At 42.8% G+C, this 144,179-nt stretch overlaps 1 long non-coding RNA gene across 2 annotated transcripts; it reads right to left on the bottom strand.

Moving 5' to 3' along the window:
- Positions 1-11,574: 11,574 nt before the first annotated feature.
- Positions 11,575-113,841, bottom strand: LOC144819291 (uncharacterized). Of its 2 annotated transcripts, none has more exons than XR_013607267.1 (4): positions 113,720-113,841; positions 88,306-88,433; positions 34,321-34,405; positions 11,575-11,869 (listed from the first exon to the last, which is right to left on the bottom strand). It is a non-coding gene; the product is annotated as an uncharacterized LOC144819291 (long non-coding RNA). The 2 variants fall into 2 exon arrangements; XR_013607266.1 differs by lacking the exons at positions 11,575-11,869; positions 34,321-34,405 and adding exons at positions 46,355-46,416; positions 69,567-69,694.
- Positions 113,842-144,179: the final 30,338 nt, after the last annotated feature.

Here is a 144,179-nt window from a genome sequence, read left to right on the forward strand (position 1 = left end):
TCTGAAGTCAGCTGCCCTGGCCGCTGCACCACACCTCTCCACCAGGACTGGTGTTTCGGACAACTTCCTTTATCCCCATACAATGGGACAGCAGGACCTATAGTCACTGGTATAGTTAAAGCTTCAGGATGTGTACTCAATTGTGTTATTTTCTGTATTAATTGTTCTCTATTTTTGTTTATTTCTTCTCTTTCTTTTTCTTGGAGTATCCTTTCATTTAAGGACTCAAACATATTTTGAGGAACTAATTGTGTTTCTAAAGTAGGGGCACTTGGAGTAGTTCTACTGGGTCCCACCTGATATGGTGGAGGATTCATTGTTAGGATATCTTCCATAAACTCATCTTCTGATTCTCCTCAACCTGTCATTGTTAAATGCTTAGCTTTTCTTGTACATTTACCTCCCGACTGTTCCTCTAACATTATTACAGAATACAGTGCTTCTGTGACCATTGCTTGTCTCCTGTTTCATCTGATCTTTACGTAAATCACACATTTCTTTAGGATAGAATCCTCGATAACCCCTAGTACTTCTAGATCTGTCTCGATCAAAGGCCTCCATTTCCCATTCTTCTAAGGCTTCATACTGTGTTAATCTGGGTCTAGGCTCTAACTCATTCATTCTCGTCCTTAAATTCTGAAGAATTCTCCCATTAAATGTACCAATTTCTGGGAAAGTTCATATTCTGTCACCCTTTATATATTCAATCCAATTTTCTTACCATACACAGGTCTGATAACCTCTCCCCATCATCATAAATGAGGCAGGAGAATTTTGGCGGTGGGATAAGAATTCCTTCTCTAGTTTTAATGGGTTTAATTGAAGTAATTTTTGATTCTCTGCAGAAGTGAAATTTTTCTTTTCTCTCTGTACATTTTAGGAGTAAATCCTCTTATATATTGTTCTCTTGCAAAACCTAAATATCTTCTATCTGGGCGATTCCCTATTAATGTTGGATCGTATTTCCACATATAAACTCCACTGTCTATTATTATTGCTGCTTCTATTTTGTTAACCAATTAGTTCTTTTGTTTATACTCAAGTTTCTCCAATCCTGTTGCGGCTTTTATTCATTGATCCAATCAAGCTCAAATTTACAAAATTCGCTTAGCCAACACTAGCGCAGCTCTATTGTGACATCAGTATCACTCCTCTATACTGACCCCTCCTTCACAAATTTACGGAAATCACACACACCTGCTTTTCGACCAATCCCAGCGCAGCACTCTGTACCGTCAGTATAACCACTGACCCCTCCTTTACAATTCCCTGTCTTGTCACACACGCCTCCTGTCTCAACCAATCCCAGGGCGGCACTATGTGACGTCAGTATGACTCCGGCAACTGACCCTCCCGTCACAAGGTAATACAAAAACGTATTTTCTTTGAACCTTTCCTCCAAATTTTCATTAATAACAACATAAAAAGTTTGCTACTCTGTCTGTTTTATCAAACTAAAGCATAGTTGATTTCCTTTACTACGAGTAAAGCCTTCCGTTTACTCTTCATACACTGCAAGTAAAACTTTCACTTACCCGTCACACACTACAAGTAAACCCTTTCCACTTACTCTTCACCCAAGCTCAGAAGCTCCTGCACTCCTCTATTGTTACCCTTTCTATGTGATATAATACTAAAATTTCACCAACGAACTCTTTGCCAACAACCACTCTCACTTATTCACTGTACTAACACAAACAAGTAACCTCACTGCAGTGTGGCTTCCATTCACCACCCGCTATACACTTTCCGGGAATTTCCAGACAACATACAACAATATACGAACGGGTTTGTTAGAATATAAATCGATAACCAATAATCACCAAACTAATCAATAAAAACCATGCCTCTGCTACCAGCAAACTGATCCAGCGCGCTACCAACCTGCGGACATCTATCACTATATACTTATCTGGGCCCATAAACACACTCACTCATATGGGCCAGTGAACACCGCTGGGGATCAAGTTTATAGGGCTACATTTGTAAGTTCAATTGTTTTTCAATTCTCTAATCTGTTACTGATCCGAAGCCCTTTCTATTGCTAATGGATCTATTTTAATTGATTAGGATTTAATGATTATAACAAAGGTCTCATTTAACTGTTTTCTTATAGAATAACCACAGACTCAGATACGTTTTAAAATGTTTATCTGATTAATCATATGAGTAAAACAAACCACAGTGTTAAATCCATCATTCCGAGGAAGTGAGATAAATTTGCCTAAATTAGAATAAGATTTACAACAAGTACCACAGGAAAAGAGGATAGAGAGAGAAAAGCACATTGACACAATACACAAAGTTATATTTACCTAGGATGGTACGAAAATCAGCCCCCTCTGGCCAAGAGTTAATGGGCCCCTTAGAAAGTTCAGGTGACAGGTACTTTAGGACAGGATAGGACATGACCTCTTCTGGAATTGACGCCTACTTCTCATCCCTCCTTGACACTAACTTCCTCTTCGATTCTTCAGCGATCTTCTTCTAATTCTATTACCTCCTCGGTTCTTCCGCGATGTTCTTCTAATTCTATGTTGCCCTGTAATTCTAAGTCTGCTTCTTCAAGCATTCAATCAGCATACGGACAGCATCTCGGTCTCCCAGCGTTCTGGCTGTGACTGTGACTCGTAACTAATCTTACTAACTACTTCAATTATACTTTCCTAATGGCATGTACAACTCCAAATGTTTCAACTTTATGAAACTCCTATTTCTGATTGGACGAGCTGAGGGGATGATCATCACACCATGCTAAGTTTTAAAACTTTTCTTAAGTTCCATTGTTTAAGTTCCCACCCATTAGTTTGTTCTACTAAAGTTTTATTTCCTACTCATGTTTGTAATTTTATCTACAACAATGTATACAATTTCACAGTCATACATTGAATCTTCAGGATGTTCAGCTGGTTCCCAGGACATGTGGGGAGAATATCCTTGAACGAGTCCCAAGACATGAGCTCACTGCTTCGGAGTTGTCTCTCTTGCCCAGGCGGCAAACCGACGTGGGTGTTAGATTTAAGCATCTTTCAGAGGCCCAAATACGAACTAATAGAGAGGTCAAAAGACAAAGCATTAATATCAAAATTAAATGAATTTACTGTATACCACCTATCTCTACTCTAATCCCATTTACTAATAAACACTTTTTATGCATTAACACCTAGGGGTAGATGTATCATTCTTTGTGTTTGCGATTTCTTATTAGCGATTTTTTGGGAGTCGCTAATAAGAAATCGCAATATGCGATGTATGTAGTTTTTTGCGATTGTTATGCGATTTCTTAAATGTCGCAGAATTATTTGTGATTTTATTGCGATTCCTTATTTTGCAAATTTTGCAAAATAAGGAATCGCAAAAGTCGTGAAACTGCTAATGCTGGACCAAGCTGATGACATCATAGTCAGGAAGTGTACTTGATTACCGGCACCTGCTTGCCTGAGCCACACCCAGTGGCAGTTGGAAGATTGTTTGGCAGCTGTGCAGACCTGTTTCCTTGCAGCATGGAGGCTGAAATTTCACAAGGAGGTTCCTCTGGTGAGAAAAGGAAGAGGAAACAAACATTTTCAGAAAAGGAGCAGGAAACTCTCATAGAAGAAATGGCCAGCAACCATGAGTTGCTGTTTGGCAAGCAAGCTTTGAAAGTTCCTGAAGCAAGGAAGTGGAAAATTTGGCTTGAGATACAGGCGAAAGTAAATTCAGTTGGAATGACCCCTAGAACCATTGAGGAACATAAAAAGCGATGGTATGATATGCGCCTGAGGTCAAAGGAAAAACTTGCAGAAAGGAATAAAGAGGCAAACAAGACAGGCGGGGGAACCTCCACTGCAGACCAGCCCACTCCTCATTAGGAACTTGTAGAAGCAACGCTCTTGCCTGAGAGTGTAATTGGAGTTGCACAAATTGATAGTTCAGAGCCTGGACAAGGAGCAGAAGGTAAGAAGGATGCATGTATGTATGTGCATTTATGAGTCATGCATGTAGTCCAGGTTGCTCACATGTTGGTCACATTGAAGTGAGGTTTTCAGACTCTTACATATTAGAAAATATCCTCTCCCTCATATTGTGGAAAAGGAAAAGGAGACGGTGTATGCCTCACAAATAAACAATGAGAGACAGAGAGGCCCTGAAACTAGAGGGTCAAAGGCAAAGGAAAAGGACTTGGAAAGAAATGAACCTCATGAGAGTGGGAAAATTAAAAGTAAAATCGCGGAGAAAAATATGGAAAAAAACAAGAGAAAGAGAAGGAGAAAACAAAACGAAAAATAAAAGAGAAAGGCGAAGGAGAGAGAGAAAGAGAAAGAGAAAGAGAAAGAGAAGGAGAAGGGGGGAGATAATGAGGAAGATGCCAAACTGGAGCTAATGGCCAAGAAAGCTCAGCAGCTACAAACAATAATAAATTTGAAGGCTAACGCAAAAAATCCAGGCTCTCCGACTACTTCTCAGCCTAGAATCTCCAATATCTTCAGTCCTCTATATAAGGATGGCGCGGCTAACGCCTTAAAGAATAAAAATTACAGAGCAAAGTTCCAGGTAGTGCGAGCAGAACTTGTATAGATAGCCCTGGTGTGCCCCTCGAGAGCATCGAAAGAAATGAAAACGACATCAGAGATGCGAACATCGCCAACCAGATCGCAGCTCCAAGTGGGAGCATTGAAGGGTCAAGGGCACCCATTAAAACAAAAACATTGATGACTAATTAAAGGGAGCAATCAGATCAAAGCAAGATGTCTCCACAGGGGCAAGATCTACATTTAGAAAATAAATCATACTCCGAGGAAGATTCTGACTCAGATATATATCAAACAGGGATGTCTATATCAAGCGAGTCAAGTGAACTAAGTGAATTAAGTGATACAAGTAAAGCTAGTCCAGGTTTACAAATGGAGACCTTATCTTCGGAGATATCTGGCTCACATGATCCCAGGAATATTTGTCAAACAAATCCAAGGAAAAAACAAGGGAAAAAAAAGAGGATAAGAAGCAAAAAAGAATCTAACCTCGTCAACGAAGAGACAACAGACCCAGGCACTAATACGGATCATGGCAAAACCAGAATAAATCCTTCACGAAAAAGCCAGATCGTAAAATTACCGGGAGAAACACCATACCAGAAACACAGCTCCGCCAAGATAGAAGAAGGAAAACAAAAATCAATGGGAGACAGCTGCAGATTTGGAATTACAAGCGAACCCTCACTAAGCGATGTTCTGAGCTCAATAAAGAACTTTCATAAGGATATCAAAAAAGATAGCCAAAGGAACCGTGCTGCTATTGACAAATTGCAAAGTGCAGTTAAAAAAGTGGAAAACATTTGTACTGAGATCTCGGAGAGAATGGCCACAGTAGAAACTCGCACAGAAAACTTAGAAACAGACGTCATCAAACTACAAAAGACAGAAAAATAACATGATGGAATAATAAAAGATCTTGTGGCGAAAGTTGAGGATCACGAGAACAGATCCAGACGGAACAATCTAAGATTTCTTGGTATTCCAGAAAATTTTGAAGGAAATGATGCTAGAGGGACAATGATTGCTTTAATCAAAACGGCATTCCAGGAATTAGAGGCCTGGGATATGGATAGAGAGATTCAACGTGTCCATCGCTTCCCTTTGACTTTATCAAAACATTCTCATAAAACACGCCAATATCCCAGGGCTATGCTGATTTTCTTTGGGAACTTTCTTCTTAGAGAAACAATTTATGATCTTGCAAGACCCACAATCCAAAGGGAATATAAAGGGTTAAAAAATGTTGTCAGGCCAGACTTTGCGCATACCACCGTAGAGCAAAGGTGGAAAATGCGCCAATTATTTGCACCATTTGAAAGAATTGGTGCCAAGGTATTCCTACAGAATCCGGCACGGTTGAAAATTGTATTTAGAGGTTCAATCAGAAGCTTTACAAGTGAAATACAAGCTGAAGAATATTTAAGAGAAATCTCAGAGATGGAGACCCGAAATTCGGGGAAATAACTAAATAACATATAAAGAAGTAATAGGAGAAAACTAAAACATTCCGGGAATGCATGGGGGAGTACTAAAATGAACAAGTAGGGTGGAGCATATTATGAGTTTAAACTTAAAAACCTGTTTAAAGGTTGTGTTTAATTTTTATAAATCTGTCAGGGCCACGATGTGCGCTTTGGCGATCTGACCATACGGGCACCCACACCTAGGACTCGGGACCTAGGATGCCTAAAGGGATGGTAAGGGACGGGGATGGGGGGGAAGGGTAGGACATGGGAGTAGGGGACGGGAGTGTAGGACCAAGGAACGTCAATCACATGAAGAGTAAAAAAAACTGTATTACTGTAGTCACAGACAATCGTGCAATAATTAGGAAACAAAGACATGGGTATGACACCAGGCTGATGGCAATAATTCTAATTTTAATATGGCTAAGTTGAAAATTGTTTCTCTAAACATCTGCGGACTCAACGATATTAAATAAAGACAGAAGGTGGCGGTAGGACTACAACTAATGGAGGCTAATATCGTATGCTTACAAGAAACTCATATTGAAGGTTCTCAGCACTATTTATTGAAGTCGATGTGATATAACCTTATCACTGCTTCTACACAGGGAGTCCGAACTAAGGGGGTGGCAATCTTAGCAAAAGGTGGGGGGCTCCAATTTGACAGAGTACTTTAGGATAAACTCGGGAGATGGGCAATCGCCGAATGCAAGTACAATAAGGGGCGAAATAAAATAACAATTTGTACTATATATGGGAGTGTTTTTGATGAACCAGAGTTGCTAATAAAGATCTCCAACGAGCTCACTCATTGGCCTTTACCCCTTATAGTGTGTGGGGATTTTAACCTACATCTCCCCGGGGACTGGACTATGGGTCCGGAATTTAATTATCATGGCAGGAAACCTAGAGTCTTTCGGGCTCTAAAAGACTTATGTTTGGTACATAGCCTTATAGATGGGTGGCAACATAATCACTGGGGAGATCCTGGTTTCACATTCTACTCATATCCACATTCGCGACATGCAAGACTTGACTACATGCTTATATCAAATTCACTGAAAAGTGTGTGTACGATAGATAAATTACCACGCTTACTATCAGATCATAACCCATTAACTTTAAAACTATCATATACTCCGAATAACCACCCAATTAAGAGCTGGACGTTCGAAAGGGCTCTATTAATGAATGAAAAGTACTGCGAACACATGAAGGGGTGGATTCCAGGCTTTATTGCACATAATATTGGAAGTACATCTATAGTAATTGTATGGGACGCCCTTAAAGCGGGCATAAGAGGTGAGACCCTACAATTCTCTCTCAGGTCTAACAAGGAAAGGAAATCCCACTTAGCTGCACTACATTATAACTTGGGCAAAGCCGAAGAAGAACTGATTGCTACAGCCCAACAAGGCCAGGAGTTAGACAGTGCATTATCTCAGGTAGCCATTGCAAAAAATCTCATCACAGAAATAATAGTGGAAAAAACCATCACTAAAGCATCAGTAAATAAGGAAAAGATATATGAGCTGAGCGAACTGGTTGGGCATCAGCTAGCGATGCGCGGTAGAGAAGAGGCATCAGCAAGCACTATTAGAGAAATCCAAGACCCGAGATTAGGTATAAAATCAGAACCAGATGAAGTAAATGCCGCATTCCAGAGATTCCATCAAGATCTCTATACTGAACCGATAAGTGGATTGGGGGATCCAGATCTTTATTTAGATGTAAATCGAGGTCCTAGATTTGAGAAGAAGGACCAGGACATGTTGGATGAGTTACCCAACTGGGATGAGATCCTACTATCTTTAAAAACATTAAAAAGCGGAAAAGCGACAGGACAGGATGGGATACCATCTGAGTTTTATCTGAAATGTGCTGATCAATTAAAATTAATATTGATGACTTTGTTTGTCCACATATTCCAGGGAGGTACCCCCCCCCCCATCCTGGTCAGAAGCTAAGATTGTGGTCTTCTTGAAAAAAAAAATCCGCTTGATTGAGGTTCATATCGACCAATTACTCAAAAATCTACTCGAAACTCCTGGCGGCCAGATTGGCACCAATAATAAATAAAATAGTATCCAAACACCAACATGGATTCATACCAGGTAGGTCAACAACTGACCATGTTCAACGGGTGATCTCGCTGTTTGACTATACAGAGTCCAAAGGAGACCCTATGGCGCTTATACTCCTTGATGCAGAGAAAGCGTTTGATAGGGTCTCCTGGAGATTTTTATGGACGGCAATGTCTTATAGTGGAATCAGCGATACATTTATTATGGCCACTCAAGGCCTATATAACAAACCAAGTGCTAGAGTATTAGTTAATGGGCTCCTGTCAGAAAACTTTGCAATCACGAGAGGAACTAGGCAGGGATGTCCCTGCTCACCCCTCTTATTTGCCATATATATCGATCCATTTATTCGTTGGCTTGACAATTGTATAAATATTTCACCAATTCAAATACGTAGTCATAATACCAAAACTTTGGCATACGCCGATGATATCGCGCTTGTCACTAGAGACCCCAATATAGCCATACCGGTGATAGAAGAGGAAGCACACCTATTTGGATTAGTATCTGGATATAAACTAAATTCTAATAAAACCCAGATTGTTTTAAATAACAAGATTGTGAGGGGGGATTCAAGAGTAACTGAGGAGGCCGTATATCTAGGGGTAACAATAACTGCCAAAATTCAAAACATTGTTGATATTAACCTAAAACCACTGATTTCTAGAACCAAGAAGGAGATGGTCCGACTGGATAATTTACATCTAACTATAGGGGGCCGCTGTGATTTGAAAATGATGCTTTTTTTCCCCCGATTTCTATATTTCTTTAGGACTATCTGCCTTGAATTTTCCCCCAAAATCTTTAAGATTATCGACTCTATGCTCTCAAGTTTTATTTTGGGATATAAAAAACCCAGACGGGCTCTTAAACGATTGGTACTACCGAAGGAAAAGGGAGGTTTATCCCTACCGAACTTCAAGTTGTATTACTGGGCCACTGTCCTAAAATATTGTGCCAATTTGATTGCGATCGATAGTATTAATCAAGAGATCCCGACCCCTCAAGAACTCCTACTAGGAGAAGATTGTGCTGGTTGCTTTTGGCGACATACTAACTATAATTATTTTAAGAAAGTCAAGTTTAAGACTATCTTAGGGGCTTATAAAGCATGGAGCAGTATCCGCAAAATGTTGGGGCTTGGGCGATTCTCATTTTACACACCAACGAATAGGAATAATGATCTGCCACTAATATTTCATGACAATTGCATAAATAGATGGATATCGGCAGGGATGGTGCAATTGGGTTGTTTTTATAAACAAGGATGTCTTAAGATATTTGAGGATCTGCATGAGGAATATAATATCAGCCATAGGGATTTTTTTCAGTTCTTGCAGGTTAGAGATTTCCTAATAAGAAAACTGGTGGGCGGGAGAACTTCCAGAACAATCAATTGATTGATAATTTATGTAAAAAAAGACTCCCAGGATTAGGGAAATCTATGAAACATTGAATTTACTGGCCCCAGATGATATGGACAAACAATGCGTAATTTGGCAGGAACAACTAGGAGTACATTCCAATATCCCCCGCATAGCATATGAGTTTGCACTACATTCATTAATGTCGATAAAGCTACAGGCGCAATTTTATAAAACTTTTTTCTTCCTATATTACACCCCTAAGAAAATTGCTAAATGGGGAACAGGGAAGGGAACAACATGTCCTCGTTGTGCACTATATGGGGCTGATATTATACATATATTTGCTACATGTAACACGCTGACTAAGCTGATTAATGACATCTCTGAATTTTTATCAGAGGTTTGTCAAACAAGAATTGAAATCTCAACGGAGGAAATCATGCTGGGGGTAGCAAATTGTGAATTGCAGACAATTACTCAGGGCTTAATATTCGTGGCCATGGCTATACTTCGACTTACTATTGCCTCAGCATGGTTAGATCCTGATCCACCCACATTTCAACAATGGAGGTCTAGGCTATTAGCCACTTGTAGCCTGGAAGTCGCAATTTATAAAAACAAAGGGGCTAAGAAAAGATTAATGGGCATGCGGATTTGGTCACCAATGTTATTGTGGATCCAGAGACATACATGATTGTATTTTGTGTATATAGTATCATCTTCATCTTTATTTCTTTGTATCCTTATAGCAAAGTATATCATACGGGATTAATTTCTGTTGTATGTATATTATATGCTGTTTATTTATCTAGTTTTGGGTGGGGAGGGTGGGAATGTATTTTTTATGTAAAAATGGCCAATAAAAAGATTTTTTAAAAAAAGAAAATATCCTCATACTGTAAAGTAGCATTTCAAAACTTTATGTAAATCAGAAAAATTCATAAGTAATAGTAATACATATTATTAAAAGAATCATATATGCTGATTTGTGTTTTGAGAAATAGAAACAATTTATTTGAATGTAAGACAGGGGCACACAACATACTCATATTTCTCTATCTACATCCACAGCACATGCTGAACATCCTACTGAGGTTTTTGAAGACATTTCTTCGCAAGTTCAGGACTTAACACCACCTGATGAAAATTCAAATGAGGAGGTGGACTCCAATCCCATTGTTAGAGCTAAAAGAAGCCATGTGGCCCCTCTGCCCCCTTTTGAAGATGAGGAGATAGAACCTGAAGGGTCAAGAGACAGTACACATGAGACAATGTTGATATCTGACCATGGAGAACAAAGTAATGCAAACAGAAGAAGAGCATACACTTTGGACAGATCCAGGCTGAACAGCGACAATAGAGGACAATCCTTCTGTGTTTGTAGGGTTGGAGCAGAACATGTTGGATGTACAGCAGAAGCAGCATAAAGCCCTAAGGTCTATTAACAGACAGCTTGTTAAGTTGAATATGAGCAACGCAGGCATGGGAGAAGGGATGAGGGAAGTAGCTGCTTCAATGGACAGACTTTGTTTGGCATTTGAGAGGTAAGAAGAAAGCAGAAATAGGGCAGCACGCCGTCAACATTCAAGAATGCTAGGGTACACCAAAGCAATAAATAGACTATGTAGTGTGACTTCAAACTGCACTAGGCGCAGTGTTTCAATGCAGCGCATGATTACTGAATGCACACGGAGAGTTGCAAAAGGCCTAGATAAGGTTACTTCTGCTGTAGAATTGCTGCACACAGCTAACTCTGGGGCACGTGCATTCTTTGAACAGGGAGATGAGACAAGCAGTAGGAGCAGTAGCAACCCAACACCAACCTCTGACATCAGTCAGCGCAGGAGTGTTAGAAATGCCACACCTGAAACAGCTACTAGGAACAATGAAGCAGTGCAGCGCTCTAGTAATAGACAACGCAGAAAGTGATTTGTTCATCATTTCTAAATGTGCCTTTGGGCAGATGAGCACTTGCATTATGAAAATAATATTAGTCCAATTTCCTGTGCAGTAACAGGTTTAAGTTTGAATATAACAATATGTTTTCTTTGTTTGATTACATAAAATTTAAATTTGAAACATCAAAAACATTTCATGGTATTTATTCTTACCTAAAAATAAATATGTGTAATTTCTGCACGTCTTTGTCGACCAGCTGCAGCTCCTACTCCAGCTAAAACTCTTCCTGGGGTGGTAATTCATCATTGTCTGAAGAATCTGAGTCACTCAAATCCAAATGTGTTCCTTTTCTCATTGCCATGTTATGTAGCATTGCACACTTTTTTGAATCCTACGAAACCGCCTTTTTAAAATTCCAAAAGTCCTTTCTATGACTCCACGTGTTGAACGGTGTGCCTTGTTATATCTCCTTTCATGTACATTGGAAGGATTTAGGCAAGGGGTCAAGATGAAATCACGTACAGCATATGCACTGTCACCTGTATCAAAACATTTATGTAGCATTAATTCTTGAAATATTGAAAGTTAAATTGATCAGGATTTAAATTTCAATATGTAAACAGACATACAAAGTAGAACTCCCTCTCCAAATTGGCCAACACTCAAACGTCTATGCAATCCACTGTGCATAAAGATGTAAGAGTCATGAGTGCTTCCTGGGGATTGAGCCACTATATCAGTGATTATGTACTTTGCATTACACACCATTTGGATGTTGAGAGAATGGTAACATTTCCTATTCCTATAAACAAATTCTGTGGCAGCAGGAGGAGTGATGGAAATATGGGTACCATCTATGCATCCAATCACATGTGGAAAATGTGCAATTTGATAAAATTCCAGTTTGGTATCCTGAATGTCTTGTATCCTGAATGTCTTGTTGAATGTTGGAGAGGTAGATATGATTTTGAAGCCTACTCATCATTGCTTCTAGAAACACGCTAAAGAAACGTGAAAGAGCACTCTGAGACACACCTTCAACCTCTGCAATGACCCTTTGAAATGAACCAGAAGCCAGAAGGTGCAGGGAGAACAATACCTGCACATGTGTGGGTATTGAATGAGTTCTGTTTGTTTCATGTTCCAAAAATTTCTTCAATTCATCAATTAGGTCCAAAATGGTGCGTGGATGCAGTCTCTATTTTTCAAATATTTCCTCTTCTGTTTGCTGGAAAAGCGTTATCCGCAGTCTGAATATTCTCTCCTGCCTCTGTCTCCTCTGTGCGAGAGCGTGAATGCGCAACCTCCTAGCTATCAGGTAAAGTCAAGCCATTGTGTGTTAAGAAAATGCATTGTGGGGTCTTTTTTATACTTTCAAATTGGTTACCACCCGAATGATGTTAGTGTTATTAGCGATTTCTTCATTTGCGAATTTTATGTTTTCGCAATTTCCGATTTTTTCATACATCTTTCTGCGATTTCTTAATCTGCGATTTCTACTTTGCGATTTTCGCAAACAAGAAACGGTGCAAATTAAGAAATCGCATAAATTATTAGCTGAATAGTACAAATCGCAAATAGGTAATCGCAAAAATAGCGATTACTTAGTTTGCGATGCGAAAACCTACATACATCGAGAATTTCTTGTCGCAAGCGGTGCATTTTAGCGATTTGCACCGTTTGCGAACAAAAAATAGCTTGATACATCTAGGCCCTAGTATATAACTTGTTTTTAGTTTCAGCAAGGCAGATGCATAGCACGTGAGGTTTCAAGCGCCATATTAGATGCTATTGCGCAGAAACAGATTTTTTCCTCCAAGCGTTAAAACGTCATGCAGCTAATGCATGTGCAGTACATTTTCCCGCGTCAGCAGCCTTCTTTAAACACACTAGGGTAACTTGTTAGTAAAACACATATGCAAGCTTCCTTTATCTCGAAATATACGGAATGTTGTGCATAATTAGTATTACAAACATTATTAATAATCTGCTACAGGATTATATGAGAGGTTTACTTCTGAGCATGTCTCCTTTTACGAGTCCTTGCTCCATCAGTAGCACCCCTCTCTTACACTTTCTTCCTCCTTTAGATTCTTCTGTGATCTTCTTATCTAACCCAATTAAATTAGGATAGAAGATCCTGCATATGGCTCTTCATCAGCATCTCACAGCGTCTCTGCCAGCATCCGCATCTCCCCATCAACGACTCACAGCCTCTCGACTCTGCATTCGGCAAATCTTCATCTGACTAACTAACTAAAGCTATCTCAATTATACCTTTCGTTCTTCATCTGCCACACACTAAAGATTCAATGTCGTAAAAATACTAAATCTAATTGGTCAGGCAAAGGGGAAGATCATCACACCATGCTTACATGTCATTTAATTCAGTTAAACTATTGTTCGTAAACCCATTCCCTTAATTTTTATTCAAAATTTTATTTCACACCCGCTTTCACATTTTATTTGCAACAAAATTGTATACAGCCTGAATACAAGTCCACACCATTGAACTTTTCACCGTCCGTTCCCAGGGTTGGACACTGGCGACCTTGGCATCCATTCAACCTCTTAAGTCATCATTCCGGGTTAACTATCAGTAAACATGCAAAGTAGTCATGTGACTCAGCTTACTTCAGTTATCATGAGAGGCCCAAATACACACTAGTGATAAAGTCAAAATACAGATGTTACTTTCACAAATAAAATGGTCACACTGTATACTACCCACCTCTACTCTATCCCAGTTTATTCATTAGATTTATCCCCGTGTTAACTTTAGTAAAAAAACACTCAATTTTTGTTCAAGCCAGTAGATGCTATGCAGGCGAGTCTTCAAGACTCCATTTTAGTGTCTTCTGCTCATGCGCAAGAATTTCCCCCAAGCGATAGCTCGTCATACTGCGTAGATGCAGTTGATGCATGTGCAGTAAAGATTTCCCTGTTTAGTGCACTATTAGTCCTTTGTTCATGTTATTCTTGTTAGTAAACACATAAGCAAGCTTCACTAACCCGCGTACTCATGTGGTGCGCATTAGTTTTATGCAAAACAGTTTCAAAAACTTGTTAGTTAAAGGAGTGGATTGCTTCCAAACAAGTCTCTTTTCTACAAGTCCTTGCTCCATCAATATCACTTGACAATAGATAGGTTTCACTTTGTATCTGTGGGGGTTCAGTGAACTCATACTTCAAGTATAAGTAACACAACATATTTGGATGTGTAGCTCTCTTACCTGCAGGCATGTAGGTGTGCCTACAGACGATTGTATGTGATGTTGAAATATAGATACATGCACCACAATTTGGCAGTGTCAATGCAACATGGAGCATGATTATCGACTTGCTGATGATTGCATATATTTGGAGTAAATAAATTTGGAATTTGGAGTAGGTAAATGTTGGAGGTTCAGTCCAAATATTTCTGTTTGTATTGCATATAATGTTTCTGAGTACTCCACTATACTGAACCTATGTCTCTCTCTCTTGCAGCATCTACCAACGGCAGGGAAGGAGTGGGTCCCGACACCATTGGGTAGCTACTGGCACAACTGCTCCATGGGAATACAGTGACACTGAGGGGACCAGCGCCTGAGAGGGGGACAGGAGTGTCCTGGAGGATTCCCGTCTGTAGACACCAACCTCCACATCTTCCAACTCCAGTGGTGACTCCTCGGTGTTGGCGGGCACAGAAAGTTCAAGATTTGCATCTTTGTCTGTCACACCCGTCCTGTGTCCACCCTCCCTGATGCTCCCCAAAGTGCTATCCGAGCCCTCAGCCCTAAGATGGGTAGTCTCCTTCTCCCAGGCACCGCTGCCCCTGCCCCTGTCCACCCTACTGCCCTCAGTGTGGAGGCCATAGACATTTTGCAGTATCTGTGCATGGGTCAGACTGCGCTCCTGAATGACCTCCATGATCATGGCACCAAGTTGTCACAGGTAGTTGCGTTCATGGAGGGCATTCATTCGGATGTGGGTGGCCTACACAGAACTGTCCAGTCTTTGTCCTCCACAGTGGCAGCAGCCATTCCGCAGTCCCAATCTCCCAGTCCAGCACCTGTCCCTTCCACAACCACACTCCCAGTGCCCCGCCTGACCAGAGCCCACACACACCAGAGCACTCAGGCACCCAGTCATCCACACGCAGCACACAACAGCACCCCAAGCGAACCCGACACCATACCAATCAACACAGCAGACAAAGAACACACATGACCGCACCACAAAAAGCCCATCACAGGACACTCACAGACATAAGGACAAAAACATGCATCCACATTGCATTCCACAAATTCCTCACCCTTCAAGACCACTCCCATCCCCACACCTGATCCCAAAGCCACACAAACACTTGCCCTGTCTGCCGTGAACCTGGTGAGCCTGCCACAACTGCCCCAAACACATTCAGAAGGCTGTTTCGCCCAAAACCTCCACTCCCACACACACCCCCTGAAGCGTGGACATGAGAGCAAAGTAGGGAGTGTACCTCCACAACAGGGGAGGCATGGAAAAAGGCAACCCACACCCCAGAGAACCACCAGATCCGGCAAATTCCAATAGGAAGATACACCTCCACCTGCTACACTTTCGGGGAAGAGGGAGGCTGTTGGGGCCACCTCACTTCTCACTTGTGGCAAGACACTTATGGGATATTGGATCCCCAAACAATTGAGACCCAGCCCTCCTCATTCAGCATCAGCCATTGATCCTCCACACAGCATGTCTCAGCCTCCCCGTGCCATGACTCCAACCAGCCCCCAAGCTCCCTCATCCATGGTTCCCTCTACCTCAACCAGTTCTCACCCTCCCAAGTCCAGTCCTCTGACTAGCACAGACAGCCAGCCCCTTCCCAGTTCAATTTCCACACAATTTTGAAGTCAAGTCCCCCTTCCCACCCCATTCTTCCCTGAGCGGTGCCTGGACTGCCCATTCGAGGCCTCTATCCTGGTGTGATTCCCATGGCTGTGGACTGTGTTACATGTTTGTAGCACAAGTTTTCATGCTCACATATGCAGGTTTAAATTTTGGACTGGCCGTTGGCCTTAATGTTTTGCACTTTTGATGGTGATACAGAGTTTATGTAATAAAAATGTTATTTATGTTCTGAGCTTTGTCGGTGCCCAGTGAATGATGCAGTGTAATGTATGTGTATATGTTTATCTGTTACATGCTCTGTATGCCACATTCACATTGATGATTTTCTTTTGCAGATGTTGCCAGAGGTTACAGCAACTTTTGTGCTTATTGACTCAGAGGCTTGAGGGTGCAATGATGCTTGTCTGTGATGGTCTACTCGTGTCCTAATCATTCTATTGTCAGGTCTCTAGTTTTGTACATGTCATATTTGGATGCTGTACCATAACAGCAGAAAATTCTATTCACATGATGGCTTGATGGGTGGACAGGGTCCATCACATCTGTGGAATCTATCTTGATGTGTACACACCAGTGTAGATGTGTAGTCATCTTGTGTAGGTCTGGCGTCATAGTCACATGGGTACATTTGAATGTGTGCACTTGAGAACTCATACAGTGTGATTGTCCTGTCAGTAGCTGAAGTATTGATGTGTATGTGCCCTTGAGCATGTCACTTACACACATGTATGATGCAGTTGATGAGTGCCTGTTTGTTTACATGATCAGACACTTGCAGTAGATTGTGGACACATGTATAAGTTGGTTCCAGAGCAATGGGCAGTGTGTCAGTGAGATCTTGAAGTCCTAGGGTACACCTACTTGTTGTCCACATCCTTTGTGAGTATGCAGAGTGTGTCACTGCAATGTCTGTGTTGTAAGCTTTGTGATCAGCCATGGGTCTTGCTTACCTTCTTTTCACTGTGCTGACTGGCTCAAGCAAACAAACATTATAAGTGACTTTTCACATCCATTGATGTCAATTCAAACTTTAGTTACTCCACTGTGTGATATTTAGAGTCATACCATCCCCAAGAAGACCATTTGATACCTACACATTGTGAATTATTTCTCTCTGTGTTCTTGCTCTGTACACACCTCACCTGTATAATACTAATGTATTCACCACTTCAGTCTAATATGTTCCACTCCATGCCTTGCCAGTGCTTGACCCTCCCCACCACTCCATAGTGTGCCACTATACTGTGGGAGAATGATCTGTGTACAGAACCATTGTGCCCCTCAGCACTGTTTCACAATGTATGTGCTATTTTATTGTACTTGATTACAGTCATAGTTGCTCATGTACAGTGCAGAGTTTCCAGCACAGTCCTCTAATCAGGTTCCATGCATATGTGTTGTGCAGCATTAGATAACAGCTAAAGTGTTTGTCTGTTTCCTGAACTTCTAAGGTTCCATTTTACTCTTTTACTGCTCTTTTAGCTAATTTTAATGTACTTTTAAAAATCGAAAGTGAAATTGTTTAAATAAATTGAATCGCACTGTGCTGCTTTGATGAATTAATTGCTACTTGACCTCAAAACTTATCGTAGTACAACTGCTTTTACTTGAAAATAGCATTTTTTAAATTGATTTGGCAGAACTGAATTAATGATTTATGCGCTTGTGATCGCAATACTTTCTACCTCATATTAGTTTCTATTCTCGGCATTTGCACTTTTGCGGGGGTGTTTTTTGTTGGGCCACACTCTCCTTCCGGGCAGCACTCTAGTCGATGCACGCCGTCCTGCCTATTACCTATTTAATGGCCCCTGATCGGCCGCATGCTGTGGGCGCCTTCGTGCCGAAGGCGCTCCAAAGGCAAGCCCGTCTGCACCCATCCAGGTCCCGGGGCCAGAAGCCCTGGTCCAAACAAAAGGCACATATTATGCTACTCCTCTAAGCATCTAATGGAACATCGCCATATGCTGTCCCCGGCTTGTATCCAACTCCATCCTGACAATTGGAATATAAATTGTAGTGGCTGCGGTTATTTTTTTAAAACACAGTCCCACAATAATTCTAACACAATAACAACTGTCACGTTACAGGAGGACGCATTCCCTAGCAGCAAAATCAACTTAATAAGGAATTTAGCTTTTTAAATATTAACTGCAGATCGCTTCCAAAACACAAAGCTGATATTTTTGACTTTTTGGTCAGTAAACAACCTAACCCCATGTTTCTTACTGAGACATGGCTGCACATGAGCTCTGGACCTGACGTAGCTGCAGTTTTACCATCGAATTATGGCATATTCAGGAAGGATAGGAACTCTAAGACAGGTGGTGGCATTGCCATAATCTTTAAATAAATCTTTAAAAAATCTTACCTGTGCAAATTTGAAGATCTGCCTTTTATGAATTATGAAGCAGCTTTATTTAAACTTGCCCTGTCTCCTAAATTTACCTTTTCTGGTATATTAATGTACCGTCCCCCTGGACCACCAGACCCATGGGTGTCATCTTTCCCTGATCTAATTAGCCCTTTCCTTTTGAATGCCGTAAGATTGCATCTTGGATGCAGGCTAATTTCCTCAAGCTCAACAGAGAGAAAATGGAGGTCCTGATCCTTGGGAAAGATGAAGAGTGCTGGGGCCCCCAGCATTGGCCGGCTGAAATGGGCGCTCTTCCTCAACCTTCGGCTCCAAGTCCGCAATTTAGGATTCATCATTGATGATCAACTTTCAATGAGACAACAAACCGTGAAGGTAGTTGCCACCTATTTCACTATCCTGAAATAACTCAAAAAGTTTATCTGCATGTTGCCTAGCTCCACTCAGAGAACTGTAGTCCAGGTTTGGTCATTTCTAGACTGGACTACGGCAACATTTTTTATTTGGGGACCAATAAGGATGTGACACGCAAACTGCAGGTGGTACAGTATTCTGCTGCCAGACTGCTCTGCCAAATCCCTAGAACTACCTCCACCTCTGGTTCTTTGCGAGATCTTCATTGGTTCAGGGTAGAGAACCGGATTAAGTTCGAGACACTGAGCTATATGTTCCAGATCAAATTTGGTGTGGCCGGCAGTATTTGCAAACTCTGGCTCATTCCTTTTTGCCCTCTCGCGCGCTCCACTCTGCCACTCAGGCAAAACTTTCAGTCCCAAGAGTTAGACGATTACGTATGGGCGGTCGCTCTTTTGCCTGCTTGGGGCCCTCCTAATATAATTCTCTCCCCATGTCACTTCGCACTGAAACACTGTACGGCAACTTCCGTAAATGCCTAAAAACCTAGGGGCATATTATCAAGGGGGTTTATCTCCGCTTTTTTGCCTTTAAAAGCCAAGAAAGCGGAGATAAAATTATCTCCCTATTACCTAGCTGTCGCTAACACCAGTTAGCGACAGCTAGTAGGAGATAGCGACCATCTTGGGCCCCGCTTTGCATGTCAGTGATATTTATCACTAATGACATGCAAAGTGGGTGTGCCAAGATGTTAGCGACTGGAAACAGTCGCTAACATCGCTATCTCCTATTACCGACTTTTGGAGATATTCGCGCTAAGCGCAAATATCTCCAAAAGCTAACACCTGCCCTGAGCAGTTCTTAGCCATGTTATCCAATGGGAGGTGGATAACATGGCTAAGAGCATTAGCTCGGTAATGCATGAATATCGCTGACTTTTCAGCGATATTCATGCATTTCGGCCGATTTTTATCGCTTAGGAGATAAACCTTGATAATAGCAAGGTTCCAAAGCGATAAAAATCGCCGCAGCTCGGCGATAAAAATATCGCCGCTAAACCAACATAGCGATAATTATCGCTAGTTGTTGGTAATATGCCCCCTAGTTCTTAAACCAATATTCTCCTTTCTCTCCCTTCTGTTCCTTACAAGCTGGCGCCGGAAACCCTCTTGGGCAGCTGTCGTGCCTAATAAGTAAAAAATAACATAACATAACATAACAGGTAATGCCTCCCATCCTGAGTGTGAAGTGATCTGTGTGATGTGATGATTGTAATGTTAAAGTTTATGGTGGTGAAATCAGATATGCGTGCTAATGGTTTTAGTGGTGTTCACACACTGCTGACTGTGCATTCACTGCTGTCAGTGGAATTTGCAATGTCCTTGCCAAGTGTGAGTCCCCCTGATGTCCTGCTGAGATTGCTATGTGATGTGTTTGGATCTGCATATGTTATGAATTTGTTGTTGAGGGATGCAATCTTTGTCTTGTGTTGGCTCTTTCTACTGACAGGTCCATGTGTGTGTAATGTTTCTTTTAGTATGACATTGTGTGTGAGGAGTTTGTGTATTTGAATGCATTCAGATGTGTGTTGAATTTGTACTGTGCATTTATTGTGTGCATGTCATGTCACATGTGGCAATGTTGAGTCTTGTTTATTAGCTTGTTTTGTGTGTACATTTGTGCTATGGCCTCCTATATTTGAATAGTGACTTGTCAGGATTGTGCATGTGGATGCTTGTGCAACACATTGACGCCATGCTCACTTTGTAACCAGTGGAGTGTATATGTCTTTCTTGGCAGATTTGTCTGGTTGCACACAGTTTGTGGTTATATTGGACGATTGTTCATGTATTTTGGGATTAATTTTGATGATGTTGTCTGTGCAGTTGGCTAGAGGAGAAATGTTATCTATTCCAGGGTTGTCTAGGATCACATTGCCTAGCCACTCTTTTGCTGCACATGGCCATCCTCGTTTGACTTCTTTTGGTGTGGTTTGTGATGCATGTATTTGACAATTGATTTGAGTCAAGCATTGGATCAGACATCTCTGAGTGGAACTGAGGGGCATATTATCAAGGGATTTATCTCAGCTTTTTTGGCTTTAAAAGCCAAGAAAGCGGAGATAAAATTATCTCCCTATCAGCAATAGGGTGCTAACACGCAAATTCGCATGTTGGCACCCTTTTTCTCCATGCTTCCCCTTGCATCTCTAATGAGAAAAATAATAGGAGAAATATTGTTAAGCGACATTTCTTCTATTATCAAAGATTTCGCTAACCCTGTTAGTGATAAAAAAGCAGCGCTAACCGCGGTTAGCGCTGCTTTTTTTACACCTGGTATTTTCCTGACTTAGCCATGATATCCTATGGAAGGTGGATATCATGGCTAAGTTTGTGAGCCCCTATTATCAAGCTAACGCCAAACTTCGAGAGATTATCGTTGGTTTTCCAGCGATAATCTCTCATTTGGCAGTTAGCGTGAGGATTTTTATCACTTCTGAGATAAACCTTGCTAATAGCAAGTTATCTCTGCGATAATTTCCGGCAATGCTTAGCGTTAAAAAAATTGTTGCAAAGCCTCATTAGCGATAAATATCGCTAATCGTTGGTAATATGCCCCTCAGAGATTTGTAGATACACACTAGGGTGTAGCATTGGGCATAAGGAAACTCATAGGACTTTATTCTCCCCTTTATCAGAGCTTCTACCAGGTGTAGAGCAGTGAAGGTGGAACATGGGTAGATGAGGGGTATGTGTGAAGGTCATAGTTGAGTTTGACCGTCAGGGAATGTTACCGTGAGCCATGAGTGTTGTGCTGGTGGCATACTTCATTGGCTCCCAGTGCAACAACGAATTGAGTTCAAGGCTATGACCATTGTTCATAAAGCCTTGGCTAAGGTGGGACCAGCTTTAATCCAACCTTTGTTCCACCTCTATCAAACAGGCCAGACCCAGAGGTCCAGTAATAAGAATCTACTGGCGATTCCAAAGATAAAGAGAATCCGCATGGGTGGAAGGTGCTTCTCCCTACAGGCCGCAAAACTCTGGAACAACCTCCCAGACACTATTCGTCTGGAAGAGAACCATCTTAGGTTTAGGAAGATGCTAAAAGCATTCCTGTTCCTCTGAGCCATCGGGAATGAATGGGTCTTAAAGCGCTGGGATGCCTCCGGGTAGCCATGCGCTATACAAATGTGTAGTCATTCATTCATTCATTCATACACATGTCATATCAGTTAATACAGATGAGGGGCTGGTCACTGTATGGTTTAAGACAGTTCTTCTCATTCTGGTCCAATGCATTACTTTGCATTGCTGTATCACATTCACAGGGATACTGCACAGATGTTACTTTCATACAATTTTAATCTCTGTGCCACCCACGTATTATTTGATGTCCTAAGTGTAGTGTCATATGGGGTATCTCTTGAATGTACATATGATACCAGTCCTTTCTCCATGCTTTCCCTGCACTGTGCACTCCACTTTAGAATAATTTACTTGTTCTCATACAGTGCTGCTGACTTATGGTTTGTTTGTGAGGCAGAGTTAACGTGTGTGAGCGGTATCAAAGACTTAACATGCAGAGTGGACATTTCCAAGGTTTTCAATCTGCACAGTGACTCTTCATTTCTTCAATTACTCACTTTAATTCACATGAGTGGAAGGCAGGTGTGAGGAAGAGGAGGGTTGTCATGAGTCTCTGGTCAGAGTTTACTGCTGTCAAGATGGACTCTTCCTGACACTTTGGCATTCATTCAAAACTTTATTGTTGGTGCTACCTTTGTTGAGGTGGAGTAATGGTGTGGAGGTGTTCAGTGAAGTGTCAGTGTAGTCAGTGTTGTTGATGTACAGGACATATTCACATGGTGTCATTTAGTGCAGCAGTACACAAGTGAGTCAAATGCACACTGAACGCTTACTTTGAGTTTGCTGTTTGAGTCAGATATTTTGTACCGTGTTGCATGGTATGGGCTGTCATTATGTGGTATGGTCTGCCATTGTATGTGATGAGCCTACCAATGTCTGCTTGGGTGTGTGCTGATATGTGATTATGTGGCAGTGGTGTCTCAAATCATATGTCATCTACCTTGGCTCACTGACTCATCGAACACCTTGTTGGGCTACTGTGAAATACACATACACACCCTGGTTGCTATGCCCTCCTCTGTTCCACATTTTATGTGGACTGACCCTTATTTGGATAAAATGATGACTATTGTCATTTTGAAGGGACTCTTGCCTCATCCCTCACTCATGTTGCTGTACAATTGCTGATGATCTAATGAGCTGTCACTATAGACAGTGTCCCTGCACATGACTTCCTGCTGCAGATATTGTGTGCAGAGTGGTGCCTCTTATAAAAAAAATGTGGTGTGGAGGTAGTAATTATGATCTTGCTTGCTTGGGACAATGTGCTGGTCTCCTACAACATTGTGAGCACTTTTTACTGCGGCTTCAACGTTGACCGGATAGATGCACTCATTTCTATGGAGATTGGTGCCCCGATGCTGAGGCGACAATTTATCTACGTGCATGACATTTGTACTTAGACTATGGTATATGTTCCTGTCCCCCCGGGGTGTCTGATGTAGACAGGACACGTATTTCAGTGCAACAGTTGTGTGTTGTTGTTGTACAGGGCTTGTATGCAGGGAAATCCTTTTGACCTACCTGTTGACCGCAACTGCATCTTATCTGCTGGTAGTGGATTAGGTACAGCAGCGGGAGGGTTTATAGAGCAGTATCTATATGGCCAGGAATGCGTGGAGGTGTCTTGGACTCGAGTTTCTATCTCCGCAGTTGTGCTTCCTCCATCTTCGAAGAGCTGGTTTCTCTGCCACGTTCTGATGGACTGGGGTGACGCATTGTGATCTGTCTAGCAGTCGGAAACGTTGTTCCCCATGGCATGCTTACTTTTTGGTTCCCTCCGGCACTGTTGCGGAACGAAATTTCTGGCGGATCCGGAAACACCGCGACGGACGGGAAAAGGCAATCTTTGCCCGTTGTAATATGGCAGTCACGAGGACCGCCGTAGGAGTAACTAAATGAATGTTTTTCGCCACCGCCAGCTCCGCGGAGGTGCTTATGACCGCCATCGTATTCAGCCCCAATGTTATTAAAATGTTTTCTAAAATTCTAGCAGAGGGGATACAAACTGCCAGAAGAAAGCTGTTGTCTTTGGCCACTTTGTTTGGATGTCTGTCATGATTGTTACCCCACTCCGGCTTTCTTCTGCTTAATAAAAGGTTTTCTAAAATTCAAAGTTTATTTATAATAATAAAACAATTTGATTTTGTTATTATAATTATCCAAAAACATTTTGCCAATGTTGTTGTAATGGGAATGTTTACTTCATGGTGCTCAGCTAATCACCCTGCCCTATGTGCAGAGGTTACATTATTTACAATACATTGCTTAAGACACTCATGAAAATCTGCTCTCATGTAACAAACTAAACATTGATTAGCAACCTTCAATTGTTTGGTATCGTGTATTTTGATATGTTGTTTCTACATTATATAACATGTGTAAGATTGTGGCAAATTAATGTGTGTATAAAGTTTTTTAAGTTTGATTTATTGAGAAATATGAAGAAAAGGGGGAGTGGAGGGGGGGAGAAGAGTTACAATAAGTAGATGAGCGTATAAAGTTTTAATTAAGAAAGCCAATCCTGCAACAAAGAAGGAGGTGCTTTTATGAGCAGACAATGGATGTGTATTGTTCTGAATCAGAACAAGGGAGAATAGAGAAATCAATGAATCCTACATTTCTTGGTACTTTAATGAACCTAATCCACAGAGGATATCGATAATCTTATATGGCTTTTTTTGTGAAATGGGGGTGCGCAGATCAGAAAGTCCAATAGTCAAGTAGTGACGTAAAAAATCTATTTCTTTTTCCAACTTCTTAAAAGTAGTGTATTGTAAGTAGTAGTGTATTGTTCTGAATCAGAACAAGGGAGAATATAGAAATCAATGAATCCTACATTTCTTGGTACTTTAATGATCCTAATCCACAGAGGATATGGATAATCTTATATGGCTTTTTTTGTGAAATGGGGGTGCACAGATCAGAAAGTCCAATAGTCAAGTAGTGACGTAAAAAATCTATTTCTTTTTCCAACTTCTTAAAATTCAGCAAGCAGAGATACTCAGCCAACGCGTTTTATTCCCATACTGGGAACTTCATCAGGGCAAGGAAAGTGAAGACTGGAATTTACCCACTCACAACGGCCAGTGTAGGAGTTCCATAATACCATGAACTATGGATGCTCCCAAAATAAATGAGCGTCCATATATCAACCTTTTAGACAAATGGTGTCATAGCAATAGCTTCCCTTGAAATATCGTATGAAGTGGTTCAGTGTATTGCACTGGAGCCAAACAGAAAGATAGCAGGTATGATAATTCCTGCAAGGGAAAATCTAGACGCCATGTCGGTTGTTCTGTATCTTCGTATACAAAGATACAGAACAACCAACACAGCGTCTAGACCACTTTTCTAAAAGGTTGATATATGGAAGCCCATTGATTTCACAAAAAGTTTCCTTTTGACCTGGAGCACAGTAGCGTCATGCAACAGCTGCCGTTGGGGTAAGCTGTGCAGCAAAATCACCAATTGGAACTGGCGTGAGGTGCAGAACTAGAGGTCCGCCGTTGCTCCACTGGACAATTAATCCTATATGTTTTGTCTTCCTTAAACACAGTTAAACCCTGACCTAAAGCATCATTATTCAACAAGCGTGCTGAACTAGTGAATGAGTTTCCAAAAGCAAGTGTGAATTTTTATTTCTACAGAGATCTAGAAATAACCTGACCACAGGGCTATGGTTCTCAGAGGCAATATCACTGTAGTACTGCGTTGAACTATTTGCAACATTTAGAAAAGATGTAAATGTATATGTTAAGTTTACTACTTGAAATGCAAAAGTTATGTTTGACATTGATCAACATCCCCGCACAAAACATCTAGTTGGTATGACAGATCAAACATATTGTAATTTGTATGTGTAGTACAATGGAAAATAAAAAAGAACTGACCAAAATTGACATTATCTAATTAGATTTGTAATGATTTATGACCGGCATCATCAACTTACAATTCAATGTCTCTGGGTCAAGCAACAGTAAGACATCATTTGTTGTCTTGTTTTATTCTGGTACTGGGGCATTTTGAACCACTTGACAAACATTAAACAGTGGGCCCCAACAACCAAACATATCAATCTCTATATAAAAATGATTAAATGCATGAACAGTCAATGACCCTTTCCAGCAGCGGTCTAAACCCACAAAACTACATAATGGAAGCAATAATGACCCATCCAGAACTCTGGAGATATCTCAAGCACATATTGAATCTTTTTGTACAATTAAATAAATTAATAGAGGCATATGCATGTGCTAAAAGTTTTATAATAGGTCTCGACTATACATGTGGGTTTAATATGGCTACAGTACATAAACAGGAGATATACAGGTCATGGATGATGCTTACTTAACTATAAAGAAGGCTATTGCCAGCCTACTCATACTCCCACACCTTTGAACAGCTTACTATACCAGGGGAACCCTAAACACTCATATACATTATGGTGAGTAGAATGGAGATCTTGCCTGCATTTTTTACTCTAAGGTGTGACTACCCTCTCTTGTAGATAAGACTATGCAACAAATACAACGGGTGGTTCCATGTGAAGGGCATGTCCCACCCATGGGATGCCATGTTTATGCAAAGTTGCTCAAAGTATTACAAAGCACAAAATTATGTTACCATAGGACTACTTTCCATTGTAATTCAGCATTTGTGTTGGAAAGTAAATTCTAGTTAAAAAGCTTTGAGCCTCTAAGAGTCACTTTTTGTGACTGTAAATGAGAGATCAGGCGGGTGGAGGAGGTTTCCCCCTCAAGTGACTGGTGGGTTGTTGATTCTGCCTGCCTCACGCCACCTGTATAGACCCCTAGTGTAAAAACACATCTGCAGCGGTGGCCCCTTTACTCCCCCCGGTTCCCCTCGGGCATTCAGATAGAAAACTCGTGTCCTGACAGCCTCTTCTATATCTTCCTTTTCCTGCATGGCCTGTGGTGAGAGAAACCAAGGACCAGGACGAATGGAGTGAAGAAGGAAGACCAAGGCCAGAGAGACTTCTCCCCCTTTTGATGGAACACGCTAACACGGATCCTGCCACGTTCTCAAGAGAAAGACTCACGTCACGCTATAAAAAAGACTTTCACTAAAATAAAACCTTACATACCCAGAACAAGTCTCCAGTCCCTTCCTGTAACCCCGCGAGAGTGACACTGCACCATTGCACAGATACCATAAATCTGGCCCATAGTGATTAATCCTAGATGTTATAACTAAACAAACCCCCAGATTTCTTACATCATACATTCAGTAATAAAACTAATGTTAAATAATTGCCTTTAAACAATGTCAACATGAGAGAGGCTGGGTCAGTATGTGATGTACACTAATGAAAGTGGACACCTTGCACTGATCCAAGCAACACTTATGGTGATTTTATTGGTCTTAGACAACCTTAGAAAGCTCTCTAAGTTGTAGCTGTGGAGATCAGCCTTCCTGCTTAGTCCAGAAGGAGTGTAAGCACCTTGTTTTACCAGAACACAATGTTATAGGTATAGATTAAATGAAAAAGAACCACACAGTGTATTTATAATTTTTTTTATTTATTATAAGACACTCACTAACACATACAGATAACTCCTCGTCAGAGATATACACACTGCACACAATACTTTGCAATAGAAACAAAGTAGCACAGAATGGTCACCAGGGTGGGACCAAACTACATACTAAAATAGTGGTAAGCTAACCACGACTTGAGTTAAGACACATGTCAGAAGACGTAGAAGTGCCGGGGATCTAAGGAACCACCCAAGGTGAGTATCTAGGAGCCCCACAGAGGTCATGTGCAGTGTGCAAACACAACACAACAATTGCAATTTAAAAGAAAGATGACCCTTCCCAGTGTACCCTGAAGAAACCCAGTGGAAAACAAGAAGTTGAGGAGCCACCCCACCTGTGCATACCATAGGAACCAGGATACCTGGACCAGGGGAGCCGGGTGCTTAGATGTGAATTGGCATCGGAAACCTCTGTCGAACCCAATGGAGGACTTCAGGAAAATGCTGCTGCTGGAGAAGGTGAAAGTGTCCGGTGAAACCCAAAGGTGGATTCAAGTCAAGAAGCACTTGAAAGCAGAGGGGATAGAGTCTATGCCACTTGAAAGTGACCAGGAGGCAAGGAAGACGAATGGCCACCAATGTTGGGTGTTGAAAGAGAGTTGACGGTGCCCTTGGAACTGCTGTTGTGAGGACCAGGCCATGCTGTGGAAGACCAGGAACCATGCACGAGCTGTCCCATGTCGGATGTCGAGAGCTGAGGGGTTGTGTATGATGGAAGCACCAACAAGCCTTGGCAACTACAAACAACTGGGAAGTAGAAGAAGGTGCAATGTTGGGACCAGTAAGGTCCAGGAGGCTCACCACAAGCAGGAGAGTCAGGGCAGGCCCGAGCAATCAGGGGAACCCAAAGAATTCAAAAGTGACCCTCAAGAGGACTAACAAGCTGAAGGCACTGGAGTTGCAGAGGACCTAGAGCAGCTCACCAAAGATGCAGGCCCACGGTGCAAGTGATGCAGTGAGGAGGAAGATCTTGGTTGCTGGAGATGCTTGAGGTTGGGGCTACCTATAGCCTGAAGATCTTGGTCCAAGAAAGGCAACAAGCCTTCGCAACTGCAAGTCAGCGGGTGCATATGGGCTCGGTTCTGGCGGCTCCAACGAGGAATACTGGCCCAAAGCTTGGAGAGAGGACAGGGCAGGCCTCAGGTATGTGGAGAATCACCACCTATATTTCTGAGCCTTTCAGAATCCGTAGGAGCCCAGGATCAGCCGACCGGTCAGCTTGGTTGTGGTGCCTGCATAAACAGGAAAGTGACTCCTTCACTTTAAGTGAGATTCCTTCAGGTGTCTTGGATGTCCACAGGCCCTGGACAGGTTCCTGTATGGAGCACAGGCACGGATGTTGCAGCAGATGAGCAAGGCAAATAGATCAGTAGCAGCAGAAATATTCCTGGTTGCAGCGTTGATGCCCAGAGCAAAGTCCAGCGAAGTCCAGAATGCCCAGACGGTCGAAGTTGAAGTGGTGTCTGAATTGTATTGTGTCGCATGACAAATCTAAGGACCCACCCACAGGTAAGCCCCTAAGTACCCCAAGGAAAGGGTTGGGATGATACAAGGGTCCCTCCCTAAGGAGGTGCCTGACAAGGGGGAAGATACTCCCCTGTCCTTTGTCCAGTTTTGAACCAGAGCGGGAGTCAACGGCTCCCTGAACTGGTTGGAGCTGGACTGTGCATAAAGGGCATGAAATGTGCCCTGTAGGCAAACTATGTGGCTCTGGCAAGTGCTCCTACCCTGCCCCAATACACTAAACCCTGTGTGGGAGGTGGTCACACCTCCCTGTGACAGGATGCTTATTGTTCTGCTTCCCCTGCTTGAGATTGGCTCAGCATAAAGAGGACAGAATCATGTCTCTGGTCGGCAGCAGACAAGTTTTGCTGTCCGGGTCTAGAAGACTGGTACCGGGAGCACTTTACAGTGATTGGAATCATACCTCCCACACCGTTTATGGTGTGGGGGTATGATTCCAACATGTTTGATACCAAACACAACAAGGTTCATTACAGCCATTTTCGAGATGATAATCACGTATTGACGCAGTGCTCCTTTATATCTTATATGGATGTCTCACTTACAACCCAGGAGATTGGACTCCGATGGCTGTAGGGGTGTCCTGCTCATGCAGGGGCACCCTCACACTTAGAACCAAGCACCCAGCCTTCAGGATTGAAAAGGTAGGGGTGACTTATAGGTTTTAAGTGCAGTGACCTTCGATACAGGGAAACCTATATCTTTTGTAAGTGGTGCTAGCACCAGGTTACACAGGCTGCTATGGGAAGCCTGTAGAGATAGTTTGAATGGTCTGTCATTGGTGACATAATACATGCTTCAGCCTATGGGGGACGTCTGGGGTACCTATGCTCTCGGTACCTTGGTACCATATACAAGGGACTGAGAAGGGTACCCCAGTATCCAATCTAGGATGTACCGAAGTACTCACTATCACCATTTAGGAGAGAAAAGAGTGAGACTGGGGTCCTGATTAGCAGGATCCCAGTCAGACTAGTCACATTTGATGCCATTTACTCCTCTAGAGCTCTATAATAGATTTGAGGCCTTTAGTGGTCTTGAGGAATGCGACTGATGTTTAAAGTGTGTAGTGGGAGGTTGGGAGGGTGAAATTGTTTCCTGTGTCACAACGTCACAGGAAGAGAAGGGTACCAGCTGCGAAGTAACAGAAACACATACTGCTGTAATATATGCTGATGTGAATGGTGGTTCACCTGCTGTTTTATCTACATTGCCTTTTAGGATCAACGCGGTGTCTTCACCATCTTTACCTGCTATTGTGTTTAATAATGGTGCTCTTGTAAGTGATGTTACTAAGGATATATGCACGAAAAATTGCCATGACGATCTTCCTAGCACATCATTTGTATTTTTGGACCTTTCACCCGTAGATACCAACTCCTCTGTCTTGTATGAGGTTCATGCTCTGACTCGAGAGTCGTTAGTATCGGCTGCAGCAAGCACTGTGGACACGGGGACCACACACCCTGAAATACCAACCTCAATTCCTGTACCATCTATCAGTGAAAGTCTCACATGTCCAGCATTAGCCGACTGCGTGAACTTAATTTCATGGAATATAGCTGGCTTGGCCGACAAGTTATGTGACCTAGCCTGGTTATCATTTATTACAATTTTTTCCATTGTATGCCTCCAAGAGACGTGGTTGGAGGATAGAAACGTCCATATAGAAGGGTACTTAAGTTTCACCATTCCAGCGGTTGCCTCGACCAGGGGCAGAGCAAAGGGGGGATTGGCCACCTTTATAAATCTGGGATTGCTCTGCAATATCAGCATATACCATACTGATAATTTAAACATTCAGATGCTTGATTTAAAAAACGGCAAGAATGCCCTGACTCTGGTCAATTTCTATAATGCTAGTGGTTCTGGTGGCTGTGACATTATATCGCTCACAGACCTACTGAGAAAAAACACACACACTACATCCCGGAACCTGTTGATAGCAGGTGATTTCAATGTTCACCCTTGTGGTAACCCAGGCTCCACCTCAATGGGCTCCTTGGGATGTAATAGCGTCGAAGGCTTTCACTTTTCTCACACTAGGGGAGGTAAGAGCTTAAATGATCTTGTAAACGGGAATAATTTAACAGTAGCTATGTCTATGGTTCCTGATACTAAAATCTTTGATATTCCGACTTTTAAAGGACATGGTCAGGGATCCTTTATAGATCACATACTTCTATCCTCAGATCTTGTACAACGGGTCCTGCAATTTTCCATTCTCCTCAGTGTATACAGTGATCACAACCCCCTATCTATTGGTATGGGTGGGTTTTTGTTCACCAAACGACCGCCTGGTATTGATCGAGGTACGCTGAGTTGTATAAATGGTAGACGCCGTATCAAATGGACAATGATAAATCAAGATAGTTTATATTTTAATATAAACAGTGCATGTGAGGAGGAGCTGTTAGCATGCTCATCTCTTGATTCATCCCCTACGAATATTTTGTCCGGGTTTGCGGGTATAACTTCTAAAATCGGTGAAATGCTGTCAGCGCCAATAAAGGGGCAAAGTAGAAAGCAGGCCAAATGGTTCGACCACAACTGCTCAAAGGCAAGTAGAGATCTGAAGAATGCTTTAAAAACTAAACCTAGACATCCTGACTTGATAAAAAGTCTGCGTGTGTCTTATAGGAAAGCACTAGCCGTAAGAAAAAAGGAAATTAAGGCTAACACTATAGAATCCCTCCTTGATCCTACAGTGATGGGGAATAGTAGTAAGTTTTGGCAAATTATCAACAAACCATTGTTTGATAACCCTAATGACACAGTTGTAGGTACATGCATTTCAGAAGGAGTGGGTGTCTCACTTCAGTACAATTTTTAAGAGTAATGAGCACAGGGCAGAAAATGCCTTTTTAATATCACCTGCAAACCAATTATGCTTTACAGTAAGTGAGGTTGTAAGGGGGATCCAGGGTCTAACCAGTAATAAGGCCCCGGGTCCGGATGGTTTACCACCGGACCTGTTTAAGTCTAGCACCTCTTTTTGGGCTCCCGTCCTCACGGCAGCAATAAATGCAGCTGCTATAACGGGGTGCCCAAAACGTGGGGCCTATCGACCATAGTCCCCGTTTTTAAAAAGGGCGATCGCAGCAGTCCATTATGTTACAGGCCGATATCCTTAATAAATTCAGTAGTTAAAGTGGTAGGGGGGGTAATACTTAACAGGCTATCTACATGGGCAAAAGACAATAGCATCCTGTCTCCCATACAATATGGGTTCAGACCTGGCCATTCGACCATCACGCAATGTCTGAACCTATATTTGATTTTAAGTAAATATACCCTGGCTAGACAAGGTACTGTCTATATGGCATTTATGGACCTGTCGTCCGCCTTTGATTGTGTGGACAGAAGCTTATTATGGGCCACTTTGCTGAGAATGGGCGTGGAGAGGAATCTTGTCAACTTCCTAGCCGACTTGCACTCGGATACCAAAGCTAACGTCCGTTACACTCAAGACCTTAAAGTAACGGACGAATTTAGAATAAATCGGGGAGTGCGACAGGGCTGTATCCTGGCCCCATTCCTTTTTAATATGTACATAAGCGAACTGGAGGAATTTCTTTTACATACAGAAGCAGACTACCCCCGTGTCGAACAAAAGGGGGTGCCTGTGCTCCTTTATGCAGACGATGCAGTACTTATATCTAGGACAGCAATCGGTCTCCAAAAATTATTAAATTCCTTCTTTAAGTTTATGGAGTCTCGTGGCCTTAGCATAAATAGTTCCAAGTCCTACGTCATGAAAACAGGAAAGGGCACCTGGAAAACCGACTCCTTTAGTATAAATGGGGAGAAAATCCCTTTAACCAACTCCTTCTCATATCTTGGGGTCCTCTTAGATCACAAATTAACGTGGGGCCCCGCAATATCCAAAAAGAAGGGCGAAGTAACAAGGGTAAACGCGGCCATTCTTGGTTTTGGGAGAAAAATTGGCAATTGCCCCACGGCCGCACTACTCAAACTTTATCAGGCAAAAAGTGTTGCTGTCGCCTGTTATGGTAGCGAGCTCTGGGGCTATTGTAGGATAAAAGACCTAGAGGTCGCAGAAAACAACGCCCTGAAAAAGATATTGAGGTTGCCAAGGGGCACCGGGACTTACTCTGTACACGAGGAGTTGGGGGTTCCATATCTAAGCGACAGAATAGCAGTCAACCCGGTTTTGTGCTGGCTGAATTGTTGGCTTAACACCGACATTCCGCTTACACATGCCTTGTTGAAAGATGTCTTTTCCCTAGATGGTAGGCTTAAAATTCCGTGGGTGAAATACATAAGGGATTGTCTGTCGGCAATAGGCCGCTCTGATTTGTTTCATGCCCCTAATCTAATTACAAAACCCGATGTTGTCTCAGTAAAAAACGCTATACTATTGGCAAGATGTACTGACAGAGAAGAGGCGGAGATACAGAAGGGTAGTGTCAGGAAACATCTACTACTCAAAACCTGCCCACAAATGGAGCCTTATCTGACATGGCCTATGACTAGTTATGAACGGTTTCTGTTAATAAGGTTCCGTTTTGATTTATATCATCTTCTACTGGCGGTACCAAGTGGGGCACAACGGGGAGAAGTGTTGCCAGCTTGTGGCTGCGACAGTAAGTCTCCTCAAGATCTGGCACACTTTCTCTTTATCTGCCCTTATTACTCTATCCCACGGAATTTATACCTTAAACCATGTCTTAAGAAACTGAATTTTTTACAAATTAAGCCCGCACTTTATTACCTACAACTGCTGAATTGTGATTGCACTTTATTTGTCTGTAACTTTTTAAAAAAAGCTATCTGTTTTAGGAAAAGTATGGACGGATAATTACGCTGTGAATATTTTAGGTGTCTTTTAACTAATATAGTAATTTATGTTTTTAATCTCACATTGCTCATGCTCATAGCACCCGCCGTACCTTCTCCTTTTTTGTACTGTATTCTGTGTCCGTCACTTGCCATACGAAATGTATTGTTTGGAATTGTTTTTAAAATGAGTATCTATGAATTGTACTTTTATGATTGTATGTTCTACAATCGAATAAAGACTTTTGAAATTGAAAATTAGTCATATACAGCATTGCATCAAGCGAAAAGTGGGGGTAACCATAGAAGCAGATCCTACTTTCCTACACCATGTTATTTAAAAGGTACAAAATTACCATATATTATTAGAATTAGATGTTTGCACACCTCCTTCAACTCCAATGTTTTTCAGTTCACTGGAATCAGTTAGTCCACGGCCAGCTGAAAGTTGAAAAGTAAATATTTATTAATAATTTAATAATGTTAACAATGTCTAATAAAGCAAACAATGTCATTGTTTGTGAACTAAACATTATTTAATTTGATGTTTGAAAAGTTTAATACCATATTGAAAAATTATGGGGCAAATATATGAATAAATCACACAATTTAGAGCAGCAATAAAAGATACTGCACTGCGTTGAGTGAAGAGAAGAGAAGAGAGCAGAGAAACATCATATCTACAAAGATATGGCGCTCCTGCTCTCTTCAGAAGCTCTGGCACATCATGTGCCTAACACCACACACACACTTTTGCTCCATAGCGTAAAAGTGCATGTGTTATATTTAGTTATCCTTTTGTACTGTGGCCGATGGGTTTGTTTACCTATCCTTCCAGTTAAAAAAAATGGGCTTAGACTTATTTCACAACTTTTCCAAATTTCTATGTGATATACAATGAAGCACATATTCAATAGTAGGGACCCCGAGGAGTTATGGCGAGGCAACTCCGGATGGGCCATTAACTGGCTGGAAGATCGAATCCTGGTGTGGACAGATTGCCTCTGTCCTTAGCGAGCTGCGTCACCCTGGCTAAGATGATCAAATTACCCAAATTCCTGTACTTATTTGTGAAAATGTTAGTCCCCCTTACCATTTGTTTCTTTAAGCGCCTACGATCCAACCTGATATGGGCTGGCCGTCAACCTCGGGTTATTTATGAATTACTCATGCTGCCACAATTGCAGGCAGATATGAAATTATATGCACTATACACTCAAACCCAGTACCTATACTAATAGATACACCCCACACCTTTCCAACCGCATGTGGCAATTGAACTAGACAGAGTCTCCCACGGCTGGTCATCACAGCTTTATTCCTCCCCTACTAACCATCTGGGCCTACAATCGACACCACACAATGTGTACGCTGGGCATGGACCTGGCTTGGAAAACATGCTGGCAACCCACTATTATATGCCCCTTTAGTCCCTACAGCTAACCACCCCTTGCTACTGCCACTACATGATAAGGCAGACTAGGCATCAATACTTTTGTGGATCTATACCCCATGATCACTTCTTCCCACCTTCTGTTGCTACCACTATACCTGCCCATGTGCTATTAGACACCCTGTTATATTTCCAGCTGCAGGCCACCTGCTGGGCACTCCACGCCACTTTTCCCGCTCCGCTACAAACACTCACAGCACTAGAATACATTTACACTGCTACATACCAACATAAGTTGACAATGCGTATGTACATCCACGTTCAACAGTCTGCTCCAAGGCTGACTATGAAATCCCAAGCAGCCTGGAACTCTGATCTTGATACCCTCTGACTGACACCCAGCGGGCTTCTGCTGTTGCCAATTTGCACTGCTATTCCCCAATAACTGGCTCCACTTCATACACTTAAAATTTCTGCATCGCTTCTGTCGCACACCACATATGGGACTGATTTCTGATTCTCACTGTCAGCGTTGTCATGCACCTCTCCATGATTTCAAGCACTTATGTTGGTATTGTCCCAAGATTGCTGCCTTGTGATCTGACATTTTCCACATACTAGTTGACATCACTGGCACACCAACCCCTCCTTCTCCACTCCTTGGGCTCCTTGGCAATGTCAAAGACATGCCACATGATACCCGCAGATTGGGTGCTATTGTGCTCCTCATGGCCAAAGGTTTAATAGCGATACAGTGCGGCAGGTCAATAGCTCCTACAGTCCAAATTTGCCTCATTGACCTCACGTACTGTCATGAACAACTATCTGCATTCTGGAACCTAATGCCGTAGAGATCTAGACAACATGACATTTGGGATCCCTTTACTTCATCTTTCCTCTGCAGAAATTCGACTCCACCAAACCATAGCGGGACAGTCCCTCCTGACTCATAGTTAGGCTTTCCTGTTTTCAGTTTCTATTTTTGGTAAATTCTGGTGGGGATTTTTCAGTGTTTTCAAGTGATTTCAATACCTTAAAAAACAGTTGTTATCAGTGGTTAGTCGCGCCACTAAAAACACCAACAAAAAGTTTTTTTCCGGTGTTTATGGAACATTTTGCTTTTATTATTGCTTGTTTTCTGCATGGGAAACATCCTTTACAGCGCAACTTTTACCACGCAGTGCCTTTACAAGGCAGGTTTTACAACGAAAACCATTACAACGCATTGCGCTGGGGGGCGCTCTAGGATAGGGAATAGATTTAATTTACTATCCAACACCTTCCCTAGGACTGGAGTTGGAATAGTAAATTAAACTATTCATTATCCAGCACCCCAAAGCGCTATGCGTTGTAATGGTATGCGTTGTAAAAACCGCGTTGTAACAGCATGCGTGGTAAAAGCATGCGTTGTAACGTCATATATCCTTTCTGCATCGATAGAACATGGTATATAGAAAGTGTATGTATTGGGTATATGAGATCCAAATAGATTTTTGGAAATTAAACGTATTGTAGTACACCAAACAATATTTTTTCGGTGAGTCTTTGGTCATGTGTGCTCGCTCTTTCCTTCCCCTGTAAACCTCTGTGAAAAGGTCCTCTCAACATTGGCACTTGAGACGGGCAATGCCAAAACAGCCAGTACACAATTTGTTAACTCAGGCCACTGACATAGCTTTCCATGCCAATACTGGTGCACTTGAAGATTCTCAGGGCAGGTTCTGCAACATTTGCATTGAGCTAGGCACTTATGACCTCAGAGTTATTGAAGCGGTCAAAAATGAAGCAGCTCTTTTGAAACTACGGAGAAAATTTCCCTTTACTGAAGGGATCTAGAACTTGTACAGAGTACCACAGTGAGATTTAATTTACTTCAAATGCCATTGGTGGTGAAGGGACATTTCTATGCATTATTGCAAGCCATTTCGCATACATGTAAAGTAAAAGTTCCTGAATTGCTCTTCAATGTTGCTTTGCTTACCAAGTGGCAAGCACTCTAACGTGGAACATGTTGCAGTGCCAAAGTCACTAAAGGTGTTGCTCAGCCTACTCTCAAGGAGATGTTTCACATCTACACCAATTATGCTGAACACTTGGCAGACAAGGGTTTTTCCTGACTAGTTTTTTTTTATTATATTCACTACAGCAGTTATGTTTTACTGTAAAAATCTAATAATACAGTAGAGTGTACCTTTTTCACATCACTATCACTATGAGACCAAAGATGATTACATTTCTTGCCTTCGGCATCATCACTCAGCAAAAATTTTGTAAACGGTTTCCAGATAGATAATATAGCATTCCCAGGCCCTTGGACTGAGAACCATCAGCTAAGGGACATAGTTGGGATGACTCTGTCTTTGATGCCAAACAAAGCACTAAATGATAAATATTTGCGTTTTAGATCCTGTGCATAAGAAGACAGTGCACCAGAATGGACTAAAAAGTAAATAGCATCCCTCATTAACTATGAAGATTGTAAAGATGCTTTCAGCACACCATCTAACAAGTGGCAAGGATGTCCTACACAGAATCCCTTCAGCTCGGGTATCAGTTTTGACAGGTGATCACACAACTTTTTCATATACGTAGCTGAATCACTGCAAATACAAATAATATCAGTCCAATCTTTTATAACTTGGAAAGAACCTTTTCTGCAGAGCATTCCAAGTGACACTCAGTTCCATATTTTCCAAAAGTCTGGTGTCATATTTTCACCACTATCCCAGATGCTTGGTGATAGCGCTCTTTATACATAAACTTGGTCACTATACCTTGCATTGAACGTTTAAAGCCTAAGGTGTTGGCAATTCACCTACTATCAATACTGACCCACTAGAAACTGTGAGCTGATGTATTAAGGGTTTTTACCCATTCTCTGTGGGTAAATGTGATGACACTTATTAGGAAAGATTCTCATGAAACCAGCCATTTTACTTATCAGTGAAAGAATGAAACACAGCCAAAATATCAAATATGATTTTGATATTTCCTGATTCACTACAGTAAATAACATAATTAAACAAGACCTAAAACATGCTTCTAAACCCTCATCTTTAGACCAAAGACCACAAAACTGAAAAAAGGAAGAAGAAACAATATTTTAGTGGCATCCCTAAACAACAAAACTCCAGCAGAATAATGTTAGCCCAGTCTTTTGTACTGCTAGCTTGTATAACAAAGTTACATTGTATTGGCCCCTTCAAGATCAAAAAAATGACTCTTTTACTCTCTTTTTCTGTTCTTTGAATGGCATTTCATTTGTGGTTGCGCAGGTGTTTTTTCAGTGCGTATATGTTTTCACTGGTGAGGGCTATTTCTCTTTCAGTGGGATTTTATCAGTTATTATAGGTTTAAACCTAATTCCCCACAGCCTACTCATAGTGTACAATTCAATGGACAAATGATTCATGGATAGTTAGCCACCTTGTCGCTAATGTACAATGTACACATATCTAGAAAGTATGGATGTCGACCAAAATAATATAAAATCTTTCCTTTAAATGTGATTGATATGAGCCACTAAATTGTTCTATACAATGGGTGCTCATTATACAACTATGTTCACTGTGCAGGTCTTCTGCTATGCGGAATCACATCATTTCTATATGCGTTGCCAACTGTTAATACATAAATATTAATTTAAAAAGCACATATGCAAAGTTTTAAACATTAATAGAAATTAAAACTTTTCCTCATCCTTACAATTGCTTCGAGAAAACATAGTTTTTTATCCAAATCCCAGTACACAATTGTTGGTATTTATGCTTTTGTATCAACAACTGTGAGTGGTTGCATGGGATGCCTCCTCGTGGCAAAGCAGTGCCCTGCAAAAGTAATTTTTTCGCCATGTTCATGGATTTTCCTTAAATTATTGATAAAAACATTACCCCACTTGTATGGCTGAGCATATTACCAGTGACAGGCAGGGTAGGATAACGGACCATATGAAGTCAATGTCATATATGCATAGTTTCTGGTTTTGCCCATTCTTGTCTCAGTTACAGAAGTCTGCAGTCAAGAAGGTGCCAGTTTGAAGAAATTTGACCACGACTCAACTGCTCAGAGACAACTTCATTGGCTTTCTGTGGAGCAAGTAATCTCCTTTATGGTCTTAGGCTTGCACACAAGATCTAATTTAAACTTAAATATGCAGCAAGACCCCTTCGATATGGGTCTCTTCCTTTGTTACATGTTCCATGGTACACATGCTGGAGGGAGGGCCCTAAGATATTTTTTTGGGGAGGGGGTTTATATTGGGGTCTTAGAAATGACACATCAGTGACAATAATAATAATAGCAACAACAATAATGATGATAATAATAATAATAATAATAATAATAATAATAATAATAATAATAATAATAATAATAATAATAATATTAATAATAACAATAACAACAACAATAATAATAATGATAATAATAATACTACTAATAATAATAATAATGATAATAATAATAATAATAATATTAATATTAATAAATATTGTATTATTTCACGGCAATACTGATATATATAAGGACAGTGCCGCACTGTCACACCGATAATCATATTGATTGGCATGATATTGAATAAACCATTAAATGAACATGATCATAACCTCCATTTGGCATGACATGTGCGTGACTATATGGCACATATAGCTAATACTGGATTCCAAACACCAATGTTGGCATGTAGAGGTTACGCAAGCGCAACCATGTTGGACACTGGCCATTTCAATGTGATGTTTGTTGACGTGGTGACGTACAACCTTAACGTCATTGGTTTCGAGCTAGTAGTGTGCTTAACAAGTACCTGGAGGTGAAATGCCTCCTCACCTTGTGAAAGAGGATGAACTTCACAGCTGATTCGGATACACAGGTATGACCTAATTTATTAACTGCGCCCCCATTTTAAGTTATTTCCCCCGACGGGCAATAAACCATAGATTACATGACAGAAGGTCAATTGCTGTGAGGATTTTTTATAAACCACAAACTAACATGGCAGTGTTTTAACACAGGCACTAAGCAGCACTAAGCAGCCCACACATGTCATGGCCGGAGTTTACTTGCCATTTATTGAGTCATAAACGGATCACAAATCTATTTACCGCATCATATAGGTGAGAATCTGTGATTTATTGCAGAAAGTTTATTTTGCTTTAATAGTTACTTTGTTCTTCGGATTGTGACTCACTACCCCAACAATTTGCATTTCAACAGGCATCAATGTATGCCCTCGAACTAAGCCAGCTGGCAGTACTAAATGAGGATTGTTTTAAAGGTTTTTTCCGGAGAAGTGTCTGTCTTCTTTTTTTTCTTTAAATTAAAGTTGGCCACTAAATTTTCCTTCGCAGAAATTTGGTTGACATATAACAAAAAAAATCCTGTTATAATTATAGGTATTGTGCATTACATATAAATAAAGATTACTTTAAAGAAAGGATTGAACCGCTGACCTGTTCTGACATTTCTTGTTATTCCTACATTAAATGGCGCTCTGTTATATTCATAAAATTGAGTTTCATTATGGCAACTGAGGTACTAAGAAGGATAAGAGAAGCAAATCTAGACACAAACAGCAGTCCAATAAATCAACTCCAGCAGTCAAGTTAAACGCATTAAATCATTTTTTTCTAATCCGAAATATTTTCCAACCTGAAAAAAGAGGCCAAGAGCTTTCTGCGAATCCCGCCCTGTACGCCATATTTGTCTAGTGAGGTTAACATTCCTTTTTTCAGGCTCCAGAAGTGGAAGTAATTTGTTCCAAATGTTTCGGGAATCAACAGGCACGGAATAGTTTTCTTTGCACAGCTGGAAAAAAACTGAACGGTCTTTAATGAGGCACGGCGAAGGAGCCACGAAGAGAAACAATTTAAACAAATATTTTAGATCTGCATTTCCATGTATGGCTAATTGAATTGCTCTGGCATGACAGCATTTGTCAAGTTGTTACTTAAGGTGCTGATTTCATGTGTAGCTGGATTCTATCATATATGTTTTACTTACATTAAGTATGAATTTTACAAATGAAGTATTTTTCTTTATGTACAGTCAGTGGGTCTACTTTATATACACTGCTGTTTTCATTCAGAAGATGAGTTGTAAGAAAATACTTTGTCTTTGGCAATTTGCAGGGCTGGCTATAGACTCTTTAGCTGTCTGACAGACCTGTTGTTAGTAAACCATACTCCTACACAGAGGTCCTGTGTAAAACGTTTGTAATTCCTGGTGGGGCCGGTAACCCTATCACTGGCCTCTTTCGGGGTCATGAGGTCCACATAGTAACTGGGGACCTGTGAGTTTTGCCCTGGGAGTTTTACTTCTGGAAGTAGGCAAATGTAATTGGAAATTCTGGGTGGCATCAGGAATTACAGGGGAAATCAGATCCAGAATTACTTATTCCCCCAGTAATTTCTCATTTTTCAGGTGATTCTGAAGGTTCCACTTGCAATCTCTGATAATTCCTTATTTCTTGGGTTAATGGGACCCCCAGAATTACTAATTCCGGGGCGTGCGTAATTAGCACCCCCACACCTGAGCACCTTTAAAGAAGCCCAGAATGGAGCTTTGTGTAAGGACCCTTTAGTCGTTGGTACCTTTGGGTCAGCTCTCTACATCCATCATCCTCAATTTGAATCTCTCTCACTGGTAAGTATTGTTATTAGATGTGTTGCACCCCCTACTTCCCATTGCAGTGCCCTGACAGCGAAGCAGGGCATCCAATGCCTGCAGTGGAGTTTCATGGTTCTCAGTAGCAGCAGCCGAGGCACCTCTCCTGGGGTATGGTGAGTGGTGGAGGCATGATGCTTCAATCTCGCTTCCCATGGTACAGCTTGTGGCTCCAGGTTTAGGGGGTGACTCTAGGTTTCCCAATTACTGCATGCTGACAGGTCTGGCGATGTCGATGTCACTTGAGAGTCAGAGGGCACAGCATGGTCCTAAGTTTGCACCCTTCACAGGTGGCAGAAGAATCATGTTGATACCGCTGGCCTTAGGGGAGGCGGCAGCCAGGAGGTCTGCGGGCCTGAAGGTATGCATGCTACTATTGTGTCCAGTAAGTCTACTGCTTGATTCACTTCAGCCACAGATACTTCCTCATATGTCCTCAGCCATTGATATGGTGCTAGACCACAGCGTCATCATCTAGGAAACCAAGAGGAGTCACCATCAGAATAGAGAGTGGGTGTTACCTTGGGCCGCAATGCCCAGGACATGCATCGATCATAATGAGGTGCAATAAAAAGATTCAGCTAGGAGGGTTAGTCAGACACTGCAGCATAAGCATTATCCCTATTTGTGTTGTGGTCTGCTTTGCTTCCTCCGTCTTCTCTTCTGACACTCAACAAAGAGAAGGCCTACATTCTAGAAGCACTGTGCATTCGTCCAGAGGAGGCCACTCCTTCCGCCTTTACCTGTGGTCATGGAGTTCACTTAAGGGGGTAAGAAAGCCACCAGTGTTCTACATCTGCTCACATCTCCAAGGAGTTGCTTTCCCTGATAGACTGGGCTCATGCCATAACCACTATCAGCTAGACACACCTTGAAATTAATTTAAATCATGTGGGTAGTGGGTACTCACAAATACAAACTTTCCTAATTCAAATTGCCTTACCCACCATACAGTATCATTACAGTGGCACAAAATATTTTCAAAAACCACAGCCAGAAAACCTTTATATAAAAATCTTTTTAAGGGTCTGAGCGCTTGAGAGTGACAGTTTCATCAACTCCATTGATTTATGTCTGATTTGTTGTTATGCAGGTTAGGAATGATTAACCCTGACATCAAGCTGTGAGACCTGTTAAAGACATTGAAGAATTCCTCCTTCCACATATGCTATAACAAAAATTGTATTCTCCAGAGCTCTGTACGGGTCTTAAGTTTGATTAAATGACTCAAGTTCATCCATGTCCGTGCTCATGCACTCTGCAGCACACATAGAAACTGTAATATGCCTCAGAGGATTGTTTTTGTGTGAAAAGGTTCCTCTTATTGCACAAAAACATCCTATATGCAACAAAGGCACCCTTTCACCATGGTACATATTTATGAGGTAATATTCATGAGGCCATGGTGCAAGGTTGCCTGTGTCAGCACTTAAATATGGCACATTCCTGCCATTTACCTGTCATGCAGTACAGTGCAGCAAGGTGACTTGCTAAGATGCTGCGTAACTTTCCAATAAGTATGCCAATCATACTTATTTGAAGCCCCTGTTTCATGAGAGGATGCTCCCTCTCTGAGAGCGCCTGCCTAATAGAGGTTGTATTAGAAAGCCAATCAATATGCGGAGATGGAGTGGTCTTTCATTTCCACCAACTATACAACATGCCCTAAAACCTCTCTCGACCACCGCTCAAAACAGTTTTCTTTGTAGTAGAGCATGCAATTGATTGTCAAAGACCCATGCTCGTGCTGTGCAAGAGGAAACGCTGTCCTTGGTGACTTTCACCATATTGGCATTTTTAGTGACTTCACAACATTGTGGGTGGACGGGCATTGTTCTGTTTTGATACATCCATTCACACACTGAAACAAGGCTAAGATTGGAAAGAAGGGGGTAAGGAAAGCAGTAAATGGCTTTATTAGACCTGACATTTGTGGCGTGGTTCCTCCTGACTTTTTGCCTTCTGACCTTCTTTTTAGCTAAATTCATTTTGGTGGCTTTAGGAATTTGAGCATTTTACGACTGCTAACTAGTGCTAAAGTACATATGCTCTGTACTCTAAACATGGTAACATTGACTTATCCCTAATTGGCATATTTCAAGTCCACTATATGTGCCCAGGGCCTGTAAACAAAATGGTACTAGTGGGTCTGGATTTAACCCAGATCTCTTGACTGGGGGTGAATGTTTTGATTTGTTCTGCACTCCATCCAGCAATTGTGTGGCATTTGTTATGTTATTTATGTTATGTTATCATTCCGTTATCTGGCTCCGCGGGGCTGGAACGAGCTACCTCTGTCTCTAAGAAAGGCTAACAGCCTTCTCGTTTTCAGGAAAGAACTGAAAACTTGGCTCTTTGCTTAATAGTAGCTTTGGTTCTCCTAAGTTTTTAGCTGCTGTGTTGTCACTCTGCACTTAGTTCTCTTCGCTAAAGCGCCGGGATGCTCTTGGGAGTAGCCATGCGCTATAGAAGAAAATAAATAACATAACATAACAATAGGGCTTTGCCTGTCCTCACACAAAGACCTGCATACACCCCTGTAGTGGGTCTGGAGTCAGGGCAGGAAAGGCAGGGACCTTGTGTACTTCAAATGCCTCTTTGAAGTCTCCCCCACTTAAACTTAAACGGCACAAATGGATATAAGTACTGGACCCCTCACACCACCAATTCAGTACACTTCTGGTTCTGCGGACATTCTGCCAGGATGTACTACTATGCTACCAGGAGGGACTGCCACTCTGCTGAACTGCTCTGCGGAGTCGGTCTGCTGTCTCTTACCTGGGAATGGACCTACATCTCTACATCCTCCAAGAAATTAAGAGACTCCAAGGACTTGCTGGCCTGCCTCCTGTTTTGAAATCTCAGTGCGGGCAAAGACTTCCTTCAACTCTGACTCAGCTGCTGGACTCAACTTTGAGTCCTGCCCTGCCAAGAGGTGCCAATCCAGACTTGGGTATTGAAAGTGGGTTCTGCAGCTGTTTCTTTAACAAAATTCAATGCAGTGATGACTTTGTGGTAATGGGAACTGACGCAGTGCCCGTCAACGCCGATGCCCCGGTGCTTCAAAGCCATCCCTTTGCAGGACGCTACTGCAAGAATCGACTATAACGAAGCTCCTGCATCTTAAGGGGTTGAACGATGATGCAGGATCCAGCTGTAAGGCTCAACGATGACTCAGTGCATGCAATGTAAGTAGTTTGACAATGATACAGGACCCGACTGTGAGGCTCAACAATGACGCATCTACCCAACTGCATGGATCAGAACCAAGGAATCGATTCTTCAGCGCCACCGCTTGCTCCATCCAAGGTGCTTTTTAGCAGGACCAGCGTGGGTCCTGTAGCCAGCCTGCCCTCCATTGTGGTCAGCCTGAACTTTGGATTTACCCCGGTCCAGTGAAACCTCAAGTAACCCCTAAGCGATATTGGCTTTTAAGCACTATATTACAGTTTATTCTTTCAAAATTCATACCTCAAGTCCTACTTATTAGATTTTTGTTGTTTTCATCTCTTTTTGCTTATATAAATATTCTTCATTTTTCTAAACTGATGGGGAGTCTTTTTGTGGTGTTTTCACTGTGTAATTTAGGTGCTGCACAAATACTTTACACATTCCCTCTTAAGTTAAGCCTGACTGTTCTGTGCCAAGCTACCAGAGGATGAGCACAGGTTAATTTAGTTTGTGAATCTGACTTACCGTGACTATGATTGTGGTCGCTACTTCGACAGGGTGCTAACCTCTGCTTACTAGAGAACCCATTTCTAACATGTTTCATGCGTAACGATAAAGATATTGCTTACAGCATTTTCTTTAACTCATTTACTTCTGTTCCCAAATCTCAGTGCAAGGTGAACTAGAATGCTTTATGGCAACTGTTTGCTATTAGTACCAAAGTGGTGTGGTTAGCCTTCACCAGATGATCAGCAATAGAAGAAGCCACAGCATCTGACATAAACAGGTGGTGTGTGTAAGAAGCAATTTGAAACAAAAACTGACAAGAGGGAATTGTATACGCAATGAATAGTGTTTACTTATCTAATCCCAATTATTAGGTAATCTAGTAGATGCTCTAAGGTGGAGATACAACCCTTGTCAACAGTTGTAATCAAATAGGCATACAAAGTATGACTATTAAACATATAATTCAACAATTCTCAATCTGAGCAAATCTAGTACAAAAAGTCAATAGAGTCCAATCAAGAAGTACTGATTTGCAGTCAAGTATTTTCAAAAATATATAATGTTCTTTATTTCTTCAATAGTTGAAGTGCAGTCACAACGCACAGTTCTTCAAATCAATTTCATAGTTTACAGTTGTTCTTCAAATCAATCTCATAGTGTACAATTCGTTGCCGACACGTGTTTCGTCCTGCCAATAGGCTTAAGGACTTCGTCAGGGCTAGAAACAAGTGACATATACACTTAGTTTAATGATTATATAATAATAAACCATATTACAATCATATTAAAACAAGACTATATATTAAATGTTCTTAATACCCTCATGGCAATACACAGGGAAAACATTTCATAAAAGTATACACTTAACAGGGAGCATAGGTCTGAAAACTAACTTAAGAGAATCCTATATGTACTGATACCTCATGCTAGGAGAGCAAGAATGCCCCTGCCCTGGAAGAAAAGAGATTGCTTCTGTCTCATGAGTTGAGCATGAGAGAACTGGACAGCAAGGCTAAGGAGCTGGAGTCCGGTTCAAATGGTGGCAGCGCGCAGCCAGTGCAGGGGGTAAAGTATATATTCCCAAGGATCTGGTACAGAATTACAATAGGAGTGAAGATATCTATGCCTGGTTTACTTCTTATGAGATTGTATTAAGAATGAATGGGGTGCCTGAAAAGCATTGGGGGGGCGGGCCTGTGGAAACAGTTTGAGGCTTCTGAGAGGAGTGCTCTAGAGCCCTTAGAATTCGCAGGTGCCATGACCTACCCCAATATGAAGGAGGCCCTATGTCTCAGGTATGGACTTACTCCAGAGCAGTACTGACTGCAGTTTTCAAACTCCAATAAGAGAGAGTCTGAGACTTGGATGGAATGTGTGAATTTGTACTCACGTGCACTGGAAGGTTGGATGAAGTGCAGCAAGGTAACTGATTTTAAGGGGTTATTGCATTTAATCAGTTGGGAGCACTTGAGTAGTCTTTGTTTTCCCAAGCTGCACCAGCATCTTTTAGACAGCAAGCTTATAGACCCCATTGAGCTTGCTAAGGAGGCGGACCGCTGGACCAGTACCAGGGTCCACAGGGGAATTGTGGGTACCACAACCAAAGGTGGGCAGGGTCCCCAGCAAAAGAGTGGGGGGGACAAGGGTAGCAAAAAGGAGTTCTCTCAAGGCCCCCAAAACAGTTCCCAGGGTAAGGAGTCCCGGCCCCCAAACCCAAGCAACCATGGCCCCCTATGGGCAGAAGTGACGACAGGGGCACCCCTACCTGCTATCACTGCAATGAGGTGGGACATGTTATCTCTAGGTGCCCCAAGAAACCTCCAACACCCACTGGTGCTCCAGCCCCGAGTTTAGCAAGTGTAGCTTTGGGAGGAGAGTTAATTTCCAGTGGGGCGGAGGGGCTAGCAGTCATGACCCTTGTCTCTTTAGGAGACCAAGAGATGGTCCAGGAGACCAATCTGCCCCCTAACACTAAGAAATACGGGCAGAAGGTGACCATCAATGGGAGGGAGATAGAGGCTCTGAGAGACACAGGAGCCAGCGTGTCATCCGTGAGGTGTCAGTGGGTGTCTGAAGAGTAGGTCATTCCCAATGTACTTCACCCAGTAGTTGCAGCTGACAACTCGGCGCCTCTGCAAAGTGGCGCATGTTCCCTTTGAGTGGAGGGAGGTCTTAGGTCTCTTGAAGGTTGTTGTGAGTCCATCCATGCCTGTAGACTGTCTGCTAGGTAATGACCTGGAGAGTTCCCGTGGAAGGAAGTGGAACACCAGGCTCATATGGAGATGTTGGGTCTGCCTGAGTGAGTCTGTGTGACCACTCGGTCTGTGGCAGCCAGTAGGGGTGATTCAGCAGAAATGGAGCCTGAAACAGTGGCCCAGGAACCTGCCAGGAGAGGAAGAGGCAGGGGGCACGGGAAATCCGCCCCAGCTGTCTGTTCTCACAGCCCAGGAAGGAACAGAACCTGAGGGAGATGCCCTGGAGCCTACCGGGGAATAGGTGTCCGAACTGAGGGACCTACCTGAGCTGACCCATTGGCAGCAAGAAGATGGGCCCTCCAGGGAGAAATTCTGCAAAGCACAGATGGAATGCCCTTCCCTCATTGGTGTGTGGCAGCAGGCTGCAGACCAGGCAGCAGGTGGAGAGTCCAAGGATCATCTCATTTACTGGGAAGATGAGTTGCTTTATAGTAACCCTAAGTTTGCTGAGCCCGGTGCAGCCCATGTGCTGGTGGTACCCGAGCGCTTAAGGAACTTCCTAATGGGTCTGGCTCATGACGTGCCTCTAGCAGGACATCTGGGGCAAGACAAGACCTTCCAAAGGCTTGTCACCCACTTCTTCTGACCCCAGATGAAGAAGCACGTCTGGACATTCTGTAGATCTTGCCAGACATGTCAGGCAAGTGGCAAGAGCGGAGGGAAGTGCAAGGCACCCCTCCAAACCTTTCCTGTGGTGAGCACCCCTTTCGAGCAGGTGGGCATCGACATCGTTGGGCCACTGGACCCCAAGAGAGCCTTAGGCAACAGGTTCATCCTGGTCTTGGGGGACCATGCCACCCGGTACCCGGAAGCTGTGCCTCTCAGGACAAACACAGCCCCCGTGGTGGGCCATGAATTGATGGGGATATTTTCTCGTGTGGGGTTCCCCAGAGAGGTGGTCGCTGACTGGGGTACCAACTTCATCTCTAGGTACACAAAGTCTCTGTGGGAGGAGTGTGGGGTAACTTATAAGTTCACCACTCCTTACAGCGCTCAAGGAAACGGGTTGGTTGAAAGCCTCAACCACATACTGAAAGGTATGATAATGGGCCTAGCGGAGCCCATGAGACGAAAGTGGGACGTCTTTCTACCATGCCTGTTGGTTTCATACAGGGAGGTGTCATATAGTTACTGCTTATCTATATACTGTGTTAAGTTAGCATGGGCTTATTAAAGGTTTAAACGCCATTTTTCCTTTTGCTGCTTCTGCACACTGCACATAATTGCTGATTTAGCTTTCAACCTAGAAGAGCATTGTGATTTACATGAGAATAATATGTTATTGCTCTGATATCAGCTTTGCTTAATAAACTATGTCTGTACAGAGAGTGCTGAAGCTTCAAGGATAACACGACACAGAATTGCTATGAGGTCTGATCTCCGCACCTTCATAGACATAACATAAGTGCAGCTCCTGCCAAATTCTGACTTTAGGCGCGTTTTATATTGCTTTGCTTGGAGCACACATACACACTCGATGGGGTTCGCATGCAGAGAGCTGGTGGAAGCTGATGTGATCTCTTCATACTAGGATCTTGAGGTATGGGCCCGCCCTGCTAAAACCCAAAGAGACCTTCTTAGATATTAATATAATATGTTAGTTAAGGAGTGTGAGAATTAGGTGTTGTTAACGCTTATTCATACAGAATCTTAGCATGCTGTCACATTTTGCTTTCTATGGACTAGTAACTATGCTGATAACTTTGCTTCTGATAATATGTTTCCTTGTATTATCTAAGATACTGCGTTTGAGAGAACGGCATTAGTAAATAAATATTTCAAATGTGCACGTGTCCTCATTTACTCCACGTTCTGGTTTGAAATGATTGTATAACGAAAGAGTGCTCATGTGTTCCACATGACCTGAGGTATCGTAAGTTCATGTTCTGGTTTGTCTAATCATTGGAAGCTTGTTATGACCAATGAGACACTGTAGCTAGCCTGGTAAGGGGATTTTGGGTACTGAGATGAGTTTTGGGCCACCCTAATTCGCCGAGGTTCCAAATCTCTATGCACCGTTCTGTGGGAGAACGGAAATCCTGCTACATGGCGCCCATACGTTGGTGGTCTTATATCATGACACTCGAGTAGTATATCATTCAAACCTTAACCCCTTCACTGTCGTTTCCGGAAAACGGTGGTGTCGGACAAACCTACCTATTTTTGAAATAGGTATTTTCAAGCTTGAATCTTTCTAAAACGGTTTCCTTGAATTACTACCCAGTTGTGCTACAAAGTTTACTTTGTTTTTCTAATTTCCCGTGCAGTCATGGCCCAGCCTGTGGACATTCCGTAGCATAGTCGCATTGTGGTGCGCAATCATATGCAGAATTACCAGGTCCCATTAGAAGGCTTGGCTGTGGTTTTAGTGGTGAGTGCGGATGCAGCTTACCCTTACGAACTGTTTTATTCGTGGGTGACGTTTCCGGCTGTGGACGCTAATTCTGGTGTGTTCCACAGCTACACTGCCTCTCCTGTGCCGGCTGAATATACTCCGTACAGGGCACTGGAAATACCTATTGATCATTGGCAGCATCGCGTTTGGTTTGGTGGCGCCCTACCCCATTCGTTGACCGCTCCGAGGTTAGGTCCTTTGTCCATTCCAGGCGCAAATTGGCCTGTTCTGGCAGGATTACACCTCATCCTCAACACGGCAATTGTACCCTGGCGGAGGTTCGTAGACTACATGTAGTTTCAATTGCCGTGATTCGTGCGTTAGTGCAATACATAGGTCGTCATCTCCCGGGTGGGCCCCCGGGGGGTCCGGCTCTTCCAGCAGGACAGGGCGGTTTAAAGCTCAGTCCGGTTATGGTCAATGCTGTGTTTGGTAAGCGTCCCCAGGACAAGGATGAATTTCCTTTCTGGCTTGCTGAGAAATTTTACCAGCTGGAAGCAGTATTTCCTAATACTACTCCTGGAGATAAACATAGAATCTTGACAATTAGTTTACCAAAAGATTTAGCACCCGAGCTCGTTGACTGTGAAACCTGGGGCAAAACGTTTGCGGCTGTCTATGAGAGGTGTTACGGCACTCCATCTATGGCTGTACTGCCTACGATCATTAAACGTGTTCAAGATGATCACGGACCGGAGGCAGCTTTTGAATTGGGTATGCGCCTGTGTGGCTCCTTTGAAATAGTTTGCGATCTCATTCTTGCTAATGTCAAGGGGGATGCAGTGAACTTTCAGGTGGCTAATGCTTTGGCGGCAATACCCGATGCCGAAAAACCCAGTCAGTTAGCGAGGATTGTAGTGGCTGCTTATAAAACAGTGGGTAAGGGTCTGAAGCCTTTTTCTGTCAAAGAGAAAAAGCAACCCCAAGGGCAGTCTTCAGAGACAGAAGTTCAGCCCAAGTCCAAGAAACAAAATTGGCCAAAGAAACAGAAACAGGGTAAGCAACAGCAGCAGACTCAAGAATCTATTCCTGCGACTCCAATGCCCGCGCAGACAGAGCGTGTTTATGACTTGCGGGATCGCGCGACGATTAAATCACCTGATCGATTTCATGTTTCTGATCAACGCTCTCCTCGTTCCTATCAGGACTCATCGGCCCCGAAGACCGGTGGTGGAGGAGGCGGAAGGGGTTGGGGTGGTCAGCAAGGACGTGATCAGCCCCACCAGACAGACGGTGCAGGGAGGCAGGACGGCACTACGCCGAAGAGACTACAGTTTGCCAAAAAGAAAGTCGCGGCTTTAACAGCGCATCGATATGCCACAGATAGTGAGAACGCGGCTTCGGAATCTGACGTGAGCTCTGACCTTGCCTGACAGCGCGGCGGAGATTACCATAGTGAGAGAGGCCCTGCGTCCACTACTGAAGGTGACAGCGACTGATGTTTTTGTTGTAATAGAGACAGCAGATACGAGAGTTGCTCCCCCTGATAGACTATTTGAAATTGTCCTGTTAATCGAAGGAGACATACAACGTACTGTAAAAGGGGTATTTTGGGAAAATCTTTTGTCTACGTATGACATTTTGCTTTCTGAAGCTGACTGGCCCCCACATTTTGTGCTTGCGGCGCCGCGAGGGGAGGAGGTAATCCTCCCCAGTTTCGCGAACACTGTTTGGGAGCATCTGTGTCGTGTCAACAGCATAATTTGTAACTTTGCAGACATGGGTTACAAATTTAACTTTGCGAAATCGCACATTGCAGAGTACACAGTGTTGTTCCTGGGCTATGAGCTCAACAATGAAGGTAGAGGTTTGGCTCCTCACTTCCTGGAGAAATGTGCACAGTTGCGCGCTCCGACAACACTGAAAAAATTACAGTCTTTACTGGGTTTTTTAAATTTCGGGAGAACATACATTCCGGAATATGCCCAGCGTATCAAGCCTTTGTATGCTTTGATACAACCAACTTTTTCCAAATCATGCTGGCTGCCTGAGCACTCAGCCATCTTGCAATCTTTGCAGGCTGATCTGCTGGCTTCTAAATTTTTACTGACTCGTGATAACCACACTAACCTGGTGATAAGAATCATTCCTGGGACGGTGGGTTTCACGTACCTAACTTTTAATGAAGGAGACACAGTACCTATTGCCTACAAGTCACACTTGTACCCTTCGGCTGAAATGCGGTTTTCCACTGTGGAGAAAGTTTTAACGGTTGTGCAGATGGCGATTCTTAAAGGAACGTGCTCTGTCACAGGGAAAACGCATGTTGGTTGTTACACCCTGTCCTCATTTGGAGGCAGTTACAAAAGCCAGTGTACCAAATTATAAAGCTTTGCACCCTCGGTGGATTCAATGGGCTGCTTCCTTGACGTCCACGGATGTCACGTTTATTTTTGTTGCCTCGTTACGGTCGCAGGAGTACTTGCAGTATGAATTCGTTCATCCTGCTCCTCTAGCGATGCGACCTTTGGAGGACTTCCATTGCATCATTTACACTGATGGTTCGGCGCAGGTTGCGCATGGCTCTAAACACGCCTACGTTTCCGCATGCACCATTGTGGTCGGTGCCATGGTGAACGATGAGTTCAAGTCCAGAGTAGTGCATTTGCAGACTCTAGGGGACTGCACCGCACAATTGGCAGAGCTTCGTGCTCTTTTACTCGCGTTGGAGTTCGCTGATCCTAGTGTGACTACTCTTATTGTGAGTGATTCTTACTACTGTGTCCAGTCTTACAATGAAAACTTGTTCTTTTGGATTCAGAATGAATTTCGTCATTCCAAGGGTAGCACAATAAAACACAAGATGATCTGGGTTCGAGTGGCTGAGCTTAAGGCTAATCTGCCGCTCGTTTTTGTGATTCATACTCTCGGCCATCAGCGCGTGGGAGTTCATGCTGTCGGTAACTCGCTTGCTGATGAAGCGGCGAAATCAGCGGTGTCTAAGTATCTAGTTGCAGCTGTTACACGGTCCAAAAGTAAGATTGATGATAACATCTTGGCGGCTGTTGCTGCCACTGAGAAGGGAGGTAAACATCCTATGGGGTTCCCTTCGAAGTACACATACCACTTGATTCCCGAAAAGGTTCCTTTTGTGAAAATTCCTGATGTTGGTGAACGTTTAATTCCCAACTCGGATCGAGGAGCTGGCTTGATTACAGCGGCGCATGAAGGTGTGGCGTCTGCGCATGCGGGCGTCTCAGCCACTGTAACTCAATTACAACAGCGTTTCTGGTGGCGGGGACTCTACAAACAGAAGCGTGACTATGTCCTTCAATGAGACATTTGCCAGCAGATTAAAACTTCGACTGCTACGCGTCCGCCACAGACACAGTTGTACATATCTAATAAACCACTAGGTTGTGTTTATTTAGATCACTGCGGTCCTTTTTCCTCTGATACTGCGTATAAGTACATCTTAGTAGCAGTTGATTCATGCACACGCTTTGTGTGGGTATGGCCCCATTGCAGCGCTGATTCACGGACTGTCATTTGAGATTTGCGTGTCTTTGTAGGGATTTTTGCCTGTGGTACCTTCCATTCGGATCAGGGTCCGGCTTTCGCCTCTAAGGCGTATAAGGATGCCATGACTTCAATGGGGGTCCAAGTCAAGTTTTCGTCTCCCTACAGACCTGAGGTTAATAGTGTAGTGGAGCGAATGAACCGTGACTTAAAGCAATCTTTGACAGCTCGAGTTATAGGCACTGGCAGAAACTGGCTGGCCCACCTCAATGGCGTGCAGCGTGCTCTTAATAATCTCCCTAGAAGGTCTCTGGGTGGGCGGACCCCATACAAAATGCACTTTGGCATCAAGTTGTACGTCCCTGACCTTGATGGTCTAGACTGCGTGGTTCGCGCCACAACCTTTGACGTAGATGAACATTGCAATGTTTTACAGGATCTACAAAAGACCAGAGACAGTCTTGCAAAGGAACATTTGCCCTCCACATCGGATGTTGCGTTGCAGATCCCGGTAGTTGGCTGGCTACCCCAATTTGGAGAACTGGTTCGAGAGAAGATCGATAACAAGAAAGAATTTGGACCTTCCTATCGAGCTCCGGTTCCAGTCCTTGGAGTGAAGGGCACAAGAACAGTCATTTTACCCCCACTTCCAGGTCGTAAGGAAAACAGGTTTATCTCCATTGACAATGTCAAGATACACAGAGTGGCCGATTCTTCTTAGTATGACACCGGCAGTCTCCTGTCCTTCCATTGTGAGAAATTCTGTTTTGGCCACTGCTTCTAATCCTGAACCTGAAGTGGCCATCGAATTACCTGCACATTCCAGTCCTTTATTAAGTACTTTGCCTGGTACAGACCATGATGACATCGATTACACTTACCCCACTGACTTATCTATGCCTGACCTGCAAGCACGTTTGGCCACTGAATCAAGATTTTCATTTGACACTGTTTCCATTGCCTCGAAGAAACCCTCATGGTTTGCAGTTTATGCCACTTTATTCAAGAACATTTTTTTGATTCCCCCTTGGACATATGTTTGGCTGGTACTTTTTTCCATTTACCTTTTCATGTCAATTGGTTTTATGTTTTATTTTTTTCGATTCATCAATGGACACTATGTCGAGGAAAGAACATGCATTCGACATCTCAATGGAACTTTGGCCCCCCTTTCCTCGTCACATTCTGCACACAGATTGAAAAGAGACTTGACATTTGTTAACATCACTGCTTGGCCAGTCCTTGATGGAATTGTGTGGGATGCTGTTAGATTTCAAATTCATGGCCCTACAGAGGTTGTTAATGTCCCTAATGTCCTTAGAGTTAACATGGGGGATGTAGTGAAACAAAACATACGTTCTGATGATTGGGATGTTCAGGCCGTGGAGAGTTTGTTTTCTGATTTGAAATACTATGCTGCTTTTGATGCTGAGGATTTGTATTTAGAATCTGCTAATTATGGTGATTTATTTTGCTCCCAACATTTTGGCAATCACTTCTTACATAAAACCGCTTCCAGAAGGAATGCTGTTAATTTTACGCAATGGGAGCATTGCCCAGCTCCTAAACAAGGCAGTTCAAATAAATTTTTGAAAAAGTACACTTATTTTACTGACTTCAATCAATCCAATCCCGAGTCTTTTATTTTAAAATGTCACAGATGCCGATGTCCAAGGTTAGACGTACCGATACTAAATTGTTGTACTCGAAATCCTTCCTTGATCAGTTAACTGTTGGAGGCTACGAGTTATGGAAGGAAACTATTGACCTTAAATCAGTTTGGGGTTCTAAAGGCACAAGGCACTGAGGCTTTGCACCGTGCATGTCTCATCCCGAATCATATGTTGTTTTTGAATGCAACAATTTCTCAAACAACATGCTTTGGATTGGCTACTTCTAAAAAATTAAATACTCCTACCATCCCTGAATTGGAGGAATATGCTGGCTGGAGTAATTTTACTCAGTTGTCCATTAGGGACTTACAGACCCTTTTGCTTAATTCTACCTTTAACATATTCAGTATGGATCCAAAAGGTTGGCTGATGTGGCACAGAAGTGCTGATTCATGCCAGGACCGTTTTCTGAATTTATCTGATGGTTTTAGACAGGTCAGACCGGTCCCCGTTTTGAAACTGACAATTCTGTCACGACTTATTCACTAGGCAAGTTGTGTCAAAATTGGCTGAAACATTCTACCTTGGCTGCGGTTACACTGCATCTATCCAAGCTGAATGAAAATGTAGATTGAAATGATTTCATAAATGGCCCAGCTAGTGGTAGATCAAAAAGATGGATATATGCTATTTACAATGAAATCTGGAAGACATCACAGGTTGAGGCGGCGACTCGCCTTAGAGCAATTGATCAAGCTAATCTTGAAAAGGTGCTTGCAGTAGTTGATAATAGTATTAACATGCTTTCTTCCCGCATTTACACGTTAGATAATATTGTGTCCTCTGTGGTGGATATTGTGCAGGATGAGGTGTCTGCTTTATACCATGGCCAAAATCAATTGCGTTCTGTCATGCAATTTGCGTGGACCCTACAGACGTTGAAATCTGGCAAGGTGCCATGGACCTACATGAATGTTTCCTCTCTCTCTTTGCCCCTTTTAATTTGACTGACAAGCAGCGCTTGCTTTCCATGCGAGATGCGTCTTTTTCAATGTTACATATTGAGAGATTAGAATCCTTGCCTTTTTCTGTGGCAGAGGCCACTGCTGCAACGTGGCTTATCCACGGTTTGATAACATTACCATTTGCTTTGTATAAGTTTACTAATTGTATGCGCTATGTTGCCATAGGTCGATATGAACCGTTAGGTAGTGGGTTTCTCCATGAAGTCTGGTCCCTCCCATTTACTTACAGATGTTTGAAAGACGGACAGGAAATTTATCTGAATGGGGAGGAGTGTACAGAGACACCGGATCACTCCTTAATGTGTAGACACATACAATTGCACGGATCTTGTAACCAGGACCGGGCAAATTTAGCCTGTGTTTTAAAAGGAACGCCAGTTCCAGCAATCATCCCCACTTTTACCTTACTGGCGAACGGAAGTTATTTACTTTTAAATAATGAGAATTGTTGCGGGTTAATTAAAGGTGTGGCTTATACGGTAACAGTATCTGAACGTGTGGTTTGCTGCAAAAATGAATTTTACCCACCCACGCATGGGAACGGAGATGTTTCCATCTGGCCGCGCATCCCAACCTTGACAGCGGAGTTCAATGGCATGAGTAGAATAAGAGCTCTTTTGTCCCAAAAAGAAGTGGCCTTGAGTTCGGCTCGAGAAACATTTGTGCTTCACATAGATAACACCCGCACAGAGGTTCAGGACCTTTTAAATACTGATTTGCCGTTGCATTTCAGCGAGCTGGTTCATTCAATCTTTAACGCGTCCTCCATGACTGGGCTGGCACACTTTTTTAAAATAGTTAGCAGCGGACTCTTGACTTCGTTTGAGAAAATATTTGGTGTCATTCCTGCTTTCTTCCATTCTATTTTTTCAAGTCTGCTTGGTGGATTCCCAGTTTTACTGGCACTGGCGGCAGGCGTTCTGGTGATCTTTTGTTTCATTAAACATGGATGCCCTTCCTGTGCAAGAAGCCGCGCAGCCCCTCCTGGCACTGTTTCGCAACAGGATGCTTGAATATTATGGCACACTGCCGCTTGCGACTTTAAGCACGGCGTTTGGATTATCGTTTCGATTTTCCTATTTCACCTGTGTCCAGCCTGTATTTCATTGCCTGAGCTGTGATTTTGACTGGGCCATTGATTTGTGTCTCTGCAAGATGGTTTCTCCTGACGTCGATTTTAATCAGCTGATGAGTCCCGTCGTTACTCACGAGTTGGTTTGTTCTGGCGATAGGATTATGGCCTTGGCAGCGATGCATGGGTCCTTGGAACATACTCGCTAATGGGTCCTTGGAACATACTCGCAGCAGCGCAAGATTTCTTGGCACAGAGCTTTCTTGAGAACCCACCGAGTTGTCCTCTGATGGTGATAGAGACTCCGGTACTGGAAGAGCACGTATGTTCCTTCCCACTGTTGAATTGGATGGCTGAACTGTTTTCGGATGAAGACAGTGATTTCATGTTAGAGACTGTTGCTGCATATTTTGCATATTCGGTCTTGCCCTGATGTCTTTTCTAATTTTGGATCCCGGCCCCTTGTTTTCTACTGACGTAACTTTTTGTCAATTTTGATTGCATTTTTCACCTCCCGGTACTATTGGCTTGAGGATAAGTATATGACTGGTTTATGTAAAAAAAAAAAAACATACATTTTTATACTATAACAATGCTCATCGTTCTTGAACTCTGCTATCATGAAGAGGCCCTTATCTTATCTTATCTTATCCGTGCTCGGATCATGGGGGGGGGTGTCATATAGTTACTGCTTATCTATATACTGTGTTAAGTTAGCATGGGCTTATTAAAGGTTTAAACGCCATTTTTCCTTTTGCTGCTTCTGCACACGGCACATAATTGTTTATTTAGCTTTCGACCTAGAAGAGCGTTGTGATTTACATGAGAATAATATGTTATTGCTCTGATATCAGCTTTGCTTAATAAACTATGTCTGTACAGAGAGTGCTGAAGCTTCAAGGATAACACGACACAGAATTGTTATGAGGTCTGATCTCCGCACCTTCATAGACATAACATAAGTGCAGCTCCTGCCAAATTCTGGTTTTAGGCGCGTTTAATATTGCTTTGCTTAGAGCACACATACACACTTAATGGGGTTCGCATGCAGAGAGCTGGTGGAAGCTGATGTGATCTCTTCATACTAGGATCTTGAGGTATGGGCCCGCCCTGCTAAAACCCAAAGAGTCCTTCTTAGATATTAATATAATATGCTAGTTAGGGAGGGTGAGAATTAGGTGTTGTTAACGCTTATTCATTACAGCATCTTAGCATGCTGTCACCTTTTGCTTTCTATGGACTAGTAACTATGCTGATAACTTTGCTTCTGATAATATGTTTCCTTGTATTATCTAAGATACTGCGTTTGAGAAAACGGCATTAGTAAATAAATATTTCAAATGTGCACGTGTCCTCATTTACTCCACGTTCTAGTTTGAAATGATTGTATAACGAAAGAGGGCGCATGTGTTCCACGTAACCTGAGGTATCGTAAGTTCATGTTCTGGTTTGTCTAATCATTGGAAACTTGTTATGACCAATGAGACACTGTAGCTAGCCTGGTAAGGGGATTTCGGGTACTGAGGTGAGTTTTGGGCCACCCTAATTCGCCGAGGTTCTAAATCTCTATGCACAGTTCTGTGGGAGAACGGAAACCCTGCTACAGAGGTGCCTCAGAAGTCCTTAGGGTTCAGTTCCTTTGAACTGCTGTATGGCCACCCTGTTAGAGGACTTCTCACACTGGTGAAGGAGGGGTGGGAGAAATCCCACAGGAAAACGCCCCAGGATGTGTTCATCTATATGCTGGCCTTCCGCAACCAGACACAACGCTTCAGGAAACTCGCTCAGGAGAACCTAGAAGCTAGCCAGGAAGAAATGAAAAGATGGTACGAGCAGAGAATTTCAACCTGGACAGAAAGTGTGGGTGATGGCGCCAGTGGAGCCTTGTGTGCTCCAAGATAAGTGGACTGGGCCATATGAGGTGGTGGAGCGCAAGAGCGAAGTAACCTACCTGGTTAACTTGAAGACCCCCAGGCAATCCCTGAGGGTCTTGCATGTGAACCGCCTCAAACCCCAATTTGAGAGGTCTGATGTGACAATGCTCCTGGCTACAGATGCTGGAATGGAAGAGGAAATTGACCCTCTTCCTGACCTCCTGGCAGCCAAGGAGCAAGACAGGTCAGGGATCGTGAGGTCCTCTCGCACACCCTGACCCCAGAACAGCAGAGGGACTGTCGCCGGGTGTTGGGTCAGTTTGCCACCCTGTTCTCCCTGACCCCAGGTGTCACCAACTGGTGCATCTATGATGTGGACACTGGAGATAGTCTACCTGTCAGGGCCAGCATCAAGGAAGAGGTCTCCAAAAGGTTGGTGCTAGGGGTAATTAAGCCCTCCAGCAGCCCCTGGGCTAGTCCAGTGGTCTTAGTACCAAAAGCTGCTGCGCCCGGTGCCACTCCAGAACTCCAGTTTTGTGTGGACTACCATGGGCTCAATGCGGTCACCAAGACTGACGCACACCCCATCCCCAGAGCTGATGAGCTGGTGGATCAATTGGGAGCTGCCAGTACCTCAGTACATTTGACTTACCGTCTGGGTACTGGCAGATTGCCTTAACTGAGGGGGCCAAAGAGAGGTCTGCGTTCTCAGCGCCAGAGGGGCACTTCCAGTTCCGTGTCATGCCCTTTGGGTTGAAGAACACCCCAGCCACATTCCAGAGACTGGTCATCAAGGTACTGAGCGGGCTGGAGGAATTCAGCGCCTCATACCTGGATGACATTGCTGTGTTCAGCTCCACGTGGGAAGAACACTTGCAACACCTCTGTGAAGTGCTGAAGGCTCTGCAAAGGGCAGGCCTCACTATCAAGGCCAGTAAGTGCCAGATAGGGCAGGGATCTGTGGTGTACTTGGGACACCAGGTAGGGAGTGGCCAGGAGGCGCCCCTACAGGCAAAGATTGATACCATTCTGTCTTGGGTGCCCCCCAAGACCCAGATAGAGGTGAGAGCTTTTTTAGGTCTCACTGGGTATTACCGAAGGTTTGTCAAGGGATATGGCACCATTGTTACCCTCTTGACAGAGCTGACTTCAAGGAAGCAGCTCAGGAGAGTAGGTTGGACCGATTCCTGTCAAACTGCTTTTGATGCCCTGAAGACTGCTGTGGTCTGGGCTCTGAAGAAGCTGAGGCCCTACTTGTTTGGGACTCACTTCCGGGTTCAGACAGACCACAGGCCCCTCAGATGGTTGATGCAAATGATGGGTGAGAACCCAAAACTGATGAGGTGGTCCATCTCCCTACAGGGAATGGACTTTACGGTGGAACACCGCCCTGGCACAAAACACGCCAACGCTGATGGTCTGTCCAGGTTTTTCGCCTTAGTGAAGAGAACTTCTAAGAGGGTGGGCACTTCTCCCCACTTTCAGCTGGAGGGGACACGTGTTAGACCTGGCATCTTTGGCGTGGTTTCCCCAGTCTTTTTGCCTCTACCTCCTGTATTTTTGATGCTATGCTGGATTAGGTTTTTGATGGTTTAAATGCTTTGGGCACTTTGCCACTGCTGATCAGTGTCAAAGTGCAAGTGCTCCCTGAATAAATTGTAAGTGTAATTGGGTATCCATGATTGGCATATTTGTATTTCCAGGAAGTCCATAGTAAAGTGCACTGAGTGTGCCAGGGCTGATGATTCAAATGCTACTAGTGGGCCTGCAGCACTGATTGGGCCACCCACATGAGTAGCCCTAAACGGTGTCTCAGGCCTGCCACCGCAGTGCCTGTGTGCAGTCTGTGAACTGCCCTGTCAACCTGGCCAGTGTCCCCACTGACCAGGCCTAACCCTTCCCTTTCTGTACACAGTGGACACTCCTATGGAAGGTCCAAGGTACCCCCCTGGGTAGGGTGCAATGTATGTGTGAATCACAGCCATTTTCGTTTTTCACTATTGTAAGGCTATCTTGCCCATACGCTATCATTGGGAATTCTGTGTACAGTGGTTACCTGCATATCTTCCCATAGGAGCTAGATAGGACATAAAAGTCTGGTATCTCTGAACTCAGAATGTAATAACATATCTTTTAGGAAAGGTGGTTTTTAGTCCTGTGTTTGAGAACAGCACTTTTAGAAAGTGGCTGTTCTCTTGTCTGACTTTCTGTGTGCCTTGGCCTGTTTGTGAATTAAATGTCTGTTTTGTGAGTGACAGGGGCTGGGTGGCTCCCACAGGCTGAGTTGGCCATCCCTGGGCTGAAAAGCTCCATCTGCATCTAGAGTGGAGGGAGGAGGTAGCACCTGGGCCTGAATAGGGCTGTGCCTGCCTTCCACAATGCTGGCTCCACCTCCTACTAGGCAGCTGACAACCCTGCCCCTCTCTCTGAAAGGAAAGGAGAAGACAGGAAAACAAAGTGCTCAAGGTACACCGAGAACTGGTTCAGTCCGGGCTCAGAGCCCTCCTGCACAAAGGGAACAACGACTTTTAGGGGTATATGTATAGGACCCCAGACTGCATAAAATTTGATCATCCAGGAATCAAGAAGGAACCTCTGCGATGGAGAAAACTGGAAGACTGAAGAGGAAGGACTGTCCTGCTGTGTGTTTGTGGGCTGACCTGCAGTTGCTTTGCTGCCAAGGAGAGGGGAAGGACTTTTCTTTGTGCTGTTTTCCCTTGCTTGAAGAAATCTCCAAGGGCCTGAGTAGAGATGGCTCCCTGTTAAGAAGTCCCAGCAACAAAAGGACTTCACCCACAGCTTTCCCCCTGAACTCTACTTAGAGAGCTCTGTCCTTCCTAGAGTGATTGGGCCAGTTGTGGTGCCTCTGGAAGTTGTACCTGTTGTTGGGAAGCTGGATAAGAAGAAACTAAAGACAATCTACAAAATGTAACGCATCACTCGCTTGCGGAGTGCATCTCGCCAGTGCTAGGAAATTCCCACCGCCGCGAAGATTGAGATCCTCGCAGCGCCTGTAGCCGCTGTCAGAACCGATGCATCCTTTACTTGCGGAACGCAACGCTCTGATGCGGGAAGAGTACCATTGCTGCGAGTATCGTCGCAAAGGCTATCGTCACTGGGTGAGATTGTCGCACCGCATGCTTACGGACCGCATCACGTCGCTGCGAGAGTCGTCGCAGAGCCATCGCATGGAGGGGCCGCAAGAGGAGAAGATCGACGCTGCACTGTGCATCGCCGCTGCACCGGAGATCATCGTCATCCCGAAGATCTTCGCATCGTACTTTGCAAAACGCTTCCTACAAAACCTGCGCAGCTGAATCCATACAAGGTATCGCATCGCTACCCATACAGACCGGAGTCACTGCAACACGCCCACTGCGTCCAGCGGAGTTGTCGCATCACCTCCCCAGGGTCTCAGGAGTGACGCATCGCTTGTTTTTCAACTCTGCAGCTTTCCCTTGTAACTTTTGTTACATCTAAAGGTATTTTTGGCTAAAACGTGACGCAACTGTGGATTATATTAACGCAACCTTAAGAACTCTTTTGAAATCATATCCTTGAACTGTGTATGTTGGATTTTTGTCATTTTGCTCTTGTTTGGTTTAGATTAAATACTGCTATTTTTCTGGTGTGGAGTCCATTTGTGGTGTTTTCACTGTGTTACTGTGAGTGTTGGTACAAATACTTTACACATTGCCTTTGATAAGCCTGTCTGCTCGTGCCAAGCTACCAAGGGGGTGAGCAGGGGTTATCTAAAGAGTGTATCCCCCTTACTCTGACTAGAGGCCAGGGTCCCTATTTGTCACAAGTACCTACCTGTGCCAACTAGAGACCCCGAATTTTAACAATCATGAAGTCATTTTTATGAATTTATCCGAATGATCATGATTATTATAAAATAAAACTCAGATGATAACATACTATTTAGGGCAGAGATTAAAAAAGTCCCAATCACATTCATCACACATCCCCAACCTGTTAGTCTGCCTCCAGCATAATGTGCCTATCATAAGTTTCGACACCCAACCTTCATAGGTTTATTATTTTACTGAACCATATAAGGCCAAGTCATGTAATATGTCCCTGCATACCGTATGCTGTCATTGGGTGAGCAATGAGAATTCAGTTTTTCAGGATCTCCCCTCAGCACCTGGTCCTTCTCTTTAACCCCACCCATGCACCTTATAAACCTTTACTGCTAGTGACATTTTAATGAGTGAGGAGAGGTGACCCGTGCTGAGCTCCTGCTTTGCTACAAAAATTTGATACAATGCATCTTTTCAGAAACCTATGGGAGGGATCACTGACAGAATATCGACAATCTAAATATTGACCTGACAGAATATCGCTGACAAAATATCGACTACCAGAATATCGAATATACAAACAGGTAAGTACAAAAATATTTAATTCTTGATATTGTTGTAAATAATATAGTTTGCTAAAATATCAACTATTTTAAATGTTCTAAAAGTAATGTGAAATTGATAAAAATAATAAATATAAATAAGTAAAAAATAACCTTAAAATTAACAAATAATAAATGTAAATTAAAAAATCATGCATTTTCATTTTTATTACATATCAATTAACTTAATAATATTAAAAAGTAATTAATATGTTTAATAATTAAATGTTAAAAACATAATCTTAAATATAATTACATATATACATAAATAAACCTATAATATAAATATAAAAATAAATTATATAAAATAAATTAAAACATTAAAATTAAATAAAACAATGAATATTTCACAGTAGATTAAATAAAACAATACAAAAAATGTTCATAGCGTAAAATATAAAATTTATATTTCCACTCCAACAAGTGGTACAGTAGGGACAATGTTGGATAGCGGGTAAATAAAAATAACTATTCCTACTCCAGCGAGTGGAACAGTAGGGAAAGCATTGGATAGTGGGAGGGTAAAATGTACTATTTCCACTCCAGTGAGTGCATCAGTAGGGAAAGCGTTGGATAGTGGGAGGGTGAAAATTACCATTCCCACTACAGTGAGTGCAACAGTAGGGAAAGTGTTTGATAGTGGGAGGGTAAAATTTATTATTCCCACTCGTGAGTGCAAAAGTAGGCAAAGCGTTGGATAGCAGGAGGGTAACATTTACTATTCCCACTCCGGTGAGTGCAACAGTAGGGAAAGCGTTGGATAGCGGGAGGGTAAAAATTACTATTCCCACTCCAGGGAGTGCATCAGTAGGGAAAGCATTGGATAGGGAAGGGTAAAAATTACTATTCCCACTCCAGTGAGTGAAACAGTAAGGAAAGTGTTGGATAGCGTAGGGGAATATTTTAATATACCCACTCCTTAAATATAATTAATATTAATTAATAATTAATTATTTTGTAAAAAATAATTTATCACCTTTTGCTCCTATAAACATCACCTATAATATTGTAACATATTAATAAATTACCATAATTAGCAATTAATTAATTAATGGTTTACAATTAACCATCTAAATAATTAACATACGTACAAATTAATTGTAATAAATAATATCTACTTAATTACTAATTCATAAAAATATCACACAATTAACATAATTGTTAATTGATTATTATTAATCAATGAATGATTAATTATTAATAGATTAATAACTTTATTAACAATAGACATTAATAAATATTAAATTATTAAGTAATAAAATAATAAATTAATTTATTTCAATTAAATTACTTCCCCCCTATCACCCTATAAACCCACAACCCGCTACAGAATTAAATTACGCAACTTTTTTAACATATAATTATTTAATTCTAAATAATGCAAAAAATATATATTATAATTACATTTTTTCCCACCATTTTCCCTAGAAACATCAACTACAATATTGTAACATATTAATAAATTAACATAATTAATTATCAATCATTAACTAATGATTTACAATTAAAAATATAATTAATTAACATACTTTCAAATTAATTGCTAATAATTAATATCTACTTAATTACCAATTAATAAAGAATATTGCACGATTAACATAACTAATTTATTATTATTAATCCATTTATAAATCATTATTAATAAATTAGTTAAGGTAATTAACAACAGAAATTATTAAATATTAAATTATTGAGTAATAGTAAAATACATTAATTTATTTCAATTAAATTACTTCCCATCCTATTTCCCTATAAACCCACAACCCGCTACAGAATTAAATTACGCAAAAAAGTTAACATATAATTAATTAATTCTAAATAATGCTAAACATATACATTATAATTAAATTACTTCTTACCCTATTCCCCTATAAACCCACAACCAGCTACGGAATTAAATTACAGAAAATTTATTAACATACAATTCATTATTTTTACAACATTCAAACATACATATAAAAAAATATACATACTTTTAACACATATACTAACTCCCAAAACACAAAAAAAATCGATATTACTAACTTCGATATTGTGGAATTCGATATTTCTTACCTGCATTTCGATATTCGCCACCACTATATTTTTACAATTTTATATACTGTCCATTCAAAATAAAAAACTTGATATTCTGTCCAGTTGATATTTTTTTTCCCGATATTGTGAATGAATAGTTACCATATGGAAGCAATGAAAGGGAATGCTACTTTTTTCTTCATTTCAAGATGGATCTCTTCAAGGTCATCTTCACTTGCAGCCTAAATTACAATGCATGCATCAAAGAGGTGGAAGGTTTTCCTTCTCTGGCTTGTTAGTTTGAAAACAATGCACTCATTTGTAATAATTGCTGTAGAAAATTGGGCTGAAGGGGGTGAAACTATACTCAAGCAGCAACCTCAAACTCTACTCAAGCTGCAACCACAATTTTAGTTAGGGTGAAACGCAAGCAAACCCCAAATGAACCTGTGCTCAACCCTCCGGTAGCTTGGCACAAAAGCACTCAAGCCTAACTTAGAACTAAAAGGCAATCTGTAAAGTATTTATGTAGCACTCCAAACAGTGATAAAGTAAAAGCACAACACAAGAAAAATTGATAGCTTATTTAAAACCGGTCATATGCAATTTGCAAAACCGGTGGTATGCAATTTTAAACACTTAAGTAAAACTAGTGCTTTAAAGCCCCCTGTGGTTTTCTGATTGCACAGGACTAGGACAAAGTCACAAGTGCAGTCTGACTGAGATGAAGCATGAGCTGGATACAGGGACAAAGTTTGGCTTGCTGAACAAAGAACCTTAAATCCTGGTTGCGTAGCGTTTTGAGATCCGGTGTTGAGGATGCGACGCTCAGCATCGGTACCTAGAAGTTACGAGGAGAATTCCTGCACTGAGGAGATACCATGGAGCGGCGTTTCTGAAGAGCTGCGGGATCCTGTGTCAGAGATGCATTGTCCAGCAGCAGCTCGTATGTAGGGCTGCAAGGAAATGCATTACACTGCGTTGGTTCTGCTCAAAAGACTACAAAGTTACCCTCTTACAGCCAAAAGGGACTGGGTAAGTCAATAAACTAAAAGAAATAAGTGATTCCCCTTTTGTGCTCTTTCTCACTTAACTCATTTACTGAACCAATTTTATACCCAAGGAGATATTAAACAATTAATTTATGCGCAAAACCTAAATAAGCCATGAATGACACATTTTTTCTCTTTAAAAGATTGTTTTCTGTAGATTGAGTCTATATGAAGATTACAATTTGAAAATTTACTATTCCCACTCCAGTCAGTGGAACAGTAGGGAAAGTTTCAGATAACGGAGGGGTAAAAATTACTATTCCCACTTCAGTGAGTGTAACAATCTTTAAACGTAAACCTACCACTGCAGTTAGTGCAATAGTAGGAAAAGTGTTGGATAGCGGAGGAGTAAAAATGACTATTCCCACTCCAGTGAGTGTTAAAGTAGGGAAAGTGTTGGATAGCGGAAGGGTAAAAATTACTATTCCCACACCCATGAGTGCAACAGTAAGGAAAGTATTGGATAGCAGTGGGGTACAAATTACTATTCCCACTACAGTGAGTGCAAAAGTAGGATAATTATTGGATAGCGGTGGGATAACATTTACAATTCCCAATCCAGTCAGTGCAACAGTAGGGAAAATTTTGGATTGTGGAGGGGTAACAATTAATATTCTCAATCCAGTGAGTTCATAATTAAAAACAAAGTTTTACCAACAAAAATATTTAAAAAAACAAAGGGGCCTATTAGGATGGTGGGTGTACTTTTGTCTGACTGCCTGCCACCCTAATGGTGCTAGGACCGGCTGCCAGTGGTGCGACGGTCCCACACCAGCAAATAGGATGCCACCGCCATGGTGACGGTGGCATCCCCCATCCACAACATTGTACTCAGCACCGCCCGCAACAATGCTGTGGATACACAATGTGCATTTGCATGCACAACGTGGCAGGCACCGAACGGTGCCTGCCTTGTTGTGCATGCAAATGCAGAGGGGTACCATAGGTACCCTACATGTCCCCCCCCACTGCTCCAACATCCTGGGACCCACAACGGGTCCCCAACTACGAAAAACACATGCCTTTCCATGGCTGCATCCCACATGCATTGTAATATGGATGAGGTGTCTTGCAGACACAACCACCAAATTCAACCCTATTCCGCCCGGTCCACTTGTCGACCAAGAGGAAAAGCGGCGGATGGTTTTTCCATCCGCCGCGGTACACTCCACCGTCATAATCAGGTGAGGGGTAAATTGCATGCGGGTGGTGATTAATGGCGGGCAGATCCGTAAATATTTAAAAAATATATTAGTATGTTAAAAATTCAAATACAAATGTATTTAATATTACACATTTCAAAAACATATTATAATGTTAAATGCATATGCCAAATACCTACACATATTTTATTAAATAACATTAAAAAAAAAAATTCAAACAAATAAATATTTGTAATTAGAAATTATTTAGAAACACAAACATACATTATTACATACATTTACTTTTATTATTTCCTACCCTATAACACCACACAATTTACCACTCACTTCTACTTACAATTACATAAATATTATTTATTTAAAAACAAATTACAACTAATAAAAATGTATAAACTTCCCACACTTTACCCCTATAACCCCCACACACCACAGCTACAATTAAACTGTGAAAACAATTAATTATGCAAAAAAAACTTATTTTCAATTAAAAAGTAATAGTATTTAACAACTAATTATAAAGTAAATACAATTAATTTGTCCCCGCCCTTTACCCCTATAAAAGTGAAGCCCACACACAAAAATATAAACAATTACCATCATTAAATATCAATTAATTAATTAATTTTATTAATCAACTAATTATTAATTAATTAAACATAAGTTACTTCTCACCCTTTACCCCTATAAACCACTACAACCCACACCTAAAATTACTTCACAATTTCCATATTTATTATTTATTGAATGAATTAATTAATATTAATTATGAACGAATTATTAATTGATTAAACATACATTAATTCCCACCCTTTACCCTATAAAACCAACAACCCTCACCTAAAATTAATTACACAATTTCCATAAATAATTTACAATAAATTAATTAATATGAATTAGGAAATAATTATTAATTAAGTAAACATAAATTACTTTTCACCCTTTACCCTTATAAACTTTACAACCTGCACATGAAATTAATTAAACAATTTCCATAATTAATTTTCAATTAATTAATTAATATAAATGTACAACTAAGTAATAAATAATAAAAAATAAATTACTTTCCACCCTTTACCCCTATAAACCCCACAACACACACCTAAAAAGAATTACACGATTACCATAATTGATTATCAATTAATCAATTAAAATTAATTTAAAACCAAATAATAATCATTACAAATAAATTATTTCCCACAGTAAACACTATAAAATCTCAATTGAATAAATATTAATAAATACAAAATATTCCTTAATTTATTATAATTAAATTACTTCCCACCTATTCCCCTATAAACCCACAACCCGCTACAGAACTAAAAAAGGCCAAATTTAATTTACAAACACAATTGATAACTGCTAAAAATGTAACACATATATTAAAAACCATAAACAATACTTATACAAAAAAAATACATCACATACTTTTTTTATATAAACTAAAATACATAACACTAAAAAGTCAATATTTAAAACAGCTATATTTCTGCAAACCATATTATTAACTTCTATATTTAAAAAAAGTATATTTCTTACCTTAAATTCTATATTCTTGACCACGATATTCTAGCTGTCAATTTTGGTGTGTCACGATATTTCCAACTCGATATTTGTCTACGTCGACATTTACAACTGGCTATTCTGTCTGAATACTGTAGTTCGCACTGTGAAAAATTAGCAGAAACCGGGTTAACTGAGGATAATGGCTAAACATAAAAATTGATATAAGCGTTCCCAATGAATTTTACTCACCCTGCCAATTGGGATATATTCTTTAGTTTTCCATAAGTTAACCAACAATGAGCCATCTGAATTAATCAGGCAAGGACTCTGGACTAGGGTAGAGAAAATGAATTGCAACCAACCATTACTAAGTAAACATAAATAATAGAAAAAGGAAACAGCCGGCAGCAGCACCTGGTCCTTTACCTTTGAGTAACAGAGTATCACTGGAATGCCTCGCATCAACGTGGGCGTTCCAATCTACAAGTTAAGTAGGTTACCTGAGGTCAGCTCATCGTGTCAGATCTTTGCTACAAGAGAGCACCCTGAGCCCCATGCCAGGGTGAGTTGACGCATGACTGTTGACAGTAGTGGCTTACCACCAGTGAAACCTTCAGCTTGTGATGTCTAATAGGATCACTGGACAGTTTTGTATATGTCATAAATACAAATCGTCTTTTGATTTGAGCACCTTGAGCAGCAGCGCTAAAAGTTAGGTCCTGAAAAAGCCACAACACCTCTTCTGAGGGTCAAAGGCTGAAACATGTTGACCATTTTTTACACTAAAAGCTGACTTAATCACTCCCCACAGTGCCATGTTTTTAATCCTGGCCCAGGGACGTACTAATAAAGATATCTGCAAGCCCTGTAGCGTTCCCCCCTCCCCCTGCTGCAAGCTGAGAAGGAAAAAACTAAAATGGCAATGAAAACATTTCATTGACATTTTATTTTTCCGATGTGCGCACTTGCAGCAGCCCCGAGATTTAACCCAGATCTCTTGACTGGGGGTGAATGTTTTGATTTGTTCTGCATTCCGTCCATCAATTGTGTGTTTTTTGCTAGTGGGCGTGAAGCACTGATTGTGCCACCCACTTCAGTAGCCCTTTAAACACACCCCAGGCCTGCCACTGCAGAGCCTGTGGGTGCAGTGGTCATTTCGAACTGGCAAGTTAACCTACTTGCCATGGTGAAACCTTCCCTTTTATTATATATAAGGCACTCCTAAAGTAGGCCCTAGGCAGGCCTATGGGCAAGGTGTAGCGTATTTAAAAGGTAGGGCATATACTTTTGAGTTTTACATATCCTGGTAGTAAAAAATGATTGTATTTGTTTTTCACTCCTACAAGGCCAATCTCTCCTGTAGGTTAAGATTGGGATTACCTCGATACAGTTTATAAATGATATATCCAATTGTGCCTCTGCCTGCCTCTGAATACATGTCTGGGGTGGGTGAAAGCTGTGCTTGATGCATTCCCTGTGGGTATGCCATCCTGATGGCCTATCACGAGGCTCATGCACCTTCCTGAGCTACATTGGGAAGGAGGGGCAGACACTTGTTCCTGAATAGGGCTTTGCCTGTCCTCACACAAAGACCTGCATACACCCCTGTAGTGGGTCTGGAGTCAGGGCAGGAAAGGCAGGGACCTTGTGTACTTCAAATGCCTCTTTGAAGTCTCCCCCACTTAAACTTAAACAGCACAAATGGATATAAGTACTGGACCCCTCACACCACCAATTCAGTACACTTCTGGTTCTGCGGACATTCTGCCAGGATGTACTACTATGCTACCAGGAGGGACTGCCACTCAGCTGAACTGCTTTGCTGAGTCGGCCTGCTGTCTCTTACCTGGGAATGGACCTACATCTCTAAATCCTCCAAGAAATTAAGAGACTCCAAGGACTTGCTGGCCTGCCTCCTGTTTTCAAAAACAACAGAAACTGTATAATGGGACGCACTGTTCACTAGCCCCTCAGGTGCTATATGTTAGTATACAATATTTCAAATGTTTTCACAAAGTATTCATGAGTATTCCAAAAGAATTCCAAAAGAATGTGACATTTATCTGTGTGAACACACTCGAAAAAATTCAAAATCCAAATCATTCACAAACAGAAGACATTTCGCATCAAATCTTTGTCTTTAATTCTTCTTAATTCGTGATGTCCAAACATTAGGTACAGCTCTTGCGTGATAATATTGGCAATATCCCTGGCAACACCCAATGCATTTCGGTATCAACCTTCGTCAGGGGAATAACTGCAAATAACAAATGTAATCTATGACTAATGGGTCATTCATTTAAAGAAAGCAACTAATGTACAATAAAACAAGAGATAAACCAATCCGGTTACATCATGCTGGTGAAAAAAGTGTTTGTCATGCTGGCAAAACACCATAAAAAATCTCCACAAGTGCCTAGTGAATACACTGAATTGTGTATATGCCTTAACTCCCAATAGTTGTATCATGCATGGGCACCAGATGCTCACCCTACCTTGCCTTTGTACAAATACTGTCCGAAACACACGTGTGTCAGACACCTAGGAGTTACTCTGTATGAAAAAAGCGAAAGAGAAATCAACCTTTTTAACTGAATCTCTTTAGAGTAAATAATAACCCTCTCAACAACTAACTGTTTCACTCTCTTACCTCATAAAACAAATGCAAGCCCTCCTGTATGACAGTCGTATCTGTATGCAAACTGTGTGGTATTGAGCCTCTACTGAAACAAAAATACGAAAAAACGAACACCTAAGTGAACTGCCCAAACTATACTCAGTGCTCAAACAACTTATAAAACTCCGTGTATATCTGTCATATAAACCTACCGTAATCCGAAAGTCGAAAAACCAATCTTCCTCCACTCGGCGTTCTCCTCACCACTTCCTCCTTACGCGCTTACTCAAAACACGAACGACGTGTACGTGCTGCCTGCTTAGTCCCCTTACTATTTCACTAACTCGGCAATGAAAATCAATGACGGACTACATGTACCGAATCTTACAGCTTCAAAATGGCCACCTTCGCATTACTATACTCTATACTCGAATGTGCAAACTTAAACTAGACAAGAGATGAAAGCGAACCTTATGAAGATAACTAATGAATATAAACTCCCTCTCACCTAATTATAAAAAACCCAAATAAATGAAATTGTTCAAACAAAAATTGTTCTATATACAAACCATCAATAATCAAAGAACCAACACGGTTAAATTTAATGGTCATGGTAGGACTATATATTCACCTAAACTAATGTATGTGTACCTGGATATTTTGTGAGCTTGAGAAACCGCTTGTGCAGATGTATCAGTGTACTTACAGTAATTACAGTAAACAACATTGCAAAATGTGCTTCATACAAATAACAGGTTATAAAAAACATGACATCTCAATCTTATCATTGAGTCCATAGGGAATAAGTGTTCTCAATGTCCGTATCCAATGAGTTTCCCTTCGTGACAATGAACGGGTGACGTCAACATGTCTAGACTCCAATACTCTCTCTAGTACTGTGAATTTCAACTGAGGTATAGTGTGACTATGTTCTTTCCAATGTACAGCCAAACAAGATTTTATATTAGCTGGTCTTATCATGCTTTTATGTTCTGTCATACGAACCTTTACTTTTCTAGTCGTACGCCCAACATATACAAGCCCACATGGGCATTTGATTGCATATACCAACATCTCCGAGTTACAATCAGAAGTATGTTTCAGTGTTATCTCTTTGCCTGTGTGTGAATGCGTAAACTTATTTCCCACTAAGACGTTCCCACAATGTCCACAATTATAACACTTCATCATTCCCTTCTGTCCCAAATCAATCGTAGCCTGCTTGCCTTGTTTAAGTATCTCTTTCAGATTCTTAGATCTGGAATGTGCAAACAAAGGTTTATCCGTGAATACTTGTGTGAAATCAGGCTCTTGTTCTATCAATTCCCACCTTTTCAAAATACATTTTGTATTGCTGTTGCTGCAGTGGAAAATTTCAATACACATACTTCTCTTTTTGCTGATACTTTAGGTACTTTCTCAAGCAATTTTGACCTTTGCATCATACCAACTCTCTCTTTAGCATGATCTAATACAGTATTGGGATAACCCCTTTGTACATAGTCTTGACGCATGTTATCTATTACCTGTAATCCCTGACATTCATCAGAACAAATTCTTCTAGCTCTAATAAACTGAGACAATGGCAAATGTTTTTTCAAAGAATGCGGATGAAAACTATCAAAATGCAAGGCATTATTCCTGTCAGTCGGTTTCTTAAACAAATTGGTGACTAAAGTATCTCCACTTCTTGATATCAGTATATCAAGATAATTGATTTGTTCAGAACTGATAGTATATGTGAATTTAATGGATGTATGACACTGGTTGAGTGTATGAAGTAACTCACATAGTCTCACTTGTGACCCTTTCCACACTATCAAGATGTCATCGATATATCTCATATATAATGCTAGATTCTCCTGCCATTCTATTTGTTGTAAAATGTGGGTCTCCTCAAACCTAGCCATGAATGTATTAGCGTATGTGGGCGCCCCCGTAAAACCCATTGACGTGCCCGTCTTCTGAAGGAAAACGTGATTCTGCCTCTGAAAATACCCATGATATAGGCAAAGGTGCAGTAATTCCATCAAAAACAAGTTATGACTCTCCTCATAATCATGCCTCAAGAGCCTCCATTCTGCCGCCTCTAGTCCTTCTACATGAGGAATAGATGTATACAATGCTGATACATCCACTGTACATAACCATAATTCATCACTAGCGGAAAATTTAATTCCCTGCAGTTTCTTAAGACAGTCGGTAGTGTCCTGTACAAAGGTCGGCCATTGTTGCACCAACGATTGCATGAAATGATCAAGGTATCTACCAAGAGGTTCATGAAGTGAACCGCAGCCGGCCACAATGGGGCGGAATGGTGGATCTTTTGGGTCTTTGTGCATTTTAGGCAACATGTATATATTAGGTCGCCTAGGATGTTCAGTGGTGAGATATCTCTTAGTCTGTTCATCTATCCAGCCTAAGTCAATGGCTTTTGTCAGAATGAGTGTTAAAATCCTTTGAAATTCAGTGGTAGGGTCTGAATCTAATTGAATGTAGGTGTTGGTGTCATTCACATGTTGTTCTACCCTTAGCTGATAATGAGTGGTGTTAAGCACCACGAGTGCTCCTCCTTTATCTGCTGAGACAATAGTGATGTTACCGTTAGAAGCCAATTCCTTTAGTGCTACAAACTCCTTTTTAGTCAGATTTCTACGTCTATTTTTATGATAAACCAATGACGAAAGATCTTTCTTAATCAATGTCTCAAATGAATCAAGAGTCTTGTGAGAAATTGGTGACATGAACGTACTTTTCGGTTTAAATTGTTTACCATGACGTTGTTGTAAGTTCTCTGAAGGTTCCTGCGATTGCAAGGCCACATGATGAAAAAACCACCTCAACCTCAACTTTCTCATAAATTTAAAGAGAGATACTTCTGTTTCTAATTCGTTGCTCTGATAAGTAGGCACGAAAGTCATGCCTTTGTTTAACAACGCCAGCTCTGTAGTGTTCAGTTCAACATCAGATATGTTCATAATTAATTCCTCTTTGGGTTGCGACGTGTTGCATCTTGTTTTTTTGCCGCCATTGTCCCCTCCTTGTTCCTTTGATTTTTGCTGGGACTGGTCGTCCGGTGGATGGTTCGACGTGCGGCCTCCCTCTAAAAAAGCCTGCTTAGTAATGTTGCTATCTTCACCTCCCACAATATTAGTGGCCGCTGTACCTGCCGTGGCTGGAGGACGAGTTAAAGACATGTCCTGTTCTGTTGCTAAGCTTTCTTCCGATGTGGTAGCATCGGGTTTTCTAAAAACACGTCTTTGCGCGTAGTTGTCAGCCCATGTATAAACTTCATCCAATTCATAATCTATTGTATCTCTCTTGAATTTACGAAGTTTTCTCTCATGTACCTCTTTGGAATGTTCATCCAACTTATCATTCAAATCTTTCAATGTTTTATTCATTTCCTCTTTCGTCATGCGTTTAGATAATTCAGTTTTCATGTCAAAAATGTCGCTCTCTAATTCCTTAAGGACATTGGAAAGCTCTTCTACAATTAAAAGTACTAAATCTAAAGAACATTTGTTTAAGATCACAAACCAGCGTGCCAAGAATGGTTTGTTGAACTTAAAAAGCATCGGTCTTAACGATATTCTTAGACCCCTAGGAATGCGCTTTACCCTATGGTACTGAATGAGTGTCGTGGCATGAAGCCTCAGATTAATTTCTTTTTTCAATGTGTAATGCAATTGTTTAATCAATTGTACCGTTGTACCCGGTCTGGTTTGTAAATCCCTTGTTTCTTTAATGAGAGAGTAAATGCTTTCTGCTTCCTCATTAGTGTATCCTTTAACATCTGCTTGATTTGTGGTCATATGCGCTATCTCTTCGAAATCCATGTTGTGTGGGTGCTGGTTATATGAAAGGAGCTTTATCAGTGTAATATTCCTCCTGTTTTGAAATCTCAGGGCGGGCAAAGACTTCCTTCAACTCTGACTCAGCTGCTGGACTCAACTTTGAGCCCTGCCCTGTCAAGAGGTGCCAATCCAGACTTGGGTATTGAAATTGGGTTCTGCAGCTGTTTCTTTACCAGAATTCAATGCAGTGATGACTTTGTGGTGATGGGAACTGACGCAGTGCCCTTCAAAGCCGATGCCCCGCTGCTTCAAAGCCATCCCTTCGCAGGACGCGACTGCAAGAATCGACTATAACGAAGCTCCTGCATCTTAAGGGGTTGAACGATGAAGCAGGATCCAGCTGTAAGGCTCAACGATGACTCTGTGCATGCAATGTAAGTAGTTTGACAATGATACAGGACCCGACTGTGAGGCTCAACAATGACGCATCTACCCAAGTGCATGGATCAGAACCAAGGAATCGATTCTTCAGCGCCACCGCTTGCTCCATCCAAGGTGCTTTTTAGCAGGACCAGCGTGGGTCCTGCTGAACTTTGGATTTACCCCGGTCCAGTGAAACCTCAAGTAACCCCTAAGCGATATTGGCTTTTAAGCACTATATTACAGTTTATTCTATCAAAATTCATACCTCAAGTTCTACTTATTAGATTTTTGTTGTTTTCATCTCTTTTTGCTTATATAAATATTCTTCATTTTTCTAAACTGATGTGGAGTCTTTTTGTGGTGTTTTCACTGTGTAATTTAGGTGCTGCACAAATACTTTACACATGCCCTCTTAAGTTAAGCCTGACTGTTCTGTGCCAAGCTACCAGAGGATGAGCACAGGTTAATTTAGTTTGTGAATCTGACTTACCGTGACTATGATTGTGGTCGCTACTTGGACAGGGTGCTAGCCTCTGCTTACTAGAGAACCCATTTCTAACAGGCTTCATGCGTAACGATAAAGATATTGCTTACAGCATTTTCTTTAACTCATTTACTTCTGTTCCCAAATCTCAGTGCAAGGTAAACTAGAATGCTTTATGGCAAGTGTTTGCTATTAGTACCAAAGTGGTGTGGTTTGCCTTCACCAGATGATCAGCAATAGGAGAAACCACAGCATCTGACATAAACAGGTGGTGTGTGTAAGAAGCAGCCCCAACACATTTTCCGAATATGCCGCCAGGCAGGCCAAGGTGGATTGATCTGCAGCCCACTTTAGGACAAATGTCAAGCAAGTGGAGGAATGCCAGTAACACCATTAAACACACTGCAACAACCAGGGCAGAAAGAAATCCTTGGCCTGGCCAAAGACCCTGCCAGCCATTCCATCATTTTTCACAGTAGCGTCTTTTTTATTGCTTATATTTATTAAGCCTGGGCCTGCATGATGGCATGCCTGACCCTATCATGGGATTTCATAGGGTCAGGCGTGTCTTCACGCAGAACGCCATGCTCACTGCAGTTCTTCCAGTTAATTGAACTGGAGCAGCAAAAGCCATGTGAAGACAGCAGCAGGAGCAGAACACCGGTTTGCGAGGAAGGTAAGTCTCCCAGCAGCAAAGGTAAACTCTGCCCTGCTGCGATTGTGGAGTTTTGGAAAACTACGCACTCCAAACGGAGTTCAGAGTTCTACAACTCCACAAACTTCGCTGGCGGAGTGGAGTTAACCACCCAGCCTAAATATATATAGAACAATATTTCTTATTCCAGCCACCTAGAAACTCATAACCTTTAATTATATACAAGACTGAAAGGTTACATTTTTAACCCAATTGTCTAAGACTTTTTTTGGTAGAAGTTGTGATTTATACTTCACTTTCCAGGAGTAAGTCACATCTGCTAAGCTATATTTAGAAATATGATCTTAGCATCTTGTAAGCTTTGAACCAGTTAAAAAAAATTCACTTCTGATAGTATCAATCAGAACAAAAGGTATTGAAATCAGCTAATGGTAAAAAGACAAAAGCCAAACCTAATCCCATATTACCCACATGGACCCCATTCTGCATTGCATGGTACTGCCAGGGTGAAAACTCTGCCCCTGTAAATACCAACACCAGCAAAGGTGTGTAACTAAATTTACCGACTGGAATTCCACATAAAATTCCCTATTCCATGGGCTTTACCAAACACAACATTTACCGCCTGATTTGAGCAAGTCATAAATGCCTGCAAAAGTAGTGTGCCATGTGATGTGGGAGGAAGAAACAGTGAGGAAGATGTAGGACAGAAGGGGGAGATGTCACCTAGAAGGGGAATTATTACATGCTTTTCATTTCTTGAGAAAGGTTTGTGTAATTTTCACCCTATTATTTTTGGGATTACAGCTCGTTGATCCCCATGTTCCCCAAAACAGACTGTGAGCTTTTTTGGAGAAAAGAAGAACTGGCAGGTGTTTCTCACTCCTCCTCCAGCGAGTTATGCTTTGTCAGGCAGGGAGTGGTAGGGGCCAGACAATCATGTTGGTGAATCTATTATCTAAAGGAGACATTAGAGTCCTATCCTTGTACCCTTGTATCGATATGCACACATAATGATTGGCACTTTCCAATTATATAGTTATTTATCATTGTTAGACCTGGCATCTTTGGCGTGGTTTCCCCTGTCTTTTTGCCTCTAACTCCTGTATTTTTTATGCTGTGCTGGATTTCGTTTTTTACTGGTTTAGATGCTTTTGGCACTTTTAGAAAGGGGCTGTTCTCTTGTCTGACCTTTCTGTGTGCCTTGGCCTGTTTGTGAATTAACTGTCTGGTTTGTGAGTGACAGGGGCTGGGTGGCTCCCACAGGCTGAGTTGGCCATCCCTGGGCTGAAAAGCTCCATCTGCATCTAGAGTGGAGGGAGGAGGTAGCACCTGGGCCTGAATAGGGCTGTGCCTGCCTTCCACAATGCTGGCTCCACCTCCTGCTGGGCAGCTGACAACCCTGCTCCTCTCTTTGAAAGGAAAGGAGAAGACAGGAAAACAAAGTGCTCAAGGAACACCGAGAACTGGTTCAGTCCGGGCTCAGAGCCCTCCTGCACAAAGGGAACAAAGACTTTTAGGGGTATATGTATAGGACCCCAGACTGCAGAAAATTTGATCATCCAGGAATCAAGAAGGAACCTCTGCGAAGGAGAAAGCTGGAAGACTGAAGAGGAAGGACTGTCCTGCTGTGTGTTTGTGGGCTGACCTGCAGTTGCTTTGCTGCCTAGGAGAGGGGAAGGACTTTTCTTTGTGCTGTGTTCCCTTGCTTGAAGAGATCTCCAAGGGCCTGAGTAGAGATGGCTCCCTGTTAAGAAGTCCCAGCAATAAAAGGACTTCACCCACAGCTTTCCCCTGAACTCTACTGAGAGAGCTCTGTCCTTCCAAGAGTGATTGGGCCAGTTGTGGTGCCTCTGGAAGTTGTACCTGTTGTTGGGAAGCTGGATAAGAAGAAACTAAAGACAATCTACTAAATTTAACGCATCGCTCGCTTGCGGAGTGCATCCCCGCCAGTGCGAGGAAATTCCCACCGCCGCGAAGATCGAGATCGTCGCAGCGCCTGTAGCCGCTGCCAGAACCGATGCATCCTTTGCTTGCGGAACGCAAAGCTCCGATGCAGGAAGAGTACCATTGCTGCGAGTATCGTCGCAGAGGCTATCGTCACTGGGTGAGTTCGTCGCACCGCTTGCTTACGGACCGCATCACGTCGCTTCGAGAGTTGTCGCAGAGCCATCGCATGGAGGGGCCGCAAGAGGAGAAGATAGACGCTGCACTGTGCATCGCCGCTGCACCGGAGATCATCGCCGTCCCGAAGATCGTCGCATCGTACCTTTGCAAAACGCTTCCTACAAAACCTGCGCCCCGGAATCCATACAAGGTATCGCATCCCTCCCCATACAGACCGGAGTCACCACAACACGCCCACTGCGTCCAGCGGAGTTGTCGCATCGCCTCCCCACGGTCTCAGGAGTGACGCATCGCTTGTTTTTCAACTCTACAGCTTTCCCTTGTAACTTTTGTCACATCTAAAGGTACTTTTGGCTAAAACGTGATGCAACTGTGGATTATATTAACGTACCCTTAATAACTCTTTTGAAATCATATCCTTGAACTGTGTATGTTAGATTTTTGTCATTTTGCTCTTGTTTGGTTTAGATTAAATACTTCTATTTTTCTGGTGTGGAGTCCATTTGTGGTGTTTTCACTGTGTTACTGTGAGTGTTGGTACAAATACTTTACACATTGCCTTTGATAAGCCTGTCTGCTCGTGCCAAGCTACCAAGGGGGTGAGCAGGGGTTATCTAAAGAGTGTATCCCCCTTACTCTGACTAGAGGCCAGGGTCCCTATTTGTCACAAGTACCTACCTGTGCCAACTAGAGACCCCGAATTTTAACAATCATGAAGTCATTTTTATGAATTTATACGAATGATCATGATTATTATAAAATAAAACTCAGATGATAACATGCTATTTAGGGCAGAGATTAAAAAAGTACCAATCACAATCATCACACATCCCCAACCTGTTAGTCTGCCTCCAGCACAATGTGCCTATCATATGTTTCGACACCCAACCTTCATGGGTTTATTATTTTACTGAACCATATAAGGCCAAGTCATGTAATATGTCCCTGCATACCGTATGCTGTCATTGGGTGAGCAATGAAAATTCAGTTTTTCAGGATCTCCCCTCAGCAGCTGGTCCTTCTCTTTAACCCCACCCATGCACCTTATAAACCGTTACTGCTAGTGACATTTTAATGAGTGAGGAGAGGTGACCCGTGCTGAGCTCCTGCTTTGCTACAAAAATTTGCTACAATGCATCTTTTCAGAAACCTATGGAAGGGATCACTGACAGAATATCAACGATCTAAATATTGACCTAACAGAATATCGCTGACAAAATATCGACTACCAGAATATCGAATATACAAACAGGTAAGTACAAAAATATTAAATCCTTGATATTGTTGTAAATAATATAGTTTGCTAAAATATCAACTAATTTAAATGTTCTAAAAGTAATGTGAAATTGATAAAATAATAAATATAAATAAGTAAAAAATACCCTTACAATTAACAAATAATAAATGTAAATTAAAAAAACATGCATTTTCATTTTTATTCCATATAAATTAACTCAATAATATTAAACATTAATTAATATGTTTAATAATTAAATGTTAAAAACATAATCTTCAATATAATTACATATATACATAAATAAACCTATAATATAAATATAAAAATAAATTATATAAAATAAATTAAAACATTAAAATTAAATAAAACAATGAATATTTCACAGTAGATTAAATAAAACAATACAAAAAATGTTCATAGCGTAAAATATAAAATTTATATTTCCACTCCAACAAGTGGTACAGTAGGGAAAATGTTGGATAACGGGTAAATAAAAATAACTATTCCTACTCCAGCGAGTGGAACAGTAGGGAAAGCATTGGATAGTGGGAGGGTAAACTGCACTATTCCCACTCCAGTGAGTGCATCAGTAGGGAAAGCATTGGATAGTGGGAGGGTAAAAATTACCATTCCCACTACAGTGAGTGCAACAGTAGGGAAAGTGTTTGATAGTGGGAGGGTAAAATTTATTATTCCCACTCGTGAGTGCAAAAGTAGGCAAAGCGTTGGATAGCAGGAGGGTAACATTTACTATTCCCACTCCGGTGAGTGCAACAGTAGGGAAAGTGTTGGATAGCGGGAGGGTAAAAATTACTATTCCCACTCCAGGGAGTGTGACAGTAGGGAAAGCGTTGGATAACCAGAGGGTAAAAATTACTATTCCCACTCCAGTGAGTGCAACAGTAGGGAAAGCGTTGGATAGCGGGAGGGTCAAAATTACTATTCCCACTCCAGGGAGTGCATCAGTAGGGAAAGCATTGGATAGGGGAAGGGTAAAAATAACTATTCCCACTCCAGTGAGTGCAACAGTAAGGAAAGTGTTGGATAGTGTAGGGGAATATTTTAATATACCCACTCCTTAAATATAATTAATATTAATTAATAATTAATTATTTTGTAAAAATTAATTTATCTCCCACCTTTTTCCCCTATAAACATCACCTATAATATTGTAACATATTAATAAATTACCATAATTAGCAATTAATTAATTAATGATTTACAATTAACCTTCTAAATAATTAACATTCGTTATGTTATGTTATGTTATGTTAAGGCCGTACTTTTAGAGCACACGGCTACCCCAGGGGGTGTCCCGGCGCTTTGGCAAAGAGGCCTGAAATCCAAAAACACAAAGGCAGAAACGCTACAGTCACAGTGATTACACGGAAAAGAGCATGGTCTTCAGCTCTTTCCTGAAAGCTAGGAGGCTATTAGCTTTGTGGAGGGAGAGAGGGAGCTCATTCCAAAGGCACGCTGCCATATATTGGAAGGACCGTCCTCCCATCCGAACTCGTTTGACAGTGGGCACCTCCATTTTAGCCAAATCGGCTGACCGCAACATCCTCCGTGGCACATAGAAAGCAGTACGCTTTCTAATGTAGTTAGGACCAACATAGTGAAGGGCTTTGAACGCCAGCGTGAGAATTTTAAACCTGATTCTTTTAGAAATAGGTAGCCAATGCAACCTATTTAAAAGCAGAGAAGCACTGGCTCTCCTTGGCAGGCCAAATATGGCTCTGGCCGCCGAGTTTTGGACAATTTGCAGTCTAGCCAGAAGATACTTGGGCAGACCTGCAAAAAGTGCGTTCGCGTAATCTAACCGTGACCCCACTAGCGCCTGGACTACAGTCTTTCGATATTGCAGGGAAAGCAGTGGAAGAAATTTCCTCAGCATTTTAAGAATGCCGAAGCATTTCCCTGCTAGCCCCATAATATGGGGTCGGAAAGATAGGTCGTCATCAAATACCACTCCAAGATTTTTCACTTGGGAGGATGACTTCTCAGGAGGGAACATGTCCTGGGGCCACCACGACTTCCAGCTCGGATCGGGGGCACAGCCAAAGAAAAGCAGCTCAGACTTATACGAGTTGCATTTCAGGCTGTGCCGCTGAAACCACGCAAAGACTGCACTCAGACAGTCTTTGATCCTGTCACCGTCAAAGACCTCTCCTTTGCTGCACGTAAACAAGAGCTGGGTGTCATCAGCGTATGAGATGACCCGGGCCCCATAAGCCTCCGCTACCATCGCCAGAGGGGCCATATAGATGTTAAAAATGGTGGGGCTCAGGATGGACCCTTGAGGAACCCCGACCTCTAGCGATGGCATTTCAGCGGAGAACGGTGGAGCCCAGATCACCTGTCGGCGGCCCGATAGGAAGGATTGAAACCAATCCAACACCGTCCCCCGCAGTCCGATCTCCCTGAGTCTTAAAAGGAGACCAGCATGAGGGACGGTGTCGAAAGCCGCCGACAAGTCCAGCATGACTAACATCGCCTTTCCCCCTCGATCGAGCGTCTCCCTGATGGCGTCGGTCACCTCCACAAGGGCTGTCTCCGTGCTATAATTAGCACGGAAACCCGATTGAGAATCATGGAGAATGTTGTTATTCTCAATAAAGGTGGTAAGTGTATACTGAACATGCTTCTCAACCACCTTCGCCAGAGCAGGGAGGAGGGAGATTGGTCTGTAGTTAGCCAGCATTCGTACATATCTACTTAATTACTAATTCATAAAAATATCACACAATTAACATAATTGTTAATTGATTATTATTAATCAATGCATAATTAATTATTAATGGATTAATTAACTTAATTAACAATAGACATTATTAAATATTAAATGATTAAGTAATAAAATAATAAATTAATTTATTTCAATTAAATTACTTCCCCCCTATCACCCTATAAACACACAACCCGCTACAGAATTAAATTATGCAATTTTTTTTAACATATAAATATTTAATTCTAAATAATGCAAAAAATATATATTATAATTACATTTTTACCAACTATTTTCCCTAGAAACATCACCTACAATATTGTAACATATTAATAAATTAACATAATTAATTATCAATCATTAACTAATGATTTACAATTAAAAATATAAATAATTAACATACTTTCAAATTAATTGCTAATATTTAATATCTACTTAATTACCAATTAATAAAGAATATTACACGATTAACATAATAACTAATTTATGATTATTAATCCAATTTATAATTAATTATTAATAAATTAGTTAAGGTAATTAACAATAGAAATTATTAAATATTAAATTATTCAGTAAAAGTAAAATACATAAATTTATTTCAATTAAATTACTTCCCATCCTATCTCCCTATAAACCCACAACCCGCTACAGAATTAAATTACGCAAAAAAGTTAACATATAAATAATTAATTCTAAATAATGCTAAACATATACATTATAATTAAATTACTTCCCACACTATTCCCCTATAAACCCACAACCAGCTACGGAATTAAATTACATAAAATTAATTAACATAAAATTCATTATTTTTACAACATTCAAACATACATTTAAAAAAATATACATACTTTTAACACATATACTAACTCTTAAAACACAAAAGAAATCGATATTACTAACTTTGATATTGTGGAATTCGATATTTCTTACCTGCATTTCGATATTCGCCACCACTATATTTTTACAATTCTATATTCTGTCCATTCAAAATAAAAAACTTGATATTCTGTCCAGTCGATATTATTTTTTCCGATATTCTGACTAGTTACCATATGGAATCAATGAAAGGGAATGCTACTTTTTTCTTCATTTCAAGATGGATCTCTTCAAGGTCATCTTCACTTGCAGCCTAAATTACAATGCATGCATCAAAGAGGTGGAAGGTTTTCCTTCTCTGGCTTGTTAGTTTGAAAACAATGCACCAATTTGTAATCATTGCTGTAGGAAATTGGGCTGAAGGGGTTTAAACTATACTCAAGCAGCAACCTCAAACTCTACTCAAGCTGCAACCACAATTTTAGTTAGGGTGAAACGCAAGCAAACCCCAAATGAACCTGTGCTCAACCCTCCGGTAGCTTGGCACAAAAGCACTCAAGCCTAACTTAGAACTAAAAGGCAATCTGTAAAGTATTTATGTAGCACTCCAAACAGTGATAAAGTAAAAGCACAACACAAGAAAAATTGAGTAAAAAGTAATACCTTATTTAAAACCGGTCGTATGCAATTTGTAAAACCGGTGGTATGCAATTTTAAACACTTAAGTAAAACTAGTGCTTTAAAGCCCCCTGTGGTTTTCTGATTGCACAGGACTAGGACAAAGTCACAAGTGCAGTCTGACTGAGATGAAGCATGGGCTGGATACAGGGACAAAGTTTGGCTTGCTGAACAAAGAACCTTAATCCTGGTTGAGTAGCGTTTTGAGATCCGGTGTTGAGGATGCGACGCTCAGCATCGGTACCTAGAAGTTACGAGGAGAATTCCTGCGCTGAGGAGATACCATGGAGCGGCGTTTCTGAAGAGCTGCGGGATCCTTTGTCAGAGATGCATTGTCCAGCAGCAGCTCGTATGTAGGGCTGCAAGGAAATGCATTACACTGCGTTGGTTCTGCTCAAAAGACTACAAAGTTACCCTCTTACAGCCAAAAGGGACTGGGTAAGTCAATAAACTAAAAGAAATAAGTGATTCCCTTTTTGTGCTCTTTCTCACTTAACTCATTTACTGAACCAATTTTATACCCAAGGAGATATTAAACAATTAATTTATGCGCAAAACCTAAATAAGCCATGAATGACACATTTTTTCTCTTTAAAAGATTGTTTTCTGTAGATTGAATCTATATGAAGATTACAATTGGAAAATGTACTATTCCCACTCCAGTCAGTGGAACAGTAGGGAAAGTTTCAGATAACGGAGGGGTAAAAATTACTATTCCCACTTCAGTGAGTGTAACAATCTTTAAACGTAAACCTACCACTCCAGTTAGTGCAATAGTAGGAAAAGTGTTGGATAGCGGAGGAGTAAAAATGACTATTCCCACTCCAGTGAGTGTTAAAGTAGGGAAAGTGTAGGATAGCGGAAGGGTAAAAATTACTATTCCCACACCAATGAGTGCAACAGTAGGGAAAGTATTGGATAGCAGTGGGGTACAAATTACTATTCCCAGTGAGTGCAAAACTAGGATAATTATTGGATAGCGGTGGGATAACATTTACAATTCCCAATCCAGTCAGTGCAACAGTAGGGAAAGTTTTGGATTGTGGAGGGGTAACAATTAATATTCTCAATCCTGTGAGTTCATAATTAAAAACAAAGTTTTACCAACAAAAATATTTAAAAAAACAAAGGGGCCTATTAGGATGGTGGGTGTACTTTTGTCTGACTGCCCGCCACCCTAATGGTGCTAGGACCGGCTGCCAGTGGTGCGGCGGTCCCACACCAGCGAATAGGATGCCACCGCCATGGTGACGGTGGCATCCCCCATCCACAACATTGTACTCAGCACTGCCCGCAACAATGCTGTGGCTACACATTGTGCATTTGCATGCACAACGTGGCAGGCACCGCACGGTGCCTGTCTTGTTGTGCATGCAAATGCAGAGGGGTACCATAGGTACCCTACATGTCCCCCCCCCCACCGCCCCAACATCCTGGGACCCACAACGGGCCCCCAACTACGAAAAACATATGCCTTTCCATGGCTGCATCCCACATGCATTGTAATATGGATGAGGTGTCTTGCAGACACCGCCACCATATTCAACCCTATTCCGCCCGGTCCACTTGTCGACCAAGAGGAAAAGCGGCGGATGGTTTTTCTATCCGCCGCGGTACACTCCACCGCCATAATCAGGCGAGGGGTAAATTGCATGCGGGTGGTGATTAATGGCGTGCGGATCGCCACCGCCATATGGGCGGCGGTAATCCGCCCGTCATTATGAAAGACCCGTAAATATTTCAAAACTATATTAGTATGTTAAAAATTCAAATACAAATGTATTTAATATTACAAATTTCAAAAACATATTATAATGTTAAATGCATATGCCAAATACCTACACATATTTTATAAAATAAAATTAAAAAACATAATAATTTTCAAACAAATAAATATTTTTAATTAGAAATTATTTAGAAACACAAACATAAATTATTACATACATTTACTTTTATTATTTCCTACCCTATAACACCACACAATTTACCACTCACTTCTACTTACAAATAAATAAATATTATTTATTTAAAAACAAATTACAACTAATAAAAATGTATAAACTTCCCACACTTTACCCCTATAACCCCCACACACCACAGCTACAATTAAACTGTGAAAAAAATTAATTATGCAAATAAAACTTCTTTTCAATTAAAAAGTAATAGAATTTAACAACTAATTATAAAGTAAATACAATTAATTTGTCCCTGACCTTTACCCCTATAAAAGTAAAACCCCCACACAAAAATATAAACAATTACCATCATTAAATATCAATTAATTAATTAATTAATTTTAATAATCAACTAATTATTAATTAATTAAACATAAGTTACTTCTCACCCTTTACCCCTATAAACCACTACAACCCACACCTAAAATTACTTCACAATTTCCATATTTATTATTTATTGAATGAATGAATTAATATTAATTAAGATCGAATTATTAATTAATTAAACATACATTAATTCCCACCCTTTACCCCATAAAACCCACAACCCTCACCTAAAATTAATTACACAATTTCCATAGATAATTTACAATCAATTAATTAATATGAATTAGGAAATAATTATTAATTAAGTAAACATAAATTACTTTCCACCCTTTACCCTTATAAACTTCACAACCTGCACATGAAATTAATTAAACAATTTCCATAATTAATTTTCAATTAATTAATTAATATAAATTTACAACTAAGTAATAAATAATCAAAAATACATTACTTTCCACCCTTTACCCCTATAAACTCCACAGCCCACACCTAAAAAGAATTACACGATTACCATAATTTATTATCAATTAATTAATTAAAATTAATTTAAAACCAATTAAAAATCATTACAAATAAATTATTTCCCACAGTAAACACTATAAAATCTCAATTGAATAAATATTAATAAATACAAAATATTCCTTAATTTATTATAATTAAATTTCTTCCCACCCTATTCCCCTATAAACCCACAACCCGCTACAGAACTAAAAAAGGCCAAATTTAATTTACAAACAAAATTGATAACTGCTAAAAATGTAACACATATATTAAAAACCATAAACAATACTTATACAAAAAAATACATCACATACTTTTTTTATATAAACTAAAATAGATAACACTAAAAAGTCGATATTTAAAACAACTATATTTCTGCAAACCATATTATTAACTTCTATATTTAAAAAAGGATATTTCTTACCTTAAATTCTATATTCTTGACCACGATATTCTAGCTGTCAATTTTGCTGTGTCACGATATTTCCAACTCGATATTTGTCTACGTCGACATTTCCAACTGGCTATTCTGTCTGAATACTGTAGTTCGCACTGTGAAAAATGAGCAGAAACTGGGTTAGCTGAGGATAATGGCTAAACATAAAAGCATTTATATAAGCGTTCCCAATGAATTTTACTCACCCTGCCAATTGGGATATATTCTTTAGTTTTCCATAAGTTAATCAACAATGAGCCATCTGAATTAATCAATCAAGGACTCTGGACTAGGGTAGAGAAAATGAATTGCAACCAACCATTACTAAGTAAACATAAATAATAGAAAAAGGAAACAGCCGGCAGCAGCACCTGGTCCTTTACCTTTGAGTAACAGAGTATCACTGGAATGCCTCGCATCAATGTGGGCGTTCCAATCAACAAGTTAAGTAGGTTACGTGAGGTCGTGTCAGATCTTTGCTACAAGAGAGCACCCTGAGCCCCATGCCAGGGTGAGTTGACGCATGACTGTTGACAGTAGTGGGTTACCACCAGTGAAACCTTCAGCTTGTGATGTCTAATAGGATCACTGGACAGTTTTGTATATGTCATAAATACAAATTGTCTTTTGATTTGAGCACCTTGAGCAGCAGCGCTAAAAGTTAGGTCTTGAAATAGCCACAACACCTCTTCTGAGGGTCATTGGCTGAAACATGTTGACCATTTTTTACACTCAAAGCTGACTTAATCACTCCCCACAGTGCCCTGTTTTTTATCCTGGCCCAGGGATGCACTAATAAAGATATCTGCAAGCCCTGTAGCATGCCCCCTCCCCCTGCTGCGAGCTGCGAAGGAAAAAACTAAAATGGCAATGAAAACATTTCATTGACATTTTATTTTTCGATGTGCCACTTGCAGCAGCCCCGAGCCCAGAGACATGCGGGGCATGTCCTCTTTTACTGATTGGCAACTGAGGACAGGAGTAGTGGCTTCCTGGATACGCCAAAGTGCGCATATCACTTTGTCCAGCTGCTCTTGCGACGGCCAAAGTGACATGCGGACTTTGAAGCTTACCATCTAGCTGTCTTAGTCAGCTGCCTGGATGGAGACGAAACATAGGACTACAGGGCCTGAAGGAGCATCCACCCAATCCTGGCGCTGCTCTCACCGCATGAGAGCAGCGCCAGGATTGGTTAAGGGAGTTGGCTGGGCCCATGCTAGAACAAGAAGAAGATCGGGACCGGCAAGGACGTGCAGCCTTGTAATTGACTTTTTTTGATTGTATTTTGTTTTCTGTCCTGTTATTTACTGTTCTTTTTCCGGGGCCACGTTATGCCTCATGTATGTGCTTTTTTATTTTAAGTTACTTGGTAACAGTCCTTGCCAGGGGCAGTTTGCCCTCCCAACACTCCCCAGAGCTGGCAGCCGCCAGTGATTGTCAATAACCTGGTTGCTGCAAGGTACATTCTCACAGCATTCGATAACATACTACACTATAGTTGTTCTATTCGTGTAAATTACAGACCCCAGAATGTGGTTTAGCCTGCACATAATTGAATTCCTGTATGGTGTACTCTTATCGATCTGCCACTGTTTATTAGCTTTCAGTTCATTGGTAGTGTTCTATTGTCTCTGTTATTAGCATCAAACACGCTAGCACTGGTAGCACAGTGGACTATTTAAAGCAAGTTGAACTTGTTGTCAACATTTCCTTCTATGTTTTATATATATGTCTACGGGTGCATTAACCCTTTACCTCTTGAACTAGGATCACTTAAAATTCTTAAGATTGAAATATAAAACGTGCCATGATGAAGAAACATTTTGGACTGTAACTACATGGAAACTGGGAACAGGGCCCATGGCTCAACAGACTACATTAGCAGAGTTAATGTGTACCCTAAAGGAAACGGAGCCAAAATATGATGTGTTATAAGTGGTGAACTTTTAAGCATACACAGTAAAATAGCGCAGATACTTTTAACAAAGGGCCTGTACTCTTGTTTCATCTTTAAGACATTATACATGTCTTAATTTTGTGAACAAAACCAGTAAATGCAACAAAGGATTATTATGATGGCAAAGTAAAACAAGCAAATAAACATAAGCAATTAGCTAAGGCATCCCAACAACAAGCACTTCCTAAATAAAAATTAAAAAGTCAGTACATAAAATATCACACACTGTCTTTAATTTAAAAACTACTTAATTCTGAATATGCAGTCTAACTAAAGGTCTTCATGATGCTAAACTATCAAACTCTAGCAAGAACACTAATGTAACCATCCTCCAAATACAGTGGTCTTAATTAGCTGCATATTTCAGCAATCAGAAACCATGAAAAACACATGAAAGCCAGTTGCAAAAAGGGACTAACCCCAAGCCCACTCTCTGTACGTACTCCTTATTGTACTTTTGAAGAATTGATGACATGATGTTGCACCAAGGTAAAAACATTTGTGGCCAGATCTAAAACAAGCAAAGGCAAAGCCAATATGTCTGGCTTGCACTGTGTAAAGAGCCCTATGGAAAGTTACGCTGCTAGGACTGAAGAAACTCCATCTGCTTTTGACAGATCTGGGCTGGCTGTGTGCAGTGTGGAACTACTTGCTGCATCAAAATGATAATGTAAAATCAATGGCACAGTGCTATCATCCATCAAATGCTGAGGCCCTATATTGATTACAATACTGTTCCCAGCAGAAAGATCAATCTGCCTGTAGCCAGACACTAAAAACTATCGCACTGTTGAACAAACAGTGGGTCATATGTACTAAGACTTTGCCCTTGTGCAAAGTCGTGCAAAGTGATGCAAACCAGTGCAAAGTCATGGGAGGATTTTTTGGAGCAAATTGTGATTTTTCCTGCTTTGTATCACTTTGTGTCAAGTGGTTGTTACATGGGTGTGAAATGGGTGGATCACGGAAAAAACTCATAGTTTTTAATGAAACGGCTGATCTACTAAGATACTCAGACCAAGCTCTGGGTCAAACAATAACACATCCTTGAAGCATAGGGCACATTTCACTTCTGCATTAATTTGAAGACACATATTTATTTCTCCTTTTTGCACACACCACTGTACAGCCCACACCTATTGTGTGGAATTTATTAGAAGTTGGTTAGACATGTGAATTTATAGAGGAAGGGTATGCTTCCTGTACAAATCCTATGCTGGACGTCACCCACACTTATTGGTGCAAACCTGTATGTGGACCAGTGCAGGGAATGAGAGCAGAAGTAGGCCATTTGTAATAAATATGGCTCACAACACAGTGCAGAAATTTTAGTTGCTGAACGGCGTTGCTCCAAAAATTAATACAGCTGCCCAGAGATGTTAACAAATTGCAGCAAAGACAAATACCTCTACAGGCCCAAAATTCATCAAGAGGCAAAAGTAAACAAAAATCCTGTGAATCCTTGGGGCCTCATTTAGATGGTTTTGTTAAAATAAGCACAAAATGCATTTGCACAGATTTTACCATCAGCGCTGACTTAGGAGATGCGCTTAAATTCCGCTTTGGTGCAGTTCTGTCACTATGCGCAACCAGGAAAACGAGAAAAAGTGCAAAAATACTGTTTTCATGAGTTATTTGCCACTTGTAACACAAAACTGTAAATCTGGTAGAAGGACGACAGTCACCGCAAATTCAATTTGCACCAGTGTTTTACTCTCTAGTTTCCAACCATAACCTCTTTCAGTACTGAACATACTTCATAACTGCACAGAAAGCATTGGAAGGACATGCTAGACAACATCGTGTAATTTGGAGATTTAAAAAAATCACTTAAAAGTTGTTGGGACTTCAGTCTCAGTAATATTCTAAACGCTAGCGCCGGGATTTATTGTGTAACAAAGTAACCCATTGCCCTAACCTATTGAATGTCATTATGCTGCTGATTCCTAGCTAGCAAGTGTCTTTCTGTTGCAATTTCATTCAACAAATTATTCCATCTGGAACTACCTCTGTCCTTCCATTCAGTATAAACTTCTCTGCCGGTATGTAGTGGGCACTTTTTTTTTCACTAACAGTTAAAAATGCTGCTATCACTCTCTTTCATTAGGCCTGCGTAATTGGATGTCTGGTTCCTCAATTTCCGCGGCAGCGAGTGATATTGATGAGATACTAATAACATACTATGATCCAATTTTGCTTCAAGCAATATTTTCTCCTGAAACTTTTGAAGATTTTCAGCTTTATGAACCATTAGGAAGATGTGTTCTGTGGATCCTGATTCTTAATCAAAGCGACTAGCGCTGATGTAAAACCAGGACACACTTGTCATTCATTTTCAATACGTTTCAATTATTCCCAGGAAGGTTTTTTTTCTTGAGTTTCTTCTACTTTTACCAGAGAATTCAGAGATTTTTTTTAGTAACATTAAAGCCTGTAAATTCAGAATATGCATTAATATTTTTAGTCCCCATAGGTGCCAATTTAGATGCCATTAACGTATAGTTATCTGCTTATAGCATTTTCCACAAGACACAATCTTTTCACTGGAAATCATGCTTTTTCTATTTTAGTTTTTTGTAATTTAATACAATAATACGTTATCTCACATTATCTTGGTATTGGCCATAGCTCAAGGTATTAACAGATTGCAATGGGAGTGGTGTGGCGCAGCTGCCAGAGTGGCTGACTCCGAAGCAGAGGGTTCAAGGTTCGAATTCTGGCACCCGCGGCAGCTCAGCTGAGAATCATGCGACTCTGGGCAATAACTCCCTGATGACCCCCAGCGCCTTGAAACCTTAAGGGGTGATACGTTCCCTCTTGGCAAAATGGATTACTTACTTACAGTGCCATGTGTTGTAGGCGTTATGGACGGATAATTGTCCATCTCATTATTATGTGTACAGGGCAAAAATGACATTGCATATTGAGTGGACAAAAACTACTGGCAGTTTTCAATGTCCAGCAAACATGTCAGCACATGGCTATTAGCTCCTATCCCTCTAATTTTATTTCCAGGAAGAGATGTCACATGATGGAAACTCTGATGACATTACAATAATTCATTTCATTTGATAACTTTATTTCGGTCATAGACCATAAAAGTGCAGATAAAATACATACATGATAAAATGAATAAATAGTTAAGAACATTGAGTTAAAAAATTATTAAACAGTAAGTTATCAAAAAAGAAAGAGGTAGAGATCAACTGAGTTTATCACAGTTAATCAGGGTAGACCTTCTGCACCACATACCATGTAGGAAGCGGGAAACCGAGAACAAAATAAGGGGGGAGGTGTCATGTTTTAAGATTCTGCAGGCTTGTGCACATTGTTTTAGTCCCAAATTTCTGCACAGCGGTGCCAACCAGAATCTCCGTATTTTACTATATGCTGGGCAGAAGAACAAAACATGGACAATGTCTTCTTTACTGCTTTTACAAGCTGGGCAGATTCCATCTTCTCGTCCGGCCCATGTACAAGTCAATGCCCCAATAGGCAGACAGCCATGTCTGCATGTACAATTTTCTTGCTAGTGAAGGCTGTATTAGGTCCAAAAATTCCTCCCTCTTGGGTGCGAGTTTTACCTGGAGAAATTCTATAGTCAGCTTGCCCATGGTTGTCGAGCTGTATAGCAAACTTAGGTTGTAATGTCTCAAAGAGGCCAACAGCTCTTTTCTCTGTACCGCTGGGCAGCTCACCTCCGGGGGTCTCCCATAATTGGGGCAGGCCAATGTTGTATGCAAGGGCTTTAATGTGTAGTAACCAAGGTGTATTCTTGCTCTTCAACCGCTCCCAAACTACAGAAAATTCGGCTCTATAATCCACTATCTCAGGTACTGTCCAGAGCCTTCTCCAATACAGGAGAGTTCGAGCGGCTATCAGTTCTGTAATGGGCTCTAGACCTATATCTAATCTCAGGGGTACGAGCGGGGTACTCTGGGGAAGACCCACCAAGTTCCTCATGAAGGCCTGCTCCACCTTGAGGAGGCTTTGCGTGTTCGTATAACCCCAGAGTTCTGCGGCATACATCACAGTTGGCCTAGCTTGGGCATCATAGATCTCAAGGGGAGGGGCAACTGGCTTGAATTGGGTTGTTTTTTGAAACTTGCCTATACCCCCTACGATCTGCGAAAGCCTCAGGGTGGATTTAGATACCTGTGGACCCCAACCAAAATCTTCAGTCAGGGTGACGCCCAGGTAAACAAAGGTTCTCACCCGTTCAAGTGGGGTACCATTTAGCACGGGGCCCGGGCGGGTGCGCCTCGGGGGACCGAAGATCATGAACTTGGTCTTCTCCAAGTTTATTTCCAGGCCCCTAGAGGCGCAAAAAGAAACAAACCTGTCCAGAACACGCTGGATGCCCGTTGATGTTCGCGACAACAACAGAGTGTCGTCTGCGAACATCAGAGCGGGCACCCGACCAGTGGCCAACCACGGGGCATCACTATCCCTAACACTAGCTAATTCCCCCACCAAGCCATTGATGTAAAGACGGAAGAGTTTAGGGGCCAGGGCGCAGCCCTATTGTACACCTCTAGTTAAGGGGAAATGGGCTGATATTTTCCGTTCTTCCCACACCTCACCTGGGCATAGTTCCCTGCATGGAAGCGCTTCAGGACATCTAGTAGATAGGGCGGGAGGCCAAGTTCTTTCAAGACCCTCCATAGACTATCCCTGGGCACAAGGTCAAAAGCGGCCCGCAGGTCTACGAAGACAAGGTAGAGGCTGCCACCCTCTACTTTTACTGTCTTCCAGAAGAGGACCTGCAGCCTAAAAATTTGGTCCAGGGTTGAGATTCCAGATCTAAAACCGGCCTGGAGGGTGGTTAATATTTCAAACTCCTCCATACAATAATTGACATCACTGAAATTCAATTGTAAGGAAACAACATAGGCAAAAACCCTTTTTAGTAGTCCCATATATTAGAGTGCTCACCTGATATCTAAGGGAATATTACTCTTTTCTATGTGTATTGATACAAATAATATGTTAGTCTGAAGTAGATATAGTGCCACAAGACACACCGTACGGTAAACCTAAACTATTAAAAACAGTCATTATTTAATAGTTCTCCTCGTGTGAACCACAACAGGAAATGTATTGAAAAATCATAGGTAGAGGACATGAAGAAATTTAGGAAAACAATAATAGTTATGTCAACAAGAATTAATTGATATAAACCATATATTGAGTCAACAATATTATTCAGTTAAATAATTCCTTAGTGTTAATATATTTTAATGTATGATCATTTGCAAGGCACTATCACTTGAGCAAAGCAATGAGATACAGTTTAGATGCAAGCCCATCAATTATCATGTATTCACAATAATTAAACATAGTAACAACTTGCTTAAAAATGTATCTGGGTTTTTGTTCATTTTATATTTATTTAGAAGAGGGCACATTGGACTTCTGAATGTACTTCTTTTACAAAAGGTAAAGTGTACTGTCCAGGAAGTTGCCGAAAGGAACCAGTGGTCCCAAAGACATCCTTTATATTCTGTTCCTTCAGTGGCAACTGGTGTCCTTTGAAAGGGATGGGGCAAAATTCTTGCCCAGATTGTAGTGAAGCGAGCAAGCATAACATCTTCTAGGGAGGGTTCAGAAACAGCATTACCTCACAAGGAAATTTTGAAAAACATGTATCCAAATAATGCTTTTTTACAAAGCCCTAACTGTTATGGCTTGTGTTAATTAGTTCTATTGAATGTTTTTCAACTTCTACTTCCAGAAAGGGTAGTTGCTGCAAGGGAGCTCGCCGACCGGGGGCTGTTTCTGCTACATAACAAATCTTCTGAAAATACCCTTCTTGTCCACCTGTCTTTTGTAAGACTGGCGACGATCCGGATCCAAAACCACTTAGAAGGAGTGTGAAGAAGCATCTACCAAGGAGGACTCTTGGCAAGTCGTCCTCCTTCGTGAAGCCTGGCCCCTGAGTCCTTCCAGAACCATTGCTGTGCCAAGGTATTTGTTACAGAGGCAAGTTGCGCTGCAAACATGCAAGGTAGCATATAAAAAAAACCCGCTCGCCCGACCCGCTCGCTCTTTTTACGGCCGAGCAATAACATCTCTAGTACGGGCTTCGGGTGCATGCTATTGAACACCAGGTCAGCCTGCAAACATGCGCAGGACATCTATGAGCTTCTCGATATAGATAAACCACTATGCCTCATGCTTACTGAGACATGGTGGGGTGACTCTTCTAATCCGGACGTCGTTTTGGCAATCCCGCCTGACTACAACATCTTCAGAAAGGATAGAGCCAAGGGAAGGGGAGGTGGAGTAGCGCTAGTGGTCCGGAAAGGAACCCCCTGCGAGATCCTGCCAGCTATTGACATCCGAGGCTCGGAGACCCTAGCCTTCTCTATCACTCTTTCGCCCCACCAATCCTTCAAGGGACTGCTCGTATATAGGCCACCTGGTACTCCCGGCACCTTCTTTGAAGATCTGGATATGGTGCTGGTGGAGCTGGCCCTGAAAGCCGAACATTTCATCGTGGCTGGCGATTTCAACTTCCGGATGGATGATTCATCCGACCCGGCTGCCGCCAAACTCTCGGAGGCGCTGACCCCGTTGGGGCTCCTCCCCTACTTTCAGGAGCCTACGCATGAGAAGGGGCACACCCTTGACCAGGTCTTCTCGTCTGTCCCTCTCGAGGGTATAGAGATTACTCCTGTCCTATGGTCTGACCACTTTCTTGCCAAATTTGTGATCAAGGGCATAGTTAAATCAGTGCCTATCCCGGCATATCAACAGGGTCGTGTCCATAGGGCTTTCCATCGAGTAACTCCGGAGATGCTGGCCCAGGCAGCTGAGGCCCACCCCTGCTCTCTTTCAGGTGATCTAGACAGGGATCTGCCGACCATGCAAGACTGGTTATTGGACAGGCTAAACGATCTTGCCCCGGAAGTAACATCTCGCCCGACACCGAAACGGGTCTCTGCGCCTTGGTTTACCGCTGCACTGTCGGCTACGCGGCAGCAGTGCAAGGTAGCCGAAAGAGCCTGGCGGGCACAATATGACACTGTTGCCAAGTTGACATACAAAACGGTGGTTAAGGCTTATCACCGGGACATCCGCCTGGAAAAAAAGGCTTTTCTAGCCAGGAGAATTGATGCTGCTTCCAACTCCTGCAAGGAGATTTTCTCCATTGTGAGAGAATTCACCTCACCTTGGTCTAACACCTCGGACCAAAAACCATCTGGTACCTGGGCCACGGACCTTGCTGACTTCTTTACTAGCAAGATCCAACGCATTCAGGAGTCATTCCTGGTACCAGCGTCTGCGGGCCACACTGAACCCGACTTCACCACACTGCCACAGGCCGGGCCAGGGGCGACGTTGAGTGTGTTTCCTCCAATTTCTGCTCCGGACTCCCTGGCTCTCATGGGCAATTTAAAATCGGGTTCTCCCCTTGACCCTTGCCCTGCTAAATTTTTAGCGAAAGTCGCGGAGGTGATCAACCCGCTGGCTAATCCACTCTTAAATCTTTCGCTGAGGCTCGGTGTGGTCCCGCAAACCTGGAAGCAGGCGATGGTGATTCCCTTGCTCAAAAAACCTGGTCTAGACCCGAAGGCCCCGGTTAATTATAGGCCCATCTCTCTGCTGCCGGCCCTCACGAAGATTCTGGAAAAGCACGTCCATGGCGTGCTCTCCAACTTTCTGGAATCTAATGAGATCCTGCACGCTACCCAATCGGGCTTTCGTCCCCATCTCAGTACTGAGACAGCGCTCCTGGAGGTCTCGGAAACCATTAAAGGGGTTCTGGACTCTGGGGGCAAAGTCATGCTGGTGATGTTAGACCTGTCGGCGGCGTTCGACACCGTTCCCCATGATGGTCTTCTCGCGAGACTTTTCGAGATAGGCTTACGGGGGACGGTGTTCGACTGGTTTTCCTCTTTCCTAGCCGGCCGCCGGCAATCGATCTGGGCCCCGCCTGATTCCGCCGTGATGCCGCCTCTGGGAGTCGGGGTCCCTCAGGGCTCTATTTTGAGCCCGACCCTCTTTAACATCATTATGACCCCATTGGCGGCGTTGGCGGAGTCGCATGGTGCCCAGATCGTATCCTACGCGGACGACACCCAGCTCCTCTTCTCTTGTAAGAGAGGAGGTGACTTTGATGGGGAGAGTATTCGGAATTGCCTTGGGGCTGTTTTTCATTGGTTCCATCTAAACAGCCTTAAGTGCAATTCCGACAAGTCCGAAGTACTTTTCTTTGGGTGCGATACAGAGCCTGATTGGCAGACCTGGTGGCCACTGGATATGTTCCCTCCGTCTTGCTCCTCTCAGGTTGCTAAGAATCTGGGGGTGAAGATGGATAACAGGCTTACCTTGAAATCCCAGATCCTGGGGGTGTCGGGCATTTGCTTTGGCATCCTTAGGATGTTGCGGAGGTTCCTTCCTCTGTTATCCGTGGAACATAGGACGCTGACAGTTCAGGCTCTGATTGGGTCCAGGTTGGATTATTCCAACGTTCTTTACCTGGGCCTTCCAGAGTACTTGCTGCAGCGGCTTCAAGTGGTACAGAACGCCGCTGCCAGGGCAATCTTTGGCCTTAGTAGGCGCTCCAGGGCCTCGGGCTTGCTGGCAACTTTACATTGGCTTCCTATCCGCAAGAGGATCGCCTTTAAGGCGCTGACCTTGGCCTACAAAGCTCTTCACAAGGAGGGAGCCAAGTACCTCCAAAAGAGGCTGGTCTTTTATCATCCGGCCAGGTCTCTGAGGTCGGAAGCCCTGCACCTTGCTGTTGTCCCCCGGGTAAAGAAAGCGCGCCTCGGAGGCCGCTCTTTTGGATTGCTGGCATCTCAGCTATGGAATTCTTTACCACTGGCCCTGCGGGGAGCCACTAGCCTACTGGCTTTTAGGAAAGGCCTTAAAACTTGGCTGTTCACTCAGTAGCCGGTCTTCCGTGAATTCTTTGGCCCACTTTTCTGTTAGTTTTTATCTGGTGTTATGTTAGTATGTTGCAGTTTTGTCTTTTCTCCATTAAAGCGCCGGGACACTCTTTTTGAGTAGCCGTGCGCTATAGAAATAAACAATTAACATAACACATAACAATTAAAGAGAAACGCCTCCATATCAATTAATCGGCGGTTTCTCGGTGCGTGACCTCACCGTTTGATGCACAAGAGCGCTGTCTAGAGGGCCTGTTCCATCCACCAATGTGTGCAGCTGTCACAGTTCCAGTGACGTAGATGCTGGTTACACCTCAGCTGGGGGGCACGTCGGGCAGACGCATTCCACCCGTATCCTAGCAAATGTCAATGCTTGCCGATCATCGCCGTCAGTTTGCCAGGAATACGCACAGCTCAGCATTGCGTGTGAAGATTATGCGCACGTCTTGAGCTGCATTCTGTGCTTGGTCTGTGCATTGTCTGCCAGCAATACACGCTGACAGGCACAGCTTTGCTATACAACATTTCCAGTGTGTGATTAAAGCCGTAGGTAGAAACAGTGCACAGCCTGCCAGTGACATCGCTGACAGGCACAACTTAGATTCAGAATAAAGTGCACTCTTATTTTTTTGCACTTTGGTCCAATTTCAGCACGCCATGGTGACACACACACCTTGTGTTTTCTTCTGTTTCTAGATCACTTGTTCATTTTTTTTTTTCTTGTTACAACTTCTTTTAATTCTTCTCAACTTTGCAGCTAAAAGCACGTATTGCATCTCTCCTATATACCATTTTGGTGCAAAAGCCGCCAGAAATTACAATTTTCAGCTTATCTAACCCAGTGATAGGCACAACTTTTCTTCTATCTTCCAATTTACTTTTGGTAACCATCTCCCATGTATGTAACAGTATGACTTCCTACAACATCGCTGTGCCTCCTACATTTTTGGAACATCCAGGCCAACCTTGCATGGGTTGAGAGGCATGGAGAAAGGCCTTCATCACCTATTTAGACGCAATTGGTGGTGATGAATATATATCCAAAAAGAACAAACTAAATACAAATCCCCCGGTAACCAGGTTTCTGATAGGGCGCTCAACCGTATATAAGGGTAATCTAACAGTTTCTCTAGTAGGATGAAGTGTTTCAAAAAGGGTGAAAAAGAGGCCGGTTACCAGAAGACCCCACTAAGCCCACATAGTAGGCACTACACAATTATACAAATCTTTTCTCCCTGAGCACTAACTGTAAATTTGATTCCAATATATGTTAAAGTAAGTTAAACATTCAAATTATTCAAAATAGATACAGCTAAACAACGGTCCACATAACAAATAATATTGTGCTGATAACTCAATTCAATAGAGTGTCCTTCTTCAGATTGTCAGTCGTAGGTTTTTATTCTGTCATAATTGTAGAAATATGCATCATCCTACTCGAGAAATTGTTACATTACACTTATATATGGTTGAGCGCCCTATCAGAAACCTGGTTACCAGGGGATTCGTATTTAGTTTGATTCCATACAGGTGTGGGCAGCCACTGGGGTCATAATGAAAAGGGACAAAGAGCTCAGGAATTATTCAGTAACTTGAATGCTGGTTCTTCAATATGTACAGCTGTCGGAATGAGTAAGAACCCTAAACAAGAAGGCTTGAGAGCCAAGTTTATTAAATTGGAATGCTTAAAGGAAGCGGAACTTAATAAATGGTGGGATGCCGCTACTGTAGAACAATATCTAGCATTAAACAGGATACCGAGAGGACTGAGGTCACAGATAGTACCAACGTACGAAGAGTTGGGACCTGATCTTTTAGATACATGGGAGAAAGATTTGACAAATAGCTCAAGAAACTTGATTAACATCTTAATAGAGAATGCAGAAAGGAAAATTACCGAATTACTTATAGAGATTCAGACTTGTGGGGATGAGATTAAACAGTTGAATTTACCAGAAGCTACAGTTAAAAATTATACCATATTGGATGAGATATTAACTAATTTACAAGCAGACATCAAGAGGAGGAAGGCTAGAAAACTGAAACGTGATGAAAATGATTATAGAGCCGGACGTATATTTACATTTGCACGCCGATTTGATTATTTGATGAATAAGGACCAGACTCCTAAGAAGAAGGGTGATATCTCTAGTGTGAGTGATGCACATTCCACCTCAAGTAATATCTCCAGTAGTGAGAATGAGGATTCGTGTGATTCACAAATAGTTACATCAGGTGAGAATAATTTTTTACAGGAAGTTCGAAGGATAAGAATTGGCAATCGAGAAGCAGGGGTGAAATTTCGAGAATCAGTTGGACAAAGACCAGAAGAGGAACAAGAGGAAAAGAAAGGACCAAAAATAAGACAAGGAATAAGAACCCGATCGTGGAAGAAATGAATGCATCCTTAGTCATTACTAAAGAGATATAGAATATTAACCTTTCCTCACTTAACCTGTCTACAGATATGATTTCACTTTTGAAGAAAGGCTTGAGTTTTTGCCCATTGACAAGGATAGATTGGTATTTAACTAAAGTTGATCTTTACAGATTTGTTAAAAATAAAGAAATACTTTGCATATCAACCATATACTCCTAGACCTATTTTTAATAAAACAGAGTTGAGTAACCTTACAATACAAGAAATACATGACACTAGATTACTGTTGTCATTAACAGAAAGTGAGGAGGATCCGGTAACAATGTCCCAATTACTTGACGATTTGGAGATTAATCAGAGTTACAGTGATGGTAGTGGACTCAAAATCAAGTCACGTTGGCCTCCTCAATTGGCCTCTGGTAATTTGATAGATGCTTTTTATAAGGCGGTTCATTTGGATATTGACAGGTTAATTGACATGGAAAAGGGAGAGAAGAGATTTAAGAAGAAAGGTAATTTAACGAGGAAAGAAAGGGAAGCACTAAAAACTTTGACACATAAACCAGATGTGATCATAAGAATGGCAGACAAGGATGGAAACATCGTCGTGATGAGTAAGTCTGATTACAATCAGAAAGTCTTTTCTCAACTTAATGATGATAAGTATTATGAAAGAGTGACAGTGAACCCCCTAAAGGGAGTTACGAGTAAGATCAATTGTAAACTTAAAGTGTGGTATGATCAAACGTTACTTGACCGTGATGAATACATGTATCTAAATGTTGAACATCCCCGATCTCCTTGTTTATATTGTTTACCAAAAATACATAAAAATAAACAAAGGCCACCCGGGAGACCTATTATTTTGGAGATTGGGGGACCAATGGAGAAGATTTCACAGTTTATTTACATTTACTTAAGACCGCACATACAGAATTTGCCCTCTCATTTAGAGGACACTAAGCATGTTCTGAACCTAATGAATGACATTGTATGGGAGCCAGGGATGATACTAGCTACACTAGATGTAGTATCATTGTATACTAATATTGAACATCAATTGGAATTGCATGCAATGCAAACCTTTTTCAATAAGAGACCAGCAGAACTTTACGATCATACTAATATATTACTTGAAATGACGAGTTTGGTATTAGAAAATAATATCTTCCTATTTGATGATAAATGGTACAAACAAAAGCTTGGTACTGCGATGGGTTCCAGATTCGCTCTGTCTTTTGCCAACCTCTTTATGGGGTGGTTTGAGGCGGAGTGGATCTGGGGCACAAGAGGCAGTAAATGGATAGATCATATCTATTATTGGGGCAGTTCATAGATGATTGCCTCATTATTTGGATAGGTACATAAGACGAGATAAAGGGATTCTTTGAGTACTTGAATACTAATGATGTAAATATTCGATTTACTACTGTACATGATTGCAATCACCTCATCTTTTTAGACAATGAACTGGGGAGAAGGGCAAGTTGTGTAATAGAATGTTCCGCAAGGAGACTGGTTCTAATGCACTATTACCTGCGGGAAGCTGTCACCCCAGAAGCCAAATAAATGCAATTCCGTACGGGGAAATGATAAGAGCACGAAGAAATTGCTCAGAACAACATGTTTTTGTGCATCAAGATTTAGAGCCATAGGTAAAAATTAGAAGGTTATTAATCAATCTAAATGAAGGGCATACAGGTTGCAGAGTGAAGAGACCTTGAAAACTAAAACTAGATCCCCGAGGATAGGAGATAACCAAGAGAGAGTTAGAATGGATACTAATTATGGAGAAGGGAGCAACAAATTATATGGATTGCTCTCTAAATACTTGCACCTGTTGAGAAGCGATACGGATATCTCCCCTTTCTTGAATGAGAAACCTTCTATCACTGCTCGCAGGACACTCCAGCGCCGCACGGCCACCAGCTGTGCCGGTGCCCTCTCCCCTCGCTGCTGCTCAGCCTCGCCTCAGACCTCTGCCCAGCTGACCCGCCTCCCCCTGCGGCGTGCTCCACCGCCAGGCAACGCTCGCACTCTGTGAGCGCTCTCCCCCTCAATCTCGGTGCCGCCGGATCAGCTGGCACCCTGCTGCCCGGTTTTTCTTTCTGTACTATAGCTTAGTTTAATTTTGTTCAGTTTTTGTGTATTTTGACCCGTGACTGCTGTAATTTCTCACGTTCTCGTGCTTGTTCCGCCTGTGCCCTCCCCTCCCCACTTCCCGCCGCCGTTCTCGCGGCCACGCCCTCTTCCTTCTGTGCCCTCCCCGCTCCCGCCTCCCAGCTGCCCCTCCCTCGCTCCACCCTCTCCACTCTCCACTTATGGCAGAGTGGATAACGTGCAGCGGCCACGCGCAGCGGGCGCGCCAAAGGTAAGCCCATCTACGCCCGTCTGCGCCTGGACCGCGCCCAGTGCCAGGACCCCTGGCCCCCACCGACGGAAGCCGACCCGACGAACCTACGACGCTACCGAACTCATCGCACTCAACACCGGCCGAACCCCGGGTTGCTACCGAGCCACACCGAGACGCACCCACGGACCCTTCAGCTGCCACTCCTGCAAGTTCACCTGCAACCGGACCCACGCCACACCAGCACCCACCAAGCCGAACTCCAGCAGCACCCACCTCAAGTGCATCCTGCTCAACACCCGTTCCATCCACAGACACGCCGTCGAGCTCTGTAACCTGATCGACACCACAGCCCCAGACGTCGCCTTCCTCACGGAAACCTGGATGAACGCCTCCTCAGCGCCCGACATCGCCATCGCCATCCCGGACGGCTACAAGATCATCCGGAGGGACCGCATCAACCAGACAGGAGGAGGCATCGCCATCATCCACAAGAACTCCATCCGCATCACGACCAACACCGACGACACCCTCGCTCCCGCCGAACACCTGCACTTCCAGATCCACGTCAACCCCAAGACCACCCTCAGAGGCACCCTCGTCTACAGACCCTCGGGACCCCGCACACAATTCAGCGAAGACATCGCCGACTTCATCAGCCCACACGCCCTCCCCTCCGCCGACTACATCCTCCTCGGGGACCTCAACTTCCACCTGGAGAACAACAACGACCGCAACACCACCACCCTGCTGGACAACCTCGCCAACCTCGGACTCAAGCAACTGGTAGACACCCCCACCCATTACGCCGGACACACGCTCGACCCGGTCTTCTCCTCCAGCAAGGACATCGCCTTCAGCCACGCCACGGGACTGCACTGGACGGACCACAGCTGCGTCCACTTCAGCTTCAGAAGAACCACGCTCCACCATCACCAGCAACAGGTTCCCCGCAGAAGCTGGAACAAGATCACTACAGACCAGCTCGCCACATCCCTGAGCAAGAACCCTCCCACCAGCACAACAAACCCCGGCCAAGCAGCCACCAACCTCACGAAATGGATCAGCGACTGCGCCGACGACCTCGCCCCTCTGAAGACCCCACCGAGCAGACCCGGAAACAAAAAAGCCCCATGGTTTAACGACGAACTCAAGAGCTCCAAGAAGAACTGCAGAGCACTCGAGAAAACCTGGCGCAGAGACCCAACACCGGACAACATGACTGCCCTCAAGCTCGCCACCCGAAAACACCACCAACTGATCCACGCCACCAAGAAAACCGCATTCAAGGATCGACTGGACAACAACGCACACAACAGCAAGGAACTCTTCAACATCGTGAAAGAGCTCTCCAACCCCAACGCCGGAAACAACGACATCACCCCGTCACAAGACCTCTGCAACTTCCTCGCCTCCTACTTCCACAACAAGATCGCGGACATACACAACAGCTTCAGCACTCAACCGATGCACGCCACGACCGAACCACCGCCCCCCACCACCACCCTCCACGCCTGGACCCCGATCAGCACAGAAGACACCTGCCGCACGATGAACTCCATCCACTCCGGATCTCCGACAGACCCCTGCCCTCACCACGTCTTCAACAAGGCCGACGCTGTCATCGCACCCCACCTGCGGGACATCATCAACACCTTCTTCGACACCGCCACCTTCCCGGAGAGCTGGAAGCACGCCGAACTCAGCGCTCTACTTAAGAAACCATCAGCCGACCCCACCGACCTCAAGAACTACCGCCCCATCTCGCTGCTCCCGTTTCCGGCAAAAGTCATCGAGAAGACCATCAACAAGCAACTGGCCGCCTTCCTCGAGACGAACGGTTCCCTCGACCTCTCGCAGTCTGGCTTCCGGGCCAACCACAGCACCGAGACCGCCCTGATCGCAGCTACCGATGACATCCGAGCCCTGCTCAACAATGGAGAAACAGCGGCCCTCATCCTCCTAGACCTCTCCGCGGCCTTCGACACTGTCTGCCACCGTACCCTAGTACAACGCCTCAGCAACGTCGGAATCCAGGAGAAGGCACTGGTGTGGATCATCTCCTTCCTCGCCGGAAGGACACAGAGAGTCCGCCTCCCCCCGTTCAGATCAGAGGCCACCGAAGTCATCTGCGGCGTACCACAAGGATCATCGCTCAGCCCCACGCTGTTCAACACCTACATGAGCCCCCTCGCAGCCATCGCACGCCAGCACAACCTCAACATCATCTCCTACGCCGACGACACCCAGCTGATCCTCTCCCTCACCAACGACCCCGCCACCGCCAGAGCCAACCTGCACGAAGGGATGACAGACGTTGCCAAATGGATGTCGAACAGCCGCCTGAAACTGAACTCGGACAAGACTGAAGTCCTCATCCTGGGATCCTCACCCTCCGCCTGGGACGACTCCTGGTGGCCCCCCGCCCTGGGCAGCGCACCCAAACCAACAGACCAAGCACGCAACCTGGGCTTCATCCTGGACTCCTCCCTCTCCATGACCAGACAAGTCAATGCCGTCTCCTCGTCATGCTTCAACATCCTGCGCATGCTACGTAAGATCTTCCGATGGATACCCACCGAGACCAAGAAGACGGTCACCCAGGCCCTCGTCACCAGCCGTCTGGACTACGGCAACTCCCTCTACGCCGGAACCACCGCCAAACTCCAGAAGAGACTCCAGCGGATCCAGAACACCTCAGCACGACTCATCCTGGACATCCCCCGCCGCAGCCACATCTCCGGACACCTGAGAGACCTGCACTGGCTCCCGGTCAACAAGAGAATCACCTTCCGGCTCCTCACCCACGCACACAAAGCCCTACACAACCAAGGCTCAGGATACCTCAACAGCCGCCTCAATTTCTACGCTCCCAAACGCCACCTTCGATCGACCAGCCACGCCCTCGCCGCCGTCCCCCACATCCGAAGAGCCACCACAGGTGGAAGGTCCTTCTCCAACCTGGCTGCCAAGACTTGGAACTCCCTTCCGACGCACCTCCGCCTGACCCAAGACCACCTCGCCTTCAGGAAGCAGCTCAAGACCTGGCTGTTCGAGCAGTAGCGCCCCCCCAGCGCCTTGAGACCCTCCGGGTGAGTAGTGCGCTCTATAAATGCTCTGATTGATTGATTGATTGACTTTTAGAAAAAGAATGACCCTATCTAATATTATCAGTCCCAGTTATCCGAGAGAATTACCTAATACTAACTGGTTAGGCAATCAATTGAAGGGTTTTCTCTGTTGTGGTAGTTGCAGCTCATTTAGATGGGCGGTGAGGAGAGTTAATGAATTCAGTTTTTAATGATACAGGAACTCATAAGATCAATACATTCATTAACTGTGATACAACCTATGTTATTAATGTTACTGTATGCACATGCACGAACATTTACGTTGGAAGTACCATACGTAGATTAAGAGACAGGAGGGTAGAGCATTTTCGTGCTCTAAAGAATGGTGATACTAGATAACCGATCTCAGCACACATGGTACAAAATTATGATAATAAAGATAGACACAAATTCAGTTACTATGGCATTGATCAAGTTAAAATAGACAGGAGAGGTGGTAACAGAGTGTTGAAATTAAGAAGAACAGAAGCTATGTGGATTATGAAATTGAGGTCTGTAGAACGGGGGATGAATCTAGATTCAGAGCTACAATACTTTCTTAGACAATAAGAATTGTATTCTCAGACAGGTGTTGGAATGTATCAAATTGTAATTGTAAAGGTTATGTATTTTGGCCCCTCCATTTTAATTATCAGCTTGTGTAATTTTATTTGTTCTCATGCATATTATTCTCCATTGACTATGAATACAGATGTCATTATTGTTAAGATACTGTGATAATTGCTTGTAATAGATAAATTGTTTAGGGTAAAAGGCTGAAGAATATGCTGTTACGAGTATAAGACGACCATTATTTTAAGCAAAGTGAATGACTTTTTCTCAAATGAATAATGTTAATGATATAATTTATTTGACCAGACTGAGAAAGGTTTGTGGGAACGTGGAACTGTTTGCCCTTGCTTTACAAAATTTATATGGGATATTGATATGTTTAAATGTGTTTCTTCCTACTCTTTAAACTCCTCCCCTCGTCTTCTCTTGAAACTTTGTGATGAATATACTAATTTCGTGAAGGTGTTTTTCTTCTCTACTTTGCCTATTTTCTTACTTTGACTTTTCACATTGCGGTCAATTGGAAAGATTAAGACTTACAAGGAGATATGACAAGTATTAAGAGTCGGGATATTATCTGGCTTAGCATGAATGCACCAGCCTCAGATGCAGGAATTCCCGGGTTCGACTCATAATATTGCATAAATATATATATAATTATATTGTTTTATTACAAGTGTACAACAATATTTGTGAATTGTAATTCCTAGTAAATGATTTGAGATCCCCTTTTGGAGTAGTTACTAGCAGATTGAAAATGATAATCATCAAACGGAACTCAGAGACTAATCGCCGTATATTTTTTCATCTTTGGAAGTAAAGACGGACTTCGGTCATAATATGGATCTTTATACATGAAATAAAACTTAAGTACTGAATCGGGTGTAGAAATAGGGTTGTAATCTTATTGTAAATATCTAGGGGATTATTAATAGGTGAAAATTAATACTTTGTAGTACTGTTTACCTTTTAAACATGGCGCCCATGCTTCCTAGCCTTATATACTGTGTCCAAAATGGCGCTCGGGCAGTACGCAAAGTTACACGAGACTACCTGCTAGCGACGAACACTTCGTGTCTAGTGAGTGGTATTGAACTTTTGTCACTAACCTAATTTTTATAAGTTCTACTCTTAGTTGTATTGATTTGTTTTTTTATTCACTGTAGGTCATGTACTCGTGATTGACGATATACTGGAGATTCCAGGTGAGACAGGACAATGATAGATAACTTTTACTGATAATTTTTCTGTACACAAAACATGTAATATCGAGTTAGTACATACAGGGATGTTTATCTTACAGGACCAAAGAAGATAATTTAATCTCATATAGTGACTAATTGGTATTATAAGTTGACTAAACTTTTGACCTACGCACATTGTAGGACAGGTAAGCACATTGTATGGATGGCATTTGATTCAGGATTATACGTGTAACGTTAATAGGAGATTTACATATTTCGAGCTCATGTTGAGCGCCTTTTTGATCAATATACTGGTGGGTTATTGAGTTGGATAGTGAGACTTTATAAGAGGACTAGATATTTTGTCTACCGTTATTTTAGACACTTCGTGATTGAACAGTTGATTATGAATTTTTGCGGAGGAATGTCCGTTTTAACTTTATGTATCGATGAACAAAAGAAAGGAAGATACATGCTAATTTCTTTTATAACATTTGATTCTTATAGTGGTTTATATGGATAAGATTTTGGGATTCTTATGAACCGAGTACTTTTGCCCCTTCGCAGCTGGGGGGATTCCCCTGCTGTGCTGGGGGCCGGGGGGTCGCGTACAGTGCCCCCATGCTCACGACGAGGTCAGCTCGTCATGAGCCACGGCGCTCCGGTGCTCATGACGAGCTGAGCTCGTCATGACCGCGCCCGTCCCAAAGGAACGTTCAGCACAGCAGGGGAATCAGCCCAGCGTGCAAGCGATCCACGGAATGGGCGTGGTCATGACGAGCTCAGCTCGTCATGAGCACCGGAGCGCCGTCGCTCATGACGAGCTGAGCTCGTCATGAGCATCCAAGAGGTTAGGATTATTGCCTATAAGGTGAATTATTACTTTCTTTATTTACCTTTTGAGGTGTTGTGCACTATGATGACCTTTATGTTCGTGGTGACTTGCTCTATAATAGTCTTTTATAATTCTAATATCCAGAAAGGAAGTTAGCCATTTTGAAACATAATCTTGGAGTAGAAGGCAGAAAAGTCTTAAAGACTCTACCAAGAGAAGGTAGGAATGTTGATGCTGAATCGGATGAGGAAGAAGATGTTTTTAAAAATGCCTTAGCTGCATTGGAAGTGAATTTTGGTAAAAAAGTTAGTGTGGTAGTTGAGCAGCACACATTTTTCTCCCATGCCCAAAACCAGGGTTAGTTGATTGATCAGTTTGTACCTGCGCAAAGGACCTTTGCTCCCTCTTGTAAATTTGGTGAGCTCAGAGATGAGATCATACATGATCAAGTGATCAATAGAACTTGTAATAACAAGATGCACGAAAAACTGTTAAGATCCCACACTGGAAAAAACTTTGGAATTAGCTAAACGTATTGAGAATACTTCCTTGTATGTTAAGGAATTAAGTGCCAGATGTAGGTAAAACCCAAATTGTGACTGTTTAATAGCAATTTTTACCGAATCGCTATTGAGGACTCTCAATTCCTGATCGAGCAAAAAAATTGCTAAAAGATAGTGATTTGGTGGGGAACAGCCATTACAACGCGGGTTTTACCACGCGTTGCTTTTACATCGCATGCATTACAACGCATGCGATGTTACATCGAGTGGTAAAACCACGCATACCATTACATTGCATGCGCTTTTACAACGCATGCAATGTAATGTGTAATGACGGCGGCGGGGGCGGCTATTCACGTCGTTGTGAGGAAACTTAGGCTGTTTCCTCACAACGACGTGAAGCAAGCAGAAAGGAGGAAGCAGGATCCGAAGGCGACGCTGGAGAGGAGAGAGGTAAGGGGGTTTGTGCATGGGGTGGGGGTTACTTATGTAGGGTTTAGGGTAGTTTAAAAGTAGTGTGGTAATGTTTGTGTGTGTTTTTTTAAAAATGTTTTAGTGTGTATTGTGGTGTTGTGTTTATTTAGTGTAGTGTATTAGGGAGGGTAGTGTAGTGTTTATGTAGTGTAGCGATTTAAGTTTTAGGGTAGTGTAGTGCTGTAGTGTTTGTTTATTGTAGTGTATTAGGGTTTAGGGTAGTGTAGGGGTGGGAGTAGTGTGGGTAGCGTAGTAGTGTTTTAGGGTTTAGGGTAGTGTTGGGGTGGGAGTAGTGTGGGTAGCTTAGTAGTGTTTTAGGGTTTAGGGTAGTGTAGGGGAGGGAGTAGTGTGCGTAGCATAGTAGTGTTTTAGGGTAGTGTAGGGGTGGAAGTAGTGTGAGTAGCGTAGTAGTGTTTTAGGGTTTAGGGTAGTGTATGGGTGGGAGTAGTGTGGGTAGTGTAGTAGTGTTTTAGGGTTTAGGGTTGTGTAGGGGTGGGAGTAGTGTGGGTAGCGTAGTAGTGTTTTAGCGTTTAGGATAGTGTAGGGGTGGGAGTAGTGTGGGTAGCGTAGTAGTGTTTTAAGGTTTAGGGTAGTGTAGGGGTGGGAGTAGTGTGGGTAGCGTAGTAGTGTTTTAGGGTTTACGGTAGTGTAGGGGTGGGAGTAGTGTGGGTAGCGTATTAGTGTTTTAGGTTTTAGGGTAGTGTAAGGGTGGGAGTAGTGTGGGTAGTGTAGTAGTGGTTTTGGGTAGTGTAAGGGTGGGAGTAGTGTGGATAGTGTAGTAGTGTGGTAGTGTTTTTGGGTAGGGGTAGTGTAGGGGTGGGAGTAGTCTGTTGTGTAGGTGTAGGGATAGGGATGTAACTTACCTTGCATACTTTTACCATAAATATAGTTTTACCACGCATGCCTTTGCGTTGTAATGGCATGCGTGGTAAAAGCATACTCGTGGTAAAAGTTTGCAATGTAATGGCATGCGATGTCATTGACATCACGTTGTAATACCCGCGTTGTAATGGTATGCGTGGTATTAGAATGTGATGTAATGACATACATCCGATTTGGTAATATCTGCTAAAATAAATACAGAATATTTACTACCGATTAGGCATTAGTGATTCCTTATTACCGAATCGGTATTCAGCATACCTGGTAATCGTAAATCTCTGACTCAGCCAATCAAGTGCTTCCTGATGACCTCACAAACAGGAAGTGGCTACTCCCATGCTGTTACACTGATCCTGAAGCTGTGGGAGAGGCATAGGTCTGAAGCAAAACCCCAGGAGCTGCACACCAATTACCTTGCTGGCCCACCAAAGATACCATGGACACACAGGAGAAGGGAAAGGATGCTGGAGAGAGTAATAGAAAACATAAGTTCAGTGAGAGGGAGTTGGAGGTACTGATTAAGGAGGTGGTGAAGGATCACGACCAGCTCTTTGGAAAAAAATCACTGCACATTCCCGAATCCCAAAGAAGGAAAATATGGCTTGTGATCCAGCAGAAAATCAATACCATCGGCGAGACCCAGCGCTCGATAGAGGAACTTAAAAAGTGTAGGTATGATCTCAGGAAGCGTGCCAAGGAGAGGGTGGCTGACAGGCTCAAACAAGCCAGAAAAACAGGTGGGGGAACGTCAATAGCGCCTGCAATGACTACCTTGGAACAAATGGTGGAGTCCACCCTCCAGCCGAAGAGCTTCTTTGGTATTGGGGACGTGGACAGTTCAGCCACAGGAGCCAACAGACAAGGTAAGAAGCATGCACAGCATACTGTGCCCCCCCCCAACCTCCAATCCCCAATTACCCTACAAGAATCCCACTCCAGGCCATGCTTTGCCAATATCCAGCAATGCATCATGGGAGACGTAGTCCTAATCAACTAATAGCTTAGCAGTCAGTTCACTGAACCCAAATGCATGTCATACACATCAGTAGATAAGCAAGCGGGAGCCATACAGTTAGATTAGCAGTCATTAATTTATTGTAAGGCAAATGCTGCTACACAAGTAAATGGACATTCTGTATCCACAGGTGAGCCATCGCGCCCGACTGCAAGAGGGGAGATAGATGAGGCAACCAGGAAGCCCAACACACTAGAAGAGGATGTTCTGTCACCTGCTGAGGTCACATCACCACCACCACCATCACCACCACCACAATCACCAACACCACCACCACCACCACGGAGAGCCAGGAGGCACACAGTGGCTAGCCTTCAGGAAATGGAGGGCTCAGAGGAGGAGAGCATGGGGGCCCAACAGACTCCGCAGGATGAGGATGGACACACGGCAGAAACACAGTCCCCCATGGAGCTTGGCAACACAGGTGCCCGGAGACGCCGACCAAGGGAACACAGTCCTTAGTTAGAGGAGGCCTTGCAGCGCCTGCAAGGCACAACAATGAGGGCAATGCAACGCCAGATGGTATCGAACAACAAACACATGCGCGACATGAAGGAGGCCATATACTGCCTCAACAACACCGTGGCTGAGGGCATGCGGGACATGTCAGAGGCTGTTAGGCTGTTATGCAGCAAGATGGGAAGTGAACGTGGGGCAAGGCACAGGGACAGACAGAGGTTGGATGGGTACACCAATGCAGTGAACTGGCTATGCAATGCCACCCATGTACTCAGCAGGAGCTCGATGGCCATGCAGCTGGAGATGGCCAAGTGCAGCCGTGACATCACAAGGGGATTGGCCACAGTCACCAGTGCCCTGGAGGTGCTGCAGAACTCGCAAATCGCTGCCACAGGATCGGGGAATGGGGGTGAAAGTGAGGAGGCAACAAGTCTCAAGAGCATCACTCTCCCATTACAGGAGTACAGGAGGCGCAGTGGGGCGCATGGGCCAGCCGCAGGACAGACCGCTAGGGAGGACAGTGTGCCTAGTGAATGCAGCAGTGCTGCACGTGGGCGCAGAAAATAAACCAGGCATCGACTGGCATTTGTAGATGGGCAAATTAACCCATCTGACATAATGATGGGATTGTGAACATTGCATAGGGAGTATCTATGCCATTTTGGGGTTGTTGAGGCACTGTGAGGCCATCATGGTGTGGCGGTGTGCTGTCCTATTGCCTGACTGAATGTCAATTAAACACTGTCACGCTATTGCAGTTACTTGCTTTGTCTCATTACTTACTCAGAAATAGTTGTGTGTGATCTCAGCCCATCTGTGTCTCCCATCTGGTGCTGCTGCGACTCCTGCTGCGCTGTGCTGTGGCCAATTCTCTTCCCCTGATTCAGTCAGTTCCACGGGTGTTCTTTTCCTTGTAGCCAGGTTATGCAGCATGGCAGTTTGCTATTATTTTGCAGCAGGTGACAGGGCGGTACTGCCGTGCACCTCCATTTTTGGGCAGGCAACGGAAGCTGCTTCTGAGGAGTCCGAATGTATGCTCCACCACATTCCTTGTTGATTTATGTGCAACATTAAATCGCCTTTCACTTGGGGTAGATGGGTTGAGGTATGGAGTCAGGATGAATGCTCGCACCGCATAAGCGCTATCACCTAGGTGTTAAAGGTAGGCAGATTATTCGCAGTCAGTAATAGATACATCAAAGGTAGACATCAGGGTGTGTCACATTTATTTACCTAGCAGATATCCTTCTCCAAATTCACCCCGAGCTAGATGAGTATAGATCCCACTGTTCTTGAAGATGTAGGAATCATGGGTGCTCCCTAGAAATTTAGCTAGGATGCTGGTAATGATGTGGGACACATCACATATGACCTGTACGTTGATTGAATGTGTTGATTTGCCGTTACGGTAGATGTACTCAGTACTCAGTAGTACTCAGTGTACTCAGTAGCAGCGGGGGGCAGATTGGTATCTGGGTCCCGTCAATGCATATTACATGTGGGAACTGGGCCTTCTGATAAAAGTCCATCTTTGTCTTGTGCAGTTCCAACTGTGTGCTGGGGAACCGGATGAAGTGGTGCATCCTTTGCATCATGGCATCCAGGAATTTGTGGAAAAAACGTGACAGGCAACTCTGTGAGACACCACCAGCCACAGCTATTACCCCACGGTAACTGCCGGATGCTAGTAGGTGCAGGCAACAGAGGACCTGCACATGTGAATGCATTACATGTGCTCTTGGTGTCTGGTGCTCCAGGAGAGGGTGCAGGTCACGTATCAGGTCCAGGATGGTGTTTGGGTGTAGCCCGTACCTCTCATGGATTTCTGCTTCTGTGACTTGGACTAGTGTGATGCGCAGTCTGTATACGTGTTCCTGTTGTCGCCAGATCCTTTGAGCTGCAGCTTGTATCCGTATCCACCTTGCAATAACATAGAGGGCCGCCATTGTGTTCACGCAGATGCATTCTGGGGCTGTTTATATGCTATGCACCTGGTTACCACCTGCTTTGAATTAGTGGTAATTTGCAACTCTTACTTAGTGATTGTTAATGGAATCGGTATTAGCGATTTTAGGTACATTGTTCCGCGACTTTATTTAGCGATTCCTTATTTAGTGTTTCGATAAATAGTGAGTCGGTGTGGCATAATCGCTAAATAAGGAATCACTAGGTTCATTCCATTGGTTTTAGTGATTCCTTATTTTGTGATTCGGTGTTTCTGCCTTTGCATTACGCATTGGGTTTTATTGATCGCAAACGTTGAAATTCGGTGAATTTCAGCGTTTGCGATCGCTAAATCACTACCTACTTCTGGCCCCAAGTGGTGAAACCAGCAAAAATGATGCCGTTACAGATAAGCCTTGTGATGTTTGTGTCATAAAAAAACTGTTCCTAAGAGCAATACTGAAACCAGTGTAAGATCTAAACCTGTTACTAATATAAAAACCAGACAGTGTTTCAGGTGTGGTAGTACAAGACATACTGCTCAGCTTAGTAATTGTCCTGCGATAAATAGCACATGTTTCAAGTGCAAGGAAATTGGCCATTTCTCCAGAGTAGGCAAACAAGGTCAAAATTCCAGATTCAAGAATACTTGTAAACAATTAACCTTTTATGCCTAATGATTTGATTAGCGATGACGATAGTGTTGAGGTAATGGTGGTAGACAGTGAGAATAACGAACCATATACATGTTCATTTCACCCACCAAAGTACAATGTCTTCATCACCAGATTAGAAATATTAGATTCAGAAAGACTCAGCACAAACCCATATATTAAATTGTCATAAGTAATGTAACAAAATTAATAGTTCTCAAAGTCAGTGTTATTCATAATCAGAAAAAGTAATCTCCCAAGAAAGAATTATTAAAGACTTCAATTATGAAAAACTTTCTTCTTCTTTTATTTTGTATTTGATAGATGATACTTCATTCAATTATTTTAAAAACAGTACAGAATCATAGCCATCAAAGTCGACGCGGCGCGTTTCGTCTCCACGAGACTTCTTCGATGCTCTTTGCATTTTTATTTATTCTTTAATCAAATACAAGTTCAAAAAGCTAAAATCTCCAATGGTTAGGTCAAATTTATTTTCTTATTAAAAGTTAGATCATGTTATCAAAAACACCAGTTTATTTTCTTTGATTGGTCTGAATATTAAATGTAAATGTCCTCCCCAGGCTGTGTGGTTACCCCTGGTTATATTATGCCGGATTAAACATTCAGTATGATATCCGAATCTGTCAAAACACAAACATCTTGGGAGGACATCTGTCAAAAACACAAACACCTTGTTTTACCTAGAGTTAACTAAATGTTAGCCAGTGTGAGAGGAGGAAAATATTTCACTCTACTAGATTTATCTAACGCTTACCATCAACTTCTGTTGGAAGAAGGGTCGAGGCACTTAACCTCATTCATAACAAATGAGGGTGCTTACTGATTCATTTGCATGTCCTTCGGTCTGGCATTTGCAGTTTTCCGGAGAATTATGCAAGGGATTCAGAAGGACATGCCAAATGTTTTAGTATTTCAGGACAATGTGTTGATCTGGGGAAAAAATGTAAACCAACACAATGACATTCTCAAGATGGTATTGCATAAGATCGAGAGTGCAGGTTTAACCATTGGATTAGACAAATGCAAATTCTACACAGAGGAAGTTGAGTATTTGGGGCACACTCTCACAGCTGATGGTATTAAACCTAAACTTAAATTGGTAGAGGCTATTGAAAGAGCTCCTGCTCCTAAAGACAAAGACCAGTGAAGAACATTACTTGGCATATCAGAGTACTATGCCAAATTTGTACACCATTTTACAGACATAGTAAGTCCTTCAAGAGACATAATGAAAAAAGGGGTAAAATTTGCTTGGTCTGACAAGCATCAACATGCATTTGACATTGTCAAGCAATCTATCGCAAATGCTGTTAAACTTAAGCCTTTAAATCCTGAGGACAATGCTAGTAATTGTGGTCTTGGGGCGGAACTCATGCAGGTTCATGAGGGTCAAGAAAGGGTAGTTGCATTCCCCTCACGCACTTTGAAGGGAGCGGAGAGTGCAAATTAACTATAGAGAAAGAGGCACTTGCTTATGGACCATAAATCTTTATTTACTACAACTGGTGCTGGCAAGGCTACCCCTCGCATTGCAAAATGGGTATACCATCAGCAAGAACATGTATTCACCATAAAATATGTATCTGATGTACAGAACATCTATGCAGACTGCTTGTCTATATTGCCGCTTGAACACTATAATGATGAGAACTGTGATGAGGTGTGGATGGTGGCTGACATACAAGACTGTGGTGGCGCCACTGGTTGAGAGGATTGGAAGGAAGCAGTGTTAGAAGACTCTGCTTTAGTGAGGCTCATTGATGCTCTTCCTAAACACAATGGTTAGATTAAGCATGAAGAGTTGATGCCTTTCAAGTTTGTATGGGATGATTTATCTGTTGTTAACAGAATAGTTAAAAGGAGTGAGAGACTGGTTTTACCGATGGATTTGAGAAAGAGAATTATGAGTTTGCTCCAAGAGGGTCATGGCGGCATGATTGGTATAAAGAAAAGGGCTCTCTTGGATTTTTGGCAGCCTGAGATGGACAAACAGATAGTAAAGTGTGTATGTGATTGCATTCCCTGTGCTTACAGTGATAAGTCCCACAAGGTTAAGGAAACATTGATATGCCCCGTCCCGTTTCCCAATTTACCATGGGAAAGGTTAGCCATGGACATTTATGCCCCTTTTGAAGGTTTAGGTGCTGATGAAATATATACAATAGTTTTAAGGGATTTCTCTTCCAAATGGCCAGAAGTAGGTTTTGTAAAGGAGGTTAAATAACAAAATATTATTGCTTTTTGTGAGGATTTTTTTCAGCTTGAGGGGTGTCCTGAAGAAATTGTAATGGTCAATGGTCCCCACATTTTTATCTGAGGAGTTGAACACCTTCCTGGGAAGCTGGTGCTTTAGACATTGCAGAACTCCTGTTTATCATCCATGGGGCAATAGAATGATTGAACGTTTTAACCATGTTTTGGCCAAGAGTATTCAATTGGCTAGGCACAGTAACTTGTGTTGGAAGGATCAGGTAAAAGAGATGTTGTGGAACTATCGTCTTGCACCCCATTCTGCAACTGGGGTTACCTCTATTAGTTTTTTTTTTAAAGAAGGTGTGCTGTGTACTGTTGCTGCTAAGGGATGGATGGCCAGGGCTGGTATCTTTTATGTTCATTACATAGCTTTACGTGACAATATGGACAAATATCAGACAAGATATAGACTTAGTCACAATGTCAGTGTAAGAAAAGAGTGTAAAGTATTTAACAAAGGCATGTTGGTCAGAGTACATGCCGATCATCTTCAAAGGATAGGCTGTTCTAAGTTATCCATCCCAAAAAGGATTGTGGCTGTAAGGGGGTGTGTTGGCAAGTTGGATGATGGTAAATGGTGGAACACTAGAAGGGTGGCCAAAATGCAATGATGCGGGATGTAGAGAGTGGTTGAAGAAGAGTGGGGGTAATTCCAGCAAAACCATGGAAAAGGAATGTGCGGGAGTTCCAGCAAACCTGGAAAACCTAGCAAACCCATGGAATTGTTTAGAGCACCAAGTCTGCGATGCATATCTAGGCAAAGTATTTGGAATCTTATGTGTGCAATTAGATCAACTTTATTAAGATTGTTTGTAATGCTTGATCATTCTGTACTTTCATTTTTCCTATGTGTTCTTTTGTTCTGTTTTTGTTGATATGGACTTTTATACATAATGTTAAACTGTTTTTCTGTTAAGAGGGAAGATGTGTTATGACTTGTGTTAATTAGTTCTATGGAATGTTTATCAGCTTCTACTTCCAGACGGGTGTGTTCTGGTAGTTGGAGCAACTGTTGCTGCAAGGGAGGTCGCCGACTGGGGGCCGTTCCTGCTACATAATAAATCTTCTGAAAATACCCTTCTCGTCCACTTGTCTTTGTAAGACTAACCTCTGGAAAAGTCACTTTCAATATGTACGTCCTTTCATGTGCGCCAGCCAAAGATAAACAAGGCTCTCTCCATGAGTTGAGCATATAAAAAAAGAAAATGCTATAGATGTCACCATATGTCAATAATAATCTCTATCATACCAGAGCAAGCATTTTGATATTTGTGCCCATCATGTGCCACAGGCACCCTCAAAGGCCAAAAAGTACATACAATATTCCTGTGCAGAACCTTGCCTTTTCTGTTATCCATCTACCATGGTGACTCCATTGTTAAAAAGTACATCTAGTATGTCAGGGCCAGCATTCTGTCATGGTTGCTGCACAGTCAAACTCCTGGTTGTCACCCCTTTCTGTGAATAAATATCTCAAAAGTGCCAGTGCCAGCATTTTGCCACCGATGACCAAATGGCAAGAATCTCCTCCAGTATTTCAATGGCAACAATTGTTCACATGACTACCTATGCCTAGAATTACCTCCCGCATGCAATGGTAGCAAGTATCGCATTTAGTGTACCTGTGCCAAGTGTTAGCACTGGTATGCCAGGATCAGTATTATGTCATCAGGACCTGTTTTGCTAAGAATTGGCTCTAATATGGCAAGGTCAGTATTTTACCTTGGATGCCTATATAGGTCAAGATTCTCAAGAAACAGTCCCTCAAACTCTCTAACACTTCCAGACACTCATTTGTTTTCACTCACTCATTCGGACTCAGTATTTGGATAAAATATTGAATAACAAACATTGTGATACAAAAATATAATGTCAAGACTATTGGTATCTTAAAAATAGTGTTGATCAGGCAGCCACTTATACACTATTTTACTACATCTAGACACTCCCGACTGTTTCCTCCCAGGTTGCAGGCCTTACAGCTGTTTGAGGACTCGTTTGAACCATTCACTAGGGGACAGAAGCCGGACTCCCCAGACTAACTTGCCTAACTCTCCCGCCCCCTAGTGACCCTGTGGTTCCTAATCCGGAACCTCAATCCTCCCAGCGCATCCGCCCCCCCTTTTTTTTTCTTTTTTTTTTTCTTTCCCCTTATTTGGGACTGTTTTTTTCCTGTTGTGTCTTTTTGCCTTATTTTGTTTATGTTATTCCTGGGGATTCCCTGCTGCTTTCGTAGTCTCAGAAGCCTTTATGGACAAGGAGGAAATCCTATATATTATGAGACCAAGAGTAATACGCCCCCAAATACTTCTTCATTGTCTCCAAACCAATGCACCAATTGGCAACACGAGGTCGGTGAGCTCCCTGTTGTCTTGTTGTACCCCTTTCCACTCCCTCTGAGCTTAACATATTGTTAATATAGATGGGGTTGGGACTTCACTACATATTGTTCATTCCCACCGTGATATGCTTTACAACGTAAACATGTTGGTGTTATCCTGTGTGGGTTACGTCTTGTTCTGCATGTTCTTATTATGTTTTCTCACTGGCTATTGTGAAGGGTTGACTTTGTGATGCTTATCTTCACACGGATACGTATGCTGAACTTGTTTGAATTTTTTTGTCAATAAACAGATTTTACGATAAATAAATTGTGTTGACAGGAATCATGAAGGTCAGAATATTGATTTAAGTGCTGTTTTTATTATCATTTTAATAATGTCAATTTAGAAAATATCATTGTACATAATATCAGTTGTGTTATGTTTTAAGTATTGTACTGTGCTGTGTTTGATTTTCTATGATTAATATTTTTTTATTTTTGTGTTTAATTAGAAATAATATTATTTAAGACATTTTGGAAATTTGTATTTTAAATTGTAATACTGTGTAAAAAATAATGTAAAAATAATGTACATATAATTATGTTTAGACTTTTAAAAAGTAAATGTTTTAATTTAAATGTAATTATTTTAATGGTATGCAAATTAATATTACAAAATGTGTACATTTGTTTTGCTAAATTCATATTTTTCTACATAACAGTTTGTCAATATTTTGAACATATATACATTATATTATATTACACTGAATTTTTTTTGATTATAAATATTACAAAAATTATTACAATTATCGAACATTTGGAAAAAAATATATCAATATTACATGTTTTAATGTAATATATGTGTGCATGTATTTTTATAAAGAATTTTATATTGAATATTTTTTTATTTGAAAATATTTTTAAGGATTTTTTTAAATGTTGAAAATAAACAGATCATGGTAAATAAATTGTTGGGAAAACTTTTAACCTTTAAATTTACATATGTTTTAAATATTTGTGTAATTCTGTCTAATTAAATCATGAAAAAATCATAAACCTGTTTAATTTATTAAGCATAAATTGAAATTTGTTATATATTTATAGTAGTTATTTACTTTATTCGATTATTACAACCATCAAAATTTCAGCAAAGACAACGAAACATTTTTGTAGTAAACAATACACAGATATAGCTCATAATATTTTCAAATGCGCAATTATCAGTTCAACGCTAAAACTATAAGCACCCCAATGCGAATGTTCAATAGTGTTTAAACTAAGCAATAAAAAGTGAAGCACGGACAAAACAGATATATATATACAACAATAGCAGCAATGTATAGTATCTACCCTCTTGGGGAACATAATAAGCGATAAAAAGTGAAGCATAAATAAATCAAAGGTAGATATACAGTAATAGCAGCAGTATATAGTATCTACCCTCATCAGGGTCATACCCAAGTTTTATAGAGCAGAGTGCTTCAAAATCAGTATTTAAAACTAGACTCAAATAAAAACGCCATGAAATCAATACAAAGGGAAGACAGTTCATTATACACTGTTTTAGTTTTAAAGATCGCAACCCATTTGTACCAAACTACCTCTAAAAATTGACTAACAGCTACACCGGCTCTTGGAAAGAAATCAGTCTTTAGGATACTTAAGGCTATTTGATAACGTGTAATCCCCAGTTCTCGACAAATAGGGATAATCCACCTCCTACGAGGGGAAGAGTACTCTTGGCAGAAAAACAATAGATGTGATTCATTTTCAACACACTGGTTACACTTTGAACAAGTGTAGACTGTGCTATATTCAATTTGTGAGTAAACGATCTTACAGGTAGTGTCCGCAGAGGAAACCGTATAAAAAGGATTTTTTGAAAAGCAAAGGGAATAAAATCCAGGTAATCCTCTAATACTAGGATAGGTTTAAAATCAAGAAATGTATTGGTCAAAGATCCTACGGAACTTCTTAATATTCCTTCATTGATAAAATCCCAGTAAGTGGAGCTCAGACTCTATTGAGGCCTAGCTTTCCCACCCATGAAGACACTTGTTTTATCCATGGAAGAGATCTAGCACCTGGTAGATTAAGCACTTCACTCAGGGAATCCTTATAGTCAGCAAGCTCAGGTGTGCATTATTATATTTTCAATGCCACCAAATTAGTTACTCTTTTTAGTTCACTTCTAGATGCAATGGGATTTGGGGTGTACTATGAGGAAGACATAATACTTTCCTAGCAAAGCTGTTTTCTACCAGTGCCATGGGCTTAGTGTCAACATAGCCCCGGACTTCACCCCCGAAGAGAGCAGTCCCTTGGGCCTTGGCACGATAAATCTCCAGAACTGGGGATACTACATGAGACACCGTCGCTTTTGTGTCCTGAGAATAGCATTTGACCTATGCTCAATAAGGAGTTTGCTTTTTGTAATCTGGTCTAGCCACTTAAAACTGTCCATGAATCATACTCCTAAGTTATCAAAGTTTTCGACCCTCTGATGACCTCATTGCCCACCCCAATAGTTGTTTTACCTTTCTTGGCCCCCTTGCCTAATATCATAAATTTAGTTTTATTAACATTGAGCTCAAGTTCCCTCTCATTGGAAATGTAAAAACAGCAGTTGATTGACAAAATGCAGAACAATGTCATACATTCACCCCAATACAGAGATCTGGGCCTAAATCCATAGTTTTTTTGCTCACAATGCCATTCCAGTTTGAACCCAGCCATATGCAAATTAGTCTTGACCCTCTGCCCAATGGGAACAGTCTAGCCCGAACTGCCAAGCCAGGTCCTCCCTGGACTGGAAACAAGCATCCTAGGACTGGTTTCAGGCTTTCAGCCTTCATCAACCAGGATAGCTTGATTTCAGTTGCATGGAGAGCACGGGACTCACGTCTGAGCATACCCGTCCCACTCGGGGTGACAAATGCAAAAACAGCAGTTGATGGACAGAATGCAGAACAATGTCATACATTCACCCCAGTACAGAGATCTGGGCCTAAATCCATTGTTTTGTGCTCACAATGCCATTCCAGTTTGAACCCAGCCATATGCAAATCAGCCTTGACCCTGTGCCCAATGGGAACAGTCCAGCCCGAACTGCCAAGCCAGGTCTTCCCTGGACTGGAAACAAGCATCCTAGGACCGGTGTCGGGCTTTCTGCCTTCATCAGTCAGGATAGCTTGATTCCAGTGGCATGGAGAGCATGGGACTCATGTCTGAGCATACTCGTCCCACTCGGGGTGACAAATGCAAAAACAGCAGTTATAGCCTGGCTGACGAGGGTTATGAACCTGAAACCGGTCCCAGGATGCTTGTTTCTTGAGGTCCTTCCTGAATGTGTGCAGGGTCGAGGGGCGTCTGATGTTCACCGGGAGCTCGTCCCAGGTTTTTGCTGTGATGTGGGAAAAAGCTCTCCCACCGGTTCTATTCCTGCGGATGCGGGGGACCTTTGCCAGGGAGAGGTCTCTGGAGCAATGAACTACATGGTTGAAGTACTTACAGTACTGTCTCACAATGTGATGTTCAATGCCGTTGAGGTGTGAATCTAAAGTTAGAGGACATGCACATGTGGAATGTGGAATAGCGGAATAGTGGAGGTTCACTAAGTGGCTACTGACATGCAGCACATAGAGTAATGCAGTCATGTTGGGATCCTATATGAGTGTGTACACTCAGTTATACATTGGTATATGTGTTTGTTAGAAAAGTTGAGGCTCTGTGATATCCCTTCCCAGTTGTTTACAAGTTAACCTTCTCTTCATGGACAGGATATTCCCTGAGTCTCATGAACTTTACCTGATGTAATGGCTTCACAGTATGCTACGGGATGTTGGGCCTTGTGAGTACACCAATCAGGAGTGGGCATGTCCCTAGGACTAGGTGGTCTCATGCCATAGGGATATATGTGAAGACATCTTACCCAACTTTCAGCCACATTGTCTTCATTATAAATTGGTGTGAGACGTGATACATAGCAAAGGTACACAGTTTCATCATTTTAGAGAGCGTTCTACCGGAGGACAAAAGAGGAAGCTTCATGTAAACAGTGTGGAATGGGCACGTCTATGACACATTTTTATTTTTTTATTTATTTAGTGTTTTAAAGAGTGCAAACTTGACCCGTTAGGGTATCAGAGCGCTTTACAGGAGTCACAGAGCTATACAAAGGCTAAGCATCACATTGTATTCACACAGTGCGGGAAATATGAATGGATAGAGGACACGTATGTACAGTTTATATTTAAAGTTACACAAAACAGGGCCCCAGGTATCTTGGGGGGAAAACTAGGCAGTCAAGAGGAAGGCCAAAGACGGACATTAAACAGGGTCTCAATGGTGGTTGATGGCAGAAGTTAAACAAGGAATTTACCCATAAGGAATGTTTTGGCTTCCTTCTTGAAGCGTGCCTAGAGAAGGGATTCTTCTTACGAGAGAGTTCCATATTCTTGGTGCTGCCCAGGAGAAGGCTCATTTTTTTAACCGAAAATATGTCGGTAGGAGGAGGAGGTCGCTAGCGGACCAGGAGATTCTGCTTCCTCCAGATATCACAAGTTTCTGTGCAAGATATGCCGGGGAGTTTGCGTATAGCACCTTGTGTGTGAAGCCAGTTTAGAGCTTTCAGATGTGGAGAAATGTGGTCGAACTTTTTTGTGCCGGTAAATAGTCTGGTGGCCGCTTTGAGGCAGGCTTTCAAAGGTGCCAGGGAGGCCATGGGTAACCCAGAGAGAGTGGAACAGCCATATTCCAGTCTAGAGATGACAAGTGCTTTGACTGCTATTTAAAGTCAGGAGCGTCGAGGAAGGGTTTCTGTTTCCTTAGGTAGCTCAGGCCGAACCTGGCTGATGTGGCCATGGAGTTGATGTGATCTTGCAAGTTTAGATTGCAGTCCAGGGTTACTCCCCGAGATTTGACTGATTCTATGGTGGTCGCTGGGCAGTTTAAGGCTTGACCTTGTCAGATAGGTCGCCCCCCCCCCCCCTGCTGCAACTCCTCCAGTGCTTGAGTGCTATTGTGCCCCTTTTGGTTTTGCTCCTTGCTGCCCATTCCTGTGCGCTGTTTATCGCCCCTGTGCCCCTGATCGCTGTTCCCACCGCTTCTGCCCCTGCGGCCCGCCCCGGTGCCCATTCGCTGACCCCTGCCTCCCTCCAACCGCCTCCCAGCTGCTCCACCCTCCCAGCTCCCCTCAAATTGGCAGCAACTGTGCTGTGAGGAGAGCGACCCTTGACCTTGCCAGGTAGGTCGCTCCCCCCCGCTGCAGCTCCTCCAGTGCTTGAGTGCCCTTGTGCCCCTTTTGGTTTTGCTCCTTGCTGCCCATTCCTGTGCGCTGTTCATCGCCCCTGTGCCCCTGATCACTGTTCCCGCTACAACTGCCCCTGTGGCCCCGCCCTCCCGCACCCATTCGCTGACCCCTGCCTCCCAGCTGCACCTCCCTCCCAGCTCCCCTCAAAATGGCAGCAGCTACGCGGCCGCGCAGCGGGCGCGCCTATGGCAAGCCCGTCTGCGCCCGTCCGCGCCTGGATCACGCCAAGCGCCAGAACCCCTGGCCCTCGCACCAGCCATGAAGACCGCCTCCGATACGACGATAGCACACTCATATCTCTCAACCCAGGACGAACCCCTGCCTGCTGCAGAGCCACCCCGAAGAGCACCCATGGCTCCTTCGCCTGCCAGAACTGCTGCTTCTCCTGCATCGAAGACGCAGAGACACCCGCCACGACAAAAGACAACCAGCTCCGATGCATCCTGATCAACACCCGCTCCGCTCGCAAACATGGCGTCGAGCTCTGAGACCTACTCGACACCGCATCTCCAGACGTCGCCTACCTGACCGAGACCTGGATGAACGAAGCCTCCTCCCCAGACATCGCCATAGCCATCCCCGACGGATACAAGATCGCCCACAGAGACCGCACCAACGGAGTCGGAGAAGGAATTGCCATTGTCCACAGGAAAACCATCAGGGTCACAACAAATCGACAACACTCTTAGCACCACTGCACTTCCAGATCCACATGGACCCCAAGACCACCCTAAGGGGCACCCTCATCTACAGACCACCCGGACCCGACCGCAATTCTGCGACGCCAAAGCTGACTTTATCAGCACGCACGCACTGACCTCCACCGACTACAACCTCCTCGGAGACCTGAACTTCCACCTGGAGAACAACAACAACAGCAACTCCGCCACCCTGATGGACAACCTCACCAACCTCGGACTGGAACAGCTCGTCACATCCCCAACCCACATCGCCAGACACAGGCTCAACGCCGTCTTCTCCTCTAGCCCACACGTCTCCTTCAGCCACATCACCGAACCCACCTGGACTGACCACCACTGCATCCACTTCACCTTCCGGAAACCCGTCGCATATCACCGCACCCTACAGATCCCCCGTCGCTGCTGGGGCAAAATCACCGAAGTACAACTACAGACTAACCTTGCACTCAACCCACCGACCAATCCCTCCAACCCCGACGATGGTGCGCACACCCTCAGACGATGGATGGACGACTGCACCAACACCTTAGCCCAGCTGAAAAAACCAACCCTCAAAAACATCAGCAAGAGAACCAACTGGTTCACCCGGAACTCCTAGCGTCAAAGCGCACCTGTCGGAAGTTGGAGAACACCACCTCAGGACCGCCAAGTGAACCTCCTTCAAAGACCACCTCGACAACAACACACACAACAGCAAGGAGCTCTTCAACGTTGTGGAGGACCTCTCCAACCCCAACGACAGCCCACCGTCGCAAGCCCTGTGCGACTCCCTCGCCTCCTTCTTCGACCGCAAGATCGCCTACAGCCACGATAGCTTCAACCCCCGAATGTCCCTAACAGGCACCAACACGCCGGAACAACCTCACCCCACCGACGACTACCCCCTGAAAACAGGGCCAACGTGAGGATCGAAGACCCAATCAAGATCATGGGCACAATCCACTCGGCTCGCAGTCTGACCCTTTCCCACACCACTTCTTCAACAAAGCCGGCAGCTCCATCGCACCCCACCTACGCAACATCATCCACCTCTCCTTCGAGACCGTGAACTTCTCTGAAAGCTGGAAACACGCCGAGATCAGCGCCCTACTGAAGAAACCCAAGGCGGACCCACGCGAACTGAAAAACTTCCGGCCCATCTCCCTGATTCCGTTCCCAGCTAAGGTCATCGAGAAGATAGTCAACATCCAACTCACCCGCTACCTCTAAGACAACAGCATCCTGGACCCCTCACAGTCAGGGTTCCGCAGCAACCACAGCACCTAGACCGCTGTTATCGCAGCCACAGACAACATCAGGATACTACTGGACAATGGCGAAACGGCGGCCCTCATCCTCCTGGACCTCTCTGCCACCTTCAATACCATCTGCCATCGCACACTACGCACACGACTCCACGATGCAGGGATCCGAGACAAGGCCCTGAACTGGACCTCCTCCTTTCTCTCTGGCAGAACGCAGAGAGCCTCCGAGATCATCTGTGGTGTCCCGCATGGATCCTCCCTCAGCCCGACATGGCGCCTCTTGCACGCATCGCCCGACATCACGACCTCAACATAATCTCCTACGCCGACGACATGCAACTGATCCTCTCCCTCACCAAGGACCCCCTCACTGCCAAATCCAACCTACACCAGGGAATGAAGGCCGTCGCCGACTGGATGGAGGATAGCCGCCTTAAACTGAACACAGATGAAGATCCTCAATCTCTGGCCCAATCCCTCAGCTTGGGACGATTCCTGGTGGCCCACATGTCTGGGGACCCCCCGTACCCACCAACCACACACGCAACCTGGGAGTCAACCTCGACTCGAAACTCACCATGACCAAACAAGTCAACGCTGTCTCCTCCTCCTACTTCAACACCCTCCGTATGCTCCGCAAAATCTACAGATGGATCCCGACAGACACAAGGAAAACAGTCACCCAGGCCCTAGTCAGCAGCAGACTCGACTACAGAAATGCCATCTACGCCAAGCTCATCAACAGACTGCAAAGAATCCCGAATGCCTCTGCACGCCTGATACTCGACGTCCCGTGCCGCGACCACATCATCCCCCACCTGAAGAACCTGCACTGGCTCTGTCGACAGAAGCATCTCCTTCAAGCTCCTGATCCACGCACACAAGGCACTCCACAAGACCGGCCCAGCCTATCTCAACAGTCGACTCTCCTTCTACATACCCAACAGGAATCTCCGCTCCACAGATCTCTCCCTGACTACCATCCCATGCATCTGCAGAACCACAGCCGGAGGCAAATCCTTCTCCCACCATGCCGCCAAGACCTGGAACACCATCCCCCTCATCCTACGACAAACCAAAGACCTTCTAGCCTTCAGGAGACAACTGAAGACCCGGCTGTTCGACCAGTAGCAACAGCAACTCCTTCCTCCCTAGCCCTAAGCGCCTTGAAACCATTGCGGTATGTAGTGCGCTTTACAAATTATATGATTGATTGATTGATTGGTGGACTTTATCCATAGCTGAAGCTCAGGATTGGTTTTTGTGGGGGAAATTTTGAGAAATTTAGTTTTCTTTGCGTTGAGTTTTCGTTGATTGGAGGCAAGGCATTGGACAGTCAGTTTCAGGGCCTCATTCAGGGAGATAATCTCCTTGAGAGAAGAGGTTTTGATGTAGATCTGTTTATCGCCAGCAAATTTATGGTAGGAGATATTCGCTGTTCTTAGAACATCGGTAAGTGGTTCTAGATAAAGGTTGAGGAGGGTGGGGACAGGGTTGATCCTTGAGGGACACCAACCGTGACTGGAGAGGGAGCAGACAGGTTACCGTTAATTAGGAATCTCTGTGATCGGTTTTGTAGGAAGGATCTAAACCATTCTAGAACAAAGCCATTCAATCCCATCCTTAGTTTGAGGCGTTCAAGTAGCTTTTTGTGGTTGACCGTGTCGAAGGCTGATGATAGATCTAGGAGGATTAGGAGACAGGTTTTGCCTTGGTCCAGGGCTTGGAGGGCGTCATCAACGATTGGACCATGGTGGTTTCGGTGCTGTGCCCAGGTCTGAACCTGGATTGGAAGTCATCTAGTTGGCGGAAGTTGTTGATGTGTTGACTTAGCTGTTGTTGCACACACTTCTCCAAAACTTTGGCTAGGAGAGGGATGTTAGAGATAGATCTGAAGTTGTAGGGGGAGGCTGGATCCAGCTAAGGTTTTTTTTTAAATGGGGAGCACTTGGCCAACTTTCAAAGAGTCAGGAATCGATCCCTGCCGGAGAGAGGTGCTAATTATTGCAGTCCAGCTAGGTAAAATTAATTGGGCGACGGCAGCAAGGCAGTTGGAAGGGAGCGGGTCATTAAAATGGTTATTAGGGTTTAAGGTGGATAGGATTTTTGAGACGGAGTCTTCTTCATAGAATTTGAAGTCGGTCCAGTGTGCTTGATTTTTAGGTGAAATTCCGGCCTGGAGGCGAAGCTTCCGGCCCAGAAGCGGAGCTTCGTGCCCGGAGTCGGAGCTTGCGGCCCAGAGGTGGAGATTTTAGCCATGGCTAAAATCCCCACCTCTGAGCCGGAAGCTCCGCCTCCAAGCCGGAAGCTCCACCTACGGGGCAGAAGCTCCGTCCCTCAAGCCGGAAGCTTCGCCTCCGGGCCGGAATTTCCGGCCCGAGTTTGGACTTAGAGTTAGTAGTCTTAAATCAATTCCGTGAATACTGAAAGAAGTAAGTTTATTCTGTGAATCCCGAAAGTAGTAAGTTGACTCTGTGAATCCCGAAAGTAGTAAGTGCATTCTGTGAATACCAAATAGTAGTAAGTTTAGGATTTAGTCTTACGTTCGTTCTGTGAATCGGGCCCTCAGTATGAAGGTGGCTGTATCAGTTATCCATCAGTTCATCATGAGGTGAGTTTAGGAACATGACTAGTTGCTGTAGTGAAGCCTTGAGTGAAATGGTTAGGGATGCATTCTTTATGGCCATGCCAGCTGATGTCACCTGGTCACTGTTGTATGTCAAAGGTGAGTAAGTGTACAGGGGTGATGTTATATCCTTTTACAAACATGATGATGGAGTAGAGACAAGCTTACTCATGCAATTGTGTCAGACAGTGGTTCAGACTACATTGTGTGCAACTGTTGAGAACTTATGTTGCATTCATGCATGTGCTAATGATAATGTTGAAAATGTATCCATTCTAGTAGGTGGTGTGATACATGGACGTTTTTTGTTTTATTTGTAATTAGCTGTCCTCCTGTGAGTCTACGCTGCTGAAATTGACCAAACTCATATATAATTTCAGCATCTACCCAGGCAAGCAGAGGAGACAGAGCCCAGGTAATTGGGTAAGCAGCTGGCCAAAGTGGGTACGATTGGGACACTGACACGGATGGACAGAGTGGCCCAGAGGGAGAGAGTAGTGTCACAGAGTACCCAGTCTTAACAATATCATCCATAGAGTCGAACTTCAGTTGCCACCCCTTGGTGGTGGCAGACCCCACCCATCCTGGTGCTATGCCATCATTGTAAGGCACTCCTGTTCCATCTCTGCCCCTTTATGCTGCTCTCCACCCAGTTGTCCAGGCCAGCTCCCTTAAGAGGGGAGCTGTTACCTTAGTTACAGGCCTCCAGCTGCCCTGAGTGAGGCGGCTATTGGCCTCCAGAGACAGATCTCTGTTGGGCAGACTGCACTGCTCAATGCCATCCTGGGTCTGGGCAGCCAATGGTCTCAGGTACGTGCCTACATGTAAGGCATTGACAGTGGTATGTCTGCCCTACAGAGTTTGTTGCAGGTTCTGGCCTCCTCACCTATGTCAGCCTTTCTCCCCACATTCTTCCACTACCCCACCCATATACAAATACCCTATTGCCTTGCCTGTCCCAAGCACACACACAACTGTGCATGCACCCACCCAAATAGACCTGTGCAGCACACACAAAAGGCACACATACACTCACTCACCCATCAACTTCCACCATCATCACACACAACCACCACACTCACAGACACCTCCACCCATCCCCAAACCCTGCACATCCACTACATACACACACTATACCCAGACACCCACACTCACCTACACATACACCAAAAACAAATCCACCTACACCAGACACATCCACTCCCTCTACCTCCCACCCTGACCCCACTTATGATTATCCCAGACCCTCTGCCCCGTGACCAATTCTTCCTTTCCCTTGGACTTTGCCCTGTTGGACAGCTCCCTCCCTCCCGTAACCCAGACACCTTTTACCACACCCATACCCATACCATCTACCTCAAGCACCAACCCTTCCAAATCCCAAACCAAAAGGAAGAGAAAACCCAAGACCCCACCCAATCCCCCAAAAACACCTTCCAGGGCAAAGTCCATCCCTCTCAAGCCCAAGAGTCCCCTGTCAATTGAGATATTTGAGGTACCTGGCATGCCTACTAGATGCCCCTACCTGGGGAGGTTCTTTGTAATGTTTGACTGCAGTTTTGACTCTTGCATATAGTTTCCTGGGAAATTAGCAGAGTTTTGTAATTCCTGTAAATGGCACTGGTGATGGTATGGTACAGGAGAAAAATAACTGTACCATGGATGGACATGTTAAATGACATGGAATGAAGTGGAATGTCATATGATGGGTAATTTTACTTCTCTTGGACAATGTCCACCTCATTTGTCTTGAAGATCCCGCTTTGATGTAGGTTGGATATGTGTTTGATGTGTTGAAGTAACAACGTGATTCCACACACATGGAGGAAATTATGTAGGCCTAATGTTGTATGATTTGTAAGGGTCAGATGTCCACATATGTGTGTTGGACTTTTACCTAAATCATCATCCTGTGTCACACAATCAGTTCAAGCTGTGTATGTTTGGCTAACTTCCACTTCCACATTTCCCTCATTTGCATAGCTGTTGGTTATGATAATGTTAGTCCCTGATATTCTGTAGTCCACTGCTGCTGTGCACATGGGGATCTGGAGTCATGGGCTAGATTTTCTGTGGCCCAGGCCCTCAAGCTGTCAGGAACCCACATTGTGCAGAGAGTACCATCATGTATGGGTATTTTATATTCAGACAGAACTTTTTCATGACGTGTCTGTCTTCCATGGGTTCAAGGTATAGGAATGGCAGGTACACTGGAGACTAGCGTCATCTTATTGTCCCAGACTACCTATATGTGTGGACAAGGCTCAAAGTGTACGCAGTAACATCTGTTTAGAAAAAGCCAAATCATTCATGCAAACAAACAGTAATGGATATGTAAGCATTACTTATCCATCCACGTATGTACTGACTGTCATCAACGTTTACCATTCAATACTCATTCTGGACTCCACATGTGGGAATTTCAGCGATGTACACATTGTACAATCTACAGTTATATCATATAAACTGTCCTGTCCTACATCTGTCAATATGAACACTGCATTTCCCTCATCGTCGAGGTCAAAATTCACTGTGGTAATCAAGGGGACATCAGCAGGAATACTGTAGAACCTCATTTGTGGAGTGGTAGTTGCAGAACATTAGTCTACAACCTCTGTAGACATATCCCAAAGTGCTTGTAGTGATTGTGACCCTGTAGAAAATTTGAGGAATCCTCTCATTTTAAACACCAATATGGCGGCTGCCTGACCTCGCTTATTGGACAATCTGAATCAACTACTGCTGGTGGAAGTAGACCACACAGTAGGCAGTGTCATCCATGGCGGAGAAAGCCATCGTCTAACACTGTTACATGGGACAGTTGCCATGCACTGGTTGTCTCTGTGTATGCAGAAGACCAGTTTTGTGGTGTATATGTACAATTTGGTACGCAAATCTATTCATGTGCCTACTGACACTGCTACGATCTATACCTCCTCGACTTAAGCTGCTGTTTGCTATCTCATGGAGCTATCATGGCACATGCAAAAGGGGTGCTGTGAAGCTTGTAGATGAGAAAATTCTCTGGTATGGCCAGCTCTATGGTTTACCAGAGGAGCAGGTAACTTCTTAACATATAGACTTTACTCTGTTGGATTGCATTGCTACCTGTCTCACACGCTGTTATAGGATTTGGTGTCCAGTGTGTCATGTGATCGTAATGAAGCACATTTTTGGTGTTCTTACATAGGACATATATTTAAGGGATTGTGAAGCACTTTACTCTGTATACTTTACATCATCATTGTGACGTTTGTTAAGCATTTGGTCATTCCTGGGTAGCATGCACATTTCAATGCATATGTTCAGTTTATGTTTCCATGTAAACCTTGTGTTACCAAATCATGGTAAAAGGTGTTAAATATTTAAAGTCTTACTGTCTGAGCTGTCTATGTATACTGTTAGGAGCAGGTAAGGATGATGTGAGGCATGTGTACACTCAAAATGTTTATGCAGGCCAGATCTGTACTTGTTAAACTACGCTTATGGAGCTAGCAACACCTCAATGACGCCCTCAGAGTGCCACACAATGGTCATGTCACAAAGATGTGCATTTCTGGATTGAAGTGATGAGAATGTGTTGTACATGTGGGATGAGTCTGCACTGCGTGAAGAGGGCAAGGGATGATGAAGAATTGTGCCCATTATTGGCCATGGCAGAGACTGAGAGGCGCAGTTACTTTAGGCTGAACTTATGAGTCACAGGCTTACCTCCCTGTAGTTCTGAGGATCCTTGGATGTTCCCAAAATGATTCTCTTGCCCCACTGTTTGTCCAAATTGCCTTTGCATATTGTAAATTCTGTATGTTTTCAGAGGTAAGCCCCTGACCTGATTGTCCTGTCTGTTTGCCAACACTGTGGATGTTTGTGATTGAATTAGGTCAGGCCATTTACTTCCACAGGTGTGTTGTAACTCTTCCTAACATCATGTGTGCATTGCACAGGCCTAATGCTCATGTGACATTTTGACTGTCCTCGTAGTTGCTTATGTTTGAGACAATCAACTTTTTTGGATCAGTAAGTCTAGTACCAACCACTCAAATCCTTTCACACATTGTATGGTATCCCTTTCTGTTATCCACATAGCCAGACAACACCAGAGTGATATTTGTCAGTGTTACACATGCAAGCCCTTTCACTTTGACCTTAATGTTTGCTGTCAGTCTGTACTTTGCTGTCAAGCTGTATGTACCCTATGCATTTTGTGAATGGGCCTGGCGGTTACAGTGTGTGTACAAACATGCACAAGTAGGTTACCTTTCAGAAAGTCTGAATGGTGTAATGTGTGCCACAGTAGCTCACAGTACACTACATTTAGGATGACCCGGGGCTACATAATGTTCGTGGCTGTCTTTGTCAGTGTAAGACACAACCAGGACTGAGGATAGTCTGCCAATGACTACAAAAGTACATATACCCCTATATATGGTGCTACGCATGTGAGGTGTACATTGACAAATGTTACTTGCTTGTGCTAGATGTCTCCAAAATCTGTGTGACCCTAGCATTGACCTATTTACTTGCAGTCACAATGTTTTGCTTCATCTCTTGTATATATCTAGGTCAACGTCAATCAGAAGCAGGGGATGTGGATAGCCATTGCCTGAAACTTGTGGTCCCTTAGGGTATATCGCTGGTGCAGCATCCACTTCACTCCAGAAAGAGGTAGGAGGATATGAGACGCTGCACCAGGAAGATCATGGCTTTTCAGCTGGGGAAGTCCTCTCCACATGGTAGGAGCACATGCCAGACACTTCCTCTCCTTATGGCCTGCATCCTGGCGGTAGCCTACCCAGAGCTTGATGGGCAGTGGAGGGCCCAACAGCAGGTAGGGGGGGTGAGTATTGGGCAGAGTCAGGCATTGTGCAATAACATTTTCCTCCTGAACCTGCAGTTTCCTGATCCACATAGTAGGTTACCCATGTCCTAAGGATTAGCAGTGTTGTTGCATGGGTAGGGTCTTGTAGTAGGTGCATGAAGTTTTACCAAGACTTATATATTTAGCACCAGATCCAAAAGTGATTCAAGATACATGTCTATCTTTAGAGTTGTATAGACAAATAGCTGAATAATGTGACAGTTCACCTACATATGCGTGATGTTGTGTGTGACAGCTGTCACACACAGACCACATGTCTTCTTTGAGTCAGGAATGATGGCCCCCCAGTACTGTTTATCTTGTCCTGGAGATCTCTTACATGTGACAATGCATACATTGCACATAGGATGCAGACTATGACCCATACTTGGCAAGTGGGGTATGCACAGCATTATGAGATGGCAAACAACACTTGTGGCATCAGTATTTATGCCTACATGATGGCATCTGTAGCTTTGATTTGTTGTGCAATCATCTGCACAAGAGTATGATATATGATGTAAGGGTCTAAATAGGTTAAGGTGAGAGTCCTCCACACTTGTTTGTGTTAGCCAATATGTAAAAGACTGTGTTAATTTAAGCTATGGATGCAGGGGATGTGTACACAGTGAGTAGACAAGGGTGGGGTTATTAGACATACAGAGACATTGATCTCTCTTATTAGTCATGGTCAATTGTTGAGGCTATGTATTTCATGGTATATACACTTACAGTTATGTCTCACAAACTGTTCATTGATGCCATTGCTGTGGGAGTGTAGAGTTATGTGAACTACAAATGTAGACTTTTAAAAGTGCATTCACTGACTGCTGACATGCATCACTGAGTGATATGCAAATTTGATGTAGTAATATGTAGGTATTTAAACGCTGTGATACATTGGTATTTGTGTGTGCAAATCATTTTGGGTACTGCGATGTGCCTTCTCTTTTGGACACAAGTGACACCTCATATTCATGGACTGTAGATTACCTGAACTGTTCTATTGAGTTGTAGATATGCAATCTGAGGATGGTGTCTGGCACTATAGATATATGTGCAACTTCTGACAGAAAACCTAGGGCCACCTTGTCTCCATGCAAGTTTTAGGAAGCATTGTCAGTGTAGCGACCTGTGCATCTTTGATAATGTTATTGTTGAGAGCTGTTCAACCACTGAGTTTACACAGATTTCTTAAACCTATGATAACTGTCTTTTCAGTATCTACTGAGGCAACCAGAGGAGACTGTGCCAACAACGCTGGGAATACAGCTGGCCTGAGGGCCTCCTGCTGGGAGGCTGGCACAGATGGAAGCAGTGGCCTAGAGGGGGTGAGAGGCGTTCCCTTGAGCCTATGATTCAACATCTTCTGAGTCGACCTCCAGTGACAACTTCCCGGTGGTGGCCGACCCCACAAGACTTGTGTCCAAATCATCATTGTCTGCCACTCCCTTGCCATCTCCCTTTATCCAGGCACCTCCGGCACTGCCCCTATGCCCCCAGCTGCCCTTAGGGAGGAAGCTGTTGACCTCCTGAGATAGATCTCTGTTGGGCAGACTGCATTGTTGAATGCCATCCAGGGGCATTCCAGCCTGCTGGTGCAGGCGCTGGTTTACCTTGAAGGCATTCACAGTAGTTTGTCTGACCTCTAGAGGTTGTTTCAGGCTCTGGTCTCCACACTAATGACAGTCTTTCACCCAACCCAGCCTTCCACCCCACCTCCTGCCTCTTCCTCATCTCAAATCCCTGTCCAGAGCACACGCAGACTGAAGCACGCACCGACAACAATATTCACATGCAGCACCCACACCAAAACACAGCCTAAAGTCTAGACATGGCAACCACTCAATCAATCAATCAATAAATCAGGGGATTGTAAGGGCACTTAGGCACTACTGACCTGTGTGGGTCTCAAGACGCTGGGGGGTGGGGCATCAGATCTGTTAGCCGAAGAGCCTGGTCTTGGAGGTCTTACTAAAGGTGTTCAGGGAGGGGGCATGTCTGATGTCTGTCGGTAGCTCGTTCTTGTTCTTGGCTGCAATGTGAGAGAAGGATCTTCCTCCTGCTCTGGCTCTGTGGAGGTCTGTAGTTTTGGTCAGTGCGAGGTTGGAAGATCGGAGGTTTCTTTTGGGTACGTGGAAGTTGATTCTGTCATTGAGGTATTTGGGTCCATTGTTGTGTAGGCATTTTTAGGCATGAGTGAGGATTTTGAAAGTGACTCTTTTATCCATGGGGAGTCAGTGGACACTTTGTAGGTGTTGGCTGATGTGTTCGTGTCCGGGGATGCAGAGGACAAATCTGGCTGCGGTGTTCTGTGTTGTCTGGAGTTCGCGGAGTAGGTACTTGTTGATGCCGGAGTAGAGTGTGTTTCCATAGACCAGTCTGCTAGTGATGAGTGTGTGGGTGACTGTCTTCCTTGACTCAGGGGGGATCCACCTGAAGGTCTTGCGGAGGATATGGAGGGTGTTGAAGCAGCTGGAGGTGATGGCGTTGACCTGTCGGTTCATGGTGAGTGATGAATTGAGTACGATGCCGAGGTTCTTGGCGTGGTCTGAGGGGGTAGGTGGGCTTCCAAGGGCGGTCGGCCACCAGGTGCTGTCCCATGCAGAAAGGATGGTACCAAGTATGAGGACTTCTGCCTTCTCAGCATTGAGCTTCAGGCAGCTGTTGGTCATCCAGACTGTGACGTCTTACATTCCTTTCTGGAAGTTGAATTCAGTAGTGGTGGGGTCTTTGGTGAGGTAGAAGATGAACTGGGTGTCGTTGGCAAAGGATACAATGTTGTAGCCGTGTTGCCGGACGATGGCTGCGAGGTGGAGCCATGTAGATGTTGAAGAGGGTGGGGCTCAGTGAGGAAACCTGTGGGTCTTCGCAGGTGATTTTCGTGGGGTCGGAGAGGAAGGGTGGCAGTCTGATCTTTTGGCTTCTTCCAGTGAGGAATGATCGGATATAATCCAGGGCTGTTCCTTGTATGCCTGCATCATGTAGTCTGGCAACTAGTGTGCAGTGAAGACTGTGTTGACGGCCGCTGATAAGTAGAGTAGGATGAGGGCTGCCAAGTGGCCTTGGTCAAGGAGGGTACGGATGTCATCTGTGGCTGCAAGTAAGTTGGTTTCTGTGCTGCGGTTGCTTTGGAATCTGGATTGCTACGGGTCGAGGATGGTGTTCTCTTCAATGAATCGTGTCAGTTTCCTGTTAACTGTTTTCTCTGCAACTTAGGCTGCGATGGGGAGGAGAGATATGGGCCAATAGTTCTGGAGGTCAGTGGGGAGGAGCGATATGGGCCAATAGTTCTTGAGGTCGGTGGGGTCAGCTGAGGGCTTCTTGAGCAGGAGTCTGACCTCTGCACGCTTCCAGTCATCTGGGAAGGTGCCTGCTTTGAAGGTGTTATTGATGACTCAACAGACACTCACCACCCTCACCAGCTCCACCACAAACATACCCACAGACCCCACACCAACAGACACAGCCCAGACACATAACATTTCCACCAAATGCATAGCACAAGCCAAAAAAACATAGAAATGCAAAATCACACCCACACATCAGACACATTCAACGCAGGCACAACATACATCAGACCCACACAAACACCTGCATCAACAACCGGCACACCCAAACCAGACACAGACACTCCCTCTACCTCCCAAAGCCCACCCGTTGCTATCCCACCTCCCCATGCTCGAAAGGAAATCCCTTTGTTTAACCTTGCCCTTTCATCTGCTGGGTGACTTTGGGAAGGAGAAGTGGCTCTGCCACAGCCACTTCCCCTTCCCCAAGTCACTCCAACCCCTCCCAATGCCGTCCCCAGCCCTCCCAAATAATATCATTGAGTTACTTAATCTGCCCACTGGATGCCCCTTTCTGGAAGAGTTCCCTGGCAGTGTCAGTAAGGGCACGTTTGTGACAGAGCATTGTGATATAGCACATGGATATTTCATGGACTGAGAAGACACAACACTGGGTGTGGGCTTCCCACAGTAAGGCCAAGCCTCTCAAATACAACTAACCAACCGGAAAGCCAGAACTGTAATCTCTATTCCTGACAAATTGCCTGCGCGCAAAGAATTAAACTTAGTGCGGGACAGTGTCTCAGTACACAGTTTGAATCAATTTTATTTTTGCAATCAAATTATGAAGGGAATCAATTATTTCAAAGTTAGCCAAAAATTCAACAATATTAAACACACAAACAATACGAGGACAAATATTCATAAAAATGACATTTTCATAAAACAAAGCTCAATCACACCACACTAAGTAGAGAAAATACTTAAGAAACCTGTCATTCCAAGTTGATCAACATTTCACATTCATTCTCTCATGTACAGCACACACAGTCAATTCTATATACAATTCCAATGTAAAAAATTAGTTTTTGAAAAAAATGAATAAGAAATCAAGAGAACACCATAGACAGTCTATGAAAAAAACAGATATAGACATTTTTAAATTTTAGCAAAATCCAGTTGGAGTTTGATAGTCTTATGGTGGAGTAGAACGGTCTACGCGTTTCAAACCCTTATTAAATTCAAGGGGTTCTCATCAGGGCAATATAGCGGCACTTTATTTTACTCATAATCATTCCTTTTCAGTCATTTCAACATTGGAGAACAGTTTTCTTTTCTCCAACTTTTCTGTCTTTTGCTGTGTGGTGTAATGTAGGGCACACAAACTTGGAAACGTCTTAAACTATGTCTAGGCATAGGATTTAGTATTAGAAGGTTTGCCTTAAAGTCCAAAACCTCATGGCTTGTGTGAGAACTTAAACTCCAAGTAGAACACCCGGACGTGGCCCAATGCACAATGTCGGGGATCATACGTGTTGTTTGTGGTGAAAGTCGTTAGTACTCTGTATGGTTAGTATTCCACTTCAGAGACGCTCAAATTAATTGAGTGGGCGGCCTTTAGTTCGAGCCTTCGCTAGTCCTCTGTATTTCATGGACTGGCCATTGGCCTTTGTTTTTGTTTTAGCTTTCTATAAATTCTTTCAGTAAAATTCACAGTTTGGAAGACATGAGCCCTGCCATTACTTTCCTATTTATTTGATGTTCTTGTATAGTTAGTGCTGTGTGAGTGCAGTTGGGTTTGTTCCATCCCTGATTCCTGATCCAGTTGACGTGGTTAGTATGATGTGACCTTGGAGCCAGTGCGGGAGTCATACAGGACAAATGTAAATGTTGGTTGGATGTCTATGTGGGTTGACATCCAGATGGGATAGATATTGCATTGGGTGACACGTTATTATGTAAGTATTGCATCTTGGCCTGGCCACTGTCTACGTCATTTAGTTTGCCCTTATTCCTATGATGTAGGTTGGTTATGTGTTAGGTGTGTTTCAGTTAGATATGTGTGTATCCACACATGGAGGGTGTCAACTTATCATACCTTCTGCATGGACATGTGTCCAATTGCAATGTGCACCGTACAGCTACTTCATCTAGATGTGTGCCACATGCTGTAAGTGCTGTGTTTGCTTTTATAAGTTGAACCAACACATGTCTGGCATTTGACTATTCTATTGGTTGTCCCTGGTATGTTTCAGTTCCCAGGTCCAGTGCACATGGAGGTTGTCAGACATGTGCAAAATTTAGTGAGCTTCACTTCCTCAGCCTTTGAGGATTCCCCCTAATAGAGGCATGGCTATCCGGCAGTAAGTGTTTCCATTGAGCTCTTAGAATCTTACTGTTTCTATGTAATCCCATGGACTGACATTGCCTTTTCATGTGGGTGATGTGTGGCAGTCTACTGCAAAGTTGTAGCAGAGAAGGTTTGTTTAAATGTAAGGACAAATCCATATTGATGCTTATTTTACCTCACAACAGGGCCAGGGATGTGTACAATATTAGTGTGTCACATTCACTATAGCATCTTGGTCAGAGTGCCAATCACAATGTCTCATTGTCGTTGTAGTCTGTTCATTGTCACTTTAGCAACACTTGAGAAATGGTAAGCTGCATGACTAATGTAGATAGGTGGTGACATGACAAACAAGTGAGAACGGATAAAAGGAGTGAAGCATCTTCGTCATACTAACTGTCACAAGAGCTCATGGTCGTTGTAGTCAGTTAAATATCACATTAGTAACACTTGAACAATGGTAAGCTGCATGACTAGTTTGGATCAGTGGTGACATTGCAGACAAGAGAGAAAAGGCAAAAGGAGTGTAGCTACTTGGCCAGCATTACAATCACAAGGCCTCATGGTAGTTGTAGTCAGTTCAATGTCATGTTCACTACACTTGAGAAATGGTTACCTGGATGACTAGTGAAGATCAGCAATGACATGGCATACAAGTGCAAAAGCGCAAACGATATATGTGATAGAGACTAATAGGTGTAATATTGATGAGGAGGTGTTGTTATGGAAGACAAATTAGGTAGAACATGCCAGGACATACACGATGGGCTTCATATCACTAGAAAAGGAGTAGAGATGAGCAGAACTGAGTTTCGACCTTTTATCCCTCACTTTCCGCCATCTCAAATGTGGTGGTTGGACCACCAAGGTCATGCCAGCTGTAATGCAACTCGTAATTGGGCAGGCGTGTTCTCTGGCGGTCCGATCATCCCACAGCCTCACAGGCCCGCACCACAGCAGCCATTGTTGCAGTTGGGATGGCAGTGTAAGCGGTTCGGCAGCGGTCTTCGCAAAGCCTTTAAGCACAACTCATAATCCAGTGTTCAGACCTCTGAGCTCCCTGTGGTCCACGCCAAATTTGTAATAAGCCTCCTTAGTGCACATTGTTGGAGGTGTCTCCACGTGCTTTGATTAAAATAGTAGTAACAGCCTTGTATGGCTGTGTGGGGGTACATTTTTAAAGTGCTTTGAATCATGGCTTCTTCAAAGTATATAACTATTTGTTGAGGGTAGTTGTTATTTTTGTTTTATGTTTAATGTGGTTTCAATGTTTGTTGTAAGTGCTTCTTTGTTTATTTGGTAGTAGTGCATGAATAAAAGGGGAATTTGTGTTTTGATATTCACCATGTATGGTGTATATCTAAGTGAATCGTTTGGAACACTTTTTGAGGGTGTAGTCCATCATCGACGTTTGACAATGACTTAATTTTAATAACTTATCTGCAACTAAAAATATTGAAGTTTGTCACCATTGTTTAGGTTGTCATTTATGTGCAATTTCTAAGTGTTCAGATATTTCTATATCTTAGTATCTTCTATGGAAAGGAGAAGTATTGCTATTGGCTTTTACAGGTTGTGTAAGTACACGTTTTAAAGTTATAGGTGGTAGTTGTCCTGTGATGTGATTGGGGACCTTAGAGAGTATATCTTTTAGGATTTTGGTTGTGTGCTCCTGAAAGCTAGTGCTTGCCTCTCTTACATCCTGCACTACTTCTCTTACTACTATTTCTGTCATATTTAGGAGGTGGTTGTGCTTCCTCACATTAATTGCAACATCATCTTTTGTAGTTGCTCTCTCATATAATGCATTATAATAATATTTGGTACATTTCCAGTTCACATTTTCCATCAATGTACTTTCTTGTTTGTAGGTATAGCCCGTGTGACTAAGGGCCGTATGTATCAAGCCGTTTTTGAATCGCAAAGGCCGAAATTCACAGAATTTCGGCCTTTACGACTCGCAAACAGCCGTTTTGCATGTTTTGGGATGTATGAAACATTCCCAAAATAAGGAATTGCAAAGTTGTGCGATTCCTTATTTTGCCATAGCATTTAGAGAATCGCAATTTTGCGATTCCTTAAATGCTATGTATGTAGCATTTTTGGCTAGCGAAATTTGGTTAAGAATTCGCAAATTACCGCCAACTTTTAGTTGATGGTAAATTGCGAATTCTTCAAAAAAATGCATATTTTGGCATTTTTTAAGGTGGCATGTGATGCACACACATGCCCATAGGGCATGTAGGTGCGCCATATGCACACACATGTATATTTCAGGGGTGCAGCAGGGTGTCTTTGAGACACCCCTGCACCCTTGAAATAATTCTCAAATTGCGATTAGCAAATTGCGAATTCGCAATTTGAGAATTATTTTGTAATCATTCCTATGGGCCCCCTGGCCCATAGGAATGCATTGGAAATTATTCCTTAATTGCGAATTTGCAAAATGCGAATTTGCAAATAAGGAATATTAAGGAATCGCTAAAAAATAGCGATTTTTTTCATACATACCATTTTGCAATTCCTAAATAGCGATTCCTTAAAATTCGCTATTTAGGAAATGCAAAATAGTTTGTTGATACATATGGCCCTTAGTAATTGCTTTCATTTCTGGGATTTCATGTATTTTGCTCTATCTGTCGGTGTGTCTGAAAGTAGCTAAATAGTACAAATAATTACATGTTTTAAATGTTTATTCGCTTGTTATTTACATATAAAATTATTCAACTGCTTTTATGATTTATGCTTACATGTATGTTCTTTGATATTTAACTCTTTTTTGCAGCTTTTCTGTTGAGATATTGTATTGTGGAGCAGGTGGTTTCTTTTGTGTTGTGAACAAATTCAACATTCACTCCCAGTCACAGATCTTGGATATTGATTTCTACAAGAACTCATTTATTATGCATGAACATCTGTTCCTTAGGGGTTCATTTATGACGTTCTTATGCCCGACTTTTACGTCAATACTGGCATTCCTAAAAACCTTCAAGGTAAAAATATACCTTCGCTTGCCATGGCAAACCACAGTTCAGTCCACGGTTCGACTGCCTACTTGCAAGACGCGTTTCGCCACGGCAAGTTCTGAAGGAAGTCCAGTCCGCAACTGACGCACTGACCAGACGGTGCCATCTTCCTCGCCGAGAATCCAACTCCAGTGTTTCTGACTCCCCTTGCGGGGTGTTAGAGATCGAGACCAGGGAGAGAGATTCCAACCTCTCTCATTGTAAGGTATGGAGCTGAAAAGAACCTAGAGGGACTCTTGGCAACTATAGCTAAACTAGACTATAGCTAAACAGCACCTACTTCTTCCCTCGTACTACACTTGGGTTAGGTACACTGGAGTAGGATTATTTTAGAAGCACCAGATGAGTATTTTAGCCTGTGTTATTTATGTATGTATTTTTATGAAAATATGTCAATAACGCCCGTCTATCTATTTCTGTGTAACTCTGTAGAAACAAAGCATGCACGATTGACAGAGTGAAACGGTTATCTATTGTGTCCATGATTCTGAGATTGTTCCGACTCTGAGGGAAACAACGTTGTCATGTGTATGCGGTTGTCAGAAACGAATCCCTTCTTGTTCATTCGAGAAGTTTCTTGTGACCTCTGAGTTAGCTGGCACACACAAGTAATTACGTTTAATGTTCTTGATAGAGCCAT

The sequence above is a fragment of the Lissotriton helveticus genome, chromosome 2_1 (genome assembly GCF_964261635.1).
Source record: "Lissotriton helveticus chromosome 2_1, aLisHel1.1, whole genome shotgun sequence".
In the NCBI taxonomy this organism is placed as follows: domain Eukaryota; kingdom Metazoa; phylum Chordata; class Amphibia; order Caudata; family Salamandridae; genus Lissotriton; species Lissotriton helveticus.